This window comes from Chiloscyllium punctatum, chromosome 19, assembly GCF_047496795.1.
Source record: "Chiloscyllium punctatum isolate Juve2018m chromosome 19, sChiPun1.3, whole genome shotgun sequence".
Classification (NCBI taxonomy): Eukaryota; Metazoa; Chordata; class Chondrichthyes; order Orectolobiformes; family Hemiscylliidae; genus Chiloscyllium; species Chiloscyllium punctatum.
The window spans coordinates 87070000-87214178 of NC_092757.1; the positions used below are offsets into that span (position 1 = coordinate 87070000).

General features: G+C 41.2%; 1 protein-coding gene across 1 annotated transcript; it reads left to right on the forward strand.

Annotated features, from left to right (window-relative positions):
* The first annotated feature begins 23911 nt into the window (after window positions 1–23911).
* Window positions 23912–114037, forward strand: rpa1 (replication protein A1). Its single transcript, XM_072589983.1, has 17 exons — window positions 23912–24075; window positions 30293–30340; window positions 31356–31428; window positions 37163–37271; window positions 49904–49992; window positions 51211–51294; window positions 51901–52033; window positions 59096–59198; window positions 66358–66426; window positions 73278–73470; window positions 74026–74165; window positions 83762–83910; window positions 90146–90278; window positions 93211–93387; window positions 104907–105014; window positions 108176–108262; window positions 113438–114037. Exons 1-17 carry the CDS (start codon window positions 24043–24045, stop codon window positions 113549–113551), a joined length of 1842 nt encoding a protein of 613 aa, XP_072446084.1. The 5' UTR covers window positions 23912–24042; the 3' UTR covers window positions 113552–114037.
* The last annotated feature ends 30142 nt before the right edge of the window (window positions 114038–144179 follow it).

Sequence of the window (144179 nt, forward strand, 5' to 3'; positions counted from 1 at the left end):
CATGTTGGATGCATGGTTCGTGAAATTGTTCTGTCTCTGGCTGGCTTTCGAGATGATGAGCAGGACATAGAAAGTGAGAGCTACTGAAATATGCTTCATTTGTGTATTCCTGAATCTCTCCAAGCTGAATAGATGCAACCTTTTCATGCTCAGTATGTGCAGCTTCTCATACACGTGTAAATTAAAACAGGGAGATGTGAGTTTTTTGACACCAGACTTGATTGACTGGTTTCTAGGTCTTCAGATAAAACGGTAATCTAAGTTCAAATCATTTTGTTCATTTCCCATTGGCTCCCCAAACCTGACTCTATCCGTGACCAGATGTTCAACCATTTTAGGCTTTTCCTCGTTAGGAAACATTTTATTCCATGAAGGTTTTAGGTATTAAAGAACGATGATAGAAGTTGAAAATTGATGGCCCATATTTTACCATTACGTGACAAGCCACGAAGAAACACAAAATAATGGGGCATAGGGTGAGGGCGCCAGATTAGCATGGGCATAGAATTAATTAAAGATCCAAAGAGAGAGAGAAAGATGGTTCATAATTAGATTGGCAGACTCTTATTAGATTGGCAGACTCTTATTAGCAGAATACATGGCCTAGTGATATTGTTGCAGCACTGTGGTCCACAGACTGGGGACCTGAATTTGAATCCTACCAAGGCAGCTGGTGAAATTTGAATTCAATTAAAGAAAACTGGAATTAAGGCTCTAATGATGACCATGAATCCATTGTCGATTGTTGGGGAAAAAACCCATCTGGTTCATTAATGTCCTTTTGGGGAGGAAACTGCCATCCTAACCTGGTCTGGACTACATGTGACTCCAGACTCACAGCAATGTGGTTGACTCTTAACTGCCCTCCCAATAATGCTGGCCAGTGCTGCCCTTATCCCATGAACAAATAAATAAAAAATATTTAAAGCTGCAATCGATTGACATTTGGATTCCAGGGAGCGTTGGTCAGGATCAGCTATAATTTTATTAATGGAAGATAAAGCTCAATGGCTCAGTGACCCTACTCTTGCTTCTATTTCTTAGGAATTTCAACTAGCAACAAGTGATTCAATGCCTAGTTGCTTTTCTATACAGGAAATTTGATGGTTATTGTATGTGAACACAAAGAAATTTATAAAATCTATGAAACATCTGGTTCGGATAAAAGCTACATCTGCTTTCCTTCCTTCATCTTGTCAGATCACTTTCATCAGAAAGTGATTCACTGAAATCCATCCCAGACATATGGCGTCCATTTGGGATCATTTGAAATAATGCTCAAATTAGAAAGAATATTGGCAAAAATTCAACCTACACAAAATAAGGTGCCATGGATATCCCTCCTCTTGTGCATAGAATACCAACAAAAATGTCTAATTTTAAGGGTTCTTTGCTGTGCTTTGTGAAGAAAGGCCAAGATAACTTAAATAAAAAGCTGCAGATACTGAACAGGTCCAGTAGCATCTATGGAGAGAGAGATACTTAAAACTTTAATTCTGTGTCCTATCATCAGAACTGGGAAGAGTTAGACATGCTAGCAAATTTTAAGAGATATTTGAGCAAACACAAGAGGGGAACAGAAAACAACAACGGTGAGCAGGTTAAAAAAGATGAGCTGAAATTCTGTCAGAGAGAACAGCGAATTTAATTCTAGGAGACCACTTCTGAAAGAGAACTGGCAGTTTCAGAATTAACATTTCAACCAGTGACTTTTCATCTGAACTGGAATATGTTGAAATTGCAAGCAAGCTTTACGCATGGCAATCAATTCTGCTTGCTATTTGTAGTCTCCTCCTGGCACTATTTTCTATTGTCAGTCTTCTGTTAAATGTTGGGTCACTGGTTTAATTCTTGGTTCATGCTGAGCTAGCTAATCTCAGTTGGCCTCAGCATTCTTTGACTAAGGAACAAGGAGAGAAAATCTGCCGGATTTTCAGATGTAGCCTGATCCTTCATGGAACAGAATGAGCGATTGCAAGTGCAGTCATGACTCATTTGGATAGCACGTGCTAGAAATCAAGCCACTATTACCAAAGTCATCACAAAAGTTAAGGTTTTTAAAAGAACTATGTAAAATGACCAAACTATCTGATTTTCAGGTATCCAGGTGGATAGAAAGTATAGATTAGGTTTCTGTGCTTAACAAGAAATATCAATTTATGGCAGGTTAATAGATTCGAGCTGCATAATTTAATTAAGTAAATTCCACAAATTATAACTCTAAACACTTTTAAATTCCCTTTACATATTCATACATAGACAAACAAAATAGGGAGAAAAAAAAAACATAGGGCAGAAAGAAAACAGTTTTGTAACTTTTATTCACAAAATCTGTTGGGTTGGTTCCTGCTGGTCTGAAGGTTTATCTTTAACTTACCTCTTTCTGGATGCTTTCACTGGTTGTAAGAGGCACAAGGTGTCCATTTCACTTATGAAAGGCTTCTGACTTATTTGAATTCAAAGTCACAAATTGCAGCAACTGCTGAAGGAAAGAGAAGATTTTATTTCAGGTTAAAGTGGCTTACTGCAGAGAAGTGACTTTTTGACAGCTGCAAATCTGCTGGCTTTTTTTCTGGTCTGATGATGTTCTCACTATCTTGCCCACAGCCCAAGCTGTTCAGCTACCCAAAAACAAATCACATAGCTGTTGGCAGGCAGAGGATCTTTCCCATTGATAATTAGTCCCTTGTCCATGAACCAATCTGCTTCACTTGCAAACAATCCTTTGGTTCTAGTTCATCTACCCACAACTACAGTGTGCTCAGAAAAGGTGTCAAAATCCTGGCTTTCAAAACATGCAGCCTTCCGTGCAAATTCCTGGGTTTCAAAATTTTTTTTCTTGTTTCAGTCCACCATGGGTGGCACGGTGGCTCAGTGGTTAGCACTGCTGCCTCACAGCGCCAAGAACCTGGATTCGATTCCTGCCTCAGGCAACTGTCTATGTGGAGTTTGCACATACTCCCCATATCTGTGTGGGTTTCCTCCGGGTGCTCCGGTTTCCTCCCACAGTCCAAAGATGTGTATGTTAGGTGAATTGACCATGCTAAATTGCCCGTAATGTTAGGTGCATTAGTCAGGAGTAAATGTAGGGGAATGAGTTTGGGTGGGTTACTCTTCCGAGGGTCAGTGTGGACTTGTTGGGCCGAAGGGCCTGTTTCTACACTTAGGGAATCTAATCTAATCTAATTCCAAAAATCATTAAAATACACAACCTTTCCAGAGTACGCATCCCAACTTCACATGAGGACATATCTAGGCTTACACATTAGTAATGATCCTTTGGGTACGATACTGGAAGGTGTCTCAGCTGGAGTAATATGTCCCAGCGAAGAGTTAATATATTCAAGAGAAAGGGGAAGAAATTTAATGAGAGATGTAGAGAGACAATAAAAAAGTAATTTCAACCTCCTGCCACTCTTTTGAAAATTTGGTGAAGTTTATTTATTTTTGAAAGACATTAAATATTTTTTCACTTCCCCTTTTATTGAGATCCCTGATGCCATCCAAGCTGAGTGAACAGAGAGGCAATCAGGCAGCAAATAAAGATTATTTGTCTTTTCAACATGTACATTTGTCATCTGAGTAAATATTGCAGTGTCTCTGTAAATTTGTACAGTGGCTTGTAAGGCTCGAAGCCAGCATTAATTATACAAGGAGGTAACTTCTTTTGTACATTTTCTTTCCTCCTGAAAGCTCTGTGGTATATGTTTCCATGGAAGCTTGTAGCCCTCACTTACTTGAGTTCAAGTGACCAATTTTGCAAGTGTAAGCCTCAGCAGCAATTCATGCAGTGTATTTGGCAACTTTAGGTTTTGCAAGTTACACGAAAGCTATTTCTTCTTTTTCTCAAATTAACCATAATTTCAAATAATGTCATCTTTAGACTTGGAAATTGGTTCAAAGTGTATGGAAGCACCATTTGCTAACTATTAAACAATGCTGTTAATCTGCTAGTTAGCTTCCAAACCCATCATCATTACCATCTAGAAGGACAAGGGAAGCAGATACATGGGAACACCACCACTTGCTAGTTCCCTCCAAGTCATTCACCATCCTGACTTGGAAGTATATCACTGTTCCTTCAGTGTAGCTGGGTCAAAATCCTGAAATTCCATCCACAACAACATTGTGGGTCTACCTATGGCACATGGACTTCAGTGTTTCAAGAAGGCAGCTCTCCACCAGCTTCTTAAGAGCAACTAGGGATGGGCAACAAATGCTGAGCCCAGCCAGCAGCCTCCAAATCTCATGAATGAACAAAAAATTTCCAAATTGTGGAGGAGGAGAAGTAGGGAAGGCATGGCAAGCAAGTGGAAAATAACACGACTGCAGAAACAAAAGGAGTTGAAGCACACGATTATCAGGGTATCAAACATTTTAGCAGGCTAAACCTTTAGGCTGGTGTGGAACTACCCACAGTTTACAAAGGCTAACAAGAAGAAGAGGGAAAACACTCAGGACAAAAGCATAATTAGAGAGAGAATAGGGCCCCTTAAAGGTCATCAAGGCTGCCTATGTGTGGAACCACAGGAGATGGGGGAAATACTAAATGAGTAGTTTGTATAATTGTTTACAGTGGAAAAGGATATGGAAGATAGAGAACATTGCAACCTCCCGAAAAATGTCCATATTACAGAGAAGGAGGTGCTGGACATCTTAAATGCATTAAGGTGGATAAATCCTTGGGACCTGATCAGGTGAACCCTCAATCTCTACAGGAATCTACAGAATGATTGCTGGGCCCCTTGCTGAGATATTTGTATCATTGATAGCCACAGGTGAGATGCCGGATGACTGGAGGTTGGTTAATGTGGTGCCATTATTTAAGAAAGGTGGTAAGGAAAAGCCAGCGAACTATAGACCAGTAAGCCTGATATCGGAGGTGGGCAAGTTGTTGGAAAGAATCCCAAGGGACAGGATTTACACATATTTGGAAAGGCAAGGACGATTAGGGATGGTCAACATGGTTTTGTGTCTCACGAACTTGACTGAGTTTCTAAAAGAAACAATAAAGAGGATTGATGAGCAGTGGACATGATCCATATGGACTTCAGTAAAGCATTCGACAAGGTTCTGCATGGTAGACTGGTTAGCAAAGTTAGATCATATGGAATAGAGTGAGAACGAGCTTTTTGGGTAGAGAACTGGCTCGAAAGTAGAAGACAGAGTGGTGGTGGAGAGTTACTTTTCAGACTGGAGGCCTGTGACCAGTGGAGTGCCACAAGGATTGGTGCTGGGTCCACTGCTTTTCGTCATTTATATAAATGATTTGGATGTGAACATAGGAGGTATAGTTAACAGATAACACCAAAATTGGAGGTGTAGTGGACAGTGAAGAACATTAACTCAGAGTACAACAGAATCTTCACCAGGTGGGCCAATGGGCCAAGAACTGGCAGATGGAGTTTAATTTAGATAAATATGAGATGCTGCATTTTGGAAAGGCAAATCAGGGCAGGACTTATACACTTAAAGGTAAGGTCCTGGGGAGTGGTGCCGATTAAAGAGACCTTAGAGTGCAGGTTCATAGTTCCTTGAAAGTGGAGTCGTAAGCAAACAGGATAGTGAAGAAGGCATTTGGTATGCTTGCAAAACTAGAAGGTGTGAGGGGAAAGATGTAAAAGGGACTGAAGGGGTAATGCAGAGGTGGTGTGAATATGGAACAAGCTGCCAGAGGAAGTGGTGAAGGCTGGTACGATTGCAACATTTATTAGGCATCTGGATGAGTATATGAATAGAAAGGGTTTAGAGGAAGATGAGCCAAATGCTGGCTGATGGGGCTAGATTCATTTAGGATATCTGGTGGGCATGGACAAGTGGACTGAAGGGTCTGTTTCTGTGCTGTATATCCCTATGAATCTATGACTCGACAACTCTATTGCAATAAAGTCTTGCAATATATTCAGTGTTTCAAGATGGCCCCAGAGCATGGCAACACTTTGTGTTTTGCATACAACAAAGCACTATTCACTGTATTTTTATATCCATCTGACAATAAATCTAAATCTAAAACCTAATCTAAATCTACTTGTGACTAATTTTCTTTTCCAGTGTTTATCTACACTGCCGCACCCCCACCGCTTAACTGTCGCGATTGATTCAGCAGTAATCGCAACTTTTGATAACACGTCCAATACTTGGAAAAGGATATGCATCAACCTTGCTTTTATATTTTCCTAGTACTAATGCTGACTTTATATATACCACCTTATTATTGAATCACCATTCAGCAAAATTAATCTTATACAACTTCTAAAAATAATTTTTTTGCAACCTGTTGTAGACATGTTCTAATGCACCTTTAAGGCAAAAAGCAGTTAAACTCTGACCTTCTGGTCGGGACACTTGTAGCACAAAACCTTCTGTTCCAAATTCTGAACATGCTAAACAGTTTAATCACATCACCCTTCTCCTCTTCTACATGCTGAGCAATTTTAGTACTATCAGTTGAATATCTTACTTCCGACAACCAAAAATCTTGTCAAAGGATTTTTTTTTAAAGAAAGTGAACACTTGGAGTTTCAAATTGGTTTCATCATAAAACTAATGCTAATCCATTGATGCAAAATAAATCAACACATTAATACCAGGTCGATTGAGAAACCCAGACTGAAAGGAAAGGAATTTGAAAGGAATTCTCTTCAAATTAAACAGCAAAATTACTACAAGAAAAAGTATGTTTATTAATGCCATCCTGAATTGAAAGGTATTAGCTGGCCACAATATGTAAAAAGATACATTCCCCTCCCCACCCCTATCTGCATTCTGTAGAGATCATTTCCTCCACAACTTCCTTGTAAGGTCCATGCCCCCACCAACCCACCCTCCACTCCCAAACCTTCCCTTGCCATGCAAGAGGTTTAAAACTTGTGCCCACACTTTCCCTCTCACCTCCATCCAAGGCCCCAGAGGATTCTTCCACAACCGGCAGAGATTTTCCTGCACATCCATACATGTCATCTGTTGTGTCCGTTGGGAGACAGGATGCCAACTCGTGGAACGTTTCAGGGAACATCTCTGGGACACATGCACCAAATAACCCCACCGCTCTGTAGCGCACCACTACAACTCATCCTCCCATTCTGCCAAGGACATGCAAGTTCTGGGCCTCCTCCTCTGACAAATCCAAGCCACCCGACGGCTTGAGGAAGAACACCTCATCTTCTGACTTGACACACTCCAACCACACAGCATCAACATCGACTTCACCAATTTCCTCATCACCCCTCCCCACACTTGGTCCCAGATCCAACCCTCCAACTCAGCATCACCTTCTTGAAGTGTCCTACCTGTCCACCTTCCATCCCACCTATCCGCTCCTCCGACCTTTCACCATCAAACCCCACCTGCATTTACCTATTGCCTTCCCAACTACCTTCATCCCAACTCCACCCTCCTATTTATCTCTCAGCCCCCTTACCCCTCCTCACCACATTCCTGATGAAGGGCTTACGCCTGAAACATCAACTCTCCTGGTCCTCGGAAGTTGCCTGACCTGTTGTGCTTTTCCAGCGCCACATTTTTTGACAATATGTGAAGGTTGCAATCTCTGAATGTAGCTCGTTTGGAACAAATAAATAAAGCATACTGTAGTGATTGGAATGAGGCTGATCAGGTGGATCTCATTGAGTAGGAGGTTCTTGATTGGAGCTGTTAACCTCACTAATTTGGTTCCTACTTACACTGACAGATAGGAAAGCATTTCTTCGCCGCGCAGGTTCTGAGTCTCCCTATTGAGGAGGGCGGTCAGTCGCTGGTGTGCGTCCGCACCCAGGTCGCGATGTTCTGCCTTCAGACCTTGCGGCGATACCTTTATGTCGAGCCTCCTCCTAGGTGGTGCGCCCTGGCGACGTATTTTTTCCGCCAGGTGCGTAACCTCAACTACGACACGCAGCTCTTGTTCGTCGACCGTGACGGTTTGGAGGTCGCCCTCAAGATGCTGCCTGTCTTTTACCAGGACCTGATCACTGTCTGGAACATGGTCGAATCGCGTCGCGCCTACCCTCCGGCTGGAGTAGCGGCTGTCGTCAGGGAGCCGTTGCTCAGGAATCCGCACCTCCGTACTCGCGGGTTCGAGTGGCTGTCGGAGGGGCGGGCCGTGGCAGCGAGGGTGACCAGGGTCGGGGATGTGCTGGGTGCCGGGGGCCTGGGCTGAACGCTGCCGCAGGACATAGCTAGCAGGGCAGCGGTAGACGTCCGGTACGTGGCCACTGCCATCCGACGCCTTAAAACGGCGGTGCTCGGACCCGACGTAGTGCACCAGTTGGAGGACGCTCAGGTGTGTGGTGGGATCCCGTCCGCGCTCACCCCAGCCCGGACGGAATTTCACATTGGCCCCAAGGTCCCGTACTTCCCGCGGGAGCCTGTGCCCCACAACCTGAGCCGCCTCCAGAATTTTAGTTTTGTCCCCTTAAAGGATATTAAAAGGAAGGCCCTGTATCGACTGCTGCTGCACACCATCCACCTCTTCTCCCTCATCCACCGTCCGGACACGCCTTGGCGTGCCCATTTGCCACTGGGCGGTGTGGATCCCCAGTGGAGGGCTCTCTATGCGGGAGTCCTCCCCCTTTCTTGCGGGGATCTGGGGTGGAGGGTGCTGCACGCAGCAGTCCCCTGCAACCACAGATTGCGGTGGTTCACGGACTCCCAGCCCAACTGCTTGTTCTGTGGCGCTGTGCAGTCCATGGACCATGTATATATTGGATGTGGGCGTTTGCACTCCCTTTTTGATTTTCTCAGAAACCTTCTCCTCTGCTTTTGGCTGCACTTCAGTCCAACGCTCCTGATCTTCGGGCACCCGGTACGGAGGAGGGAGGGCAGGTCCGAGGACCTCCTCGTGGGTCTGCTCCTGGGCCTGGCCAAACTGGCCATCAACAGGTCCAGGCAGCGGGCCGTGGAGGGGGTCGTTAGGGCCGACTGCCTGCCCCTCTTCCGGGGTTACGTTAGAGCCCGGGTGTCCTTGGAGAAGGAGCACGCGGTGTCCACCAACACCCTGGAGTTGTTCAGGGAGAGGTGGGCGCCGCAGGGAGTGGAGTGCATCATTTCTCCCTCCAACTCTATTTTGATTTAGTCCCTACCCTCCCCTTCACTGTTTTGATCGCACACCATTGCCCTTTGATGTGAAGGGCAGTACTTGTCACTGGCCACTCGGGTGTTTTTCCTATCTTCCTGGTGGTGGCAATTGAATAAAGATTCGTGCACTTTGTGTCTTTCACTGTGTCTCACACCTGCACACACACACACCATGGGTGCTGGGGAAAAATAAGCACTACCGCAGTTAGGGGTAGTGTGGGGGTTAAAAAAAAAGAAAAAAAGGGGAGTGTTTTGATCACAAAAAAGAAAAAAAAATAAACAGGAGAGGAGGTGACGAAGGAGGTAGATGAGGGGAAAGCGGTAGATGTGGTATATATGGATTTTAGTAAGGCGTTTGATAAGGTCCCCCATGGTAGGCTACTGCAGAAAATACAGAGATATGGCATTGAGGGTGAGTTGGAGGTTTGGATTAGGAATTGGCTCTCTGGAAGAAGACAGAGGGTAGTAGTTGATGGCAAAGGTTCATCTTGGAGTGCCGTCACTAGCGGTGTTCCGCAAGGATCTGTTTTGGGACCATTGCTGTTTGTCATTTTTATAAATGACCTGGAGGAAGGGTTATAAGGTTGGGTGAGCAAGTTTGCGGATGATACGAAAGTCGGAGGAGTTGTAGACAGTGAGGAAGGATATGGCAGGTTACAGCGGGATATAGAGAAGCTGCAGAGCTGGGCAGAAAGGTGGCAAATGGAGTTCAATGTAGCTAAGTGTGAAGTGATTCACTTTGGTAAGAGTAATAAAAAGATGGATTACTGGGCTAATGGTAGACTACTTGGTAGTGTGGAAGAGCAGAGGGATCTTGGTGTCCATGTACACAGATCTCTGAAAGTTGCCACCCAGGTAAATAGTGCAGTGAAGAAGGCATATGGCGTACTGGCTTTTATTGGTAGAGGAATTGAGTTCCGGAGTCCTGAGGTTATGCTGCAGTTGTATAAGACTCTGGTGCGGCCGCATCTGGAATATTGTGTGCAGTTTTGGTCGCCATACTATAGGAAGGATGTGGAGGCACTGGAACGGGTGCAGAGGAAGTTTACCAGGATGTTGCCTGGTATGGTAGGAAAATCCTATGAGGAAAGGCTGAGGCACTTGGGGTTGTTTTCATTGGAGAAAAGAAGGTTTAGGGGTGATTTGATAGAGGTGTACAAGATGATTAGGGGGTTAGATCGGGTTGACAGTGAGAACCTTTTTCCACGTATGGAGTCAGCTATTACAAGGGGGCATAGCTTTAAATTAAGGGGGGGTAGATATAGGACTGATGTTAGGGGTAGGTTCTTCACTCAGCGAGTCGTAAGTTCATGGAATGCCCTGCCAGTAGCAGTAGTGGACTCTCCCTCTTTATGGGTATTTAAGCAGGCATTGAATAGGTATATGGAGGATAGTGGGTTAGTGTAGGTTAGGTGGGCTTTGATCGGCGCAACATCGAGGGCTGAAGGGCCTGTACTGCGCTGTATTCTTCTATGTTCTATGTTCTATGTTCTATGAAAGCATTTCTTCTGCACTGCACCAAAACCATGAATCAAAACAGCTTTAAAGAATGCCCACACTTCACCATCATTATATTTCCATTTCCACCCTTAGCAACTTGGTGTTATTTTAAAGTTTACAGCAAAGTTATTGCTAGATTTGTACCATGACCAGATTCTTTCAGAAATTGGATGAGATAAACCAAAACTCATATCACACAGCAAAGATGTTTGCAGCCAATTTAAAGACATGACTTTTTGAACATCCCTGTCCTGGATGTGAAAAGGTAGCTCTCCAACTTATTAACTCAGCCAGCTCATTTCCTTCAAGCAATAATTTAAAAGAAGGGTTATTAAAACATTAATGTGTAATATTCACAGGAGGTAGGTTCAAGAGTGAAACAGAGAAAATAGGCTTTGCAAAATGTTGTTTGTGTTAATGCAACAACACAAAAAAAGAGCATTGCCAATCATTTGAAACACATCTGTTCATTGATTGCTGGTTGCTCACATTGACAAGAGGTCAATGAGCTTATTTTGGTAATTAAGCATCCATTACTGAAAGCTGTAATTTTCCAAAACTGCGAACATCAAAAATCATTTTGTGTTTCCTCATTGGTCTGGAAAATAAAGTTGCATTTTAAGTTTCTAAAAACACTTCCCCAAAAATGATGTATAAATGTTAATTTATTTTTCTTATGCTTCACCAGCATGCTGTATAGCAACAGCTCTCTGTAATTAGAAGACTTTGTGAATTTTAACATGAATACAGTTGTTTAATGATGATTGAAGTTTTAATTGATTTCATTAGTATCAGCATTGATTTCCTGTGGTGTTACTAAGGGAAGTGGGAAAAATGTGTTTTTTAGTGTTTGTCTCCTACTTGTTCATTCTGTCTCCTATTCTCTCCATGTCATCCAACTTTTTATTCTGTCTCAAGATATAAATCTGATGCTCTTTTTCATTGTCATATGTTTCTATACGATTTACACAGTCTTCCTTTAAAAGAAACTATCTTCAATGCATTATTTATGGAAACTAATTACTGTCACTTACTTGATGTTTAAAATGCATCATAACAGTTTTACGAATTAAACGAACATCTTTAAATATCATCAGAGTGGCAGTCAAAGCTAAATTCTTACACTGAATTGAGCATAACATTGAATTTTTTAGGATAGCTTTCAATCCTTTTCAAATTATCACACAGGATAAAATAAAGGGAAAGTAGTTATAATCAACAGTTCAATCTGACATGGAGACGATTTGGATGTTATTCCAAAGACTTTGCAGCTGTGTCAGAGCAGCCTATAAGCTTCCAGAAGCTTTTCTTTTTTCTTTCCCTCAACTACATCTTAGTGCAGCCACAGGGTCTGGTACTGGGATGGAGCCTGCTCTGCAGTGGATCCCATTGGCCTTGGAAGTTTGGTCAGGCATCCCTGGATGTGCTTGTATCTAGAGGGCCAAGGTGTACTGCACCTATGCTCCTAGAGGCAAATTCACCCTCCTCAGCTTGAACTCCCATAAGGTTGAGGGTGGAGTTGGAAGCCTGGACACCTCTCAAGTCTTGAGAATAGACTCCTGGATAGGGAGACTTTGGAGGGGGTGGGAACAAGGGTTGCATTCTGTCTGTGGCTCCTCCTCCAACTATGTGCCTACTGACTTTGCATTGTCTCCTTGGGAGGCAGGTGTGCCTTTAGAGAGGGTCAAAGCCCCACATTTCCCCCCTCCAGCCCTGTCTCCATGCAGTTGATGCTGATCACCATTGGCTCGAGAAATAGAGTTCAGATCTGTGCATATATCCAGCTGATTCTGAGAGTGCTGGACCTGGGTCTCCATGGCAGCCACCAACCTGTTCATGGAAGAAGCCAGATGCTTGCAAGCCTGAGGCAGCAAGGTCACAACCACGGTTCTTTGTATCAGGATGCCCAGTGTCCCCAATAAACCTGCATGCTGCTCCTATGTCCATTTGTGCATTTGGATGACGTCTCCTACTGGTAACACTGTGGGGTCCTCTCTCTAGGGCGGAGTGATGCCAAGACTCTGGAAGTCCTAAGAGTGCCAGTGGCTGGGGCTACTTCTTTCTCAACCAGCTGTGGAGATGTGGTGCTGAACTGTTCACCAGCAGGTGCTCCAATACCTAAAATACCCAACAAGGTGCCAATTTCAGACTGGGTAGTGGGTGCAGGGGATAGCATTGCTGGTGCTTCCTCTGAGCTTTTATCCTTCGAGGTGGAGGAGGGGATGTTTGTGAGGCCACCCTCTTGACTGCAGAGACTATGGACATGCCAGTCATACCTGCGATAGACAAAAAAAAGGATATTATTAAATTGGAAAAGGTGCAGAAAAGGTTTATCAGGATGTAGCTGGGATCGGAGGGTTTGAGGTATAAAAAGAGGCTGTATAGGCTGGGACTTTTTTCCCTGGAGGGTAGGAGGATGAAGGGTGCCCTTACAGAGGTTTATAGCATCATGAGAGGCATAGATAACGTAAATAGCCAAGGTCATTTCCCGAGGGTAGGGTAGGTTCAAAACTAGAGGGCATAGGATTAAGGTGAGAGTGGAAAGATTTAAAAAGGACCTGAGGGGCAACTTTTCCACACAGAGGATAGTGAGTATATGGAATGAATTGCCAGAGGAAGTGATAGCTGCAGGTACAGTTACAAAGTTTAAAAGACAATTGGACAGGTACATGAATAGGAAAGATTTAAACAGATATGGGCCAAACACAGGCAAATGAGACTAGTTTAGTTCAGGAAACATGGTCAGCATGGACAAGTTGGACTGAAGGTTCTGTTTCTGTGCTATATGATTCTATGACTCTACGACTTCATCTACAATTTGTCATACAGAAATCAGTTTTTTTCTTGAAACCAAAATCAAGAATACTTGCCACCTAGTGGAAGAAGTAAGTCAAGCATCTCTAGCTAATGGGATTTTGTTTTAATCAATCCAATTAGTGATATTACTACATACCTCTGGAGCAGGTGCGAATTGAACGTAGACCGCTTAGCTCAAAAGCTAGGGGACACTACCATTGTGTACAAGAGCCCTCGGGCTGATGGGAAGGTTGGGTTTGATGTCACTCACAGATATGTTAATTGTTTTAACCCTTGTGCTTTTTAATTAAGTTGTTTATATTCAATTTAGACTACACATAGTTCTTCTATAACGCAATGGTTGCATTCTTGTACAACCCTGCATTACAGAAAAATCAAGCTTTAGAAACAGCACTTAAAATGTTGCTGATGTAATCACATTACAGTTAGCACACGTTTTAAGCGTTTGCACTTTAGAAACAGTATCCCCAATTCATCAATCGTGATAATGTGTGTTATAGCAGAACGACCTGTATTTTCTAATCAATGTCATTATGTATCTGAAATAGCTACACAGAGGCCAGTTACCATCACCAAGTCACTGTTTATTTACTAGTGCTCAGTACACTGGCAGTGGCCAGCCAGCCCAGAGTCTGTCCCACACTAAGGAAATTCTAATCTCCTGGTTATGCTGGCCAGCCAAGGATTTCCTGATTGGCCCAGGTTAACGACCACAATCAAGATCCCCGTAGTCAATGAGGGCCACCAGGTTCCAATCACTGCAGTATGAAAATAGAAATTCCTGAATTGAATAAAGATTCGTGCACTTTGTGTCTTTTCACTGTGTCTCACACCTGCACACACACACCATGGGTGCAGGGGAAAAAATAAGCACTACCGCACTTAGGCGGTAGTGTGGGGGTTAAAAAAAAAGAAAAAGAAAGAAAAAAAAAGAAAAAAGGAAAAAAAATAACCAAAAGTTCGGGTGTCTCTGGAAAAGGAGCACACGGTGTCCACCAACAAAAAAATGAAAAAAAAATAGAAATTCCTGGAAAAACTCAGCTGATCTGGCAACATCCATGGAGAAAGATCAGAGTTAATGATTTAGGTCCAGTGACTCTTCTGAAGAAGGATCACTGGATTTGAAACATTAACTCTGATTTCTACAGATGCTGCCAAACCCATTGAGTTTTTCCACAACTTCTGTTTTTGTTTCTGATTTCCTGCATCGAAAGTTATTTTGGTTCACGATTATTATACATGCTGCTAAAAATATATAATAAACTAAACATAGGAGTTGAAGGGACTTCCTGAAAGCATTTTTTTTCTTAAATTGCTATAATTTTCACCTTTGACAGAGGTTTGTTAAGTATACTGTAGATAAAACAGCTTTTGAAATAAAAAAGACTTTTCTACTGGACAAAATCTCTTCCTTTCGATCCTGGATTAGGCAGTTTGATTCACAAAATCATTCCTGTACTTGTAAATTGTCCACTTTTAACGGTTGCACTTTTTCTCTTAATTATGGTATTCCTTTGAGACATATTTCCTGGAGAGTGAAATTATGCAATTAATTTCCATTGCAATTGATCTGCAACAATTATTTTTCTAATTTGCATATCACAGCAGATTGATCAAACAATGTCTTGCAATAGATGTCTTAGAATGACATCTGTTGTGGGATACGCATATTCAAGGTATGAGATACCTATCTACAAAGTAGGGTAAATAAAATTAATTAATGCTCTGAATTATTTATACCCTTGTTCCCAAATCTGCTCAAACCTACAGCTGCATCACTTTGCTACTTACTCCTGAAGCCCAAGTTTGATTTCCGCTGTTGAACCAGCAGGAGAATAGTTTTTTTTTCATTATTAAGTTTAAAGCCGTGGTTTTTACATAAGAGCATACAATAAGTACTGCCATACATTTTTCAGAGACAGCACACAGTCCCTTAGGTTCCAGGAGACTCAATGCTGGAATGTTTGCTAATTCTTTGTGAAATCACTGTAAGACATTTATCAAATTTAATGCTAAATTTCATGCAATTGCTCCTGGCCTCTCCACTTGTTCGGACTTTATTGGGGGACAGTGCACAGGTAATCAAGCCCCATTATTCCGAGAGCCATTATAAAAGTGTAAATGTTATCCAAATTCACCGAAATGGTCCATTTGTTTCTCTTTTGTACCACTATCCAGAATAAAAGCCCGTCCAGCAGGCTTCTATAATTAATTCAAAATAATCCGTTTGCTATGAGAAAACCCATTCTTACAATAGCTGGCAAAACTGTTAACAACTCAGCTATTTTGCAGAATTAAACTATGCTCGCTTAATCCCAAACATACACATTCACACAACAGATAAGACAGCACAACTCTGCAGAGTTGAAAACACAAAATGCTGGAAATCACGAGTGAGGCAGTATCCGTGGAGCGAGAGCAAACTAACGTTTTGAGTCTAAATGACTCCACCAAAGCTGATGTAAAATGTGGAGGGGGCAGCATTTATGCAATAGTGTGGGGATGAGGTGCTGGGAGAGGAAGGGTGCTGATAGTGCAGATTAGGTGATTGAAATGTGAAAATAGCAGAGCAATGATGTGTCGAACTGCCAGACTGGAAAGGACAGACAGTCCCACTAGGATGGGTGAGGGGAGAGAGAACATGGTGACAGAGAATGCAAAAGTAAAGCTGAAAGGGAAGAAATGGGAGTGAGTTTACAATCTGAAGATGTTGAACTCAATATTAAGTCCAGAAGGTTGCAAAGTGCCTAGTCTGAAGATGAGGTCTTGTTCCTCCAGTTTGTGCTGATTCACTGGAGCACTGCTGCATTCCAAGGACAGGCAAGTGGACATGTGAATAGGACGCTGTGTTAAAATGACCAACTACAGGAGGATGGGGTCATGCTTGCACACAGATCAGAGGTGTTCTGCAAAGTGGTCACCCAGTCTGCATTTTGTTTCTCCAATGTAGAGTAGGCCACATTGGGCGTTGTGAATGCAATAGACCAGATTGGAGGAGGTCCAGGTGAAAAGCTACTTCACCTGGAAAGACTGTTTAGGCCCTTGGATGGTGAGCAGGGAGGAGATGAAGGGCCAGATGTTGCACCTTCCGCGGCTACATGGGAAAATGCTGAAGGAAGGGGGTGGTGGTGTTGGCAGTCATCAAGGAATGGACTATGATGTCCTGGAAGGAACGGTCCCAATCAGATGCAGACAATAGAGTGAGGAGAAGATGTGTATGGTGGTAGAATCCTGCTGGAGCTGTCTGAAATGGTGGAGGACGATCCTTTGAATGTGAAGGCTGGTGGGATGAAACGTGAGAGTGTTGCGAATGATTGGAAGGGGCAAGGGTGGAAACATGGGTGATAGATTGGATCGGTTGCAGCCCTATGAACTACGGTGGATGGGATAATGCGGTTATGGAAGTAGGAAGCCACCTCAGCAGTGCTGTTTTGGAGGGTGGCAACATCTGAACAGATGCGACATTGGCAAAGGAACTGGGAGAATGGGATGGAATCCTTAGATGACATGGCTTTTAAAAATAATTAGAAGGGGAATGACATCACTGGAGGCCAAGAGTCTTCTCACAGTCCAATTGATTGGACTGTCAATGTGGTTGAGATCCTGACATGCTTGAAATGAAAGTGATTTTCAAATCAGGCTTGAGATGAGATGAGCCAGTTAGAAATCCTGATGTTTGACTTTAACATGTTTCTACAGTATTTTTAGCTAAGAGAGAGATCTTTGCAGCTTATTCTGCTTCATGGATTTTTGCTACTTTTCAGGACAGTCAGAGTCTGGCTGGAGATCTTCCCTCAATTGGCACCCCACAAGTGCAGTGGAACACACAGTAACTGCAGTTCAGAGGCTGTTGGTAGGAAACCTTCAGCACCGTGAATCTTCCAAACCACTTGGCTAGTAATAAAGCAATAAAACTCATCTCTTAGCACTCTCAAAGATTTGGTTCACCTATTTTCTAGTCATTTGACCTTTTAGAAACAGTAGGTGATTCACAACATGTGAACATTTTGATTTTTCAGTCCCAAGAACACTCTTTAAACTAGAAGTTGTCCAAATTATTCTACTTCTTCGACATTTCTTCCTTTGTAGTGATTTTTTAAAGGGCTGTGATTCCCCCAACACACAATCTGTGACATACACTGTCTCAAATCTGGCAATAACTGCTCTTGTATGAAAATTGAACACTTTTTATTGATATTTCCTCATTTTAAACAGGTTATGCTGATGTAGAGATCGAGGTGAAGTGTGAAAGAGTGATATAATCCAATGTGTGAGTAGTGAATTAATCCTAACAGCGACACAGCAATTCACCTAACGTGCTTTGCAATAACATCAATTGGTTTTCCTACTTACTAGATTAAGACATTCCAATTTGAATTAACATGTTCATTTTTTTTCGCTAAAAACTGACAAGTTCCCAATACTGGTACAGCCTTGGCTTTGAATTTGCTGAATTTGAGAAAGTGTACCTGCTCCCAATCTCCTAATAATAGGTGAACGCACGCCAACTCTGGCCAGTATAGAAAAGTATAAGTGGCATTTAAAAATTTGAAAGAGCAATTGGGAGGCAAGAAATACAAAAGGTGAGACCTGATGTTAAAATGAGAATGTACAAAGTAAGTGCATCAAGCAGTGTGCTTGAATTGCGAGATAGATTCTTGGCTGAATGTGCACCAATTAACTTTAAAAAGATCAACGACAGGTTTGAGGGTAATGAGGACCCCACTGATGTGGGGCTGTTGAGTTTATAAGACTTAACGTAAATGTCATGCCAAGAAAGGCACCCTGTCACGGATAAATAATGTAGCTGGAAAGGTTAAATGGCAGTGACAGAGTTTTGCAGCAGGAGAAAGGTTTGGAGAGTTTACTCTCAGATTAAATGGGCTTGGTTAATGATAAATCAGATTATTCACGGTCTTCATGAGTGAGATAATAGAATCCAATCAGTTTTTTAATATACTTTACAAGGAAGACATAGCATACCATGCAGCACTATAATGCATGAAGACCAGTCCAAGGCCTCCCACATTACCACACTGAGAGGGTGGAACTTGCGTAAAACCCATTTGCAAGTGTGGCAAAGTGAGAGAAAGGGACCTTCATTTCACTTTACGTAAATCAAACTTGGAACTGTTATATACAGTAATTTAACAAATGCTATTAACAAAAAAAGATTTAAAAAATAAAAAGCTGTTGTTGAGTGACTATCATCACAGTCTGAAGAATTCCTCAGGATCGTGTGCTCAGGCTAACCATTTTCAGCTGCCTCACCAATGATCCTTCATCCATCACGAAGTGGAGATGTGCTATGATTGTTCCATTCTGTTTATTTGCCATTTCTCAGGTACATGCTTGTAAATTGGTGTGATAATGGGAATTTTTTTGAATTATGGCTATCTTATGACCTGATGAAGTAAACATTGAAAGTAATTAATTTTCTTTCAGGGTAGAAGAAACTGATTTTTTCTTTGTTTATTAGAAAAGTCTATTGCATGGAAAGCTTTTGGTTACAGTTCACAGAAGTGCTGCTTAAAGTTAGATATTAGAAATAGTTTCTTCCAAACCAAGGAATTAATTCAGAACAGTTAAAGAGTAAGCTACCTCAGTGTAAGGATTGTGGTTTGAAAGTTCCATATCAGAAATGTTTGGTTTGAACCCAGAAAGGATTATTTGAAGCTGAGAAATTCTAAACTCAGTTGTGTGAAAAATCAAGGAATAGGCCATCAAATTCTCAAGACTGAGAATGGAGAAAAACAGTTAAGACAAACATACAGATATGATATGAAACTCTCTCTTGTATTTTTGTATTTTAAGGTGATGGCTTTGACAATAGATGAGCTTGTATTTTCGCCAAGTGCTTTAACATCATTCAAATTGTGTTTTATTAAATAGTTTAGTTAATTTTTGCATGCTTTTATTTTAGTGAAAGAGTCTATTGTTATAACAAAAATAAAGCAAGCCAAATTTCAGTCTGGATCTGATTTGTCAAATAATAACATCAGTTGGGATCAGAGAAATTGTTTAAAAAAAACTTACTGACAAGTGAAGTTGTTTTGACCAGTCAGCTCAGGGTGGTCATGCATTTAAACCTCCAGATATACATTCAAAAACATTAATACCCCTAGTGAGTTTTGAGAAGATTTGTAGCTCAGGTTGAGGTTCTGAATGTAGGCTTGCTTGCTGAGCTGTGAAGTTCATTTCTAGACGTTTCGTCACCCTACTAGGTAACATCTTCAGTGGGCCTCAGGCAAAGCAGTGTACATGATTCCTGCTTTCTATTTCTATGTTTGGGTTTCTTTGGGTTGGTGATGTCATTTCCTGTGGTGATGTCATTTCCTGTTCTTTTTCCTGAGAAGGGTGTAGTCGGGTAGGGTCTAGTAGGGTGACAAAATATCTGGAAATGAACCTCCCAGCTCAGTGAGCAAACCTACATCCATTAACAACCATAATCAGGGAGGACATAGGTGAAAGATGAGGTGAAAATGGTGATGTAGTCATAATGTCACTGGACCAGAAATTGAGGTTTACATTCTGGGCACATGTTTAGAAATCCAACCATAGCAGTGAGTAAACTTTAAATACAATTCGTTAAATTTGAAATTGAAAGCAAATCTCTGTATTGGCAACCATGAAACTATCACTATTGTTGAAAATCCATCTGGTCCATGAAGGCCCTCAAGACAAGTAAATCTGCTGTTTATTGAAAAGTGTGGTGCTGGAAAAGCATAGCAGGTCAGGCAGCATTCGCGGAGCAAGAGAATCGACGTATCGAGCATAAGCTCTTCATCAGGAATGTGGATGCTGACTGATCTGCTGTACTTGTCCAGTACCACACTTTTCAACTCTGATCTCCAGCATCTGCAGTCCTCACTTTCTCCCAATCTGCTGTTTGTACTATGCAGTACGGAAGGAGAGCTGCACTGTCAGAGGCATCGTTTATCTGTATAAAATGTTAATCTAATAATCTCTCCACACACTTACATCAATGTGAGAAAATTCCTTGATGTTATGTTTATCTTCTCCCGCCTAGCATTTAGCTCTCTACCTACATCACCTGATCATTACAAGTACCTATCTGACATCTTACTTTGTTACCATTCTTAATAAAATACTGTCAATATATTTGTTTATCTTTCCAATTTCACTTGAGGCTTGTTACAAACTTCCTATTATAGACAGCCTGCAAACGGAGCCCGCTACCCAGTGCTTCCACTCTAACCCACAATCCTGCTTCCTCTGCTACTGTCCTTCACATATATATTGCATGTCACCCTTAATCTTTGGCCATGACCCCTCCAGCCATTGCTCCTCAGCATTATTCCCCTCTGGCCTCACTTCCTGGCGTCCAATCTTATCTTTGACCTTTTTTTTGGCTTTAGTCCTTTCTCTCATTCTGAACTACACTCTTGACCTTCATCTTGTAGCAGTAGATTAAAACAAAAACACTATGTTTGTGGAAATCTGAAACAAACATGGAGAATGCTGGAGAAACTCAGTAGGCAGCATCTGTAGAGAGGGACAAATAGAAAATTAGTATTCTGAAGTAGTCATACTGGAATCAAAACATTAACTATTGTTCCTCTGCAAGTGTAGAGTTTATCCATCATTCTCCTGTATTTGTATTTGGTAGCAGTAGTTGGTTAGTGGAGATAATCTTGGGACTTGGGCTGAATACTGCACCAAACACCTTCTGCTACCTGATTGAGGTCAATAAATATATATACAATGCATTATTTACATAAAGGCAAGTTGTTTTAATTAGGAAAGCACAGATCCATTCTATAGGATGTTGTTAAACTTGAGACAATGCAGAAACGATTTACAAGGATTTGCAAAGACTTGGGATATAGCGATAGGCTGAATATATTGAGGCTTTCAGAAGATTTGTAGCTCAGGTTGACGTTCTGGATGTAGGTTTGCTCACTGAGCTGGAAGGTTCGTTTTCAGATGTTTCTGAAAAATAACATATATATACTAAATACTGAACTACAGAAGCAATCATCTCAACATTAAAAAAAGTAGATGCATGAGAACATTATTTCAATGAGCCACCAGACACTGCAGCACAGAGAAGAGGAAAATCACCTATACAATGTTTTCAAAATGAATGGGTACTCAATGAACACAGTCTGCTGATTTCTCCGCAACAAACCCAAACAAGCAGACAAAACACATCCAGAAATCCGAGCCACTCGCCCCGACATCAAAGACATCTTGGAATTGACTGCCAGACTACTTAGACCTTTTGGCATCATAGTAGCCCAACAACCCACCAACACTGTAAAACAACAGATAATGAACATGAAAGACCCTATACAGACAACAAGCAAAACTAATGTAATTTCCAAAACATGTATTTGGAAAGGCAAGGACTGATTAGGGATAGCTTTGTGCATGGGAAATCAAGTCTTACAAACTTGATTGAGTTTTTTTGAAGAAGTAACAAAGAGGATTAATGAGGGCAGAGCAGTAGATATGATCTATATGGACTTCAGTAAGGCGCTTAACAAGCTTCCTGAGCAGACTAGGGCTGTTTTCCCTGGAGCGTCGGAGGTTTTGTAAACCTTATAGAGGTTTACAAAATTATGAGGGGCATGGATAGGATAAATAGACAAAGTATTTTCCCTGGGGTGGGGGAATCCTGAACTAGAGAGCATAAGTTTAGGGTGAGAGGGGAAAGATATAAAAGCGACCTAAGGGGCAACTTTTTCACGCAGAGGGTGGTACGTGTATGGAATGAACTGCCAGAGGAAGTGGCAGAGGCTGGTACAATTGCAACATTTAAAAGTCATCTGGATGGGTATATGAATAGGAAGGGTTTGGAGGGTTATGGGCAGGGTGCTGGTAGGTGGGACTAGATTGGGTTGGGATATCTGGTCGGCACGGACGGGTTGGACCGAAGGGTCTGTTTCCATGCTGTACATCTCTATGACTCTATAACTGTAACAAACATTACATTGGACAAACAGGCAGAAAACTAGCCACCAGGATACGTGAACATCAACTAGCCACAAAAAGACATGACCCACTCTCACTAGTAGCCTTACATATAGATGGGGATGGACACCACTTGGAGGGGACAACACATCCATCCTAGGACATGCCAAACAGAGACAAACATGAGAATTCCTAGAAGCATGGCATTCCAACCAGAACTCTATCAACAAACACATTGACTTGGATCCTATTTACCACACACTGAGAAAAAGAACAGGAAATAATGTCACCACAGGAAGTGGCATCACCAACCCAAGGAAACCTAAACACATAAATAGAAAGCAGGTCATACCACTAGTGCTTCATCTGGAGGCTCACTAATGATGTTACCTGGTATGGTGACAAAACTCTGAAAACGAACTTTCCAGCTCAGTGAGCAAACCTACATCCACAATCTGGGGCTTTTTCCCTGAAATGTCACAGGCTGAGAGATCATGGAATTTAGCCCAACAAGTCCACACCTACCTTCTGAAGAGTATCCCACCCAGACCCATTCCCCTAATGAGATCACCTTATAGAAGCTGATAAAATCATGAGGGGCATGGATAAGGTGAATAGTCAAAGTCTTTTTTTAGACTGGGAGAGTCTAAAACTAGAGAGCATAGGTTTAAGGTGAGAGGGGAAAGATTTAAAAGGACCTGAGGGGTAACTTTTTCATTCAGAGGGTATTGTGTGTGTGGAACGAGCTGCCAAAGGAAGTCTTGGAGGCATATCCAATTGCAACGGTTTAATGGCATCTAGGTGGGTATATAAATAGGATGGGTTTAGAGGGATATGGGCCAAATACTGGCAAATGGGACTGAGTCAGACTGCAATGTCTGGTCAGCACAAGCGAGTTGAACCAAAGGGTTTATTACTGTGCCATTTGACTCCATGCACTATATTTTTCCATTTGTACATTGGTTGCCAGGGAAAACAATGCTTGAAGGAACATAACTCAGGTTTTAATATCGATCCTCATGGGAATCTATGACTCACTTGAATCGCCACACATTGTTGAGAAGGAACCAGAACGTTAAGCGAGGACTTGGCGTGTTCCATTATAATTTATGTAGACACCTTGTGCCCAAATTGAATGCTACATTTGTTACACCAGTGACAAAGCTTCAAACGTACTTCATTGGATCTAAAACATGTTGGACAGCCCCTCTTTTGTTTTGCTGTGTATTCAAACATAACTACCTGAAGAAGGAACAGCGCTCCAAAAGCTATTACTTCCAAATAAACCTGTTGGACTATAATCTGTGGTTTTTAACTTCAAACCTAGTGTCAACCCAACACCTGGCCATATCTTCTCCCACTCCAGCAGCAAACAAGTATAGGCATTGCACACGCGCAGTGGCGGACTTGAAGGCGAACCACGCGGTGAAGCACTGCACATGCGCAATCACAGCCGAGCCGCGCTGCAACGAAGCTGAGGAGGGAAATCTCGTCGAAAGGGGGTGTCCATCGCGCAAATAGCCTTCCGCAGGCATTGCACATGCGTGGTAGAGAATTGAAGCTGAACGTCGGCTGGAGGGGCCCGACTGCGCTTGCGTTTTGCCAGCACTGGGGTCACATAGGAGCGCGCGCTTGAGTTGTTTTGGCGCCAGGTGAAAAGCGGGAGCGGTTGGCGGAAAATTTTAAAGTCGTTCAGAACCGAAGCCGGATCAAAGGATGGCGATTCGACTGTCGGAGGGGGCAATTTCGGTGCGTATGGGGCAATGTTTACCTCATAAAAATCCGTTTAATCTTTTGGTTCTTGTGTAACGTACCCGTTTTTGGCTTTATTCTTTACTATTAAATTAGTTGGAATATGGAGGCGCAGGTTGAGGCGAGTTGTGGTGTGAGCAATGAAATAACATTGGGTCACAATGACATATATAATGTTTCTTATCTTTGTCAAAATTGCTGCTGCAAATGGGTTTTTTTTTTGCGGATGTAACGTGAAGCCTGTGCGCCGGGCCTTGAATGCGCAGTTAACAGGAGTGAGTCAAATTTAAAACAAAACATCTAAAAATTAACCTGCGGGTGCTGGACATCCGAAACAAAAAAAGGAAAGCGTCGGAGAAGCTCAGCAGGTCCGGAACACAATGCTGAAGAAACTCAGCAAGTATCTGTGAAGAGAGAAAACGCAGTTAACATCTCCAACCTAGCGGCCCTTCAGAACTTACTACTATACCTATCTAATGCTGTAATCTTTAAACCTACACAACCTTTCCTCTTGGAAGTCAAGCACAGTTGGAGCTAGACGGGGTTAATCCTTTCACTGAAAGTCCCTAGAATTCCTGTTTCTTTTGAAGGTGTTGCAAGTTTCCAGTATTTCATGCTGTTTAAAATAGCACTCAGCTTGTGTTTTTATGCTGGTTTTTAAAATGTAGTTGAAGTGCCCCCCCCCCCCCCCCCAAAATGTCAGTGTGTCACTAGAGAGATATCTATAGATGTTGAGCCATAGAGTCATAGAGATGTATACCATGGAAACAGACCCTTTGGTCCAACCCTTCCATGCCGACCAGACATCCCAACCCAATCTAGTCCCACCTGCCAGCATCTGGCCCATATCCCTCCAAATCCTTCCTATTCCTATATCCATCCAGATGCCTCTTAAATGTTGCAATTGTACCAGGCTCCACCACATCCTCTCGTAGCTCATTCTATACATGTACCATTCTGCATGAAAAAGTTTCCCCTTGGGTCTCTTTTATATCTTTCCCCTCTCACCCTAAACCTATGCCCTCTAGTTCTGGATTCCCTGACCCCAGGGAAAAGACTTTGCCTATTTACCCTATCCATGCCCCTCATAATTTTGTAAACCTCTATAAAGTCACCCCTCAGCCTCTGACACTCCAGGGAAAACAGCCCCCAGTCTGTTCAGCCTCTCCCTATAGCTCAAATCCTCCAACCCTGGCAACATCCTTGTAAGTCTTTTCTGAACCCTTTCAAGTTTCACAATATCTTTCCGTTAGGAAGGAGACCAGAATTGTATGCAATATTCCAACAGCTGCAACACAACCTCCCAACTCCTGTACTCAATACTCTGACCAATAAAGGAAAGCATACCACCTTCACTATCCTATCTACCTGTGACTTCTTCGCTGTCCATTACTCCAATTTTGGTGTCATCTGCAAACTTACTAACTGTGCCTCATATGCTCGCATCCAAATCATTTATGTAAATGACAAAAAGTAGACGGCCTAGCACCGATCCTTGTGGCACTCCACTAGTCACAGGCCTCCAGTCTGAAAAACAACCCTCCACCGCTACCCTCTGTCTTCTACCTTTGAGCCAGTTCTGTATCCGAATGACTAGTTCTCCCTGTATCCAATGAGATCTAACCTTGCTAATCAGTCTCCCATGGGGAACCTTGTTGAACGCCTTACTGAAGTCCATGTAGATCACATCGACTGCTCTGCCCTCATCAATTCTCTTTGTTACTACTTCAAAAATCTCAATCAAGTGTGTGAGACATGATTTCCCACGTACAAAGCCATGTTGACTATCCCTGATCAGTCCTTGCCTTTCCAAATACATGTACATCCTGTCCCTCAGGATTCCCTCCAACAACTTGCCCACCACCAAGGTCAGGCTCGCCGGTTTATAGTTCCCTGGCTTGTCTTTGCCACTCTTCTTAAACAGTGGCACTACGTTAGTCAACCTCCTGTCTTCCGGCACCTCACCTGTGACTGTTGATGATACAAATATCTCAGCAAGAGGCCCAGCAATCACTTCTCTAGCTTCCCACAGAGTTCTCGGGTGCACCTGATCAGGTCCTGGGGATTTATCCACCTTTGTGTTTCAAGACATCCAGCACTTCCTCCTCTGTAATATGGACATTTTGCAAGGTGTCACCATCTATTTTGCTACTTTCTCTATCTTCCATATCCTTTTCCACTGCAAATACTGATACAAAATACTCGTTTAGTATTTCTCCCATTTTCAGCAGCTCCACACAAAGGCCACATTTCTGATCTTTGAGGGGGCCCTATTCTCTCTCTAGTTATCCTTTTGGTCCTTAATGTATTTATAAAAACCCATAGAAAGTGGTGTGAGGACAGATGACCTATAGCTTGACCAAATACCCAGGCACCTGAAAGCATCACTAAGCAGTGAAACCATCCTATAAGTAAAGCCAGTAATATTATTGATGGCTAAATATTATGCAATGGCAGGGAGAGGCCTATACTTGAGATAAAATGGGTTATTGAAAGGTTTAAAAAAAATGTGGTTATCAAATAGAAGTTGGAGATTTTGTTTATGAATGGCCTTTCATGCCCCCAGTGTTTCCAAAATATTTGAGTGAACTTTTTCCATGTATGTACACCACTTTCTATGGTTCAGCATTAATATCATTTGATAACTCTCCTGTGATACACACATTTTGGGGGCACTTCAACTACATTTTTCAAAAATCAGCACAAAAACACAAGCTGAGTGCAATTTTAAATAGTATGAAGAAGTACCAGAAATTTACAACACCTTCAATTTTGAATTAGTCTAGCAAAGATTGCTTGCAGATACACTGGGCAGCGAATGCTCACTGTTGTGATGTCAGCTCCACAGGTTAGTCAGTTTCTGAAGGAGAAAGATAAATTTTATTTTAATTAGAATAAAGGTTATAGGACACAAAATAGAACCTGGTGACATAGGCAGATGATATTTGACATGCTTATGCTGTCTGCTTGAAAAGCCTGTTAAATTTAGTCCCACATGCATCCTTACCCTCGTTCCCCCTGCTGCCTGCAATCCTGCACCTTACTGCCCTATAAGTACATTGTTACTCAGTCTCTATTTGTAGATAAAGAGAATTATGTTCTAGCCTAAAGATGTCCAAGTTGCTCTGTGCTGAAATATTGAATTAGCCCTCTATCTTTCCCAATCATAAGCTTTTCCCTCAGTTCTTTGAAGGATTTGGCATTTAAAAGGTAAGCTTTGTCAGTAGTTCAGATTTTGATATGTTAAATAGGATTATTCTCTGATTGCTGACCCCCTTAAGATTTCCAGGGCTTTATTCCCTGTGTACAACTTGTCACTTATTACCAATTCACAAAAACATCAAAATGGTGCAGCTGCTTTATGCAGTAGCTATGCATTGTGTATACCAACTTCAGCAAGCTGTTTTGGCATTTGCAGTTTAAATTTAAAGTGACGCTTTTAAAACCTTCATAGTTTTTAACATGCATTGTGAAAGACATAAAGCGGTTAGACTACTTCTCTTCCTGGTGTTTTATAATTTCCCCTTTTGTTAACTTTTGTCACGTGCATTTTTAAAGATGTCTAAGCAAAGTAGGTAATCGTGTATCTTTGTAGTCTTTCACATGTGCCAAAAGCATGTGATTCTACTAACTGGAAGTGAGAGACACAGTCGCTTGTAAAAGACAATTCAAGACCAGATAAAAATAGTAGTTACCTGAAAGCCCAAACCAGGTAGAATTTTGGCATAAAGCACTTAATATTCCTACAGCATTTGGTATATTTTTCAGAACCTTGCAATTTTGAAATTCTGATTTAGGCAATTGAGGCACAATACATAATATAGAACTTTTCACAACTTGCTTGATTTGCCACTGACCAGGAAGTTAATTTAACAAGTATGGTGCGGCGTCCTCTGTGGTGACATTGGTTGAGGTTCAAGATCTGGCGTCAAAATGGGTTGAGGTGTCATTTTGTCCTACGTTGTGCTGAACGTAAGTATATTGTTGAGTTTGAAAATCCACATACTTGTGAAAATGATACAGGCATTGACTTTCAATGTATGCTCACTCCTGAGATGTGGTTGTCGCTGGCAAGACCAGCATTTATTGCCATTCCTTAGTTGGCCTTGAAGGTGTTGGTGAGCCGCCTAATATTCATAGAATCTTTACAGTGTGGCAACAGGCCATTTGGCCCAACCAGTCCACACCGAGTATCTGAAGAGTAACTGACCCAGACACATTTCACTATATGATTACTCTACATTTATCCCTGACTAATGCACCTAACCTGCACTTCCCTGAACGCTGGCCAAATTAGCATGGTCAATTCACCTAACTTGCACATCTTTGGATTGTGGGAGGAAACTGGAGCACCCAGAGGAAACCCACATAGACACTGGGCGAATGTGCAAACATCGCACAGGAAATCGTTCGAGGCTGGAATTGAACCCGGATCTCTGGCGCTGTGAGGCAGCAATGCTAATCACTGAGCCGCTGTGCTGCCGCCTTGAACCTCTGTAGTTCATCTGCTGGAGGTACGCCCATAATGCTGTTTGCAAGGGAGTTCCAGGATTTTAACCCAGTAACATTGAAGGGATAGCAATATATTTCCAAGTCAGGATGAGTGGCTTAGAAAGGAAGCTGCAGTTATTTGAGTTCTGTGGGCTGCTTTGACCTGGATGGTGATGAGGTCCTTAAGTGTTGTTGGAGCTGCACTTGTCCAGGCAACTGGGGTGTCTGCCATCAACACTTGAATTGTACCTTGGGTATGGTGTACGGCTTTGGGGAATCAACAGATGAAGTGAATGCTGCAGGAGTACCAGTCTCTGACCTGCTCTTGTAGTCACAGTATTTGTATGAGTAGTCCAGTTCAATTTCTAATTACTGGTAACTATGTGGATGGTGATGGTGAAGTTTTCAGTGCTGGTCATGTGATTGTCAAGGGACTATGATTAGATTCTCTCATGGAAAATAGTTACTGTCTGGCACTTGTAGGGCACACATGGCACTTGACATGTCAGTCCAAATCCCTCTTTATACAGTTTTTACTGCATGTGGACATGAACTACTTCAGCATCTCAGGAATTGTGAATGGTAGTGAACATGCACACTTCCAACTTTTATGATGGATGGAATATCTTTGCTGAAGCAGCTGAAGGTGGTTGGGCTGAAGATGCTTCCCTAAGTTAACATGTAGAGATGAGACTTAATTCATACCTATAGCATTGATTGTTTCATTTTTCCGAGGCATGTGTTGGAAGTCCAGCCCTGCTATTCCTAGAATTATTACAAAAGTTAATTTTGTATATTTTCATAAAATCTTTCCAATTTATCTAGACCCAAACTGATAGAAAGTACGGTTGGTTTCTGAACTTGACAGTGATTGCAATTTACTACAAATAAATACAGCTGCAAGTAAACAATGATAAACCTTCTTCAAAGGACTACTTAAACACTAATCCCCTTTTAAAACTTCTGTCCACGCACATTCAAACAAACATAAACAGTGGGCATCATGGGTAGAGAGAAAACAGAAAGGCAACTTTAATGGTCTCAATAAACTGGGTCTGCTGAGATGGTTCTTCTGGCATGCTAGGATTTGTTGCTTCTTGACCTTCTCCATGTACTTTGATTGGCTTGCAGGACGCACCTTACCACATTTATGTCTGATGTATTGGTTAAAAGCTACATTTAATAGTAACTGATGAGGGAAACATTTTTCCAATTCTAGATTAGACTAATTGGCTACCTGGAAGCTAAGCAAGTAGTTATTGACAGCAAAAGGCCTTTGTCATAGATGACGGATCAAATTCTCTAAGCAAATCAGCTACTGTGGTGTTCAAATCTTCATTCATACACACTCCATGACTCCCAACTTATCTGTAGCTTGGCTTGCCTGACAGCTTGAACTGAAGGCATGTAGACACCACTTAAATGAGTAGCAGTCCTTTTCAAGGTAAGACAGTTATCTTCCCATTTCAGTCCAGAATCATAACAGAAAAATAAAAAAAAAATTTAAAATTCTGATAACATAGGTTTGTGAGAAATGCTAATGGGTGGATAGGATGTTCCTAACTGGAAGTTAAATATTTCTGGATGTGAATAATCTTGTATTCTAGACTCACTTCTCAACATGGGTTGAAAGTACTTCGATGTAATAGCCCATCCCAATTGTGATTCAAGTAACAGTTTGCAATTCCAGTGTAAAGAATAACTCTTCAATTTTGTTTTTCAGTCGATAGTTCAAGGAGGAACGCCTTCACAGCCACTTTTACAAGTTATTGTAAGTGTCTTATTTTAAATTCTAGGTTACAGCCTTTTAATTAGGTTAACTGATTTGGCAAGACATAACATGTAAATGTCTAATATAATTGTGTGCTAAATGTGATTTGCAGTCTGAGTATGGCTAGCTGTGCACAAAAACAGATCCAAATGCAATTAAAATATTGTTTTGAATGTATGATTTTACATATTTTAAGTTATCGTTCTTTGTGGGAATTAATTTTATAAAATACTAAGCAGTCAGGTTTATTTATTAATGTGACAGTATTCATAATGGCAAGGTAAACCCCTCAAAAGTATTTGCAATACCAAATTTGCCATGAACTAGCTCAACTATATCTTTCGTAAAATTCTGTTTTAAACAAAATTCTGATGTATTTAAGAGTGGTAACTTGATGCAGTTTGATTAATGTTGCAAATGAGTTTGTCGCAAATCAATACAGCACCTCTGCATAACCTGATTTTGATTACTGAAAATGACTGCAAACAATGTAGAAGTTTTTGCTAATAAAAATGAGCTATGGTAGTCAGTTGGCTACAATCTGTTTTATAAAATACATTCACAAGCTATTATAACAAATCCTGAGAGTAATCAAATGGACCCGCTGAATTTGAAGAGCTACCTTAAAGGCCTGCGAAGGAGAGCACTTGACAGAAACGTAGTTAGTACATTCTGGGAGTGGAGTCACTTCTGTCTAGCATGGTGGTTATTAAACAATTATTAAAGCTACCCAGTTTTTGACCACCTTGTATCAGTTTTGTATAAGTTATACCCTGGAAGCCAACAAAGTGTAGCAATGCCACTCTTGTGATTCAATCTTGCGTGTTCCAAGTTGGGGTCTAACATACCTGTTTTGACTGCAACATTAATTTAAGGTAATAAGTATTTTGGATTAATATGCAAAGTGGAAAGGGCCCCTTCTGCTTACTGTCATGCAAATCAATTGTAACATATAATTGTTGTTTACAGCCAATATTGTTTCTGCCATAAAAGCAATTTATCTTGATTTATATAGAGTATCCGACGCATTACAAATGGCCCCCCAAGGTATCGCGTGCTGATGAGTGATGGAATCCATACACTGTCCTGTAAGTATTGCAGATCAGAATTTCTTTGCACCAACTAGCAAAGTGATTTAATTGTTCAACCAATTCATTGAATTTTATACAACATATTAGCATGCTAATAAAGAATCATAGTTCCAGTCTAATTGCAGAAGCAGTTCCATGACCACTTTTGTATGTTGCTTTTTATGTGAAGAGAGGGTGCTTCATAAATATAAGCCAGTAATTGAGCCATGACTGAAAGACTGATTGATTGGCAGATTTGCAGTGGAACAGTAAATAAAAACCAAAAGAATTCCAGATGCTGGAAATCAGAAACAAAAACAGAAATTGCTGAAAAAGCTCAGCAGGTCTGTCCGCATCTGTGACAAGAAATGACGAGTGACCCTTTCCCAGAACTATACTTCATTAACTGAAATTTTCATTGCAGTGGAACAGGGTGGGTGAGAAGAAGCACACACTGTTGACCAAAACTTAAAAAAAATGTTTAGCTTGTCACCATCAGGCAGGAACAGATTGAGAGTAGAACATAAGAGAATATGTAAGTGGCAATTTTAACTTTTTATTGTTTGAACTAAGTAGCTTTGACTTGACGATTGCTTAGCAGGAGAAAAGTCTTTGGTTATCAATAGCTTTGATATAACAGTTCTAATTCAATAACCCATTTCAATTCTTTCAATTCCCCTTCTGACTCCCTCTCTGACATGTCCATCCTGGGTCTCCTCTATTGCCACAGCAAATCACACTGCAAGTTGGGGGAACAGCACCTCATCTTTTGCCTGGGCAGCTGACAGCCCGGAGGACTCAATACTGATTTCTCCAATTTCAAATAATCTTCCCACCCATCTCAAGTCAGGCAGGATCCGAGGAGCAGGAAAATCATTTTGGGCAAATGATTTTTCTGTTCCTCCGATGCTGGCTGACCTGCTGTGCTTTTCCAGTGCCATGCCCTTGACTAAAATAAAAACTTGCCTGGCTGTCTTCAGAGAATCAAGCATTTGAACCCCAAGGTTCGTCTCTGCTCAAGTTGTTCCATTGAGACTGTAGTGTCTCTGATTTATTCTGCCAAAATGCATTCCCTCACTTCTCACTGCACTGAAATTCATCTGTCAACTGTCTGCCTATTTGGCCAACTTGCCAACATCCCTCTGAAATTGCTCAGCATCTTCCTCACAAATCACTGTTCTCACTAGATTCAGAGATTTTGCCTTCAATCTCCATCTCCAAAACGTAATATAAATCAGCAAGAGCAAGGGTCCCAACGCCGTTCTCTGTAGAGCACCAGTTTCAATTTGTCTCCAATGTGAGAAATGCTCATGTATTATCTACCCTCTGTTTACTATCTTTTAGCCAATTTCTAATCTGTACTGTCAAGGGCCCAAACATTTGATTTGCGAACCAACTAGACATGTGGCACTGCTTTCTGAAGGTTCAAATTTCCAACATCTACACTACTAGCACTATCCTGTTCCACTGCCTGTCACCTCTCCAAAGAACTCAACTAAATACGTCAGACATGTCCCGTCCTTAACAAAGCCATGTTGACTGTCTAATATTAACACATTTTTCTTAGAATTAGGTAACTATACTCATTTATGTTATGGCCTCCATCAGTTTTCCTGCTATTGTCATCAAATTAACAGGTTTTTAGTTTCCTGGGTTATCCATTTCTCCATTCTTAAACAATGGTGTCAGAGTTGCAATCTTCCAGTCCCCCAGGACTAATCCTGTGTTCAGAGATGCCTGGAAAATTTCTGGAAAAGATAAAGAAGGGGCCTAAGGGGCCACTTTTTCACATCGCTGTGGTGCATGTATGGAATGGGCTGTCAGAGGAAGTTGTGGAGGCTGCTACAATTGCAGCATTTTAAAGGCGTCTGAATGGGTATATGAATAGGCAGGGTTTGGAGGGATATGGGCTAGGTGCTGGCAAATGCGACTAGATTAGTTTAGGATATCTGATTGGTATGGATGAGTTGGACTGAAGGGTCTGTTTTCATGCTGTATTTCTCTATGACCTCCACTATTTGCTCCCTTCCCTCAAATCTAGGATTTATCCCAACTGGGCCTGGCACCCTCTCTATCTGGAGTGCTGCTAAATGCAAGAAATCTGAAATAAAAAGAAAATGCTTTGGAGGGTTGGGACACTCCAGTTAAGCAGCATCTGTGGCAGGAGGGAAATAAATATTTTGTCTGTGCCCTTTCATCAAAACTGGGAATATTTGGGATGAAATAGGTTTTGAGAAAGGGTTGGATGGGATAAGGACCAAGTAAGGTCTATCACATAGCTTGGGCAGGTGTAATTGACAGATGTTACTCTACAGGGTGAAATGGAACGGAAATGTGAGGGTGTGGTGATGACAAAGAAACATGTTTTGAACAGACTTCTAAAATCATAGTCATACAGCGCCTCCAATCCAACTTGTCCATGCCGACCAGATATCCCAACCCAATCTAGTCCCACTGGCCAGCACTCGGTCCCTATCCCTCCAAACCCTTCCTATTCATAAACCCATCCAGTTGCCTTTTAATTGTTGCAATTGTACTAGCCTCTACCACTTTCTCTGGCAGCCCATTCCACACAAGCACCACCCTCTGTGTGACAAAGTGCTCCTTTTAAGTCTCTTTTATATCTTTTTCCCCCTCTCACCCTAAACCTATGCCCTCTAGTTCTGGACTCCCCCACCCCAGAGAAAAGACCTTGTCTATTTACCCTATCCAGGCCCCTCATGATTTTATAAACCCCTAAGGTCACCCCTCAGCCTCTGATACTATAGGGAAAACAGCCCTAGTCTATTCAACCTCTCCCTGTAGCTCAAATCCTCCAACCCTGGCAACACCCTTGTAAATCTTTTCTGAACCCTTTCAAGTTTCACAACATCCTTCCGACAGGAAGGAGACCAGGATTTCATGCAATATTCCAACAGTGGCCTAACCAATGGCCTGTACAACCGCAACGTGACCTCCCAACTCCTGTACTCAACACTGTCCAATAAAGGAAAGCATACCAAATGCCGCCTTACTATCCTATCTACCTGTGACTCCACTTTCAAGGTGCTATGAACCTGCACTCCAAGGTCTCTTTGTTCAGCAACACTCCCTCAGACCTTACTATTAGGTGTATAAGTCCTGCTAAGATTTGCTCTTCCAAAATGCAGCACCTCTCATTTATCTAAATTAAATTCCATCTGCCATTCATCAGCCCATTGACTCATCTTGTCAACATCCCATTGTAATCTGAGGTAACCTTCTCTGTCCACTACTTCTCCAATTTTGGTGTCATCTGCAAACTTGCTAACTAGACCTGTTATGCTCACATCTGCTTGCTGAAAGGAAAAAAAAGCTTAAGACGATAGAAATAGGCCATTTGGCCCATAAAGTCTGCTCCACCATTCACTGAGATGGAGGCAGATCTGTCCCTCCAATCTGCTTTTCTGTCTTATTCCCATAACCTTCATGATTAAAAATCTCAATCTTGAATATGCTTCCAACACAGCACAAGCAGTATAAAAGGAAACCAAATGGGGAATAAATTTTGATCCGAGCACATTGAACTCTGTTGAATTCATAAGGCTGTCAAATACCTAATTGAGTGATAAGATACTATTCCTGAAGCTTACCTGGAGCCTCACTGGAAAGTGCAATAGACAGAGGGTAGAAATCTCAATGTGAGAGCAATGTGGAGCCCCTGAAACACTTCTGTTTCTCTCTCCTGGTGCCTAAACTGAGATTTTTTTTTAAACCAATTCCGTGTCTGATGCTCCAGGGAAAACAGCCCCAGCCTGTTCAGCCTCTCCCTGTAGCTCAGATCCTCCAACTCTGGCAACATCCTTGTAAACCTTTTTCTGAGCCCTTTCAAGTTTCATCACATCTTTCCGACAGGAAGGAGACTAGAACTGCATGCAATATTTCTGTTTTTAATGCAAACTGTTGCTATTGCAAGCCTTTTTAGTTGGCAAACAGTGGCTCTGCAGGACTCTAAAGAAATATTTGAAGGTGATCACTCCAGTGTATGAGTGAAACCAACTTCACAATTGAAATGCTCCATGATACTGGATTTCTTTGACTTTTATCAGCGAAAACAAGAATGCATTATGGGAAACTTGTCAAACTGAAGACTTGTGATTGCAATTAGAAAATTGGATAACAATACAATATTGCTTAGAATGTTAATTAGCAGTTGATGAATTGGTTAAGAGTTCAGAAGTAGCCCTGAACTGTAACCCTTGCTGAGGTGTCAACTTTTGCATGATATTCTCCTCCTTGTTTTCCAAAACCTCCCTGTCTTTGCATCTCTCCATCTTTAATCTCCTCTTGTCCCACACCCTCCAAGAGCGGAATGTAAGTTCAATTATAGAGTCCGATGTACAGCATGGAAACAGACTCTTCAGTCTAACCCATCCACGCCGACCAGATATCCAATCCAATCTAGTCCCACCTGCTAGCACCCGGCCCGTATCCCTCCAAACCCTTCCTATTCCTATATCCATCCAAATGCCTCTTGAATGTTGCAATTGTACCAGCCTCCTCCACATCCTCTGGCAGCTCATTCCATACACGTGTCACCCTCTATGTGAAAAAGGTGCCCCTTAGGTCTCTTGTATATCTTTCCCCTCTCACCCTAAACCTATGCCCTCTAGTTCTGGACTCCCTGACCCCAGGGAAAATACTTTGTCTATTTATCCTATCCATGCCTCTCATAATTTTGTAAACCTCTATAAAGTCACCCCTCCGTGTCCGATGCTCCAGGGAAAACAGCCCCAGCCTGTTCAGCCTCTCCCTGTAGCTCAGATCCTCCAACTCTGGCAACATCCTTGTAAGCCTTTTTCTGAGCCCTTTCAAGTTTCATCACATCTTTCCGACAGGAAGGAGACTAGAACTGCATGCAATATTCCAACAGTGGCCTAACCAGTGTCCTGTACAGCCGCAACATGACCTCCTAATTCCTGTACTCAATACTCTGACCAATAAAGGAAAGCATACCAAACACCTTCACGATCCTATCTACCTGCGACTCCACTTTCAAGGAGCTATGAACCTGCACTTTGGGCATTTTCTATTCATAATTGTTCCATGACTGGTGACTGTGCCTTCAATTACTGGAGCCTGAGCTCTAGAATTTCCTCTCTATACCTCTTTTTTGCTCCCCACCTTTTTAAGACACTTCTTGAAACCTACATTTTTGACAAAGCATTCAGTCATTTGACCTAATATCTCATTATGGGCTTAGTTTTACTTAATGTTCCAATGGAGTGTTCTAGAATATTCCATGACTCTTAAAAAGTGCTATATAAAATATAAGACTGTAAGACATAAGTGCAGAAGCAGGCCTTTCAGACCATCAAATTTGCTCTGCCACTCAGTAAGACAGTGGCTTTGATAACTCTCAATTTGATTTTTTTCCTGCCTTTTCCGAATGAACCTTGATTCCCTTACTGTTTTTTTTAAAAGTGCCTGTCCTAGCCTTGAATGTACTTATGACCCAGCCTCTACAGTCCTCTGCTATATGGACTTTCGTAGGTTCAGTATCCTCTAAGTGAAGAAATTTCTCTGACTTGCATTGTCACCCCTTTATAATGAAAATATGCCCTCTGCTCCAAGACTTTTCCAAAAAGAGGAAACTGCTTTTTTGCACATAACCAGTCAGGATCCTGAAGAATCTTGTATGTTTCAATGAGGTCACTTCTTATTCTTTGTGTTAAGACATTAAGATACAAATAGGTGGCAAACTGGATTTAACCTAAACTACTACTTATTTTAGCTTTCCTGCTTGCAACTCAGCTGAATTACATGGGAGATGAGGGTCTTATTGCAGTAAACTGTGTCTGCCAGATCAACCGGTTCATCTGTAATACAATGAAGGATGGAAGGTATGAAAATTACTTTGTTGCTTAAATGATAAAATAATTCCCTGTATAGTAAGGGCATCTTGCTTTGGCTGGAGGAGAAAATTGGAGCATGAGTGGCAAATATGCTTAATGTCACGTTCACGTGCAGTAACAAGGAAAAGAATGGCAAGGACAATGCATATGGATCGAGAATCCATGATTAGGATTGATAGAACTTGCAAGTATGTACCATCTTATTCTCTAAGTCCCAAAGCAAGCACGGTGGTAAGATACTCACCATCAAATTGGTTATTAGTTGTGACTTTAAGTCTAAATTCAGAGACTTGAAGGCAAACTAGGCTGACAGTCCTGTGTAGACTGATGGAATTACATGCTTATTGGAGGCACCATCTGTTGGCCAAAACAATAAACTTGAGCTGGATCTGGTCCCTCAGGTAGATCTGAAAGATTGGAAGAATTCAGAGAAGAGGGCAGAAGTACTCCCCAGTGCCCTCCCAGTCTTAATCTGTGCACCAAAAATGAACTTTAGCTCAGAATCCAGAAGGAAGTCGTTTATCTCATTGAGTCTGCACCATCTCTGCAGATGCGCAATTCACCTTGTGCCATTCCCCTGTCCTCCGCACAATTTTGTACATTCCTTTTTGGATAACAGTTTAGTTCCCGATTGAATAGATTAGATTTAGATTAGATTAGATTACTTACAGTGTGGAAACAGGCCCTTCGGCCCAACAAGTCCACACCGCCCCGCCGAAGCGCAACCCACCCATACCCCTACATCTACCCCTTACCTAACACTATGGGCAATTTAACATGGCCAATTCACCTGACCTGCACATCTTTGGACTGTGGGAGGAAACCGGAGCACCCGGAGGAAACCCACGCAGACACAGGGAGAACGTACAAACTCCACACAGTCAGTCGCCTGAGGTAGGAATTGAACCCAGGTCTCTGGCGCTGTGAGGCAGCAGTGCTAACCACTGTGCCACCGTGCCGCCCTTGAGCAATATGTGGCAGAACTTAACCTTCCCACACATTGAGTGAGTAGGTTTTTTTGTGTCACTTTTTTTGCTTCTTTTGCCAATTAATTTAAATCAGTTTGTAAGTTTGCTGGTAAATTAGTTCTCTGACGTTTCATCACCATGCTAGGTAACATCAGTGAGCCTCTGAAGCGCTGGTGTTTTGTCCTGCTTGCTATTTATCTGTCTTGGTCTGTGGTGGGTGATGTCACTTCTGGTTCTTTGTCTGAGAGGTTAGTAAATGGGGTCCAAATCGATATATTTGTTGGTGGAGTTCTGGTTTTGGGGCACACTGAAGATGCTCTTTTTTTAAAATTCGCCTAACAGACTGGTGCCAGATGAGTCCTGTGCAGCACTCTTAACTGCGTAGCATGTCCTATTACAGATTGAGATCTTTCGAGTATTCTCCCATGTTTAGGAAGAGATCTCTGCTCCCAGACCCCTCATAACCGGTTAATATCCTGCCAGGCCCTGCCACCCAGCAGGCAATAGAGGGCACTAACTGAAAGGGTGCATGTGCAACGTAGCAACAACTTTCTGTATCAGGCTTATAGGGCTTAGTGAGAAGTGTAGTCGTCTTCTGGATGAAATCCCTAACCTGTCTTACAAAAGCAAGTTCGTTTTTTTTGTGTCAGTATTGAATTCAAGGCAGGTGGAAGGCCATGATCCATTGTAGCTTAGTCACCGAAGGCAGCGCAAAATTTGCTGCTTCTGCGGCTCTCAACTGTGTCTCAAGTAGATGCTGCTGTTCCTCCTTCGGTCGTTTTCGGCAAACCGAATAGGAAATAGCTAATCCCCTAGCAAAGCCCTTAGTCTGCCCATGCAATGGGAGACTGCTACTAGCCGTGCCTGAGTTGATAGTCAAGAATTCTTTCAAAAACTCCTTCAAAAAGTATTCCACAAATTTGGAATCCTTAAGGAGAAAAGGGTCTAACAGCCAGTGCCGCAAACCTAGCCCTTCACGCTTGGCCTTAACCTCCAGATATACTGCCGCTGATCAGAGATAGCTATATTCCCAACTTTACAACCCATAATCGAATCCAGAAGGGTCAAGGGAGCCGGAAAGAGGTCAATCCTTGTGTGACATCTCCAAATATCCACCAGCCCCAACTCCTTGCATAAGTCTACCACCTGCTTGGCCTGCAAAGAAATAGTTGGGGGCCCACCAGGCATCCTGTCCACTGTCGGATCCAAAAGACAATTAAAATCCCCCCCCCCCCCCCCCCGCCATGATGTGCCATGTTCCAAAAGCGCTCAACTTAGAGAATGCACTAATCAAAGATTTGAGGGGATGCACTGAAGGACAGTAGATGTTTAAAATGCCATATTCCTCCCCATGTATCAGGGCTTTAAGTATCACAAACCATCCCTGCTCATCTTTCACCTGCTCTAATAATGTGAATGGAAGATTTTTCTGGATAAGCACCGCCACTCCTTGCTTTTAGTAGTAAAGGATGACAAGAATACCTGGTCATAACCCCTGCCATTGTAACTTCAGGTGATCCCCCATCATCAAGATGGGTTTCCTGCAACAAAGCGATGACAACCTTTTCCCTCTTAAGGCTAGAAAACACTTTTTTTTTCCCCTTTCAACAGGCAAATGACTTCCCTTAATGTTCCAGGTGCACCATTTAATAAGACAATTAGCCGTATCACCTTTCAGACACCCTTGAACCCCTCTGAGGGAGAACCCTACTTACAAAGTGCCGAGCATAAGTAAATAAAGACTCATCGAATCATAGAGTAGTTTTTGTATATATAGTTCTATCATAACTATAAACAACTATTACTACCAAAGAAGCTACAAAGAAAACCAACTATAAAACTTTGAATGGAAGACTCTTCCCCCTGTCCATTGGGGGCACTCACCCTATCCATCCCCTCCTTCACAGCTCCAACCTTAGGCCAGAAAAACAAACAAGGAGATGATCCTTAAATCAACAGAAAAAAGACCAAGTCAGGATAAGCACTCCACCCATCCTTGGCCTCATATCACCCTTACTTGTGACTAAAAGAGAAGCAGAACAAACCAAAAAAAGGGAGACACCCCAAAGGACATCCACAAAATTTCACATCAGAAAATCCAGTTATTTAAAACAAAAGGAACAACTTATTCCAACGTCTCTTTCCCCCCTTTCCAAAAAGGAAATTATTAGGGAGAAAGAAAGGAATTTTAAAAAAAGGAAGGGAAAACATGGGGAAAGATAGAAAAGAGAACAAACATTAACCGTATTCTTCAGGCCAATCTGTCTATTTTAAAGTGTCTACAAAGTTTTTAGCCTTATCCGCCGAGTCAAATGTGTAAACTGAGTCCTCGTGGCTGAAACTAAGTACTGCAGGTTATCTCATGGAGTACTGGATGCCCAGGTTTCTCAGCCTCTTTTTAATTTCATTGAAGGACTTCCTCTTTCGAATTACAGCTGCTGAACAATCCTGGAAAAACATGATTTTTGACCCCTTGTACAGCAGTGCCTGCAGATCTTTTCCCAGAGATCTGGAAGCTTCTATGACTTTTTGCTTGTCCTTCTATGAATGGAAGTGCACTCGGACCAAGCGGGGGCGCTGCACTGGGCCTGACCTGTGCACTGTAACCTGATAAGCCCTTTCAATCTGAAGCCTGCTGGACTTGACGTAAAGGTCCAAAAACTTTTGGCAGCCAGCTTTCAAAGAAGCTGACTGGCTGCTCACCTTCAGAAAGCCCGCCAATTCGGAGATTTATCCTCCAACTTCGATTTTCAAGATTGTCGATATGGTCTTGCAAGGCCCACGCCCCTCGCTCCAGCACCTGGATCCGACTGGATGAGGGCTCCATTGTAGCTTCCGAGGCCTTAGTTCGACCCTCCACCACCTCCATCATCTCCCCGAGGCCCTGGATCTCCTGCTCATGCTTCTGCAGTATGATTTCCTCAATCGCAACCCCATCTTTCAAGGTAAGTCTCTCCATCACCGCAACCAATTCCTGAGAGTCTGTCAGATCCCCAGGGGGTTCAGGAGAGGATGCTGCAGCCTCTGGTGTTGTAAGTGCTTCAGGGGAGTGTCCTCCTGCTGCTATTTGCTTGCTCCTTTTCCCTTTGGCATCCTTCCCACTCCCAAATATTAACACATATGTATTCTGTAAGGTTTTAAACTAATAATTCCACCACAAGTTCGCTAGGGGTGGCAAAAAAGCGCTGGTATGCCTTGGCTGTTGGGCACAGCTGTCCACAGCAGTTCTACAGAATCGCCGCCATCTTGCCGAGTCTTCAAATAGATACTTTAACAGCTACTTACTGGAGTGCATCTTGTAGGTGGTGTATACTGCTGCGATTGTACATCCATATTGAAGGAAGTGAATATTGAAGATGGAGTGACAATCAAGTGGAGTGCTTTGTCATAGCTGATATTAAGCTTCTTGCGTGGTAGTAGTGCTGCCAACAAGATAAATCCAGGTTTTGCTAGCTGAGTCACTGTTTACTTCCCTTGAGAATATGGTGGTGAGCAACTTTCTTGAACTGCTACCATCCATTTCATTTAGGAAATCCCACAGTGCTGTTCCAGATGGAATTGTAAAATGGTGCATGCCATAGAGAGAAACTTGCATGGGTGGTGTTCTCTGCTGTCACTGCCTTTGTCCTTACTGTTGGTGGTGGATGTGGGTTTGGAAGATGCTGTCTCTGGGGCTTGGTGAATTTCTGCAGTGCATCTTTGTAGATGGCAACATTCTACTACTACTGACCAATCAGTGCTGGAGAAAATGAATGTTTGCGGGTGCCGGCTTTGTCCTGGGTGGTGTCAAACTTGTGTTGTTGAAGCTTCATTCATCCCGGCAAGTAGGGAGTATTCAATCACATTGGTTGTGTGTTGTAGATGTAGTCTTTGCTTGCCCTGACCTGCTTTTACGCCCATAGTATTGATATAGTTAGTCCAATTCTGTTTATGGTCAATGGTAACCACCAGGATGGTAATAGTGGAGGATTCAGCAGTGATAAAATCATTGAATTTAAAGAGGAGGGTGTGATTCGATTCTCTTTTGGAGATGATCATTGCCTGGCACTTGCATGATGTGAATGTTATTTGCCATTTGTCAGCTGAAACCTGGAGATTGTTCAGGTCTTGCTGCACTGTAAACTTTGCTTTGTTGACAGTGAATGGGGCTGAACATTCTGCAGTCATCGGCGAACATTCCAGCTTCTGATGAAGGAATGGTGTGATCTTGTAATGGAGAATTATAACTTTAGATTGAAGGAACCATTATTATGCAGACAGATGCTATTTTTTTCCTTGGAAATTGATTACACGTATAGCAAGTTTTTTTTGCTGAAGTTGGCAATGTTGCTTGTTCTCACATACGCTGCAATTTTTCCTGGATCTGAGGTCAGTTTGAAACATGAGAAAATTATAGTGTCCTTTCTTTTTTTGGCGGTCACAACCCATTTCATAAACGGTACTTGACCCAGTGTGCTCTGTAAAGATTAGCTCTACATTGTTTATTTGATACTGCAAGCTTCTATTATTTACTGATTCGACTGTCTGTTAGGTGATTTAAATTGAACACACATCTATCTTCCTAGCATATATCATGTTACAATATTATGCAAAATGTAGTGTTTTTTGGTTCTTTTTCATTGTTTCTCATTGCATGTTTACAGGAAAAGAAGTGATGGGTACTGAAAAGTCCAAAGATAATTCCATGTGCTGAAAACAAACCCTAGCCTGATTTTAAATCTGCATTTTTAAACTAATAGTTGATGAGAAAGATAGAGGATAGTGAGTCATGACTCACTATCAGTGAAAAGCAAAGATCCTAAATGTAAGCTCAGTCTGCATATCCTATGAATCTATTCTTATTGTTTTAATATGTACATCAAGAACTGAAGTTCCTTACTAGCCTTGATGCAGAATGATGCTGAAAAACACTGGTGCCTGCAACTCGCTGCATGATCCTAAACAGCATTTACTAAGTGGCTTTATGAAATCTTTCCCTGTCGGGAAGCTAACCCAAAAGACGAATGAACCCATCAAGGATGAATGTAGTCAAATTCTCACTTTTTGTTTGGCTTTGATTTTTACATAATCAACAATTCTGAGATGCTATAAGAGGCAATGCTTCTGCTCCAATTACCAGCAGTCCGGTCTGGATCCATGATAATACTTGTCACTTTGTCTGAAGTGTATGGGTTGAAGTCCAACTTGGAAACCTGAATAACTGTTTTGGCCAATACCCCAGTGCAATATTGAGGAGTGCTGTGTGTCAGGTACACAGTCTTTCCAATGAGACATGAGAGTAAGAGTATATGTGTCCCCTCCTGTCCTTATGTCACACTACTTGAAGATGAACAATGTCCTGAAATCAGATTAGCTGGTATGTATTTAGTTGCCAATTAAGATCTAGCTGTAAGCTAATTGGCTGTGAAATCCTTTCTGAATTCTAGTTTGTTCACAATCCATCTCAGTTTTGTTTCCTTTTTTTTTCTGAATTTAAAAAAGAATCTTCCAACCTGTCAATCTTTTAGCATTTTGCGTTCCTATGCTTTTATTTATAATGGAAAGCTTACTGCATTTCAGTTGCATCATTATTTGGATTAAGTCATGTGTTGAAGATTGGACTGAACTTGGATGGTTGACCCACGAAGCATTGTTTGTGGGAGTGTTGGAATGTTGTAGGGGCAAAAATGCATGGATGATATAGAATAAAAGATAGTTGACAACTATCAGGTCAGTGAACATTTTTATAGAAAGAACACAAGTGTTTATTATTTAGGACCCCTGAGGCTCAGTAAGTTTTTATTCAACCTGTTGTCACACACCTCTGGGGCAGGATGGGCTTGAACTCTGACTCAGAGGTATGGGCACTACCACTGAGGAGCAGTAAATCTCTGAGCAGGATGTAATTTCAACATTCCGCCTTCTGATCTGGAGTCAGGTGCACTACTTCTGTATCACAAGCCCAAGCCCAATCCCAATCCCAAAATCAGTTGATAACCTTGACAATAGTTGGGACTGTCCTCCTCAGATGTTCCCTGGTCTTTTGTGCTTTTCCAATGCCACACTTTTTGACTCATAGTTGGGTAGTGCACAAGAACAATAATGGTGAGGTTATCTGTTGCAGTAGCTGAGAATGGTAACGGCCTGTACGAGGAACCTTTTGACGGGGAAGCAATTTTAGGTCGTGTAGAGGTTGTTTCAGTCTGGTCTTATCAGTGGTTTTACCATCAATTTTATCTTTGGTTTTACCTTGGTTTTACTGGTGCTATACGCCACTGGCAATTTTATTGTTTTTCTCTGTTGTTTGAGCATTACTTAGACCAGGTTGGCAAATACGACATCAGAAGAGATACGAGACAGCTGGTGACCTTTCGGTCTGATTTTAAACCAAATTTGGCAGCGGCGATTATGGCCAATTCCAAAATTTCCGTTTGGGTGGGAGACCTGGGAAATAACTGCCCCGCACGGTTGCTGTTGGCGGCACCGTGCACTAAATGTATCAGTCAAAAATGGATTGGACAATCCATCTCTACTCAGACGGATGAGACTATAAGGATTATTCCGGCAAGGCTGTCCTCTGGCAGGCACGAGGAAGTCGTTAATATCGTCCAGAATGATCAGGACATAATTCAAAGAGAAAGACTAGTAGAGAAAGCCCCTCTACGGTTGGGTTCATTTAACAGCCGGACGACTTTTAATTCTAACTTTAATGGGCCATTTGTTTTTAGTCGATATGGAGAATCAGAGCAATGAGGAGAGGTATGAAGGTAGGATTATTCACCCGGTAATTGGGGAAACAGATAAATTTGAGTTAATAATTAAGTACCCGATAGAAGATTTTAAATGTAATTATTGTAATAATATCTGTAACACCACGGGGATGTTTAGGAAACAGTTAGATATGTAAAGGAATTAAATCAGTGAGAATTAGGTGTAGTAAATGTGAGTAGGAAGGGAATTATCAAACAGTAGCATGCCACTATCCAAAGTGTACTAAAAATGATGATAATAGTAGTAATAGTAATGAAGAAGGTAAGATAGAAAAATTATATCAGTGTGAAATATGCCCGTTAAAATTTAAGACCGCTCGAGGATTGGGGTAACGTGAAAGGCATGTACATCCCATCTTGAGAAATGAGAAGAGAGAAAAAGGAAAGCCAGACTAAGGATAAGTTGGAAAATAGAGAGGGAAATAAGAGGGGAATATGGTCTAAGGGAGAGGTGGAAAAGTTGCAACAATTAGAAGTAGAGTTTAGTGGCTGTAAAAATATTAATAAAGTTATTGCGGAGAAAATAGGTTCTAAAACTGCAGAACAAATTTCTGATAAAAGGAGGTTATTAAATAAGAGTAAAAATCGCGATAATGATAAGAGTATAGATCAAGAAGTGGTCCTTTAATATTAGTGACAATAATGAAATGGAGAATAGTGACCTGGTGATAGATAAGGTAATGGAGGAAGAAAGATTGAATGAACAGAGTGGGCAGGAGAATAATAATACTATGAAGAATCTAGGTTATAGTGGTAGGTCACTAACAGAATTAATTAAAATAATTGAGGATGTTATGGGTAGGAATAAAGGTATTAGTAAGGAACATGATAACATTATGGGTATGATAATGGACAAATTAGGAAGGAATAAGGAAGATGGTACATGTAAGAAGATAACTCATGCTAAACGAGTAGGGATAGTGGACAAAGAAGGAATAGGAAGGAAAATAAAGCTAAAAGAAGGGTAAATTTAAAGAAATGCAGTTTTTATATAAAACTAAGACAGTACCTGGCAAGAACCCTAATGGGGGCCCCAGTTAGGTGTGAATATCCCCTTAGTAAGGAAGACGTAGAAGATTATTATAAAGGGAGATTAACTAATCCTAATGATAAGAATAACTTAAGAGGTTTTGCAAAATATAAAAGTCAAGGGGAGGGATCGGTAGGTGGGATTCTGACTGGTCCTGTGACGGTGGAGGACGTGAATCTAGCCGTAAAGGCGATGACGTAAAAATCTCTGCAGGGCCGGATAGGGTAATGCTGAGGGAGATAGTTAAGATATTTAATAAACATAATACATTACTTCCTAGATTATATACTATTTGGATAAAAACCAGTAAAATACCAGATCAAATGAAAATAAGTAGAATGGTATTGATTCCCAAAGTGAGTGAAGAAGGGTTAAAGGGTATTAATAATTGGAGGCCAATAACTATAGGGCCGATTATGTTCAGAATATTTACAAAAATTGTAGCCAGTAGATTAAGTAAAGTGATAAATCTAAATAAAAGACAGGTTTTATGGCTGGTGTAGCAGGATGCAAGGAAAACATTAAAATCCTAGAAAATATTCTTAATGGGGTTAAAAAGAACAAGAGAGATTTAGCGGTAGGTTTTGTGGATCTCGCAAAAGCTTTTGATACAGTAGGCCATAAACTAATTATAACAGCTCTGAAAAGACTCCAGCTCCCTTTAATGTTTATTAAATTGATTACAAATTTATATGAGAATAATTGTACTCAAGTGGAAGGTTTTAAGTGTAAAACTGGAAAAATTGAAATTTTAAGAGGAGTCAAGCAAGGTGATGCATTGTCACCGATTCTTTTTAATATTGTAATGGACCCTTTAAGTACCATCGAAGAGAAGCAGAAAGGAATTTTTTAGGGTTAGATGGGAATGGTTTCATTGCGTGACATTAGCGTTCGCGGATGATATAGCATTAATTAGTCAATCGTACGAGGTCTACAATCTAAAATTGGTGGAAAAATTTTGTAATATGGGAATGGAGGTCAATATAAAGAAAATGAAAGGATTTTACTTTACTTGTAGAAATAAGACAGTTATATATAATGATAGAACTAATTGGAAGTTAAATGATGGGATCATACAATTTATAGAACCAGGAAACACTAAATATTTAGGTGCCAAGATAGATCTGTGGATTGGAGTAAGTAAATCTGACTGGGAAAGCCAACTAGATATATGGATAGGAAATTTTAAAAGATCCCCCTTAAAACCAGTACAGAAAATAGAACTTTTAAAAACATTTTATTCCTAAGCTGTGTTGTTATCTAACTTTATCAGAAGTTTCTATTAATTATCTTAATAAACTAGACAATATTATCAAAAGTGCAGTTAAAGAAATTTTACACCTCCCGCAATCCATCACAGATGGAGTGTTATATGCCAAATCCCATGATGGTGGCCTTGCTTTAAACAGACTGTCAACCTTTATTCCAATTTTGATTGAGGAAGTATGGGACACTACATAAATCCGAGGACGAAATTTTGCATGCATTGTTTCGGTTAGAGGGTGATAGTGTGGTTGTGAAAATGCACAAATTGAGTAAATTAAAAGTATTGGAAAAGATCTGGAACCCGAATATTAATCGGCAATTGGATGAAGAGGATACTATCATGGAAGATAGTGAAGACGAGATGGATGAGTTTGAGTACCAACTATGCTAATTGGCAATCTATAGAAGTACAGAGGTGGATGGCCCTCCCCTGTCAAGGGGCAGGTGTTCATTACTATAAGAATGCTAATGTATCCAACAACTGGTTGACAAAACTACAATTTATGAAGACATCCAAAGTTGTTAATTCGATCTTGCTAAGAACAAATTTATTTCCAACACGGGCATCATTGTCATATGGAAGGCCGTTTAATATCAAGAATTGCAGAAGATGTAATGATATTTCGGAAATGTTTGCGCATTTGGGTGGTGCCCTTATGTCAAAAACGTGAGAATTAAAAGGCATAATAGGATAGCAGAAGAGTTAGTCAAGTCCGTTAGGAAGAACGGGTGGACTATATATAGAGTCGCAAATTAAAGATGATGCCGGAAAACTTTGGATACCGCATTTAATCTTTAACAAAGAACATCAGATTGTTGTGGTGGACGTGACTCAGAACGGACCTTCAGATCAACTCTCTTGAATTGGCTTGAAGAAAAGATAAATATAAACATCTAGGAAAAGAGATAATGGACCTCATTGATGGAGGAAAGATATCTTTTTATGGGTTTGTGATTGGAGCTCGAGGGAAGTGGTTCGAAAAGAACAGTTAATGAAAGACCTCGGGATTTTGGAATTTAAACCTTTTGCACAGAATATCACAACCCTAACTTTATCTTTGACCCTTAACTTCTACGGATCTTTATGGACTCTTAATATCTCCTATCGATGCATTTTAATAAGGTTTTTAGGTATTTTGATAATTTTAAATGTTTTAAATTTTGATTTTAATTAGTTTTAAAATTTAAGATTTTATTAATAAAATTGTATTGTTTTAGATCACTTAGTTAATTGGTCGTGGGTAATTCGAGGTGGTAAATAAAGTGCACACTACACACAACAAATGAGTGGTAATTTAGTCTAACGGTTGATGACCTCCGCTCATCCCTTGCCTCGCTGAAATTCTGATTCACAATGTTTTATACCATCCCCTTAAGATCATCTGGCTGTGGTTTTGCTAGATAGGGGTATTCATTCGTCGACGAGCGACGTTAAAATCTCAAAGGGCACGATTCATTGCGTACGGTAAGTGCATAAAACTAGCCATGATGCGGAGTTGCCGGTGTTGGACTGGCATGGACAAAGTTTTAAAAATTACACAACACCAGGTTATAGTCCCAAAAGGTTTATTTGGAAGCACTAGCTTTTGGAATGCTGCTCCATCAGGTACCTGTGGAAAAGGATCATAAGATGCAGAATTTATAGCAAAAGATTAATGTCACAGCTGAAATGATACATTGAACAAACCTAGATTGCTGTTAAATCTTTAATCTTTTTAGAATGGGTTGTAGGTTTCAGTTCATTAATATTAAATCCCACAACTTCTTTTAAGTCACATTGTGTGTTTTGTTTTCAGAATATGCAGGCAGTCAATCCATGTAATATTTTATAAATTCCTACTTTGGAAATAGAACCAGTCTGACTCAAGATTGGGATGCAGACAAACTAACCGCGCACCATTAATACATTGAGCTAAGATGCCACTTTTTTTTTATAAAACTTTATCGAGAGAATGTGCCTTAAAAGAAGTTCTAGGATTTACATATTCATGAATCAAAACCATTCTAAAACATGAAAGACTTAACAGCAATGCAGGTTTGTTCAATATATCATTTCAGCTATGACCGTAATCTTTTGCTATAAATTGTCTTACAATTCTGCTCCACAGCTACCTGATGAAGGAGCAGCGCTCTGAAAGCTAATGCTTCCAAATAAACCTGTTGGATTATAACCTGGTGTTGTGATTTTTAACTGTATTTAAGTAGAGCATTGAAGTACCATTGGGGCATTTTTCTTTAAGACTCGATATTGTTGAGCTTAACGTCAGTGTTGAATGAAAGAGGCTTAACTAGCACATTAATATTGCTGATAATGTGAGGTTCGGTTCAGTTCAGACATTACATGTTTCCAATACAGCAAACCCATTCCATTAGATTGCTATTTATTATTTTCTGTAGAAAAAAATCTATAATTTCACTGTCAATTTTTGTTTTAAAAATTCATGATCCTCCAGTTCTAATTTGATAAGAGACTTGATCTGATCAAATATTTCGGTCTTTCTGCAGATTGGAATATCTTTCCTCTTGCTGGGGTGTGATTAAAATTTACAGTTAAAATATTAGTAAATTAGGAGGTTAAATGATCTGTCCCATTTGTTCTTTTTCCAGGCGTGCTGTTGTGATTGTTGACTTAAAGGTTGTCAAACCAGCTGATCAGGTGAATGGGAGAATTGGTAATCCAGTGCCAATCAATGAAGGCAAGTGTCATGTTTTCTCACATTTATATTAGAGGTGAGCATGTATTTTTAAAAAAAAATCTTTAGAGTTCAGTTTTAATTCTTGTTATATCTGCCATTATATATAATCCCCCTGACTCCGGCTGGGAATGGTTCTGTGGATATGTTCTGATATTTCATCCAACTGGCTAGCCCAGATAGTTATGTATCAGAAAGCTATTTATGCAATAATCCCATTCTTGCCCTAATTACACGCATGTAGTTTATGCGGCATTTGCAGGACAAAGATCAGAAGTTAAACTTCAACTCATCTATACTTCCAAGAATCTTTCCATTCTCCCAGTACTGTGTTCCTGTTACTCGTTCCAAAGTGAATCAACTCTTTTTTTTTTCTGCATGAAACTCCATTTGCAAACTCTCAGTTCAGCTCTGCAGCTTATCTATGCCCCTCTGTAACCTACAACATCCTTTGTCACTATCCACAACTCTACCGACCTTAGTGTCATCTGCAAATTTACTGACCCATCCTTTAAATTACCTCACCCAGGGCATTTATATAAAGGACAAGCAATGGTGGGTGGCACGGTGGCCCAGTGATTAGCACTGCTGCCTCTCGGCGCCAGAGACCCAGGTTCAATTCCCGTCTCAGGCAACCGTCTGCATGGTGTTTGCACATTCTCCCAGTGTCTGTTGGTTTCCTTTGGGTGCTCTGGTTTCCTCCCACAGTCCAAAAATATGCAGGTGAGGTGAATTGGCCATGTTAAATTGCCCGTAGTGTTGGGTGAAGGGGTAAAGGTAGGGGAATGGATCAGGGTGAGTTGCTCTTCGGAGGGTCGGTGTGGACTTGTTGGGCCGAAGGGCCTGTTTCCACAATGTAAGTAATCTAATCAACTCGAGGGATACTATTGCTAATTATAGCTTTCCTGCACCTGCTTCCCTGGAGTGACCGAACTTTATGCAGAATTGAGATCGAACTTGAAATCTCCTTTTTATCTGTAAGGTACGACTGTGCACTTAAGCAGCTCAGCATTTCAAGGAACATATCTGATTGAATGATGTTATGGTTAGACTTGTGTATTCTTTCTGTCTCTCATAAATTTCAGTTAACATAAAGTAAGTCAATATTGGTAATGCAGTATATGTTAGATCAAAAATGATTAGTCTTTGCAGGCTATGAGAATGTTGTGTTTTTGACTTAAATTGAAGATTATCAGAATTTTTTATATTTTTGTTGTGCAGGTCAGGCACAGCAATCAGCTGCTCTTGCCAATCAGTCAGCAGCCAAACCAATGCAAAATGGCTATGCACCTGATACTGCTTCAGGTAAGAATGGTGTAAAGACAGTTGTACATAATATTAAATCAAGCACTACATCCAATGCTGAATGAAGGTTGCAATATAATGAAGGTGTAAATGTTGGAGTTTCTTTCTAAACACTTGTAAGCCAAATGGTCTATAGCATTGAGAGTACAATTTCTTTCCTTTAAAGCACTTTGAATTTTATCTTCAAGTTTTTAAAAAGGCCAAGATTGAGAGTGACCAGAGTGCTGTCAAAGACTGTCAGCATGACGGGCTGAAACGTCGATTCTCCTGCTCCTCGGATGCTGCCTGACCTGCTGTGTTTTTCCAGCACCACATTTTTCAACTCTGGTCTCTAGCATCTGCGGTCCTCACTTTCTCCTCATGACTGGTTGAATGGCCACTTCCTATGCTGTAAAGCTCTCTATTTATTCTAATTAATAAATAATAATGAAGAAAAAATCTCAAAAGAGAAGACTTAATTTGCTAAAAGTCTTTCAGTTATTTACTGCACTTTAATTTTGTTGAATGTAAGTTTGTAAATTCGACCACGAGCATAGCCCAGAGCCTTGTATAAAAGTATCAAGTCTTTTTTTCAAAAAGTATTAATATGCAAAATATGTCTTGTAGTACACAGTACCCTAGCAAAATCTGAAAGCAGGATATCAAGCAAGCCTAGTGGTATCAGGGGACCACCCAGCAGCTCTGCAGGATCACAGACCAAAGTGGTGCCCATTGCTTGCCTTAACCCCTACCAGTCAAAGTAAGTGAGCTCAATCTGTTTTAATTGTGTCTTTAATTTATTTCCTCAAAAACTGAATAATTAGTAATAGCCTTCTGCAAACACAAACTAGTGAATAACAATTAGTTATTATTTTGCAGGGAATTCCACAAAAGAACTTTTATTTTTACATTCAAACAGCAACTTGTTTTGAAGTCATTCTCTGCACCTTTTCTGCTTTGAAACATCAACAGCTTTAATGAACAGTTTTTACAAATTATGTAAATACAAAATTGTGCATACATCGTGAAGGTTGTGCCAGTAAAAGCATAGGACTCTCGGAGGCTGTTTGTCTCATCAAGCCCCATCTTTCAATAGACCTGATGTATTTTGCTCTTTCATGGATTTTGCGCTCCTGAATAAATCTGAAGGATGTGAATAACAGGTAAAAAGAAAGTAGAGATCAATACCTTTGGCTAATCCCTGTCTCCCAAGGGTAATCTTGCAGAATTATAGGATATTACTATAACACTACATTAATTCTAATTGACAAACTGTGTTTTTCATATGACATTTCCATTGCCCCCAGCAGTACAAAAATACATAGAGAATTTGATCACTGATCTGTTCTTGGACGTTTAGCCTTCAGGATATCTTAACCAAATATTTAACAAAAAAAACCAAAGACATGCAAATGCTGGAAATCAGAAACAACATCAGAAATTGCAGTAAAAACTCATCAGATCTGGAACTATCTGTAGACAGAATGCAGAGTTAACGTTTCTGGTCCAGTGACCCTCCTTCAAAGCTGATTAGCTAGGTAAATATATCCACTTGTGGTGGAAGGAGGTGATGGTAAAGGTCATCCTGGGAGAGTGAATAGCTGCAAGCGGGTCCCTCTTGTTCTCACCTTTCACCCCACCAACCTTCACATGCAAAGAATAATCCTCTGCCATTTTCGCCAACTCCAACACGACGCCACCATTAAACACACCTTCCCTTCCGTCCCACTGCCTGCATTCTGCAGAGATCGTTCCCTCCGGGACAACCTAGTCCACTCCTCCATCACACCTGTCCCTTTAACTCTTCCATGCTGACCATCCAAGGCCCCCAAACACACATTTCAGGTTAAGCAGAGTTTCACTTGTACCTCTTTCAATTTGGTCTATTGCATTCGTTGCTCCCAATGTCGTCTCCCTCTATGTTGGAGAGACAAAATATCGACTGGGTGATCGCTTTGCTGAGCACCTTCGATCTGTACGCAATCAGGTCCCAGACCTTCCTGTGGCTTGCCACTTCAACACACAATCCTGCTCCCATGCCCACATGTCTGTCCTTGGCCTGCTGCAATGTTCCAGTGAAGCCCAATGCAAACTGCAGGAACGGCATCTCTTCTTCCGACTAGGCAAGTTACAGCCTGCCGATCTCAACATTGAATTTAACAACTTCAGATGATTATCCCATCTCGAGCCCTCTGTTTTCATTCTGCTCTGTAATTTTATTTCATTTATTTTACTTATCTTTTTAAATTTTTTTTTCACTTCTGTCTCTCTTATTTCATGTCTCTTGTCTCTCGCGCTCTCTCTCTCTCTTGCTTCCCACTCTCATCACCTTTTTCTTCTCCTCTTCCCCATTTGCTACCCTTCTCCCCGTTTTCCTTTTTGCCTCTGTTTCACCCATCCCCCACATAATTTGTCACATAGCACTGGCTTCAGATTTGGTCATTCACAGCTCCTAATCTCCCTATAATCTCTCTTTGCACTGTTATTATCACCTCTTTATTGCTGCCTTTGCTTCTGGAACCATGACTCACCTTCTCTCAGACCAGTATAAATACCTCCCTATTTCTCCCTTTTTTAAGCTTTGACAAAGGGTCAGTTTAGACTCGAAACGTCAGCTCTTTTCACTCCTTACAGATGCTGCCAGACCTGAGATTTTCCAGCATTTTCTGTTTTGGTTTCAGATTCCAGCATCCGCAGTAATTTGCTTTTATCCAGCTGCTAATGGGGACAGTTAGTGGCTGTTTATGGTAGCAGTGCCTTGTGTGGGATTTGGGGATAAGGAGATGGGAGAAGGTGCATAGGCACTAAAATTATTGAACTCTGTGGCTAGTCCAGAAGGTTGCGGACTTTCCAGGTGGAAAATGAGGTGCTGTTCTTAAGCTTGCATTGATCTTCACTGGAGCACTGTGACAAACTCAAGACATAGATGTTGACCAGGGAATACTTTGTTGCATTGAAATAGCTGGCAATCAAACTCATGGTACCAATGTCAAGCAGCTATTCATTCTGCCAGGCAGAGCTGTACTAATTCCTTTTGTCTACTCGATTGTTTATCTCTCTACCTGGGCTCCATCTTCACCTATTGTTTACTCTTTTCTTTTCCCCCTACCCCATCTCTAGCACATATTTTCCTTTCTATAATCCGTTTTGAAGAAGGGCCACTGAATCTGATGAAATGTTAACTTTGCTTTCTGTCCAAAGTGAGTTGGGTTTATACTACTGAGTTTTTACAGCAATTTGATGTTTCCAACATCCGCAGGCCTTTGGTTTTTTGTTAAATATTTGGTTTAGATCGCTTGAAGGCTATCTGACCCAGATGCTGCCAGACCTGAGTTTTTCCAGCCATTTCTGATTTCGGCAACCAAATATTTAATCACTTCAGAATCAAATTAGCATTTGCTGTATTGTCTTTTCTCTATTCTCTAGAATATAGAAATTTTCTGCAGTTTCTTGAGTCTTATGCCAACTAGTTTTTTTGTGTCTTACCATATGTGTCAAAGAAAAGGGCTTCACGTTAGCAGATGGTACAAGGATTAGGGCATACAGATTTAAATTTTTAAGCAGAAGATATGGAAGAATGTGAGGAAGGACTTTTTACACAGTTAGTGGTAATGGCCTGGAACTCATCGCTGGAAGTGAGACAATTGATGATTTCAGAAGGGAATTGGGTGGGCATTTGGAAGAAATAAACTTGCTGGATTACAGGGATAGTGTGCTTAAATGCAACTATCTGAATTGACCTCTAAAAGAGCCAAATGGTTGCCTTCTGAGTCATTATAACTCTATGGAGATGATCTGACACTAATGAAACTGTCATTTGAAATTTGGGCAAAATCAGGTGTGAATGAAGTCTAGTTCTAAGTCACAATTTACTTTATTTTTAGGAAATGGAAGAAACGCCCGTTACTTTGTGCTTATCTGTAAAGCTGGTCTCTTCTCAAGCAGGGGTGCACAGTATTTATAAGCAGCTGCTGATTTTAAACATCAAGATCCAGTAAATGTACTCCCTGAGTTGGGAGAAAACAGGAACTGCAGTTGACTTCTGCTTTACCTCTCTTGAAAACATTCAACTATCCCTCTGCCTTGAACGTCTAACTAGAACATAGAATGTTACAGCGCAGTACAGGCCCTTTGGCCGTCTGTTGCACCAACCTTTGAAATTACTCTAATACCCATCTAACCTACACCGTTCCATTATTATCCATATGTATGTCCAATACCCATTTAAATGTCCTTAACGTTGGCGAGTCTATTACTGTTGGAGGCAGGCTGTTCCACACCCCTACTACTCTAAGAAACTACACCTGATCTCTGTCCTAAATCTATCATCATCTCTCAATTTAAAATTATGTCCTGTAGTGTTAGCCTTGACCATCTGAGGAAAAAGGCTGTTGCTGTCCACCCTATCCAACCCTTTCTGATTATCTTATATGTCTCAATTTAGTCACCTGTCCACCTTCTCTACAACAAAAACAGCCTCAATTCCTTCAGCCTTTCCTTGTAAGACCTTCCTTCCATACCAGGCAACATCCTAGTAAATCAATGAACCCTTTCCAAAGCTTCCACATCCTTCCTGTAATGCAGTGACCAGAACTGCACGCAGTACTCCAGGTGCGGCCTTTCCAGTGTCTTGTACACCTGAAGTATCACCTTGTGGCTCTCCCTACCAATAAACGCCAACACACCATATGTCTTCTGAGCAACCCTATCAACCTGGATAAAGAGATCTCTATTTATCTACACTGCCAAGAATTTTGCCATTAGTCCAGTACTCTGCATTCCGGTTACTACTTCTGCAGTGAACTACCTCACGCTTTTCTGCATTAAGCTCCATTTGCAACTTCTCAGCCCAGCTCTGCAGCTTGTCGATGTCCCTCTGTAACCCACAACATCCTTCAACACTGTCCACAACTCTGCCTACCTTCGTAACATCTGCAAATTTACTAACCTATCCTTCTATGCCCATCTCCAGATCATTTATAAAAATGACAAACAGCACTGGCTCCAAAACATCCTTGTGACACACCACTGGTAACTGCTCCAGGATAAACATTTCCCATCAACCATCACCGTCTGTCTTCTTTTAGCTAGCCATTTTCTGATCCAAAATGCTAAATCACCTTCAGTCCTGAAACTCCGTATTTTGTGCAATAGCCTACCGTGTGGAACCCTTATCAAACGCCTTACTGAAGTCCATATACACTATATCAACCACCTTAGCTTCATCCATCTGTTTTGTCACCTTCTCAAAGAACTCCGTAAGATTTACTAAGACATGACCTAATTTCACAAAATCGTGTTGACTATCCCTAATCAAATTATCTTGGAAAGTTCCTAATTTGGTGCATTTCTATATATTTGGTAATCAAGCAGTTAAAAGAACATTTATCTGGTCTGATGTGCTTCAGTGGCCCTGTGTAGCCTTAAGTGAACAAACCAGGTTAAACGTTTTGGCAGCAGTTATCCTCAAAGCAGTCACTCTTTATGCCTGTCGGAAGAAGGTTGTCAAGCATGTAGTCATTGTTATATAGTGCTTTGTGTGGAGCATGACACCAAGCTATTGTCACTTTTAGTGCAAGCAGCAGCTCGGGAGATCTGTTTAAATAAATTAACAGCTGTATCACCAGATAATGAAATTGCAACTACACCTTTTTTACCTGTTATTTTGTGGTTCTAAGTAATGTCCCCTACCAACAGTATTCAGTGCTGATTAAATATATTTGTCATTCTCATTTTGCCCTGATTTATAAGTTTTTTTTTTTTGGCCATCTTTTTATGAAACTCTTCCAATATATTTGTTAATTTTAAGTCTAAAACACTATACTTTGGAAATGGCCAAACTTCAAGTATATTTTTAATCACCTGTCTTGATGGGTTCCAGGTTCCACTAAATATTTCATGATTTCATTTATAAATGACCAAACTCAATCTTTAGTTTACACCTCTTTGCTCTGGCTTTCTGAACAGAGGTAAAGAAGTTGACACACAAATATCTGTTAATCTTTCTAACCCTTTTCAGACCTCTATTTGATCAGCACCTCAAATGGAAAACAATATAGACCAGTTTCTGCAACTAGTCCTTTTAAGTTTGAGCCTGATCACACAACAATCTGGTGAATCTGAAATATGACCTCTGTAAGGTCCTTTATTAAAATTCTTTGTTCAAAACCGATGTAATTTTACAAAGGCTGTGCACAACTGAAGCAAAATGTTGACTTTAGTACTCCACTCCCCATAGAAGGTATTTGTTTGTTTAAAAACCGTAAGTTATGAGAACCTATGAAGATCAGTATTTCTTGCTATAGAATCCCTCTGAACCCCTTATTAAGCTAGTCATTGTTTCAACTCTATCATTGTTGTTAATTCAGTGAGCCTTAATATGAATTTTTTTTTCAAAAGCTATATGCCCTCAATAGTATTCTGAAAGGACTTAAGGCATGATTTAATTTTCAAGCCAATTGTTACTCCCATTTTGGATATGTATCAGGAGCATCTCTCAGTACTTTTGAGAAGTTATTTACTTTGTTATTCTAGTTGTTTAATCTGCCTATTTTGCTTCTTGGAATCTTTTTCCTTTGTGAAAGATGCACTGTTGCATTTAATACCGGTCGTCTTTGTGTCAGTTTGCACATTGTATGCCATGGCTGTTTTCATCATTTTTGTGTTCAAAATGGTACCATAGTGTCATTTAGGCCTCATAAGGATAAATGGAGCATTAGATTAATATTTTCCAAAAACAGGTGCAACTATGTCATTGCATCATTTTGTTAGAATACTGAAATTTCAACCTGAATTTCTTGTGCACATCTCTGGAATGAACCTGCAACCTCCAGACACTGATGCAATTGTGCATCTCCTGAGCCGCAGCTGGCAATGTATACAGTTTTAACTTCACTATTCAAATATTGATTTTTAAATTGTGATTCATGAATTTGTTTTTCATATTAATATCTTAGGTCGTCATACTGTCTGTATAGTTTCTTCAGTTTAAACGTTGCATTTATCCAAAAGATGCATTAGCAACATGACATTATGTTTATATAATAGTATTGCAAATGTTTCCTAAAAAGAGACTGAGCTACAGAAGGTAAACTCAGGGCAGGTAACCAAACACTTAGTCAGAGGTAAGTTTTAGCTGTTTTTTTTTGAGGTTTTCTTTTGAGAATTTCTAGAGTTTATTATCTAGATTTCAGAAACCATGACTGCCAGTGGTTAGCCAAACTCAGTGAGTATTGCAAGGTTCCAGAGATGTATGAAACTCCCAAAAAAGTTGGTTGTCACTTCATTAAAATTTGTATGACAGAGCAGGCATTTGATTTTGTCAGTAGATGTGATTCTTTGGGTTAGACTTGGGTTTGGCAGGTAATGTCAGTGTTATATTTGCTTTTTGTTAAATCAGATATGCTAAAAAATATGCAGCAGTTGCAGTATTCCACATTGGATGAGTAAAACAGTTTCTGCTGCTTCCTTTTTCTTTCCCCCTCTAATTTGTAAGTGTAATGCTTTCAGCTCCGGGTACATTATGGACATAAATATATTACAAAAGTGCTTGGATATGAGTAACTTTGAAGGAAGTTTCTAAGATGTACAGAGCACATCTTAGAAAAAAAGAAGTCCTGCTTTTCTTTTGCTGATCACATTAATCCATTGCATTGTTTAGCAAGTAACAAACCATTTCAGATTATTCTCAAAATTGATTTTTGTGGTTGTGCTAGAGTATTAACAAAGTTGTTAGGTATAGTCTCTACACAGTCTATTCTTTTGAGTTGTTGGCTTAAGTTGTGACATAAAAAGGTTGTATTAAATCTTGCCTTTTCCCTAGGTGGACAATTCGGGCTCGTGTTACCAATAAGAGTCAAATTAGAACGTGGAGCAACTCCCGTGGAGAGGGAAAGCTATTTTCCATTGAGCTGCTGGATGAAAGTGTAAGAATCCTCCTGTGAATGTTGGTGTTGTTTTGTTTATTGACCACTAGGACAGAGTCCCAGTAAACTGCTTCATAATCAGCAGGGGGCAGACTTTCTGTTATTGTTGCTTCATGAGCCTTTGAGGGAGATCTTTGTACATGATGGCCAAATCAATCCATCTCTGTTTGGACTGTTTATACTTAGAGCATTTTTTAAAGTCAACTTATTGATCGACCTGATGGACTTAGTTTTTAAACCTTTTTTAAAATTGTGTATTGATTTATTTTAATTTTTTTTTATTAGCCATGTTGGGTTTATTATTAAGGCTTTTTGGGGGGAAAAAAATCCAATATACTATTTAAAATGATTTGCTAATTTTTAAATACTTGTTTGTATGTTAGAACACTGTACAGGCCAAAGATTTCACAGCGTGGCACCAGACTGTCCAATGGTTTCTGAAGACCTGACATAATTTGATTTTTCTATGGTTGGCACAGCCTGAACTGATCCAACATTAGATTTCAGGCCATCCTGATTATTGCACTTAACAGAGAAGTTTAGAGATGCATTCTAATTGATTTGACAAACCACCTTTCAGATATCATTTTCATACTGCCTAGCCAAAAATATCTGCAAAAAAAAACAGTCGAAGTCTCTTGTTAGTTGATCTAGTGCAGTTGTCTCTGTCAACATTTTTATGGAGACTTTATTGGGCCTGCAGAATTTATTTTTCTCTGCTAATAGTATAATTTTAGCAGCTGTACCATTTGTCACGATGCATAGAATCATATGGTACAGAACAAGGATGTTCGGCCCATCATATCCATGCTGGTCAACAAAAATCTGATTGCACGAGTCGCACTTTCCTCTGAGAGGCTACAGTGACAAAATTGAATATCAAAATTCTGCTTTAATGTCTCGATGGTTTCTAACTCGACTATCCCTTGTGGCAGAGAGTTCCAGTCTCCCATCACCCTTTGAGCGAAAAACATTCTTGTCTCCCCCACTTTCTTAGCCATCTACTTCTTACCTTAACTCTGCCCCTAGATATTGACCCCTCTCTCAATGGGGTGGAAAAAGTGCCTTCATAGCTACCCTATCTACCTATCTCCATTATAATCGTATACAGGTCCCCTGTCAACTTTCACTGCTCCAAGGAAAACAGTACAGCCTAACCAACCTTTCCTCATGGCTCAAGACACCTCAGCAAAGGCAACATCCTGGTAAATCTCACTTGCATCTTCTCTAGAGCAATCGCATCCTATAATGTGGTGAACAGAACTGCATGTGATATTCCGATTGTGGTCTAACTACCATTTTTTTGCAGTTCCTTGTTTGTTCTAAATGTAGTGTCAGAACAGTGAGAAGCAGTTTTATCGGCATATAGCTACTCTCCCAGTTCACTTGGATCAAATTGTACAGTATCTTCACTAAAATTAGTCCCCCTGCCCACTGTAGAAATTACTTTCCTGATCTGTCTTTATCATGTTCTATAACTATCCAAAATCTAACTGAGTTGTACTCATTGTATTCAAAATGCTCCCCTACTGAAAGGCTGTCCACCTGCCAGCTCAAACTTGTGAACATATGGTCCAGCACTGCCACTTCCCTATTCTACATACTGGCTTAAAAAAAAAGTTTTGCATGAAATTTTGGAATTTTCTCCCTCCTACCTTGCACATTTAAAATAATCCCGCTTAAAATTTGGATAGTCAAAATTATTTTTCACTAGCTTATTCTTAAATGTTTCTGAAATTTGATTACTCATTTGCTCCAGTGTCTCCCTGACTATTGGGGTCATATGATACACACCCAATGAAATGTTTATTTTTATTTTTGAGAACTTCTACCCATATGGCTAGCCTTGATAGTCCTTCCAGGATACCATCTCTCTGTATTCCTTAATCAATATTGCAAACTCTGCTTCTCTCTGGACAAATCTGATTTGTCTGTACGCTCTGTAACCAGGAATGTTGAACTGCCAATCCTGCCCATCTTTAAGCAAGTTCTCAGTTAAGTGCTCCCACGTGCCTACCTGCCCTTTATTCATCTGTTTTATTCCTCAGGCTCCTTTTACTTCTGAATATATTCTATTGTGTATTGCTAAAAATCACTTCTTTCTTATGTAGCTCATGTTTTTTTTCTGCCTTCAGGCTCGCTCACTTGCAATTTAGCTTATGATTCCATCCCAGCTTATCTTCCCTCTAAACTACCTGTCAGGGTCCTAACCCTCTGCCAATCTAGTTTAAATTCACCCAAACTGCATTCGCAAAGCCTTCGTTTGAGGATGGTCCCACTCCTGTTCAGTTGTCATCTGACCAACTTCTAGAGGTCCTGCTTCTCTCAGAAATGGTTCCATATCCTCAGGAATCTAGAACATAGAACATACAGCACAGAACAGGCCCTTCGGCCCACGATGTTGTGCCGAACTTCTATCCTAGATTAAGCACTCATCCATGTACCTATCCAAATGCCGCTTAAAGATCACCAATGATTCTGACTCTACCACTCCCACAGGCAGCGCATTCCATGCCCCCACCACACTCTGGGTAAAGAACCCACCCCTGACATCTCCCCTATACCTTCCACCCTTCACCTTAAATTTATGTCCCCTTGTAACACTCTGTTGTACCCGGGGAAAAAGTTTCTGACTGTCTACTCTATCTATTCCCCTGATCATCTTATAAACCTCTATCAAGTCACCCCTCATCCTTCGCCGTTCCAATGAGAAAAGGCCTAGAACTCTCAACCTATCCTCGTACGACCTATTCTCCATTCCAGGCAACATCCTGGTAAATCTTCTCTGCACCCTCTCCAAAGCTTCCACATCTTTCCTAAAGTGAGGCGACCAGAACTGCACACAGTACTCCAACTGTGGCCTAAGCAAAGTCCTGTACAGCTGCAACATCACTTCACGACTCTTGAATTCAATCCCTCTGCTAATGAACGATAATACACCATAGGCCTTCTTACAAACTCTATCCACCTGAGTGGCAACTTTCAAAGATCTATGTACATAGACCCCAAGATCCCTCTGTTCCTCCACCTGACTAAGAACCCTACCATTAACCCTGTATTCCGCATTCTTATTTGTTCTTCCAAAATGGACAACCTCACGCTTGGCAGGGTTGAACTCCATCTGCCACTCCTCAGCCCAGCTCTGCATCATATCTAAGTCCCTTTGCAAACGACAAATGCCCTCCTCACTGTCCACAACTCCACCTATCTTCGTATCATCTGCAAATTTACTGACCCACCCTTCGACTCCCTCATCCAAGTCATTAATAAAAATTACAAACAGCAGAGGACCTAGAACTGATCCCTGCGGAGCTCCACTTGTAACTGGGCTCCAGGCTGAATATTTACCATCTACCACCACTCTCTAATTTCGACCGGTTAGCCAGTTTTCTATCCAATTGGCCAAATTTCCCTGTATCCCATGCCTCCTGACTTTCCGCATAAGCCTACTATGGGGAACCTTATCAAATGCCTTACTAAAATCCATGTACACTACATCCACTGCTCTACCCTCAACCACATGCTTGGTCACCTCCTCGAAGAATTCAATAAGACTTGTAAGGCAAGACCTACCCTTCACAAATCCGTGCTGGCTGTCCCTAAATCTACATCCATACATCCTGCACCGTGTCTCCAGCCTGCATTCATCTGCTGTATTCATCTACGCATTTGTGCATGGCACCTAGTGCAATTTGGAAGTTAATGCCTTTTGAAATCTTGCATTCAGTTTCCTACCTAATTCCCTGAAGTATGCTTGAAAGACCCAGTCTATCTTTCTTCCTATGTCATTGGACTCAAAATGAACCACAAATCTAGCTATTTACATTCTCTGCAGCACTTCTGTGCAATCCTTGACTTGGGAGGGTGGGGGTGATACATCAATGATTTTAAAAATGTTTGAAGTTTAATATTTTGTGGTGTTCGGTTTTTTTTTGGTAATGGTAACTCATTGAATAAGTATTATGTGAATAGCTTTGCCCTTTGATACTTTGCCCAGTTAGTCATGTTGGACAAAGCAAAGCAAATTGGCTAGATACTGAGGGGAAACAAAAGCACAGCTCCAGGGCTAGAGTGGGGAAATGAGATGCACTTGATTTCTGTATCAGTAGGTGGCATGGTCAATGTGGTAAAACAACCTCCCTCTATCCCTTAATCACGGATCCAAGAAATGACTGTAAACTGGCTTATTTGATTGAGGCAGTGTCACGGTTGTACTCATTCAGACCTTGTTGTCAAAACAGTTGAGTGTGGAAAGACCTGTCTTTTTCATGCTATAGCAGTTAACCTCAGTTTTGTGGATGCTTTCACATACTACAGAAAAACCAGGGATTAACTAACTCTCCACTGACTGATTACAGAACCTGTCATCCTTTGCTCGCAAGCAGTTAATCATTACTAGCGTTAGTTATAAAATAGAAACATTAGAGTAGTTACCCAGCAAGTGACCATTTGGCCTGTCATGTCTCTGCAAAAACAACTCATTTTGTTCTTCTTACCTGCCTTTTTCCTACAACCCTGAATTCAAGAGAAGAAATTTAAGACAGTTGCAGCTATATCTGAGAATTCAGTCAAAACCTTTAAATCCAGAGAATGATGAGAATATGTTGACCTTACTACCAGTGGAAATCCTGCAAATACTTGAGATTCATTGAAAAAGAATCTGCAGAAGTAAATACTGACATAGATCAGTGGTGCTGAATGGCTGTACTCTCCGCACTGCCTAAGGATCAGTTAATTCCGTATTATTTGCTGCACGTTCTTAACAGTGATCCATCCTCTTGTCAGTGCATTTGGGTCCAAGAATCTCAAAAAAAAATTCTCCTTATCTGTAAAATCCCAACTAGGAATGTTTGTAACTTTTGAGTCTCAGTTCTGCAATATTTAAGCTGTTAGGCTGCTTTGAGTGCATTTGCAACGTATTTTGACAGCAAAAATTTTAATGACCAAAATTGAGCAGAAACTACATATCCGTTAGGGAAGGCACTTAGTTAACACTGCAGATCACAATTTCCATTAAGCACTTGACCTTAGAACTTCAGAGAATTGTATGGAATGCAATTTGTACCCGACTATTCGGAATTCCTATAATTTTGTCTTTAGTATAGTAAAGGGTTTAAATAAATGTATGGTCTGGCTGGGTCATCAATCATAAAACATAAGACTGCAATGAATTATACAACAAAATCTGACGTTTCCTGGGGTAATTTGAACGTTTACACATACAGGGCAGCCGTTGTATTTCTATTCAGAAGATAATTGAGTGGGATAATCCTTCTAAGTTAAGATTCTGGAATTTAGTTTGCATTTTTTTGAATTAATACAAGATAGAGTTTGGCATGACTACTACTACTTCATGTCTACAGCGCACGAGCCAGTCATTTGGTATATGCCGCAGTATACTCTGAATCTTTTTTTTATCATCCCGCATATCCTTCTCTTCCATTCTTCAATTTGTTTATCCAGACTTCCTTGAAAGGCCCACATTTCTGTTCTGTCCACTCCATGTGGCAATAAAATCTACATTTCCTTCACTGGTGAAGCAATTCTTCCAAACTACTGCTACTTCTGTTTTTGGCTGCACAGTGTTCAACCCTGCCATCTTATTCTAGAATATCTGCTTGTTTCAAGCCATAGGATTTTGTTTCTTCCTTCATCAGCTGATCTAACACAAGTTACAGATTATGCAGAAACTGGATAATGGAATATACTTATGAAGTGCAATTTCCAGTATCGAATAGACTTGAAGCTATTCCCCCTGTTTAAACTTCAAATATGATCAGTGATGTTGAATAATTTTCCCTGTGAAGGAACTCTGAATTGTGTTGCATCTCATCTGTATTTGTGTGTCGCTTCAGCATTTAAACATCAGGTTGGTTTTCATCGTTATCTCTCTGGCTATAATCTTGAAGAATGGATTTAACACCATTTATTTTTCAGAACTTTGTTTTACTATGTAATGCAATTTGTTTTAATCTGCTATTTTGGTTATTATTGCTTTTTTAAACTATGATTGTAATATTTCTGGATATCTGTTTGCTCGCTGAGCTGAAAGGTTCATTTCTAGACGTTTTGTTACTCGATAACATCTTCAGTGGACCTCATGCAAAGCAATGCTTAACATTTCTACGGAGTGGTCTTTGGTTTGAACCATCTATAATTATGGTACTTTAACTCTACACTCCATTTGTTCATCAATTTATGATGGCAGACTGATTTTTTTTTGTTGCATCTGCAAATTTGTTTGTTCATTCTCCTCTGATTGCAGCAATGATTGCCTCCCACTTGGCAGCATCATATTTGATTCTTGGCTGCTTAAGCATAATATTCTTACCATAACATGATGCTGTTTTGGGATCATTTTCCAGTCCCACATATTAGTGGATCTATGCACAAAGAAATATTGATTTGGGTCTGTGTAATCCAATGATTTTTAAAAATTATAAATAGCATTTTTCCATCGTTAAATAAAAATGTCCACTTTTGAAAGGTCCTAGTACTTGTACATAGCCACGTGGGTGACCTATACATTAAAGCTTTTTTTGGTTTAAAAGTCACTGCACTTGTTTTCCATTGCTAATTATTCACAACTTTTGACATGTAGTATTTATTACTAAATCTTATTCACCAAACACTCTATAAATGAGTATTTTTCTGGTCTCTTGTTAATTTCTTCCACCAAAACATCGAGATGTGTGGTTGAAAGAACAGTAATATCTAAAATAGATTCCACTGTACCACTTGTTAAAATACAATAAACTTTAATTTAAAAAGTAAATGGAAGCAATTTGTCTCAAAGCTGACTGTTTAATGGAATAGTTTGGCAGCATTGATTTTTTTTAATGAATTACGTTAAGCACAAAATCACATAAGCTAGGCTGTCCTACTGACACACAATTGAGCATGGTTTTTCACCTGTAGCTTTCCTGCATAGTAATTTCTTGATCGCAGCTGAGACCTCTGAGGCAGTTCCTGATAGAGAAATTGTGTCCTTCACACCTGTTGGAAGGATCATGAGTAAGATATAATGGACTGCCACAGAACCTGCTGGAGCTTATTGATGTTTGCAGTTAACAAATCATATATAGTTTTGATGTTGATGCAGGAATCATCCTTCACTAGGTGCAGAATTCCTATTTATTTGAATTGTTTTGTTTTGCAGGGTGAAATTAGAGCCACAGCTTTCACTGAGCAAGTGGATAAGTACTTCCCACTTATTGAAGTGAATAAGGTAAAGAGCCCTGTGTCCTCAGAAACACATGACAGCACTTAGTACATTGTGTTTATACTCCCAAGATGTTTTCTGGCAAATACTCAGATTTGTACACAAGCAATTTGCTTCCAAAGTGAAGGCAACTGTAGCAGGCGGATGCTTGTACATTCAATAATCTTGTTATATTACATGTGATCGCGAGCTTTACTTCAGATTGAGCTTGAAATGTATCTCTAACAGTCATTTATGTAAAGGAAAATAGCTTTGTTATGGGAATTGATTTAAACTTGCAACTATAAAATCTGCATCCACGCTAAGATGCATTGTAAATCTACAGCTTGGTGTTCCTAATTTTCAAAGTGTAACATAACATATGTGATTGCAAACAGATCCGATTCTATCAGAATGAGGGTCTACCCCTCCCCCACTTTAATTTTGAATCCAACAGTACAAATTAATTAATTGACTTTCTTGGGAGAGGTTAAAGATTTCTTTGTTGAGATAAGATATTGTGTGCCCTCCCTGTGGGCATTTCTTTGCCAAAATGTCTAAATGTGATACAAGTATGAAAGCCAGGGGAATGATATGTCATGAGTTTAACAGAGGGGGTGAACTCTCAGTTTACAGCAGTCCTTTCCTACTGTTACATGGGGCAGGGCATGTTTTGCTCCCACACTGTTTGCAAATTCGTGGCTTTCATGTGTTCAGGACCTACGCGAACTTTAGATGACACTGGACCTGACCTCGTGTTGACTTTGCCTCTTACCTCTGCAGAGCCATTACGGTGATTCTTGCACCAAACGTTATCCCCTTTTGTTATCCCCTTTCTTTACCCCCCCCCCCCCAGGCGTAAATCACTGGGTGACTTTCACTAATGTAACAGGCTCTCTAAACCACTGCTGTTTCCCTGTGTATTTTGAAAGCTAAAAGTGGTGAGCTTTTCATCCAATTCAAGTCAAAAGGCAGTTTAACTTCATATGAAACTTGTAGACTACCGAAGTGTGTACCAGCTCAACCTGTTACACACTACGATATGAAGTGACTGACAACAAAAACATCTGCAACTCAAAAAAAGTTCAATACAACAGTTGTCCCCGCTACACTCCTGTTCTTCAGTGAGACCTGGAATGAAGTATTGGAGAAATTCTACTTGCAAACATATAACAAAATAATAAGGACAAAACTAAACTATTCAGCCCATTGCGTCTGCTCTGCCATTCAGTGAGAGAATGGATGAGCTGATAATCCTCAACTCCATTTTCCTACCTTTTTCCCCATAAAACCTGATTCCCTAAGTAATTAAAAATCTGTCCATTCCAACCTTGAATATGCTTAAAGGATAAATTCCTCCTAATATCTATTTTAAATGGATGATCCCTTAGACTGAGATTAAACCCTCTGGTCTACGCTTCCCCATAGGGGAAACAACCTTTCCACATCTACTCTGTCAAGCCCTTTTACAGACTTTGTTCGAATACCTGCAAGCGTTGCAGGTAGAATTTCTCTTGCACTTGGCCAAGTCGCATTCAAGAATAGGAGTGTGGTGACTAAAACTGTTCAATTGAACTTTTGTTGAGTTCAAACCTTAACTGAAGTCAAATGAGTACCAATTTGGAGGCAACAGTGCATTCCCCTCGCTATCAACTGCTGAATTGAAATACTCACTTTTTTTGTGCTTCACTCCTTATGGTGGCCCATTCCCAGACTTTGGAGGACAGCTGCAAATGAATCCAGTTCATCCCTCAGATGGACTAGCAGTGACTAGACTGATTTTCCTTAACTTTCAAGACTGACGGTGGCTCAATCTCCTGATTCAAATGGCAATGATCTCTTAACTTACATCTGATCAACGGTGTCTCTGACTGGGGCCAACTATCCTGGAGTGGTATGGCATTCAGCCTGACTTTGGAAAACAACCCTGCCCCATTTAAGCATGCCTGAACTCTCCTTTCCATTTATTGCCATATTCATTCTCACATGTACAGTTGGTTTGCTGTGTAAGCTGCAGACTCTTTGTGCCACAAGCTGCCTTGCTTGCCTTTTGCATTCAAGTATGATTATAAGTCTAAAACCACTGCTTGACCCTGTCTGCTAAAATGCCACCTATAAAGCTGAAGCTTTGCCATTTTGCAGTGGGTGAAGTGATGGGCCAGTGACTATTCCTAACAGGTAGATGCTAATTCTGCTGAGTTGTGTAATGAAAGAGATGCAAAATTTGTCATTAGGCTTCTCCCCACATAATGACCTGGGTTGAATAATTATAAGAGGTGATCACAATTATCTGATTTTTGGACTTTGCATAAATAACTTTTAACCTCCATTTATTGTCACCTAAAGGAAATGAAACATTTGGCCCATGATTGTTGTACTGGGTGAATCCAACAAAAATGATTAGAGCATAGAACAATACAGTGCGGAACAGGCCCTTGTGAATTAATCTAAGCCCATCCCCCTATACTATCCTATCATCATCCATATGCTTATCCAAGGACTGTTTAAATGCCCCAAATGTGGCTGAGTTAAGTACATGGGCAAGCAGGGCATTCCATGCCCTTCCACACGACGTAAAGAACCTGCCTCTGACATCTATCTGAAGTCTATCACCCCTCAGTTTGCAGCTGTGCCCCCTCGTACAAGCTGATGTCATCATCCTAGGAAAAAGACTCTCATTGTCTACCCTATCTAATCCTCTGATCATCTTGTATGTCTCTCTTAAATCCCCTCCTAGCCGTCTTCTCTCCAATGAGAACTGACCCAAGTCCCCTCAGTCTTTCCTCATAAGAGCTTCCCTCCAGACCAGGCAACATCCTGGTAAATCTCCTCAGCACCTTTTCCAACGCTTCCACATCCTTCCTGTGATGGGGCGGCCAGAACTGTACACAATATTCCAATTGAGGCTGCACTAGCGTTTTGTACATTTGCAGCATGACATCACTGCTCCAGAACTCTCTCCCTCTACTAATAAGGTGGTACACGATGTGTTAGGTTTTAACAGCACTATCAACCTGGGTGGCAACGTTCAGAGATCTACGTACATGGGCACCAAGATCCCTCTGTACATCCACACTACCAAGAATTTTTCCACTGACCCAGTATTCTGCTTTCCTGTTATTCTTCCCAAAGTGAATCATTTCACATTTAGCTGCATTGAACTCCATTTGCCGCCTCTCAACCCAATTCTGCAGTTTATCCAAGTCCCCTGCAACATTCTTCCACTCTGTCGACTTTAGTGTCATCTGCAAACTTATTAACCGATCCACCTTTGCCTGTGTCCAAGTCATTTACAAAAATGACAAACAGATCTTTGTGGCACACTAGCCAGACTCCAGGCTGAATATTTTCCATCAACCACCACTTGTTGCCTTCTTACAGCAAGCCAGTTTCTAATCCAAATCCCTCTCCATCCTGTGCCTCCACATTTCCTCCAAAAGTCTACCAAGTGGAACCTTATCAAAGGCTTTACTGAAGTCCAGTTACACCATGTCAATTGCCCTACCCTCGTCCACGTGATCGGTTACCTTCTCAAAAACCTCAATGAGACATGACCTGCCCTTGACGCAAAACCATGTTGACTATTTGAAATCAAATTGTTGCTTGCTAGATGATCATAAATCCTATCTGTTGTAATCCTATCCAAAAGTCTTCCTACAACAGACTTAAGGCTCACTGGTCAATAATTACCTGGGTCATCTCTACAGCCCTTGAACAAGGGCACAACATTTACAATCCTCTGGTACTAAACCTGTAGACAATAATGGGTCAAAGGCTCCACTATCTTCTCCCTAGCTTCCCAGCGAATCCTCTGATAAATCCCATCCGGCCCAGTGGACTTGTCCACTTTCACTCCTCCTCCTAGAATTGATAACACCTCCTCCTTACTTACCTCAATCCTTTCTAGTCTAATAGCATGTATCTCCGTCTTCTGTACAATATTCTCCTTTTCCTGAGTGAAAACAGTTGAGAAATATTCATTTAGCACCTCTCCGATCTCCACAGGGTCCACGCACAACTTCCTACTTCTGTCCATGACTGGCCCTATTCCTACCCTAGTCATCCTTTTATCCCTTCTTCACCTCATCTGAACCATCTTGTCTCCCTCTTTCATTAACCAGAGATAAAATTTCTTCAGTAAATCATGGTTCCCTTACCTTATCACTTCCTCCCTGCCTGACAGCGACATATGTATCAAGGGCACGCAATATCTGTACCTTAAACCAGCTCCACATTTCAATTGTCCCCCTCCCCTGCATTTAGCTACCCCATTCTATGCCTCCTAAGTCTTGCCTAATTGCATTATAATTGCTCTTCCCCCATCGGTAACTCTTGCCCTGTGGCATGTACCTATCCCTTTCCATCACTAAACTAAACTAAACCTAACCGAATTATGGTCACTCTCCAAAATGCTCACCTACCATTAAATCAAACACCTGGCCTGGTTCATTACCAAGTACCAGATCCAGTGTGGCCTACCCGCATTTCCCCCTTGTCAACCTTTTGATATACTATGTCAGGAAACCCTCTTGCACACATTGGACAAAAACTGATCCATCTGACGTACTAGAGTTACAGCATTTCCAGTCAATGTTGGGGAAGTTAAAGTACCCCACAATGACCACCCTGTTCCTTTCACTTCTACCCAGAATTATTTTGCCAATCCTCTCCTCCACATCCCTGGAACTGTGTGGAGGCCTCTTTTTTTTTTTAAAACAACTCGCAGTAGTGTGACTTCTCCTCTCCTGTTTCTAACCTCAGTTCATACCACCTCAGTAGACGAGCTCTCATCAAAAGTTCTTTCAGCCGCTGTTATATTGTCCTTGACTAACAAAGCCACACATTTTCCCCTTCTTTTACTACCTTCCCTGATCTTAATGAAAGATCTAAACCTGGAACCTGCAACATCCATTCCTCACCCTGCTCTATTTATATCTCTGAAATGGCCACAACATCAAAGTCCCAGGTACCTATCCATGCTGCAAGCTTATTCTGGATACTCCTGAACCAGCTTGCTGTCTGCCAGCATACTCCTGTGAAATCCTGTCCATGTCCTCCCTACTCAATGCTGTGTACTGGAGCTACACAACTGGTTTCCATCCCTCTGCTGAGCTAGTTTAAACCCACCAGAAAAACAGTAGCAAATTTCCCATCCAGGATATTAGTACCCTCTGGTTCAAGTGAAGAACATCGTTTGTAGAGGTCCCATCTTCCCCAGAATGAGCCTCAATAATCCATTTACCTGAATCCCTCCCTCCTGCACCATCCCTGCAGCCACATGTTCAGCTGATGTCTCGCCCTGTTGCTCACCTTGTTATGTGGCACAGGTAACAAACTTTGTTCTAGCTCTCAGCTCTATTCCTCTTTCTACCTATGTGGACCATGACTTGGGGCTGGTCACCCTATCCCTACATTGCCTTGGTGAGACTACAAAAGTATTTGATACAGTCTGCTGGAAAGTGCTTTGGGACACCATATCCAGATTGGGTATCTTCCAAGTGTTCTTGCTGGTTTGTCAACTGCCTGAAGAGCAGAAAGGTCTCATGCTGCTGAGCACATTCTAAGTTCAGGAATTGACCCTTTTCTCCACTTTGCCTCTTCAACCATTATTTTGAGTTAAGGAATGGCTCGATAGTGGGGATAAACATCTTCCAAATACACAGCAATGTCTTCAATCTGTGATAACCACTCTTTTACCAAAACTGCAGCAAAGCTAATCATGCAACGATTCAGAGCATGAACACTGCCCTCCAATTTGATTTTCTTCAGTGAGTGAACTCAAATTGAATTTTCTTGTGGGTGATTCTTCTGTGTATAGAACCCTTCAAATGATCGGTCAGTATTCTGAAGGAAAGACTTTCACTGAAGAAGTGAAATTTATACTGATCTAAGTTTTCAAAAGTATGAAGATTTTGTGAGGAGCCAAACAGAAAATGTGTTCCATTAGTATTTATTACAAGAAGCACGAAGGAGGTAGTTGCTATTTAGTCAGGGGCAATCGTTTAAAAGGAAACTCGTGTTAAAATGAAGATATTCATGCTGTTGCTGAGATAGTGAGATTTGAACTTGTGCTTCTCAATCATCTGAGTGGGTTCCTGGATTATGAGCCAAGTAACATAACAAGACAGAAGCATAGTATCTATTAGAATATTTATCTCTATTTGAGATTAAGGCATCAGTACAGGCACATGGATCAAATGACATCAGACAGGTAATTTTGATTGATCTCCGTCTTGAGTATCCGTTTTAAAATTTATTGCCATTTCTATTGTAAATCAGAGTATAAAATTGAGACACATCATCTAATAACATATATATATAAACTGCATTTGTTGGAAGCCATAGATTTGCTAAGAAAATGCCTCAGAATTTAATATCCAGAATCCATTTATTTTCTACTTTAGTCTAATCTGATGAAAAATACTGACTGGACATGTTGCATCACACTATTTGGGTCACCTTTTATTTGTTTCTTTTGCTTCCTTAATTACGCAGTTTTGGTTGAGGGTCAGGCATCTGCCAATTAGATGAGGTTTGTCATACAGTAAAGAATGACCAACTCAACACCTCCAGCCTGTTATGTAGAACAGGCAGGATGTCTTAATTGAGCTGTGGTGCTTCCTTTTTGGCCAGAGGCATGTGGAGATTGGGAGGAAATGCAAAAGTTCTCCCAAAAAAGACACTAGCAAGAAATTACACTTTAAACAAGTCATAAGAATAGTTGTGGTAAACTTGTGCATTTAACTGTTGAGTTGCTTTATCTCTGATTATAATTTTGTCATTAAATTTGAGGTTTGATATGGGGAGAGAGAGAAGCTGTGAATTATTGTTAGTGGTTTAAAACAGTTGGATTAAATGCTTCTGCTTTGTAATTCCAGGTGTATTACGTGTCAAAAGGAACATTGAAGACAGCCAATAAACAGTATACATCTGTGAAGAATGATTATGAAATGACTTTTACTAATGAGACCACTGTGATCCCTTGTGATGACTCAGATGATTTGCCAACAGTCCAATTTGAGTTTGTACCAATAGATCAGCTGGAAAATAAAAACAAGGATACAATGCTTGGTGAGAGACTTTTAAAGGGGAGGTTCTATATAGTTCTAACATTTGTAATATATGGTTTAGCTCATGGTACTTTTTGGATGCCTCATCCTGCTCTTTGCAAGCACAACTTAGTGTTGAAGTGGTACATAGTAATGTTTCTACATATCAAAATTCATTAAATCCTATTCAATCCCCCTGCCCATTTTTTTCAAAATTAAGAGCAAAGAATTAACTGTGGCCCCTCAGACTTGTTCTGCTGTTTAATGCACTGATCCTCAACTTGAGCTTCACTTTCACCTTGGACTCCTGATTCCCTGAGTAGCCTAAAAATGTATCAACCTTTGCCTTGGTTGTATTCAACAGCTAAGCAGTTATTTCAGAAAAGGTCTCTGCTTCAATTTTGACTTGAAGTTGGAACAAGCAGCTTTCAGCCCACATCAATTGTTGGCCACTAAGTACTCTGTATTTCACCCATTGTACTAAATTTTCCAGTGTCTCGTGGGAATTGGTTGCTGTATTCTAATAGTATATTGTTGTAGAATTTCTCATGGTCACTTTTTAAATGGCTCTTTCCAGATGTAATTGGAGTCTGCAAGTCATTTGAAGATGTCACTAAGATAACAGTGAAGTCAAGCAATCGAGAAGTCTCCAAGAGGAATGTTTATTTGTTGGATATGAGTGGAAAAATTGTCTCTACTACGCTGTGGGGTGAGGATGTAAGCATCTTTCTTTTCAAAATTTGCTTTTACATAATTGATTAATTTATTTGCAATACTTGAAGTTGACATTGTTCTTGTAGTAGTGTTTATATTGGTTATTATCTGAATTCTGGTCACAATGGATAGGCCTGTGTAGCACCTTTTGGTAGGGAGGCAGTCAGCACCAGTCATCTGACCTACACTGATGTGGCATGTTATTTCAAGATACAGTTGTATCTGTGTAGCTAGAACGAACAGGTTTGTATTCTTAATCTTTCTCTTCCTTGGGTCTTTGTCACATTTCAGTGAAATTCATCATTTTATGCTAATTAACAGTGTCTTCCAGCTTGTACTTAGAAAAGTTGAATTTCTAAGACTCAGTTTCTAGCTAAGAAATAGGGGTTGGTTTCTACATGTGTAACACTTCTGGAGAGTATGGAATCTGCATTCTCATTGCCCTGCTATAGCAATAGCTATATTGGATACTGTTCTGTCACCCCACCTCATGAAAAAGTGCGAACTGAGTGGAAAGTATTTAAATTGTTTTTAATCTTTAGAAGTTGGTATCTTGTAAGCTAAATTCATTTAACTCATCAAAAATACAAAAAAAAACACTTTATGCAATTTCACTCACTCCCTTTATTCAGGACAAAAGAATCTCTCAAACTTTCTTCATCTTGTTGTGAAGTGCATTAGATATCCCATGAATGCCATCTCCATTTTAATTTTGTAATAGAAAGCTACAATGAATTGCCACACAATTGTTAACCTTGAGGTCCCAATCCTGTTCCCTTGGTGAACATCTCTGATCATCCAGTCGTGCTACTTTTTTTTTAAATGCCATTTTTGAAGTACTTGTTCAGAGAGACAGGATTGGTCACACCATGAATCACTGCTGCAAACTTCAACAAAATCAAGGTGTGATCCAAACCTGTATCCAAATGAGAAGGCTTTTGATTTCTCTCTGACCAGGTCAGACGCATCAGACTTTATTAACCACGTTTGCCAAGCTACCTTCATCCATACAGCCATCCTTTATCATGGTTGTAATTGACTTCCCTATTTGGAGGTTTTTTTCCTTTTGTCTAACACTATTGGCTTGGGTTTTGTCATATTAAACATACGTGACAGTGCTTCTGTGAACCTACTATTGTGATCCGTTGTCTTCATTAATACTTCTTTCACTTTAATTATGCAATGAATGTCTAGCAACATTCATGGGAGTTTCATTCATGTTTGCAGTACAGGCTAGTCTGTCCATTCTTTTGTCCATATTTGATGACACAGTTTGTGCCAGGTTTATTGTATTTCAAGTTCTGATGGGAGATGTTTTGTGGTGCAGTACAAAATTGTTTCTATTCAGAAACCTGGTACACCATCTAGGGTTGGTGTTGAAATCTACAGTTCTTGCATTTGTTTGTTTTGAGACAAATATTCAGATCCTCAGAAACTGATTTTTTTTTGCATTTTGCAACTTTGTCTTTCTCCTGGTGCCACACGCTAGACTTTCTTCTGTTTATTTAGTTTAAGCAGATGTTAAAAATATGTAGCTACAGAAGAACATCAGATTAGAAGGAGTATAAAATTATTTGTCTGGTCTGTAATCTCACCGCTCATCCTGAATATAATGTTGCCATATTAGTGAGGTTTGCAGCACCGCCACACAGACTATTATGGTAGTAACCTTGATATCACGTTGTCTTGTGGAGCAGAGCAGCTATCATTCAGTTAGGTAGGTTTGCATGAGGGCACTTTTGACTTCAGCAACAAGTGGTATTAAGTATCATGAGTTTGGATGTTTTGGCCAAACATCTGAGTCAACTTTGGGAGAAACTGACCACTGCTTAATTATTTACTGTATATAACTCGGGCGCTAATAAAAGGAACAGAGACTGGCATTCTGTGTAGTGTATCTCATCTTTCATGTTTTATCAGGCAGAATTTTATGTAATTTTGAAAAAGCTATTTTGAAAAGATGAATGCAAAACCAATTTACAGTTACTCCACCAACATGAAGACAACTTCACTCATTATTTAATACTGCACACTATTCATGTTGTAGTAAGCTGGGCTTTAGGACAAATAATGGAAAATTAAAAATTTTGATATTAATTTGAGATATCACAGATTTGTTAAAGACTGCAGGAGTGCATGGAAACATAAGCTAATTGAGCAGATAAATGGCGCCTGCGATTCAGTGTAGGAAAAGATAAAATTTTGAGTAAGAACAGGGAAAGGCAGTTCTTAGTGAGCAGAGGTGCTTTTTTTTATTTATTCGTGTGATATAGATATCACAAGCAATGCCCTGCCTGACTTGCCCATTGAGACACAACCATATTGCTGTGGGTCTAGTCATTTGGTAAGGTGAGCAGATGTCTTTCTCTAAAGTACATTTGTAAATCACATGGGCTTTTACCATATTCTGTCGTTTCATGGCACCATTACTGATGCTTGGTTTTTTTTTAAATATTGGGGTAAATTTAGATTAAATTTAAATTCCCAGTCTGAGGAACTAGGCCACTGATGTTGCCACTATGCCATGGTCTCCTGATTTTGTTTCTGGAGTCACAGAAACGATGTAACAACACAAGACAACAAAGTAATTTTGTTTGTTACTTAGTAATACATAGTTTACAACATCTTGTAAAACATAAAACATACAGCATCCAAAGAAGCTTGAGATAGATGTTACCATAATGTAGAATTACAGTTGTGAAAAATGTGAACGTCTTGGAGTGACTTAATGGAGACCGTTAAGGTTATTTTAGTTTGTGCAGTGATGAATTATTTATGCTGATCAGTGAGGTTATAACAATGGCGCTAATTTAAACATATGCTGAAATTAATGTTAGGAAATAAGTTGAGTAGTTTGGATGTGAAACTTTCTTCCACAAACTGATGAAACATTGCCCAGCATTTAGTTTCAAGAGAATAATTAATTGCATAGAAATGGGAATAACAGTGACAAGTTGTTATGTGAAGAGATGTTAGAAGTCTGTTTTTGTGTTGTATTGATTCTGATTTTTGGGTGGAATGACAGTTAATTCCTTACATAAATAGTTAGTGGTTTCTGGCTTGTACTTTTATAAAGAGGCATAGAATAGAACATTTGGAAAATGATATTCTCATGTAGCAAAGTCAGCATGGCCTCATGGAAGGGAAATCATGTCTGACTAATATATTAAGGATTTTTGAGGAAGTCTTAACAAAGTTGGTATAGGGAAACCAGATGTCATTTGACAAGGTACCTCTCAAGACATTAAGTCATAAGATAAGAGCCCCTGGGTTAGAGGTAGTGCATTGGCATGGTGGAGAATTGGCTCATGGGCCGGAGACAGCGAGTGGGGATAAGGGGTTCTTTTTTCAGGTTGGCGACTTGTAACCAATGGGGTTCCACAGAGATCAGCGCTGGGGCTGCAACTGTTTACAATGTATATTAATGACTTGGAGGGAGGAAGTGAATGTACTGTAGCCAAATTTGCAGATAACAAAAGAAAGGTATGTTGTAAGAGGGAAACAAGCTTTACTGAGAGATATTGATAGGTTAAGCAAGCAAATATTTTGCAAATAGAGTATAATGGGGGGAAAATGTGAAGTTTCTTTTGGAAGAAAAGTATATTAAAATGGGGATAAACTGCAGAAAGCTGCAACGCAAGGACTTGGGGTTACTTGTGCACAAAACATGCCAAAGCTCGCACACATGTGCAGCGGGTAATCCGGAAGGCTAATGGAATGTTGGCCCTTGTTTCAAGGGAGTTAGAGTAGAAGAGTAGGGAAGTCTTACTGCAACTGTACAAGGAGCATGTGAGATCACATTTGAAGTACTGTGAGCAGTTTTTGTCTCCTTATTTAAGTAATGATATTGTTTCATTTGGACGTAGTTCAGAGAAATTCCATTAGGATAACACCTGGTATGGAGGGATTGTCTTATGAGCAAAAGTGGAACTCTACTGCTGTGAGTATGGAAGAAAGAGGTGATCTTATTGAAATATATAGGATTCTTAAGAGGCTTGGCAGGGTAATTGCCGAGAGGATATTTCCAGTCATGGCACAGTCTCGGTACAGACTGTATAGTCTCAGAATAAAGGGGTGCTGGTTTAAGACTAAGATGAGGAATTTCTTCTGAGAGTTGAGAGTCTATGTATTTTGAAAGCGGAGATTCTTGATCAGTAGGGGAAGCAAGCGTTACAGGGAAAGGGCAGGAAAGTAAGCATAAGGAATGTCTGATCAGCGGAGATTCAATTGGCAGATCACGCTCGAAGGGCTGAACAGCCAACTCCTATTGCTATTTCTTATAATCTTGTGGACAGTTGCAAGGTGGTGGCCTTGAGTGAGGGGGCAGTGACTGCTTGCAGGTGAGTGAGTTACTGTTTCTGAATCTTTATAAAATTAACTTAACATTTAACTGAAAGTTACTGTTTAATTTCTCAATATCCCAACCTAGAGCCAGGATGTACAAGGCCTCCACTAGAAAAGCGATTGTCATCTAATATTAGTTTTAGAAGCATATGAATACAGGCATCTCAGTGTGGGTTTGCATTGTGTATTAGCATTTGGATGAGTAAGGGAATTAGGGGAAGGAGGTGCTCCTTTTGCTCTTTCTCACTTTTCATTCTTAAGTGTTTGCTTCTTCATTATTGAAGAAGGAAGCTAGCTGTTTGATCATCATCTGCTAAGTGAGAAGGTCTGCTGTATTTCTGAAAATCAAAACACAGACAGCTCCCTGGTTGCAAGCTGATTCCATTCTGGAGTCTGTTCTCTCGTCAATTTTTGTGGACAAGTCGAAACACAATGCAAGACAACATGAAGTAGCCATTTATATTTTTTAAAATGTTTGTATGTAAGATCTTGAAAATTGCACCCTTGTATAGGATCTCATTCATAAGTACAAGTGTTCAAAATTCAAACATTTGTAAATTGGGGCCACCCTGTTGTATAGAAATTTGGTTAATAAAACATGAAATAAAATTGAGTAAAATAAAGAAGTTAATTAAAAGACATCAAAGATGGCGCACTGGTGATATCTCATAGTTGAACATGGGAGCTTCTGAATGCCTGTGTGATCTAGGATAAGCATGCCTGCAGGAGGCGTTTGTAGCTGAGGTTGTGTTTGAGCTGATGCTAAACTTCAAACACTGCAACATGTCAGGGTGGGGGAATGTTGATGGAACATTTTGTGTGAGAATCGGTCAGACCCCTTTTAGGTTAGGGTCTTTTGATTAGAGTAGATGACAAGAACAAAGTTCCTCTGTCAGTAAGGCTGGTAATGAGAGCAAGAAGGCAGGAGTCTCTGCCATCATGATTGTCCAGCAGGTCTGGGATTCTTTGAGCTTGTTTGAATAAGAATGAGGGTTGTAAGGTAGGTGAACTAACTGACCTTGCCACTTTGTTGTGGAAATCCATTCCAGTCAAGGAAATCAAAATGGAATGTCATGAAGGTAGAGGGCTGGGCACTGCACTACTCACAAAACAGTGAGGGTCTTGACTTTGTATTATCTGTCTGGTGGATGTAGGGTTGCTCGCTGAGCTGGAAGGTTCATTTTCAGACATTTCATCACCCGACTAGGTAACATATTCAGTGAGTATCAGGCAAAGCACTGCTGCTAAGTCCTGCTTTCTATATATATGTTTGAGTTTCTTTGGATTGGTGATGTCATTTTCTGTTCTTTTTCTCAGGGGGTGGTAGATGGGGTCTAACTTGATATGTTTGTTGATAGAGTTCCGGTTGGAATGCCATGCTTCTAGGAATTCTCATGCATGTCTTTGTTTGGCTTGTCCCCATTGAAACCTTCGCCTGAGGCCCACTAAAGATGTTACCTAGTAGGGTGACAAATAGTCTGGAAATTAACCTACCAGCTCCGCGAGCAAACCTGCGTCCAGAACCTCAACCTGAGCTACAAATCTTCTCAAAACTTGCTTTCTGTCTGGTGCCAGGTTTGGGGCACCTGCTCAGGGGTGAGACCTTAGAGTGGGAGGCAGAGGATCTAATCATTGTGGTCTGCATTCGTACCAGCAACACAGACCAAGAATGAGCTTTTTTATATTCAGTATGAGATGCTGGACACCAAATTAAGAAGCAGAACCTCCAGTGTAATCTCTGCATTATTAACTGCCTGTTGTGAAAATCAGAGGGCAAATAAGATTAGTGAACTGAACTTGTAGCTCAGACTGGATTGGGAGAAGTGGGTCCTGGATCGTGGGACACTAATATCAGTACTGGGACAAATGTGATCTGTAACTTTTGGATGGTGTGCATCTGAACAGGGTGAGGCTGATCTGGCAAGCTGAATAACAAGCTGAGATAGAATTTTCAATCTAAATAATGGAGGCAAGGGATCAAATTCAGGAAGATTTGGTAAATCAAGCAGTTGATACTGAGTGAAGTAAAGTCACGAATATGGGAAACAGTAAAGTAATTGTGTAAAAACCTAAAAAAAGATAAGGCTAGAGGTTGCAAAATTAAACCAGTCTAAATTTTTTATATCTGAATGTTTGTCATTTGAAACAAAGGGGATAAAAGAGTACAAATAGAAATAAGCAAGTACGACCTGATAGCCAATACAGTGATATAGTTATAAGTTGACCTATCTTAGGACTTTGAATATTTAAAGTTCACAGTATTTCAGAAGTACAAGAAGCTATGAAAAGGTGGAAAGATGACTCTGGCAAAACGAGTATTAGTTGAATAGAAAGGGATGATCTAAGTTCAGGAAATCGGGTGTTGAAAATGTTAGATAAGAAATGAAGGCAAGAAATCACATGTGGGAAAAGTCCACAATTGGTGTATACAGGTCCATTAATAGGAATCACAATGTAAATGGAGGGGGGAGAAAATGGAGTTTCAGAAATGTACAGTGATAATTATGGTGTACATTAACATAAACTCAGACTAAAAAAAAGTCAAATGGGCAAGTTTATGATATGTTAATAGAAACTATTCTGAAAACAACATTTTCGGAATAGAGCATTTTGGAACCAGCCAGAGGAGGCTGCACTGGTTTTGTGGAATAAGAGAGAATTACTTAATGCTGTCATAGTGAAGGTGCCATTATTGGTGGCAGTCGTAATATAATTGAATTTTACATTCAGTTTGAGGGAGAGAAGAGGTGGGTCTGTCTGGTTAATGGATAGACCAATAGATGCAGCGGCAGACTTTGATTGGTGATGTTTCAGAATACACAGGATATATCCTAAGAAGAAAGAATTCCAAGTGGAGTATCCAAGATCTTTTAAAGGTTGTCAGACTTAAATAGAAAGCATAACGATGCATGACAGGTTAGAATGGACAGAATATAAACCACAGCAAAGAATGACTAAAATATTATTAATAAGGAATGAAAATTATCACTGAGTTGGCTTCTAATTTCTAGCTAGTAATTAGTTAGCTGGTAATATGAAAATAGTTGAGGTTTCTATGGATATTTTGAAAGAAAAGTTAGTGAGCTTTAGTTCTATAAAATGTGAGTATGGGGAATTAAGGAAAATAAGGACATAGCTTACTGAAAGGTATTGAAAAGGCATTATTCTTCATTGTAGGTGATGCAAGTGGCATTCCAGAAATAGCTGCAAATCAGGAAATGAAAGGCAGGGAGGATCTCTCTAGGCAACTGGGTAGAGGCAACATGGATTTTGAGAAATGGAAATCATACTTAATTTATTGAAGTCCTTTTGAGCAGGTTCATAGCTCCTTGAATGTGAAATCACTGGTAGATAGGATAGTGAAGGCAGCGTTTCGTATGCTTTCATTTATTGGTCAGAGTATTGAGTTCAGGAGTTGGGAGGTTGTGTTGCGGCTGTACAGAACATTGGTTAGGCTGCTTTTGGAACATTGCATGCAGTTCTGGTCTCCTTCCTATTGGAAAGATGTTGTGAAACTTGAAAGGGTTCAGAAAAGATTTACAAGGATGTTGTCAGGGTTGGAGGAGTTGAGCTATCGGGAGAGGCTTAATAGGCTGGAGTTTTTTTTCTCGAGTGGTCGGAGACTGAGGGGTGATCTTAGAGGTTTATAAAATCGTGAGAGGCATGTTGCAACACTTTAAAAGGCATTTGGATGGGTATATGAATAGGAAGGATTTGGAGGGATATGGGCTAGGTGTTGGCAGGTGGAACTAAATTGGGTTGGGATATCCGGTTGGCATGGAACAGTTGGACTGGAGGGTCTGTTTCTGTGCTGTATGTCTCTGACTCTAAATAACGTGCTATGGTATGCAGGTACTTGGATTTCTAGAAGACATTTGATAGTCCACATTAAAGGTTAGTATGGAAAGTAAAAATTCACCTTGTCGACAGTAGCATTGGCATAGTTATAAAATTGTCTAGCTAACAAAAATGCTAGGCATATTTGTTATTTTCTAGATGAAAAGTACTAATTGGTCTGGCACAGGGATCAGCCCTGAGGCCTCAATGTTTTAAATTTATGTAAATTACTTTGAAGTAGGGACTAAAGGTATGGTTGCTAAATTTGCTCCGGGCACGCAGATGGTAGGAAAGTAAGTTGTGAAGCGTACGTGGAACATGACAAAGGTGCTATAATTTGCAAATAGACAAAGACTTGGCAAATGTAGTATAATATGGGGAAATATAACATTCCCTGTTTTGGCAGGAAGAAATAAAGCATGTTTTCTAAATGGTGAGAAATTGCAGAACTGAAAGACTTTTTTTCCGTTCTTGAATTGCAGAAAGGGTGGGTTTTTTTGTTCATGGGATATAGGCATCGCTGGCAGCACCAGCATTTATTGCCCATCCCTAGTTTATGGTGAAGATAGTGGTGAGCTGATGTTTTGAACTGCTGCAATCTATTTGGAGAAGGTATACCCACAATGCTTTTAAGGAGAGGGATTCAGGGTTCACAATATCCGGATACAGCAAGTAAAGAGGAACTTGTATAATATTACCTTTACTACTTTTATTGTTTCAGCTCTGGTGAGACAACATCTGGAGTGTGTGTGTAGTGTTGGTCCTCTGATTTTAAGCAAGGATGTAAATGCATTGGAGACAGTTCATAGGAGGATTGACATGAATGGGCTGTCTTTTGAGGACAGGTCTAACAGGCTATCTGCTGAAATTTAGAAGAGTAAGAGGCAATTTAATTTTAACATGAAAAATTCTGAAGGGTTTTAGCAGGGTGAATATGGAAATGTCCCCTCTTGTCGGTGGATCTCAAACTGGATATTGGTGTTTAAAAAGAAGGGGCTGCCCACTTAATACAGTGTTTTTCTGTGGATCATAAGGATTTGGAATGCTTGTCTGCAAAAGGTGGTGGAAATAATCTTTTGATAATCTTAACACTGGTAGATTGATGCTTGATGAGCAAAGGGATGAAATGTTAGCGAGTAGATGAGAATGTGGAGCTGTCACATCATCAGTTGTGATCTTATTGAGCAGGCTCAAGTGGCCTACTCCTGCTCTTACTCGGCGTGTTAATATGCAAATTCTCATCAAAGCTTTCTTCAGCCTTGTCATCACTGGTGCCTGTGTTTAGGCCACCAGTGGTAGAAGTCTTGGAAGAGGCGACTGCCTGTCTGTTTTCTGTGCCAGAGAATACTGAAACTATTACTTCAGATGATCTTCAGTTAAAATTTGGTTCCAATGTTTTTCTTCTTTTCTGTTTCCAGGCTGAGAAGTTTGATGGATCACAGCAGCCGGTGGTGGCTATTAAAGGAGCCCGACTTTCAGATTTTGGTGGCCGATCCCTATCTGTTTTGTCATCCAGCATGATCTTGATTAACCCTGATATTCCAGAGGCTTTTAAGCTGAGAGCATGGTGTGTTATAATTTTGTTTTTGTCCTCTCCTCCTCCAGAAACTGCACGTTTACTATTTGAATTTTAAATGTGCTGAATGTGGCCATTCACCTTTTGCATGTAACAGTTTCTGTGCAGAGCAATGCTGTCTGCACCAATGCTGTAGTTGTAATATAAATGAAACCTAAATCTGGACTCTCCGTTTAAATCACCAGCACCTTTTTGCATAAGTTTACTACTAATGCACTGTTGAAGCTGTCTCTCAATAGAGATGTAATGAATGTGGCTGTCAGTGCTCTAATGAGGCAGTGGATGTACATAACTCACTTAACCATAGGGAAATGCAAAATTAATTTGTAACCCCAAACTTGTTGATGAAGGATGATAATGATATAAGCCAATCATGTGTTTATTTTTCTGCACTATGTATAAACTTAAACTACTTTGATAATGCTGGTAAGCCAGTTTGTTTGACTGAACGCATCAGTTGTTATATTGATTTTAATGACTTCAGTGTTTGACGTTAAAGCAGCACTTGCAGTGTCATGTTGACGACATTAGTTTTTTTGCAGTACAGGGTCAGTTGTTAAGGTGTGAGGTTTGTTTTGTTGGCCTCCACCTTCATCCTTGGGGCTTCATCAGTTAAACAGTGTGTTTCCCCACCTGAGGAATTCAGAACTTCTAGATCATAGTCCTAGGATTAAGGTCAAATATTTAGGATTGCAATGGAGAAATTTCTTGACGCACAAGGTTGAGTGTCTTTTGAATTCCCTGCACCAGCGAGCTGTGGATGGTCAGTCATTAAATGTGCTTAAGGCTAGATTTTTTTTCCTCCCAGAGAATCAAGGCATAAAGCAGAGGAAAATGATGGAGTCTGGCAATCAACCATGATTGTATTAATAACAGAATGGATTTAATGCATCATGTGGTCTACTTGGATTTATGTTTTTATTTTGAGAGGGCAGAGAATCTAGGTTAGACATGTACATAAGGCATATTTCTGAAATTGATCTCTTCCTTTTACAGACCGAATGGTGCAGAGAAGAATTTGCAAATAAATCATGGATTATACACAAATCTATTCTGTGGCTTTAAGCAATGAGTGAGGAGAAATTGATTTGGATCCTCTGAAATTCTGTTTTAGATTAGATGCATGTTAATTCACAGCAGAGCCATTTGTCTTGCCAGTAAGTCTAAGGAAATGCTTCCAGTTGACAGTTTGTGTCAACAGTGAAGATCTTCCTTGTCGTTTATAGGATTCCTATCAATAATTCAACTTGCAGATATATAGTGCTAGCCAGTTTTTTTCCATCGCTTGTATGCGATGGTAAAGTAGGAAAACAGTTTTGCAGTTGGTAAAATGGAATTTTTCAATAGATGTAGATATGGAAACCAAATAAGGTGTACACAGGAGCTTTAGTAAAATTGTTCCTATATTTGGGAAATTCTACTTTAGCAGAACATTAGAGCCAGAAAATTCAACATCTGGTTGACTCTAATTTAAATCTTTTTGTGTTCTTGTCAAAATGCATTTTTGATGGTGGTTTGAAGCATTTCTATCAACAATTAGTACCAAGCTATTCCCTTTTTATATGTAAGTTTATTTTTATTATACAGTTAAGTAAACTGTAGAATGAAGTTACTTCAGAGATGTATCAAACATTGATGAAATTCAGAATTTTCAGCTGAATCTCATTTCATATGCCTTGTTCTTATTTGTATACTAATAAAGGGGTGGGTATAGGCTTTTGTTTTCCTGAGACAGGCTCTTGATTAAGTTTAAAATATAAGCCGTAACTATTAATCTAACTTGGGGCAGTGTTTTGTTGCCAGGGTTGGAGGACTTGAGCTATAGGGAGAGGCTGAATAGGCTGCGGCTGTTTTCCCTGGAGCATTTGGAGGCTGAGGGGTGACCTTCTAGAGGTTTACAAAATTTGAGGGGCATGGATAGGGTAAATAGGCAAAGTCTTTTCCCTGGGGTCGGGGAGTCCAGAACCAGAGGGCATAGGTTTAGGCTGAGAGGGGAGAGATATAAAAGGGACCTACGGGGCAACTTTTTCACGCAGAGCGTGGTATGTGTATGGAATGAGTTGCCAGAGGAAGTGGTGGAGGCTGGTATAATTGCAACATTTAAGAGGCATTTGGATGGATATATGGATAGGAAGGGTTTGGAGGAATATGGGCTGGGTGCTGGCAGGTGGGATGAGATTGGGTTGGGATATCTGGTCGGCATGGACAGGTTGGACCAAAGGGTCTTTCCATGCTATACATCTCTGACTTGTTGCTTAGTGCCCTCAGAACAGGAACAACACAGCACAATCTAGGGCAAAATATCAATGCTGTGATCCAGAAAAGCATGAGACATTGTCCTCAATAAGCACTGCTAGCTCATCCTTTTGTTTCTCACATCAACCAGCTTTTCTGCCCTGTATGAAGATTGGTGAGATTGGACAGTTTGTTACGGACTATCAGGAATGAAGCTAAGCTGACTGGACTCCTTTTGCTCCATCTGGCTTGACTTTGCACTTACTTCCCCAGAAGCACTTTTAGCAGGTCTAATATGTTGAATTAAAACATTTCTCTGAGGGCTTGTGTAATTTGCTTGACAATGTATTCAATTGAAATGTGCAAAATCATTTTTGTTGTGGTGTACAGCGAGTATTTGCTTTTGGTTTGTTTCAAGTTATCTTCACCCTCAGCAAATCCCTTCCCCAAATCCACACTTTCTTTGGATCAGAGCTCCAATGAATTCATTTTTTTGGGTGCTACTGCAGGGGTTTTGCTTTTCATTTTAAATTTTTCTTGCCTCCTCCATAGGACATTCTTGCCTTCCTTAGTCTGTGCTGATAGTGACCAGTGATACAGCACAATGTGTTTGGTTTGAATCTAACTGGCTTTGGGAAGTGTAAATGCTTAGGATTGATGTTATGATTGCTGTTTCACGCACCTTTTGAAGATATGGAGACTGAATTAGGTACCATTATGAAACTACCAAAGTTCAGTGGGTAGTGTACACTAGTTTCAGTAAGTAGATCTGGTCAGACCAGGTACAAACACAAGTGCCTGTGGAACCATGCTCTCGCAAAATAACCATACATTCAGATGAAAATGGATAAAATTGGGGGAGGGGAGGAATAAAGTTTGTTTCCACTCATGTATGCCGTTAGTCCTCTCAGAATCCGGTATTCTAATTCAAAATATTGGGTGCTTGGTCTTCAGGTCTGAAAAGAAAAATGAGAAGTTGGCTGAATTGAAATGACTCTTGGGAGATTGAGTCATGGAGTCAGATTTAGAGCAAGCAAAAGAGGTCTTTTTGGTTAATCATATCTATGCTTACCATTAAGAACCTATCTACTTTAGTCCTGTTTTACAGTGTTTGGCCTATAGCCTTATGCTATGGTATTTTGAAGTATTCATCCTAATACTACTATAATGCTGTGATGGTATCTGCCTCTACCACCTTTCAGGCAGTGAGTTCCAGCAAATAACCACCCTCTGGGTCAATAAAATCTCTGCTCCCTCTAATTGACGATTCTAATAAGAGGAAATGTTTCTTCCTATTTTTGCCTCCCCACACATAATTCACCACCAAACTCTCAAACGAGGGACAGGCAATAAAAACTGGCCAGCCAGCGACACCAATATCCCATGAAGAGAAAAAAAAATTCCGCCATACCTTCCCACCCCCTCTCTCATATTCCCTCTCTCTCTCTCTTCCCCCCCCCCCCCTCCCTTTTGCTCCCTCAACCGTTCTTCATCGGACATGCCCTCCAGTCCAAGCAGCATCCTATGCACCCTCTGTAAAGCTTCCACATCTTTCCTGTAATGAGCTGAACACAATATTGCAAGTGTGGCCCAACCAGGAATCAATAGAGCTGCAGCATAACCTCACTGCTCTTAAACTCAATCCCCCTGCTAATGAAAGCCTACACACAATATGCCTTCCTCACAACCCTATGAACTTGGGTAGCAACTTTGAGGGATCTATGGACATGGACCCCACCAACCCTCTGTTTCCCCTACAGTGCCAAGAATCCTGCCTTTCACCCTGTATTCTGCATTCATATTCAGCCTTCCAAAGTGAATGACTTCACACTTTTCAAGGTGGAACTCCATCTGCCATTTCTCAATCCAATTCTGCATCATATCAATGTCTGGTTGCAAATGACAGCAGCTCTCCAAACTATCCACAGTTCCACCAACCTTTGTGTCATCGGCAAACTTACTATCCCACCCTTCCACTTCCTCATCTAAGACATTTATAAAAATCGCAAAGATCAGAGGTCCAGAACCAATCCCTGCAGAACACCACTGGTCACCTAGCTGAATACTTTCCATCTACCACCACCCTCTGTCTTTCTGTGGGCCAGCCAATTCTGTATCCAGCCAGGTTTCCCTGTATCCCATGCTTCCTTTCTGAATAAGTCTACCATGAGGAACCTTATCAAACACCTTGCTAAAATCCATGTACACCACATCCACTGCTCTATCTCCATCAACATGTTTTGCCACATCGTCTTGACTATCTCTAATTAAATTATGGTTTTCCAAATAATCATAAAGACTGTCTCTCAGAATCCTCCCTAATACTTTGCCCACCACTGATGTAAGACTGACTGGTGTGTAATTCCCAGAGTTATCCCTGTTCCCTTTCTTGAACAAGGGAATAACATTTGCCATCCTCCAATCCATTGGACAGTGAGGATGCAAAGATCATCGCCAAAGGTGCAGCAATCTCTTCCTTTGCTTCCTGTAGTAACCTAGGGTATATCCTGTCTGGACCAGGGGATTTATCTACTCTTACATTTTTCAAACTCTTCAGCGCATCCTCCTCCTAACATCACTCTGTTTAAACATATTAGTCTTTTTCAAGCTGTCCTCAGGAATGTCACTGTTCCTCTCACTAGTGAATACTGAAGCAAAGTATTCATTCAGGACTTTCCCCTACTTCCTCCGGCTCCAGGCGTAAGTTCCCTCCACTATCCCTGATTCAGCCCTACTCTTGCTCTGGCCATCCTCTTGTTCCTCGCCTTGCGTTTGTCTTAATCCTACCCACGAAAGCTTTTTCATGCCCCCTCCGAGCTCTCCTAAATCCATTCTTCAGTTCCTTCCTGGCTACCTTTTGTAACCTTCTAAAACCTTGTCTGATCCTTTCCTCCTCAACCTTAAGTGAGCTTCCTTCTTCCTCTTGACTTAGACCTTCCACATCTCTTGTCACCCAAGATTCTTTCAATCTACCATCCCCTCCTTGCCTCAGTGGGACAAACCTGTCCAGCGCTGTCAGCAGGTGCTTCATAAACAAGCACCACATTTCTGTCGTGCATTTCCCTGAGAGTATCTGTTCCCAGTTTAGGTGTCCCAATTCAAGCATAATAGCATTGTGATTTCCCCCTACCCCAATTAAATACTTTCACATACTGTTTGCTCCTATCCCTCTCCATGAGTATAGTAAAGGTCAGGGAGTTGTGAAATGCTCTCCCACCGAGAGATCTGACATCTGGCATGGTTCATTGCCAAGCACCAAATCCAATGTGGCCTTCCCTCTAGTTGGCCTATCTACATATCGCATCAGGAATTCTTCCTGGACACACCTGACAAAAACTGGTCCATCCAAACTATTTGAACTAAGGAGGTTCCAATCAATAATAAGGGACTTCAAGTCACCCATGACGACAACTCTGTTACTTCTGCACCTTTCCAAAATCTGCCTCCCAATCTGTTCCTCCGTGACTCTGTTGCTAATTGGGGGCCTATAGAAAACTTCGAATGAAGTGACTGCTCCTTTTGTTTCTGACTTCCACCCATACTGTAGACAAACCCTCCTCAACAATCTCCCTTTCTGCAGCTGTGATAGTATCCCTGATTAGCAATGCCACTCCTGCACCTCCTTTTACCTCACCCCTGTTCCTTTTGAAACATCTAAACATTGGAACCTCCAACAATCATTCCTGTCCCTTCTTGTTTCTCATTTTCTTACATTTAACATTATTTAACTTTATTTCTAGTGTTTCCAGGCATTTGTCTTGTTCTTCATGTCTTCAGTTCGACTAACTGCTGGAATTCATTGCGGAAATTTCTCTTTTTCATCCTCATTCTCTCATTGCTCATTCTTGATCATCAGATGTATCTTGTCCTTTTCCATGGCCCTCTGTCTGCTTTGTCATCAATGTGTCATGTCCAACATTTGAATGTTATAGGATTGGGAAATTTTTGGCTGTGAAAGTTTGTGTATAATACTATGTTGCTTACCCCACAGGTTTGATACAGATGGCCAAATAGTGGAAGGAACATCCATTTCAGATGTAAAGGGTAGTTCGTTTGGTGGAGGCAATACCAACTGGAAGATGTTGCTTGAAGTAAAAAATGAGAACTTGGGTCATGGAGATAAGGTGAGTTTAAATTATAATCTGATTCTTGACATGTGACTCTGCTGGTCACAATGGCTATACAAGCTTTATATTAGCAATGTTATAGTGTGGTACTATGTTTGGTCCACTTAATGATTTTGTACTCCGAATTTGTCCTTAGGATTTCAGGTGAATTATATATGCATTCCCACAAACCTATTCCTCTTTTCCTATTGTTTCACCTTTTTTTTAAATGTCTCTTTTCTCCTCCCAGATGTTTGCCTTGCTTGTGGCATTTAGTTTCGCAGTCACATTTATGCCTTGCCCAAATTGTCAATGTGAGAGTCACAACTGAGTGTTGCAAGCTATTTGATTCAAGTTTTGATGTTGTTTTGAATACTTTTAATCTGAAATTTGCTTCTAGTAAGAGTTTGGGAATAAAAAACATTTCACAATCTACCACAGCTACAGACATTCTGTCTTGGTGAGCTAGTTGCAGTGTGGGGAACAAAACTATCCGCCCTTGTCAGCATGTGTCAACTGCAAACTAAATAAATTGCTGGAATGAAATGCCAAAAGAAGTTGAAATTCTCAAGGACGTGGAAGACCTACCCTTTGTCATGCTTTGACAAAATGTAGTACTGAATCACTCAATGGGGACATAATTTCTCGAAGGAGATCTGGTAATAAAAAAATAGAGTATTCATATTCATTTAGGGCGGCATGGTGACTCAGTGGTTAGCACTGCTGCCTCACAGCACCCGGGTCCCAGGTTCGATTCCAGCCTTGGGAGACTGTCTGTCTGTGTGGACTTTGCACATTCTTCCCCTGTCTGCGTGGGTTTCCTCCGGGTGTTCCGGTTTCTTCCCACAAGTCCAAAGGTGTGCAGGTCAGGTGAATTGGCCACGCTAAATTGCCCGTAGTGTTAGGTGCATTAGCCAGAGGGAAATGGGACTGAGTGGTTTACTCTTCAGAGGGTCAGTGTGGACTTGTTGGGCTGAAGGACCTGTTTCCATACTGTAGGGAATCTAATCTAATTTAATTCATATACATACCATAGTAAACTGAATGTGTCCATTAATAAGTTTATTTTTGCCCAATTATTTCATTTAAGGGTTTTCTGGCTGAAAACTTGTGAAATGTTAGATATTTTGGGAATCAGAAGTGTTGGGGAAGGAACATAGGGTTTGGTGGTCTTGTGCTTTGGTATCAATGCGAATGATCATGAAGTTTCCCAGTACCTGCTGGAATTGGGCAATATGAGGCGATATTTGACCATACATCGCTGGGATTAGGTGTTTGGTTGCAGATGGTAGATTTGAGACCTTGTACAGTTGAGACTGGGTAGAATAAGGTTTTACTGTAGTAATTTCCAGGTAAATTCTAATGATAACAGTGCAGACAGTAGTGGATCATGATGTAATGGCATTGGATAGAGTGGGCTCCACCTCTGGCAGGACTTGTTTGTTAAAATTCATTTTGGTTTGTTTTGACTGACTTTCATTTGTGTCGCTGTCTCTTGCTTTCTGACAATTGTCAAAAAATACATTTTCAAAATTAGCTTCACAAAATGCTAATTAAAACATTCAAAGTTCAACTCCTTTTTAACATGGGGAAAATGAACTTACAAGAGGCGAGTCTGTCTTAATGTTGGACAGTTTGTGGTGATTACATTGTTTACCTTTTATTCCTTTTCAGTTGCTATCTAAACGGATACTCCAAAATCCAACCAATTCATGATCTTAATAAAAGCCATTATTTTGCAATTCTTAAGTTGATCTTATGTTTTTGCCGTTTTAGACCTTGCATGAATATTTTTTGTTTTTAAGATTTCTGAGATATACAGAATACACAGCAGCAGTAAGCATATAGTCAGTTTCTTTTCTTACTCTTGGTTGCGCTATGAATGGTAACATTCTCAGATTGCATTTTTTAATACAGGTGTCCCTCGTAACCACAGGTGATACATTCCAAGGCCTACCTGGGATGCCTGAAACTGTGGATAGTAGTGAACCCTCCCATTTAAATGGGGAACTTACCTCCCCGGCAGCCTCCTGGATTTATTTCTGGAATGTTCCATGTAATATTTCTGCACCGTGGTAAACTGCGGAAACCAAATCTACAGAAATGGGGTTTCTACTATAGTCACCAGTGGCCTGGTTAATGAAAAAAATAGAAAAATAATATTTTAGATGTTTGGAAGAGAGGCTGCTCTGTCACAAAAATAGTGAATGAAAAGTATTAAGCTTCCATTTTCAGCAAATTTTGGAAAAGATGGTCAAACATCTTAGGTAAATGTAGGGGAACGGGTGGGTTACGTTTCGGCGGGTCGGTGTGGACTTGTTGGGCCGAAGGGCTTGTTTCCACACTGTAATTAATGTAATCTAATCTGTAAGTAATCTAATTGGCTGGGTTGACCATTTTACATTTCAAATTTGAATAGAATACACATGTAATGGATATGTCAAATGCAAGATATATAGTGGGAAGTGTGGTTCTGTAGATAGGAAATGCATGCTAGTGAAATCTTTTTGTTTTTCCTTATCCCCTGATAGTACTCTCCATATTAATGGCCTTTTGAAAAGAGGGTAGTGGTTGTAGTTGTTCTTGCTGAATTAAATTTCAGATTTATCCTCTCTTCGAGGCGTAACTGTAGCTGAACACATTCTTCAGGAACAGAAGAGAAAGTTTTGGCAATTCATCTGTAAGGAAGTGGACTATGAAAAGATTTAGGGTAATTAAAATTCTACTCAAAGGTCAGAGTTAGAATTCAACATTACGGATCCAAGCTTAGAGATTTCTGATGACTTTGAGCTCTTACAACTTGGTGGTTAAACCTTAATTGTGAATTTTTCTATAGTGGTGTAAGATCTTAAACTTGTCAACTATGCATTCTTTTACTGTCCAATGACTTTAACAGCTAGTTATTTCTATTTTGTGTTATTCTTTACCTGAATAATCTCTTTCCTTGCAGGCTGATTATTATACCACTGTAGGTACAATTGTGTATTTGAAGAAGGAAAACTGTATGTACCAGGCATGTCCCACTCCAGAGTGCAACAAGAAGGTTGTGGATCAGCAGAATGGTCTTTATAGGTGTGAGAAATGTGATCGTGAATTTCCCAACTTCAAATATCGTATGATTTTGTCAGTAAGTACAGTTTGAGAGCATTGCAGTAGACTTAGCTTTTGTTGTTTTACAAAGTATCTGATTTCTGTGATGCATAGCACCAGAAGATTTTGAACTTTCCACTCTGTTGCATCTGATGGATGTACAAAACTGAGAGATGCCTGTCATTAGTAGTGTGTGTGGAGCAGCTCAGTGATTTTGCAAATGATCGCTGTTTTGAGACTCTATTTGTTGTGTTCAAAGGAAAAGGTTTTTTAGGTTCTTTTTTAAAACAAAAGCACACATTGTTTTTCACCCACAGCTTCTGAGTACTTTTTTAATAGCTAATTTTCTAATCCAATCAGACTAATGCTATAAGTTTATATGATTAGAAAACGAGGCTAAAATAACTTGAACCAACAAACGAGGGATCTTTATGCTGTAATTGCATTTTGGCATTTCATTTGATTGGGTTTGTGACTTGATTAAAAGGTTTATTCTGGACTCAGCAAGATGGTGGCGATTCTGTTAAACTGCTGTGGACAGCTCTGCCCAACAGCCAAGGCATACCAGTGCTTTTTTGCCACCCCTAGCGAACTTGTGGTGGAATTATTAGTTTAAAACCTTACAGAATACATATTTGTTAATATTTGGGAGTGGGAAGGATGCCAAAGGGAAAAAGAACAAGCAAACAGCAGCAGGAGAACCCACTCCCCTGCAGCAACAACAATACCAGAGACAGCAGCAGCAGCCTCCTGAACCCCCCGGGGACCTGACAGACTCTTAGGAATTGGCTGCGGTGATGGAGAGACTTACCTTGAAAGTTGGGGCTGCAATTGAGAAGATCCGTGGGGAGGTTCATGCCCAGATCCAACCTAACGCATCTATACTGCAGAAGCATGAGCAGGAGAGGCTGGAGGAGGCCGAGGGTTGAACTAAGGCCGCAGAAGCTGCAATGGAGTCCTCATCCAGTCTGATCCAGGTGCTGGAGCAAGAGGCGCGGGCCTTGCGAGACCATATCGACAATCTCGAAAATTGAGGTCGGAAGATAAATCTCTGAATTGTCGGGCTCCCTGAAGGTGAGCAACTAGTCAGCTTCTTTGAAAACTGGCTGCCGAAGTTTTTGGGCCTTCACATTAAGTCCAGCAGACTACAGATTGAAAGGGTGTATCGGGTTACAGTGCATAGGTCGGGGCTGGTGCAGTCCCCCCGCTTGGTCCGAGTGCACTTCCATTCATATAAGGACAAGCAAAAAGTCATAGAAGCTTCCAGATCTCTTGGAAAAGATCTGCGGGCACTGCTGTACAAAGGGTCAAAAATCATGTTTTTCCAGGATTTCTCTGTAGCTGTAATTCAAAAGAGGAAGTCCTTCAATGAAATTAAAAAGAGGCTGAGAAACCTGGGCATCCAGTACTCCATGAGATAACCGACAGTACTTAGTTTCAGCCACGAGGACTCAGTTTACACATTTGACTCGGCAGATAAGGCTAAAAACTTTGTAGACACTTTAAAATAGACGGATTGGCCTGAAGAATACGGTTAATGTTTGTTCTCTTTTCGATCTTTCCCCATGTTTTCCCTTCCTTTTTTTAAATTCCTTTCTTTCTCCATAATACTTTCCTATTTGGAAAGGGGGAAAGACTTTGGAATAAGTTGTTCCTTTTTTTAATAACTGGATTTTGATGGGAAATTTTGTGGATGTTTTTTGTTGTCTCTCCCCTTTTGTTTGTTCTGCTTCTCTTAGTCGCAAGTAGGGGTAATATGAAACCAAGGATGGGTGGAGTGCTTATCCTGACTTGGTCTTTTTTCTGTTGATTTAAGGATCATCTCCTTGTTTGTTTTTCTGGCCTAAGGCTGGAGCTGTGAAGGAGGGGATGGATAGGGTGAGTGCCCCCAATGGGCAGGGGGAAGAGTCTTCCATTCAAAGTTTTATAGTTGGTTGTTTTTGTTTTTTTGGTAGTACTAGTTGTTTATAGTTATGATAAAGTACTTTTTGTACGTATAGTTCTTCAATTCTATGAGTACTTATTTACTTTTATGTTCGGCACTTTGTAAGCAGGATTCTCCCTCCAAGGGGTTCAAGGGTCTCTGAAAGGGGATATGGATAAGTGCCTTATTAAATGGTGCCCCAGGAACATTAAGGGAAGTCATTCGCCTGTTAAAAGGAAAGAAAAGTGCTTTCTAGCCTTAAGAGGGAAAGGGTTGATATTGCTTTGTTGCAGGAAACCATCTTGATGATGGGGAACACCTGAAATTACAATAGGGGGTTATGACCGGGTATTATTTTCATCCTTTACTACTAAAAGTAGGGGAGTGGCGGTGCTTATCCAGAAAAATCTTCTGTTCACATTATTAGAGCAGGTGAAAGATGAGCAGGGACGGTTTGTGATACTTAAAGCCCTGATAGATGGGGAGGAATATGGCATTTTAAATGTCTACTGTCCTCTAGCGCATCCTCAAATTTTTGATTAATGCTTTCTCTAAGTTGAGTGCTTTTAGAACATGGCGCATTATTATATGGGGGGATTTTGATTGTCGTTTTGGATCAGACAGTGGGCCCCCAACTATTTCTTCGCAGGCCAAGCAGGTGGTTGACTTTATGCGAGGAGTTGGGGCTGGTGGACATTTGTAGATGTCTTCACCCTTCCAACAGGGACTTCACCTTTTTTTTTTCAAACCCACATAAATGTCACACGAGGATTGATCTCTTTCTGGCTCCCTCGGCCCTTCTGGATTCGATTATGGGTTGTAAAATTGGGAATATAGCTATCTCTGATCAACGGCAGTATATTTGGAAGTTAAGGCCAAGCGTGAAGGGCTAGGTTTGCGGCACTGGCTTTTAGACCCTTTTCTCCTTAAGGATTCCAAATTTGTAGAATATTTTTTGAAGGAGTTTCAGGAATTCTTGACTATCAACGCAGGCACGGCTAGTAGTCCATCCATGCTATGGGAGACTGCTAATCCCTTTGCTAGGGGATTAGCTATTTCCTATTCGGTTTGCCGGAAATGACCGAAGGAGGAACAGCAGCATCTACTTGAGACGCAGTTGAGAGCCGAGGAAGCAGCAAATTTTGCGCTGCCTTCGGTGACTAAGCTACAGCGGATCACGGCACTTCAGGCTGCCTTGAATTCAATACTGACACAAAAGGCAAAGAAAGAACTTGCTTTTGCAAGCCAGGTTAAGGATTTCATCCAGAAGATGACTATGCTTCTCACTAAGCCCGATACAGAGCGGTTGTTGCTACGTTGCACAAGCACCCTTTCGGTTAGTGCCCTCTATTGCCTGCTGGGTGGCAGGGCCTGGCAGGATATTAACCAGTTATGTGAGGTCTGGGAGCAAGAGCTGGGAGTGCAGATCTCTTCTGAAACATGGGAGAACATATGGGAGAATACTCGAAAGATCTCAATCTGTAATAGGACGTGCGCTACGCAGTTAAGTTCTGCACAGGGCTCATCTGGCACCAGACTGTCGGGCGAGTTTTAAAAAAGGAGCATCTTCAGTGTGACCCAGATGTAAAATAAGTGTAGGTGAAACTATTTTAATATTCTTGCATACTGTGCACGGAAGAATATTCTGATGAACTGGGTGTCTGAGAACCCACCGGGCTTGCTAGGAAGGCGCAAATTAATTATGGAGCACATTCCCTTGGACTTTTTTCACAAACATGGTGCACCACACAACAGACCATATTTATAAGACATGGCAGCCCTACTTGAGTTATTTGGATGTAGATTTGTCAGTTATCTTAACTAGGGCATTTGTTTAACCAGGATGATTAGATTTGTCAAGCTCTGGGCCCTGGAGCGGGTCTCCCGAGTTAATATGGGTATATATACAATGCTCCCGTCCTTTGCTTGGGAGCTTTGCGCTGAGTATAGGGTTCTGTATTTTTTTTTGCTTTGGTGTTGCTTTGCACGGTGTTAGGGTTTGATTTGTATTATAGGGTAGTTAGTAGATAGTAGTTGTATTGTCATTTGTGTTTTTTTTTCTTGTACTGATTTTTTCCAATAATTTTATGTTTGTAATGTTAAAAAAATTTGCAAATACATATATATGCAAAAAAAAAGTTTATTCTACCATTTTCTTCACAATTTTGGTACACAATTTAATTATTTACATTTGTATGTGGATAATGGATATTGACTAATTATACACAAATTGGGGATCCAAAGAGGATCGCGTTGCAGAGCTCTGCACCTCAACTGAAGCGGGATGAACGTTTAACCCACCCAACCCGGACCATTGCAATATCTTGGGACTCTGGAAAGGTCATGGAGTCCCAAGAAACTGTGAACAATCAAATTACCTGTGTTGTTGCCGTTCAGCGATACTGAAGAAGGGCAGAGGAGTGTCTGAGACCGGGCCTGTTGCCCAGCCTGCAGGATTCTTGGACTCAATTACCTACCCAGGCCCTGATGAAGGAACTTGTGAAATTTCATGAGATGTTGGGTAACAAATAGTGGAGAAGCTGGCACTGACCTCTATCAGGCTGCACAAGCATGAACAGCAGCTGGGAGGCCTGGAAAAGAGGACTGATGAAGTTGAACAGTCATAGTGGTGGAAGCTGATATCAGTTCCTCCAAGGATAGGATCCAAGTCCTGGAGGCACAGGTCTGTAATTTGCATGACCAAGTGGATGATCTTGAGAACAGGGGCAGGAGAAAAATATTTGGGTTGTCAGTCTGCCGGAGGCTAAGGAATGTGAGCGGCCCGCTAAATTTATTGAGGGCTGAGCCGAAATTCCTTAACTTGGAGGCTGGAATGAGAGGCATGAAGATCAAGAGAGCTCACTGGGTCACTGCGTGGAGATCAGGTCTGAGTCAACGTCCTCATCCTACCTTGGTGCGGTTTCGTCATTATACCGATGAGAGAATCGCGGAAGCTTCTAGAATCTAGGGGAAGGATCCGAAGGCCCTGATTTACGAAAGCTCTAAGTTTGTGTTCTTCCAGGACTTCTCAATGGCGGTCATCCAGAAAAGAAAATCCTATGACAGTGTCAAGAGAAGACTGAAGGAGCTTGGGATTCAGTACTCTTGACGTATCCAGCGGTACTTCAGATCACCTTAGATGGACCTGTACATCTCTTTGAGACATCGGAGAAGGCAAGAAACTTTGTGGACAAATTAACCTAATCTGAACAATTTAATATGTACAAATAGTAGTGTTATTGGAGTATATCTTTGGGTTTTTTTTTCTATCAAAAGAGGAAGTCTAGTTTGGGCTTTCTTTTCCTTTTTAATTGGTAATAATTTGGTATAAACTATGTTTGGCGGTTGAGATGTGTACTTTCAATTTCTAAGTTATTTCAAAGGATGGGTGGGGTATTTACCCTTTTTTTTCTCTTTTAAAAAAAATTGTTCCTTCATATTGTTCCATGGTGTATTTTCTTTTCTGCTTGTGTCTGCACTGTGACTCTAGCTAGGAGGAGGGAAATTGGTGGGGATGGCTAGGTGTCTGCTTGCGGGCAGCTTATACCTGGTTCAGGTGTTTAAACGCCTGGGCTGCAGTCTTGGCAGCGAGATGGGAAATTGGGTTCTGGGATGGGTAGTTGACCCCTTTTGGGAAGGGAATGATTTCCCCTATTCAATGCGGTTGGTGCATTATAGGTTGGGTTTTTTGGTTTTTGTTGTATATAATCTTTGATAGCTTTGTAAGTTTGTTAAATGTAGTAGTTTTAGTTTATGTAGTTTTTTACATTCAATGGCTCATGTGACACTAAGGCTCCGCAATTTGTGGTTTGAGTTCCTCTTCTCTGGAATTTAAATATTACTGCAGAATGTTGTGGCTAATGATTTGATTAAATGGTGTACTTGGAATATCAAGAGAAGTCACTCACCAATTAAAAGGAAGGAGGGTGGCACGGTGGCACAGTGGTTAGCACTGCTGCCTCACAGCGCCAGAGATCCGGTTCAATTCCCGCCTCAGGCGACTGACTGTGTGGAGTTTGCACGTTCTCTCCGTGTCTGCGTGGGTTTCCTCCGGGTGCTCCGGTTTCCTCCCACAGTCCAAAGATGTGCAGGTCAGGTGAATTGACCATCCTAAATTGCCCATAGTGTAGGTAAGGGGTAGATGTAGGGGTATGGGTGTGGGTTGCACTTTGGCGGGGCGGTGTGGACTTGTTGGGCTGAAGGGCCTGTTTCCACACAGTAAGTAATCTAATCTAATCTAAGGTTCTTTTGAGTCTTAGAAAGGAGAAGGTGGATATTGCTTTGTTACAGGAGACACACTTGGATGATAGGGAGCATTTGAAACTGCAGCAGAATGGCTTTGATCGGGTTTACTTTTCATCTTTTAATATCAGAAGTAGGGGATTGGCTATATTGATTAGGAGGAATCTCCCATTTAAGTTATTAGAGCGTGTTAAAGACTCATGAGATTTTTGTAATTCTCAAAGCCCTGATAAACGGGGAAGAATATGGTGTTTGAAATGTTTATTGCCCTCTGGCCCGTACCCTCAAATTTTTGGTAAGTGTATTCTCTAAACTGATCAGTCTCAAATCCCAGCATATCATTATAGAGGGAGATCTTACCTGTCTCATGGATCCCACAGTAGACAGGTTGCCCGAAGGACCCCGATACCCTCTGCACAAACTAAATAATTAGTGGATCTGTGTGTTCAACTTAGGGTTGGTGCATGTCTGGAGCGTCTCCACCCTCCAGGTAGGGATTTTGTTTTTTTTCCAATCCACACAGATGTCACACCAGGATTTTTTTTTTGTCTGACCCCTTGGTAACCCTGGACTTGGTGGCATCTTGTACAGTTGGTAATATTACCATCTCCAATCACATTCCAGTGTATATGTTCATTAAGATTAAGGACCTTTTACAGGGGGTTTGAGGCATTGGCAAATAGATCCTTTTATCCTCAATTAATTTGTGGGGTACTTGTCTAGGAACGCCCGAAATTCCATAGATATTAACTCAGGCTTGAGTAGTAGCCCATCTGCCCTTTGGGAAACTGCCAAAGCCTATGCCAGGGGATTAGTTAGACAATAGGTGCAGGAGTAGGCCATTTTGCCCTTCGAGCCTGCACCACCATTCAATGTGATCATGGCTGATCATCCTTAATCTGTATCCTGTTCCTGCCTTATCTCCATAACCCTCGATTCCACTATCCTTGAGAGCTCTATCCAACTCTTAAATGAATCCAGAGACTGGGCCTCCACTGCCCTCCAGGGCAGAGCATTCCACACAGCCACCACTCTCTGGGTGAAGACGTTTCTCCTCATCTCTGTCCTAAATGGTCTACCCCGTATTTTTAAGCTGTGTCCTCTGGTTTGGCACTCACCCATCAGCGGAAACATGTTTCCTGCCTCCAGAGTGTCCAATCCTTTAATAATCTTATGCGTCTCAATCAGATCCCCTCTGTCTTCTAAACTCTAGGGTAAACAAGCCCAGTCGCTTCAGTCTTTCAGTGTAAGGTAATCCCGCCATTCCAGGAATTGACCTCGTGAACCTACGCTGCACTCCTTCAATAGCCAGAATGTCTTTCCTCAAATTTGGAGACCAGAACTGCACACAGTACTCCAGGTGTGGTCTCACCAGGGCCCTGTACAGCTGCAGAAGCACCTCTTTGCTTCTATACTCAATCCCTCCTTGTTATGAAGACCTGCATGCTATTAGCCGCCTTCACTACCTGCTGTACCTGCATGCTTACCTTCATTGACTGGTGTACAAGAACACCCAGATCTCTCTGTACTGCCCCTTTACCTAAATTGATTCCATTTAGGTAGTAATCTGCTTTCTTGTTCTTGCCACCAAAGTGGATAACCATACACTTATCCACATTAAACTGCATCTGCCATGCATCTGACCACTCACCTAACTTGTCCAGGTCATCCTGTAATCTCCTAACATCCTCATCACCCTGCCACCCAGCTTAGTATCATCAGCAAGTTTGCTCGTGTTATTACTAATACCATCTTCTATATCATTAACATATATTGTAAAGAGCTGCGGTCCCAGTACTGCTCCCAGTTATTCCCTACTCTGTCAGTAGGAAACGGCATAAAGGTGAGCAGCAACGTCTCCTTGAAGCACGGTTGAAAGCAACCGAGAAGGCTTACTTTGACATGCCTTCATTGGTCAAGCTACAGAGGATTACGGCACTGCAGTTTGCATTGAATTCCATGCTCTCTCAGACAGCAAAGAAGGAGCTTACTTTGCAAAGCAGAAGTTATACGAGCATGGTGACAGGCCAGGCAAAACTTGGCATATCGTGCCAGGAAAAGGAGTGCCCCTCAAGCCATTATGGCAGGATCTGGGAACCTAACATGTGATTCTAAAAAGATTAAAGTGGCATTCCAGAGATTGTTCTCTAAGTTACATCAGTCTGAGGGTGTGAGGAGGGTTAGGCCAAAATAGATTTTTTTTTAAGGATCTGGAACTTCCAGGCCTGACCCCTGAACGAGAGTCTTTTCTCATTACCCCCTTATCAGTGCAGGAGGCTGTGAAGCAGCTTCAGAGTGGAAAGGCACCCAGTCCTGATGGATTTCCCAGCAAATTCGATAAGGAATTTATAAATATATTGTCAGGCCCAATGCTCAATATGTTTAATGACTCAGACAGCCATGACTGTCTCCCGCCATCTCTGTGAGAGGCCAATATTTCGCTTATCCTTAAAGGGAAGGTCTTGGAGGACTGCTTTGTACAGGCCCATTTCACTCTTAAATGTGGACTTTAAAATCCTCTCTAACTCTCTCACATTAAGGCTGGAGACTGTGTTATCTTTTATTGTTAAAGAGGACAAGACGGGCTTCATAAAGGGCCGATCTTCCAATAATGTTAGGAGGCTGCTTAATGTAATTCAAGCATGCCAACAGCAGTCAATACAAAGATTGGTGATTTCTCTCTCGATGCAGAGAAGGCATTTGACAGAGTTGAATGGCCGTACCTTTTCTACACTCTGGAAAGGTTTGGTTTGGACAAAGTCTTTATAAGATGGGTAAAAGTTCTCTATAGTGACCCTCTTGCTGCGGTCATCACCAATGGGGTGCGCTCCAGCAATTTTAACATTTTTAGGGGCTGCTGACAGGACTGTCCCTTTTGCCACTGCTTTTTACATTAGTGATTGATCGTTGGTAGAGGCCATTCGTAGGGACACCAATATATCAGCTGCAGAAGTGGGGTCAAAATTACATAGGGTTTTGTTGTAGGTGGACAATATCCTAATTTTTTGTCTTAATCCAGCAGTTTTGGTACCTCGCCTGATACAAGGCTTCAGTGCAGTTGGCGCCTTTTCTGCAGTACAAGATTAATCTTGCAAAGTCAGAGCCTATGCCTATGGGTGGTCATACGAAGATGCTAGGTCTTGAGGGCAAATATCAATTCCCATACAAGTAGTCACAGGGGGCATACTCATTACTCCAGTTCTGGATCGGCTGTTCAAAGACAATTTTGTTCAATTATTTGACAAAGTCAAACAAGACCTTCAAAGATGGGAGCCGCTTCCGGTCTCGTAGTTGGGTTAGATAGCACTTATTAAGATGAATATTCTCCCTCCCCGTTTGTTATACCCTTTCGAATGCTCCCCCTGATTTTCCGTAAACGTTCAGTAGACTGAACGGCGGGTTCACCTCTTTTATTTGGCATCGTAAGTGGCCTCTCATTAAATTATCTAAACTACAGTTGCCTCACAGATTGGGGGAGAGTGGATCCCCCAAACCTTGAAAGCTACCACCTAAGCTCGCTTTTATCCTATGAGTAATTGGGCCTATGGGGACTCTTTCAATATGGCTAAATATTGAAACCTCCCAGGCAAGGTGCCCCCTTACCAGCTTGCTGTTTTTGGACAAACTGAGGAAAATTAGGGAATATTGCCATAACCCGTTAATTTTAAACACTGTTAAAGCATGGAAGGCAATTCGGCAGAGGAAAGGCAATATTGGCAAAATATCTTCTCTTGCATAATGGGTATGCCAGGTTTTCAACTGGGGATGATAGATTCAGGAATTAAACATTGGGCAGCTAGGGGTGTGTCTTGCATGGGCGATTTATTTGACGGAGATACAATGATGTCCTTTGGTCAGTTAGCACGGAAATATGAGCTATATAACAGGGGCGACTTTCATTTTTTTTCAAATTTAGTCTTTTGAATAAAATCCCTACACTTTTGACTGATCCCTATAAAATCAGACTTTGAGAGGAGGGTGTTCAGCATACACATTGTCAGTACTTTTATATCATGAATTGGAGGGGGGTGCCCCCTCATCTGAGTTCAATCAACTCTGCAGGGTGTGGGAGACCAAGCCAGATGTTGAAGTCTCCTTAGAGGCATGGGAAGATATTTGAGAAAACGCAAGAAAGATATCTATTTGCAATAGGACAATGCTTTACAGTGGAAGATTCTCCACAGGGTCCACTTGGCTCTGGGCAGTTTGTCAAAATGTAAACCAGGGGTATCTTCAACACGTCCCAAGTGCAAGGTTTGTGCGGGCACTCTTACCCATAGTCTCTGCTCCTGTGGTAGGCTTCAAACATACTGGAGTGCTGTGGCAGGTGCAATGGAGAGGATTTTGGGTGTAAGGGTAGAGAAGGACCTGATCTCTCCTCCTCTTGGCCTGCCCAGTGCGTTCCCTGTACGTGCGCCTGAGAAAAATACTTTTCAATATCTTCACTTTCCGTGCAGGAAAGAATATCTTGCTAGGTTGTGTATCCGAAAAACCACCGGGCCTGTTGGGTTGGCGGAAGATTGTTATGGAGTATATCCCTTTGGATTTTCTCACAAGTATGGTACACCACAAAACTGAGAATTTCTGTAAGGCATGGCAGCCCTTTTTGAATACCTGGACACAGATTTATGTGTCACACTAATAAAAGCTTTTATATAGCCGTAATAATTGTGTTTTAAGAGTCCAGTATTCATGGAGGAGGAACTGTGAACATGTGAGTGTCTTGTTTGGCTGGGTTGAGTTATTACTATCTATTAATTTGGTGTTGGTTATTATTTAGTTAAATAGTTTAGGTTTTTTGATTATATATTTTCCTATATACATTTGTACGAGGGCAGGTTGGGTTTTTACTCGTGTTCTCTCTCTTTGTATTGTTTGTACTTGTAATATTAAAATCTTTTTTCAATAAAAACAATTTTTAAAAATTATTTCCGGTTGAGACTGGTTTTTGAGTTGGTGCATACGTGCTTATATTGTGGGTGGCACAGTGGCGAAGTGGTTAGCATTGCTGCCTCACAGCGCTAGAGACTTTGGTTCGATTCCTGCCTCTGGCAACTGTGTGGAGTTTGCACATTCTCCCTCTTGTTTGTGTGGGTTTCCTCCGGATGCTCCAGTGTCCTCCCACAAATCAAAGATGTGCAGGCTAGGTGAATTGGCCATGCTAAATTATCCATAGTGATAGGTGCATTAATCAGGGTAAATTTAGGCTTTGGTTACTCTTCAGAGGGTCAGTGTGGACTTGTTGGGCCGAATGGCCTGTTTCCATACTGTAGCTAATTTAATCTAATTGTCATTTAAAGTAAATATTTTCTAGACTTATGTAAAGATTGGCTCCAGTTCTATCCTTCACCAGGCTTACTGTGTAACCAGTGTTCAATATTGTCCTTTAGATAAATCTAGCAGATTTTGGAGAAAACCAATGGGTCACATGTTTCCAGGAGACAGCAGAGGCAATTCTTGGTCAGAATGCTACTTATCTTGGAGAACTAAAGGAATCAGTAAGTGTTTTTCATTTAGTTCAAATAAACATGTTATAGATTTAGACAGTTCAACTTTCTACTATTTTTGGCTTTTTCTTTTACTTCTGCTACTTCTGAAAGTTATTGCAGATTTTTTGCTGTCACTATCAGTGATCCCAGAGCTCTAAGTACTAAATTTTAAACTTATTTTTCCTTAACAATTGCTGTTCAGTCCTGACAGTAGTTAGTTTTGCTTTTGGAAAAGAAATGTTTGCTTTTAAAAGTTACAATCATTACAGTAGTAATAATTTGGTTTGAGGTTTCTAATTGTGGTCCAAATTTATCTATTCAATCTTTCAGTAATTTAAAAGATGAGTTTTGCAACAGTCAAGTGCTGTGGGAGAAGATGCATATGTTTGTGAAGAACACCACAGATGCAGATTCTCTCAATTTACTTTTTAACAATTCATTTAATTTTGGCTTGTGCGCCACACTGTGGCTCGCTAAATGGGATCCAAACGCAGGTAACTTAAGTGGTGGAGCGAGCTTCCTAAGTCTGTGGAGCATGGGAGGAAAGGTGTGTATGTGTCTCAGACAATATCCACACTCCTTTTCTCACCCACCAAAGATCTAGCCAAAATGCAGGCTGGGAAAGGTGAACACCAATGCTGAAAGGCAACCGGTCTGTTATCCCATATCCATGTGAATTTAATCAAGGCTAATTCGGAGTGTGCACCATCAGAGTTGAGCGTAAGATCAGAGTTAGTTAAATCTAAGATCTTAACTTGAGGCCTAATCTTTGTCTCTGTACATATGCAATTTAACAGAGGTAGCAGAAAAGGGGTTTTATTAGTTAGTTGGTGTTTGGCATTTTGATGCCCATTTTTGTTAATGACTCATTACTAAATTATCCATTTATTGCTTTCAAATCATTGTTAAATTATTATTTATTATAGTGTCACACCTTAAAAGTTGCTCCCCCTGTCACATTCCCAACATAAAATATAGAACTATTTGGTTGTGTTCAAATAAATCATGGCATAACCGCATAATACTCAAACTTCAGAAGGGGGTTCATCAATATATGGAATTCATGTGGATAGTAATGACCTGGACTGTCACAACAGGGAGAGAAAAGCACATTGGACAAGCCTGATTTAAGTATATGTTTGAAATGCTGTGTACTTGATGTATCTGAACCAGTAATTAGTGTACCGATTAAAGCTTGAACCTTTCTCAGTTGAGTATTACGTGGATGTTTTAATTTCCCATTCACTGAATTGAATCCATTATTCATGGCTGCTTGTCCAAACCTTTGTCTTTCTGGACTGTTTGGGCAAATTCCATGAAGCAACCGATGCCATATATAAAGTTTGTTTTCATATTCTCATTAACCTGCATATAATTCAAAATGCTGATACTTGTGGATAATTGAGAATTTATCTCCCAAGTGAGGCATCTACCCTTTCCAATCCTCCATGCCAATAAAATTCAAAGCAAACCGTGTAAGTGAGTCTGAATTGGTTAGACATTATGCCGTCCACCATCTCAACTCTGGTACGTGGGCCACTCATGCTGCAATCCCATTGCCTGTAGGAGTGTATTTGAAAAATGATTGTTCTTGGTGACCCATTTTTTTTCCTGCCAACAAACCACATTATATTATAGCCAATCTGGTTCTCTTTAACTTCAAAGGATCTCTCTGGTCAATGGCTAAGTAGAAAAAAGTACAATAATATTAGAATGCTTAAGCAAGAGTGTTTGAATTCAAAAACACATTAAATATATAATAAAAATGTAATATAAATATGATGCAACATTATAAAGCAATTAGAAAAACTTTTATTTACCCAAGTGGTGTGACTTCCATATTTCCACTTCCAAAATACTGAACTAAAATTGTCTGTTAATTTGTTGGGCGTATTTAGCCATTTCCTGGACAAGTTGTACTTCCATAATCGAGTGGTGACAGCATGGTAATGAAAATGTTGTAAGTTTTTTCCAAAAAAAAAAAATGTTTTTAATTAAGTATATTTAAGGCAATATCAGTGAAAGGTTTCATGTTGACCTGCCTTTCTCTTTTACTTCTGTGTTGTATATCGGGCTCTTAACTTTAATATTTCCAAAATCAGGGATTTTTTAAAAAACCAACCAGGCTTTTGTTTTGGAAAAGTATTGTTGAACAACTTCCAAATTCATATTCCCATACATGTAGACCAACTTTATCAGTATGTTTGTAGAAACTTGTATGTTTTGCATTTTGGGTTTTCCTGTCTCCCAAGATCTGTCCACAGTATTATCCTGTATTTTTTTGTCTTGCAAGTGTGTGTTTGAATTCTGGCAGTAGGCCTGTAGAAAAGGGTAAGAGATGTGATGGATCAGGATCATGATGAAGAAATAGCTACAGAACTTAGATGGAGAGAGACATCCACATTGTTGTTTAGATATTGAGTTTGCTAGACTTAATAGCTGAGCAAAGCTAGAACAAAGTTGTGCAAGTGAAACCTTCTAGCCCAAATTGCATGTTGCGTTTCTTTTACCTACTTGATCAGGAAAAGATGTTCAGTAGAATTTGCTAATCTCCAGGTGAATGTTTGTTTAACTTTTGAGCTCCATTGCGATACTATATGGAATAAAAGATGTCAGTATGATCTTGAATTATAGTTTCTGCACTCTGCAAGAGTGCCGATATAAACACAACCAATGAGGTAAAATGACAGATGGCAATAAATAAAAAGCAATTAAAGTGAAGTATGATTGTGTTGGAGAAACATGCAGCTGTTTGGTGATAGTTCTCTAGTTTTGGGCTGAGGTGAGTCTTTTTAACAGTACATCAAAACATTGTTGACATATGCCATTACTTGTCCTGAGAGGATGGGTAGGTGATCCTGAAACAACCCTGTGCTTTTTGAGCAGGTTCCTAGAGAATTTGCCAGGTGCTTCTGGTTTCCTCCCCACCTCCTTTCCTTCCCCTTTTCTTTGGATAGATTTGGGGTTGGGGGATACATGAAGAGCTGCCATGACCGTGAGAAAGTTAAGCTGAAACTTGCTGCTATATGTGAAGCTTTTGAAGACAGTTAAATGAAGTAGATTTCCTTGAATTTCCTAGGGGTTACTTGCAACCTGAATTCCATGCCTTAGTCAGCAAAACGTTGTCTTTTTTATATTGATATTTAACATTATATTTGCTTTTTTCATAGAATGAACAAGCCTTTGAAGAAATATTCCAGAATGCAAATTTTCGGTCATACACCTGCAGGATCCGTGTCAAACTTGAAACTTACAATGTAAGTAAGGAGTAGCTTTATATAGTATGACCAAGTTCCAGGGCCATACCACTCACCTACATTTCAATAGTCCTGCAGCAAAATAAAACACCAAAATGTTTAACTCATGTATTTAATGTTTACCTTTCCAATTGAGGTTGCAACCTGGCAGTTTGAGAGGATGAAGCATCTGTACCATTTCATGAATCTGCATCAGTTCCAGGTCTCTCTGCTGTTAAATGTCCAATGGTGCAGATGATGTAATGAGGGCTGAAATTGGCTTTGATTTTTCAATTTTACTCCTGCTTGGCTCTGTCTCAACTCTTCCAACTGTTCTGTGCCAGATTCTTCTAAAAATGCCTTGGAGCATATTTTGCACTAAAGGCAGTATATAAATGCAAGCTGTTGAAATTGGTATTTTAATGGGGTTTGGATTTGTTGAAATTGTATTCCTCTGTCTACAATCACTGTAGGCACAGGGAATTTGTAGCCAGCCAAGTTGCACGCAGTAACTTCCCTTAACAATGAAATGTTACTGTGTTTGCCCTGATAATTTTAAACCCTACAATTCCTTTTAAGTATTTATCCTTCTTGAAAAGGAGCATCTGTGATAGGGAATTATGTGCAGTGTAAGAACAGAACACAATTCTGACATAAAATATTATGTGTACCTTCTAAAAGAAATTCAAAAGACTACACACTAGAAATATAGAAACTGTGGGTTGACCAACTATTTGAAAATTGCTTCTCTTCTATTGGACTGTATTAACTTCACGGGAGTGACCTGCTGACTGATTCATATCTGTGACTGTTCTTGGAATTAGTCTTGAACAGAATTTTAACCAAACAAAATGCAAGAAGTAGATTCAAGAATACATTTTTCCAAAGAAGTTATTCATTCGGAGTAAGCAGTTGTTTTAAGTTATGGCTCAAGACTTGCAATATGTTTTCTACACTACCGCCTGTAGCAGGCACTGATCAGGCTCAAATTATAAATAAGACTCTTGACTTAAATTCTGGCTGTCCTCCTTTTATCCATCATCTCTTTACTATGTTTCATACCATTGATCTTTATATCTTCTTTCAATGTCTCTTCTCAGCAAACCACCTATATATCATTATGCTCTTTTCATTCTTCTGTTCCTGTTGTCTCAAAAGTGATTTGCATATTTATCATTGTGCAGGCAGAACAATGGAAATCAGTCACCATACTTGCATTTTGAATTTCCATCTTTAGTGTCTCGTTTCTTTCTTAGGCTTTTACTCTCAAGTTATTCTTTTATTGAATCCTATTTTAAACTTACTGTCGTAACCTTTAATTTCAGTGTGTCAAAGTACATTTAGTTTCCCAGCTAACTCGGTAAATTATAAAACCTAAAGAACTGCGAATGCTGTAAATCTGAAACAAAAATAGAAATTGCTGGAAAAGCTCAGCAGGTCTGGTAGCAACTGTGGAGTGAACTGAAAGGGTTAACTCTGATTCTTTCCACAGATGCTGCCAGACCTGTTGACCTTTTCCAGCAATTTCTACTTTTATACGTAATTTGTAAGATGCTGAGTGATGAAGAAACAACAACTTCCATTTTTAAAGTGTCTTTAAATTAGTTTAATTGAAAAAGTTATCAAACAAAATTAGTTCCAAGTTGCAAGATATGACTTGGTTAAACTTCGGACAGTTTTTAATGATTACCTTAAAGGAAGAGCATTCAAAAACCTTAGTGACTGAAAGCTTTGTTGCCAGCTATAGGGAAGTTAAAATGGAGGTGCTGAAAGTATCCAGAATTGAAGGAGCATGTATAACTTGGGTTCGGAGGAGATTAGAGAGGTGAGAAGTGAGCCGTTGCCATGAAAGAATTTGGAAGCAAGGGTGAGACTCTTTTTCTGAAACTCTGTTGCTCATTTAGAATTCAGTATAGTCCAGTGAGCATCAGAGTGATGGTGAATGAATTTAAGGCAGAGAACCCTCTTCATTATAATTTTCCCTTTCTAGCTTTATCATGTCAATGAGTGAACTTCCTTGACATTAGTGTTGTATTGTTGACTTCTAATGTCCTACAGTACCATGACCTCAGGTTTAACTGCCAAACATTTATTGAATAGTAAAAATCATATGACATAGAATTTTACAGTAGTTATTAAACATAACTGTCTCCTTGAGCAAGTGGAAAGTAATTTGTAACTGCTGCATCAAAATGTGTGTTAAATAGCAGTTCATTTTTGCTTTCCTGTGCCCACGAAGCTATTTGACTGGATTATCACCCTCTCATTTGAACCAGCAAGGCTGAGAATTTTCAGCAAATCCCTAGGATCGTGCAAATTTAAATAATTGTCATCAAATACCCATTTGAAGAAATTCCACATGTTTATATTTGAATTGGCCCTTTCTTCAAATGCTGAGTTCAAACAAAATAACTAAAATCAGGGTAACTAAGAATTTGTGATTAATATTTTTTAATCCTTTTTGTATTTGAAAGATGGAGACCAGGGGTACGAGGTGTACAATTTTTTGCCACTAGTCCCCCTCCCATATATGATTATACCCTCTTAGTGAGTTCTGGAAACGTGAGATTGGGTTCCACCTTTCTGCTGGCGGAGCACCTTAATGACTATTTGTGGCATTTTGTTGTTTAATCTGGAATTTTGCTTCCTTCTCCACATTTGTTTAATCCTTTTTGAACCTTTGAAATAGCACCTTCCTCTGCTTCTGTCTCCTCTTTTCCTCCCTATCTCCCTCCACCCTAAAGCCACCAAACATTAATCAATGCCTTTTAATGTTTGTCGTCTTGCTTCCTGTACAAGTTAAACTTGTTCCTAATTCAGCCATGGCTGCACTATTATGCTTGGTTAGCCCTATTCCATTTCCTCTATTCATATTAGTTTCAATTTCCCCTCTCACTGTCAAACCCTCTGAAGGCATCAACCTAACCTATCTCTTGCGTAACTGGGCTCTGCGCCTTCTTGCTTTTCTGACACTGACCTTCTATGATCCCTATCCTATTTTGATCAGAATTCCATCACTGTGGCTGTCCCATTTGAAACTCCCTAAGATCCTGTGCTTTACTACCTCCTACCTGTTTTCAAAAGTTTAATTTTTTTTTTGCATGTCTGATTCCACATTCTTTTTCTTCCTTCGTATCTTTCATATAATTCTTGGCTCTTGAACCTTTTCAAGATGTTGTTCCAACATATGGTAGTGTTATATAAATAATATATTTAATGTGTTTCTTTCTATTTCAACAGCTTGCTGATGCTTTTTGACGCACCATGCATGTATAATTCTTTCTAGGGCATTGAAAAGATTGAAGTATTCAATATTTAACAGTGAAGTAACTGTTGAAAAATGTTGTTTAAATATTTCCAGATATTACTGTAGATGAGATGTTTCATATCTTCCATAACACACACACTGAAGATTTATGTGGCAGTAACCAGTTCTGAATTAGCTTAAATAAGAAAATATGTCAGTAATTATGTTTGCAACCACTTTGTGGAATATGTTCCCAAATGAGGAGCCCAGGGTTTAAATTTCCATTCTGCCCATTTATTTTGTAATGGAGTCCAATTGTACTGAAGTGGAGAAAGGATTAATTTAGCTTTTATAGGTTATATTGAGTTATACAGCCATTTGGGGCAATATGTAGAAGTATATATTTATCTTGTACAGTAGGATGGCATTGCATAATAAGGCTATGGAATTGCCATTAGTTCCAAAAACTAATTTCTGCAGACCAACCAAGGAGAGGAGTCATAATATTTACTGAGAGGGTGTCATATTGGTTTCTTTTGCTGTTCCTCCAAAGCATAAGCACTCAGCCTGGTTGGTCAGTAGCATCAGGTGAAATTCAGGTATCGTGACTATTTTGATTTCTTTGTGTTAAATGTATAATTTTCGAGTTTATTCCCTCACACCCAACATATTTAAACGTGCTTGCGCATTTCTAGAGCTTGGGAATGTGGTGCCAAGAAGTCTGGGAAGTTTGACCTGTATTTTAGTGAGGTTTTACAACCTTTACTTTAAGAGCTTTTCTTTGTTTTGGAGATTAACAAACCAGTTATTAAAAAAGGGAGAAAAACCAATGTTGTGTTGTCAGTGACTGTCCACAAGTGCAGGGAAACAGTAACCCAGAAAGATATTCAAGTCTGTGGCATATACCAGAGAGTGATAGACTATTGGATGCTGAATTTGGGAAGCTCGTGTATTTGGTGTTAAGTAAAATATAGTAAATCCGGTTTGATAGCTTCAGTTGTCTTGGTGAGAGACACCAACTGAAGAAAATAAAATCTGATGACTGCGCAGAAATTTGCCGAAAGGAAATGAAATGAGTTGCAGTTGTCCCAGCCTCTCTTTGAGGTTTTGGATATTTAATGATCATACTGGGCTTATTGAGTTTGAATTATTTGTGGATTTCTGTAATGAAATTTTCCCAACCATTCTTTTGCTTGATATGATATAGTTTGTTTTTCCTTATTTAATGAATGTTTTATTCCTTCTGTTAAATGTACACTAGCAGCCTCCGTAACTGGACTGTATAATTTGAAGGTGGTGGGGATGTTCAGGTCTATTAGCCAAGTTTCACTCTAAAATCTGACTTATCCAGTATTAGCATCAGCTGGAATCATAGTATTTGCAACATGAACTCTGCTTCATACTGCATCTTTTAATAACTCACTGAACTTGGTTTTTAGCAGTGTATACAGTGTGGTGAAGATGGTAGGATTGTGCCACAGTTTAGGTATCTGGCCCACAGGAGAGTTTAGTGAGCCAGCATGTTAATTATGTTACATCAGAGTTTAAGTCAAATAGAAGTGTGTCCAGAAGGCTGATTGACGGCGTTATCAGCATCTATATGGAATTTTGAATAAGCTGCATCATTCTCACTAGTGAGTAGATAATAAGTACAGCAACTTAACCTTGAGTGCAATAAGTCAAAGTGCAGGAATTACGGAAGTATAAGATTAGTGGTGATTCAGGTCATTCTCATTAGGTTGTTGCAGCTTGTCTGTATGTTTTGTACCAGCAGCCATTCTTTAGAAATAGATTGAATAGCGCAAAAAAAATCTACCACTTGTTATCTTTCAAATGTGTTAAAAAGATTTGAATGCAATTTGAACAACTGGAGGTGATCTATGATAACAAGGTAATGAGTGAGCAAGTCTGTGATATAGATTTTAATTGTTTCTGGTTCATATTTGCAGGATGAATCTCGCATCAAAGCGACAATGATGGATGTGAAACCAGTGGACCATAAGGAGTACAGCAAGAGACTGATAATGAATATTAGGAAACATGCAGCTACACAAGCTTACTGAATACTGAGTAGAGGGAAGAATGAGTACAACACAATTGGAAGAAGCTGGATGGTCGGGATCCTCAATTAAAAACACTTGTACTTTGAAAACATAAGGCTTTTTAAATGTTGAATTCTGATCAACATGGATAGTGAGATTGAGAATATATCTGTAAATAGGCTTTCTTGCCAAGGTATGGGTTTACTTGTGTGAAGTAACATTGTAAATCATTGGGTGGACTGCAAAACCAGTTTTTTTTTCTTTATTTCTGCCCCCCCCCCCCCCCCCCCCCCTTCATATTTACATAACTTACTTCAGTGCTTCATTCTAATAAACACTGACAAAAAGCTTATGAGACTTTAGTGTATCTGTTGGAATGATTCTGTATCAAAATGACAATGTAGTGATGAAAACTCTCTGTTCAATCTAACAGCCTATTTTTAATACTTGCAGTTGATTTCCTCTGGCATTGCTTATAGAGCGAAATAAATTATGTTCTGTCTTTTGTTTTTTGTTGTCTTTTTGTATCACTGTCCTATCCTGTTTGTACTCAACTTGATCCTCTTGGGTGTCAGCCATCGTTCAGTTGGTAGCTTTTTTGCCTCCAAGTCATAAGTTCAAACTCACTCCAGAGATACTAGCATATAATCAGTCTGACACTCCAGTGCAGAATGGACTGTTGTGCTTCTGGTGTTTGTTCGTACATAGTAGTGTTTCCTACAGTTGAAGAATGAAACAGTGAAAGATTCTTTTTTCACCCATGAGCCAGAATAATCCACTTAATAGTTGGTTCTGAGAATGTGCTTCAGTTTCAGCTGGTGCATTGTTGGACAACAAAATACAAATTTGTCTTTTGAGCCAGTCAAACCAGGGTTATAATTGAGACAAAAGCATGAGCTGGCCTTGTATCTTGTTAACTTAAACCATTAAATTGTTTTTGTCTCATGGTTAAAGAGTAGCACTTGAATTTCTTCAAGACCTTTGAAATCCAAGCAATGCTAATGGGTTACATAGCACAGAAACTGGCCATTTGTCTCAACTAGTACATGCTGGTTTTCATACTCTGTCTGAGCCGTCTCCATCTTTTATATAAATCTACTATCCTAAGCATCTGTCTCTTACGATTTTCTACTTACTATCCTTAAATGCATCTGTACTGGTTGCTTCTATCATCCTCTAACGTGGTGAGTTTCACTTTTTTACTGCTCTCGACAAGTTTATTCTGAACTGTTTGTTGGAATTCTTGGTGGCTGTCTTTATGTTGATGGCTCTTCCCAAAGAGGAAATATTCTCTCTATTAAAACTTGCATAATTTTAAAAACCTCTTGGTCCTCTTGCATTATTTTCAACATGCAAGAGTTTAAAATACCTTTCCTGATGTATATACCCTCAGGATCCTATCTGATATTTTACTAGATCTTTGTGTTTCTTCAGTGTCAGTATATCATTTTGTATTGCACACATTTTTAATTGGCCTGTTCAGACAATGATATGCAGAACCAGTAACTAAATGGAATATTCAGAATAACTATCCAGACTCCAGGAACTGAATAGCACATTTCTGTACACTTTCAAGTGTAAACCTTTTCAGGTTTGCTTTTATAAAACTAGAGGTGATTATTTTAAAATGAGGTGTTGCCCATTTTTGAGACATATATTCTTCTCAGAATATTATGAATCTTTGGAACTCTTTTTCTCAAAAGAGAAAGCTGAGTCTTTGAATATTTTTTAACATTGGTGGAGAGATTCTTGACATGATGATGTTAGGTTCTTATGGATAAGTGGGAATGTGGAGTAATTAGATCTGGTATGATCTTATTGAATGGTGAAATAGGCTCAAGAGACAGTGACCTATGTTTTGCAAACATATGTCTATGTATAAATTGTGCATTAATAAAACCATAGAGACTGATGCCAAAATTAAACAATCTTTTTGGCTGAGTCAGATATAAACTAATTACATTGATATTATACTGCTTTTTAGAGACATTTAAAATTGAGTGTTCACATACCTTTTGAAGTTTGGAAGTTGAGTTCCACATTTGTTTTTGGAAGGGAGTATAAGCTGCTAATCAGTGAGTATGTTCTCTCAGTTAAATTATTCTTCAGGCAACACTTGCGTATCCTGTGGAAAAATTCATAATAGATGTTCATTAAACAAGAATATTAAAGTACATAGAACTGATGTTATTAAATGGAATGTACTAAATGACTCCAGACTTGAGGGGCTGAATGGCTTATTTTGTTCACTAGCCTTTTGCTTTCCTATTATAATTACCTGTTGTTATTATTGAAGAATCTTAATGAAGCAAGCAAGCTAAAACATCTAGTTAATACCAGCTTGATTTCTAGCTGCAGGGGGTGAGAGTATTAATCCTATCCTTGAAATAACATCCAAACCTGTCTGGATTTGAGCCACAATATTGATGCGCTGACTTAGTGGGAACAAACAACAATTTACTTTGTCTAATTGAATTTGTGGGTATAATTAAATATTTGACTGCATTAAATTTGGTTTTATCAGCAAGAATCAGTTGTTTTTGTCCAATGCATTCTTCCCCAAAAGCAAGAGTTATCTAGTTCTTTTGTTCTAATGGAGTAAGTTGTCTGTCTACCCTTCAGGTAAAAATATTAAAAGAACCAGTTGAAGTTACTTTGTGCCACGGAAGGTGGTCAGAGCTAAGAAGTGGAACTTTGTTGATGGACTGGCAATGTGGGTAATACAGCAAGAATGGATGAACAAGATCCTCAGCGTTTTTAAATAAAGTTTGATTTTTGGCTTAAAGTTTCAATAGCTAGGTGTGAATCTTGTGACTGGTGAAAAGCCTTTTTGTGTTAGCATCCCATTGCTCCTTAATCATACATCATTTTTATGACAGTTGCTATTTTTCCAGGTGGTAAATACAGACTAAATGGTGCCAGTGCAAGAAAGCAAGTGGTAACCTGGTGACCGTAGCTCATTAGTATTTTCTCTGGGCCTCCATCTCCGATAACATTCTCCAACATCTCTCTCTCTCTCCATGGGCAGTGACCATCTGCACCCTCCATTCAGAGACTGGTACCAGCAAAGCACCAGCCTCTCCACATCAACATATATTACCTCAATAGCTGGGAAGTGTAGATGTACAAAGGGATCTGGGTATCTTTGTTGATCATACAAGGCTAGCACACAGTTACAGAAGCAATTAGGAAGGTTAAAGAATGTTGTGGTTCTGTTAGCCAAGCTGGGAATTTGTGAACAGCCAGGGAATTCCTAGAGGCATGGCACTCATCTACCGATTCTGTCAACAAACACGTCGACCTGGATCCAATATACCGGCCACTGCAGCGGACAGCTGGAACTGACCATCTGAAGCGGCAGAGACCAGCCACTATAAATGCCGGAGGAAACAACACAGAAGCGCTTCACAGGAGGCTCCCAAGCACTGAGGATGTTACCTAGACAGGGGACGAAACGTTTGTGAGACAAATTCCCAGCTCGGCGAACACAACCACAACAACAAGCACCCGAGCTACAAATCTTCTCACAAACCTTGAAGGTTAAAGAATGTTAGCTTTCCAATGTAGGGAAAATTCAGTGGGTCATATTGCCTTTGGAATGTTTATTTTCTCAAGGAAGTCTGAATAGCTTGATTTGAGTCCCTTTTAAGGTAGAGATTGATTGATTTCTGATTACCAATGGTATATGAGGTTGGGGTGAATAAAAGGTTTTGAAGTGTTCAATCAGCCATGATCAATATTGATGTGCTGAATGGCCTACTGTTCCTATCATGGCATATCTCGGACCCACTTATAGTACAGTTCAGTCATTCACTTTGGAGCTCACTGACACCTTATATTGCTATGATGCTGCTAGACCATTTAGTATTTCCCCTTATTCAGAAATTGTGCTCCTTCTTTCTAGACTCCCCAAGCAGGAGAAATATCTTACCAGCATCTACCCTGTAGCTTCCTTCAAGTATTTTGTAAGTTTTGATGAGATAGCCTAGCATTCTTTGAAATTCTAAAGAATATGGGTCCAGTTTACTCCAATAGGATAGTTCTGCCATCCCAGAAACAAGTCTGGTAAATCTTCATTGCACTCGATGGCAATAAGGCACCTTTCAGAGATAAGGAGACCATGGTTGCACACAGTATTCTAGGTGCAGTCTATCCAAACTCTTGTATGACTGATGTAAAACTCCACTAGGCCTGTACTCAATTTTTCTTTGCAAGGAGAGACATATATTTGAATAGAGTGCATCGCTGGAGTTTGTTTTCTTAGTGCTCACTAACATTGCGCCTAATTGGATAACTGCAGTATCTCTGCTCTACCTTGCTGCTTCATCCAGAATTTCGAAGTTCACCATATTTATCTTGCCTTTTCCTGTTGGTGGACTTATGCCCGAAACATTGCCTCTCCTGTTCCTTGGATGCTGCCTGACCTGCTGTGCTATTCCAGCAACACCTTTTGTTGACTGACTCTTCAGCATTTGCAGTCCTCATTTTCTCCTAGTGGAAAGCCACGCAACATGTCATGTTTGTATGTGTTGAATAGCTAAAGGGGTGGAAATGTTACTGTAGAGTACCATGCTACACCAGTTCAGACCTATACAGCATGCTAGCAACTTGCACAGCAAACAAACTGTATTGACCAAATAACCATGTCTCAAATTCTAAGAGTCATCCTTAATCCAGTTGAGGGGCCTATGGTCAGTTAAGGGTGTCGTCAGCTTCTTGGGGTGATCAGGATCCAGGGATCTGTCTTGTTACAGTGTGGGGAGTGGTCCTTCAGGTACACCGGTCCAGGAATTTGCACTAAATCTGTTGGGAAACTGCATAGAGATTAGTCAGGTGTCTCTTTTTGATTTGATTTGGTTTATTATTGTCAATACAACTAGGTATGGTGAAACGTTTTGTTTTGCATGCAGTACAGACGTCACACCATATAAAGTTCATAGGGTGATAGAATAGTGAGGAATACAAAGCTATAGCTGCAAAGAAGGTGCACAAAAAGATCAATGTTAGATTTGAAATTTCAGGAGTCCATTAAGAAGTCTATTAATATCAGGAAAGCTATTGAACCTGCTGGTGTGTGTGTTTAAGGTTTTGTCATCAGTCAGGGCTGTCATTTGAAGCTGATTGATGTGTGGAGGAAATTTTTCAGCCAGTGGGTGGTGTGTCTGTGGAACTCATTGACATGGTCTCCATATACCTCTATAGCAATGAATGTATTTATGGCATAATTGATAGGTTTTTGATTGGTATGGGGATCAGGGAAAGGCAGGTGAATGGGGTTGAGAAATATGTCAGCCATGATTGAATGGTGGAACAGTTCCATTGGGCTGAAAGGCCTAATTCTGCTCCTATATCTTATGGTCTTATCAGGGTGAGCGACAGTCAGTCCTGGGACTCTATACTGAAAGCCAAGGTGTTCGATTTTGCAAGTTCATGACTATAGTTATCTAATTTATTAAGTTTGTACCTAAAACAGCTGTATTTGTACAATGCAGTATTTAATTAGACAAAGGAAATATACGACCTGTGACTGATGAGAAGGTTTCATTGATCCTGGACCATTTCATAGAATGGTGATGTAGAGGCATCAAAATAATCGTTTGAAATGGTGAATGTTAAAGTCTGTCTTTGATGGCAACATTCTTTGTTTCTTCCTCAGGCTGATGTAGGGGAACTTGTGATCTTCTTCCAAGAAGGAGATGTCTTGTACCCTCAGACATCTCTAGCTTACTTCCAATCTACCTTTGTAAACAGACCTTTTTTAAAGGGCTGGCAATCTGCTTTGTCAATCACTTGTCTGAATCTTTTCAGCTGTTGCCCACAGGACCGCTTCCAATGCCAATAGGATTACCGTTGTCTCCTTAACTACCCTCATCTGAAGGTTAGTTGTTATTCTTCCAAAAACTTCTTAATTGTCAAACGCTGCATTGGCAAGGGAACATTGGCACCCGAAAAGTATTTGATGTCAATTCAATGGAGCAACATGAACTGGGTGAACTTTCTTGAACATTCCTTTGATCTTTGTTTACTAGAAATGTGTCTGTGTTTGGGGCGGGATAGCTATTGCTGTAGCAACACAAGTGAAATTTCATGTGACCAATATTAGTAAAATTCCAATTTCCAACAAAGTTGGGGATATCGGGGAAATTTGGAGAAGTCAATGTGGGGATTGGAGGCAACATGCTGGGATGCAGAAGTGACAATGTGAGGAAGGGCATATAAGGATAGAGCATGGAAGGGCACAGTGATTCACCTCCTGACACCCTGAAGCCTGTCCATCATCCAAAGGGCACAAGTCTGGACTGTGATGGAATACTTCCCATTTGCCTGGGCAGGTGTAGCTGCAGTAAAATGCAAGAAGCTTGACACTATCCAGTACAAAGCAGACCACTTGACTGGCACAACAACCACAGGGATCCACTCCCTCCACCACTGACACTCAGAAGCAGCAGTGTGTACAGTCTACAAGATGCATTGCAGAAATTTACCAGAGATCCTCAGATAGCATCTTCCAAACCATCAAGCACTTTCATTTAGAAGGACAAGGGCAGTAGATACATGGCAACACCATCTCCTACAAGTTACCCTTCAAGTCCCTCACTGTCCTGACTTAGAAATATAACGCTGTTCCTTCGGTGTCGCTAGGTCAAAATCCTGGAATTTTTTTCCCTAATGGCATTGTGGGTCAACTTACAGCATGTGGACTGCAGCAGTTCAAGAAGGCAGCTCACCACCACTTTCTGGGGACAGGAAATAAGAACTGCTGGTCAGCCAGCTCCACCCACACCCCGCAAGTGAATTTTTTAAAAAATGAAAAAGGTTAGTAGTACAGGAGGGGATTTTATCTGTGATCACCACCTCCCTGGTTTTGATCAGGGAGGGGAGCAACATCTCACAACATTTGACAAAAGTATGCTCTCTTGGCCCGGAGCATAGGGCTAAAGAGAGGAGATGAAGAGTTAGATAAAGGGTTGGGTGGGAATGTGGGGAGACTTAAACCTGATGGGATTGATAAGGGGGGGACAAGGCAGAAAGGAACATTTGAATATTTTGGGGGAGGGGTGATGAGGTCACCTAGATTGGAAGGCTGAGCCTGCTATTTACTCTCTAAAGCTCTTGCTGCATTGCCCTCCATCCTCATCTGAATTGCAAATGTGCAATGAAACTAAAACATGGCTGTTGATATCCCTACAGTGAAAGGAATGTGTTTATGGGGCTGTTTGGAGAGATTGCACTATAGGGCAAAGGCATTTAGGGATGGGTAATAAATGCTGGTTGGCCAGTGATACCCACATAGTATCCCTACAATGTGGAGCAGGCTATTCAGCCCATCAAACCACACTGCTCCTCCCAAGAACATCCCACCCCATTCCTGTAACCCTGCATTTCCCAGGCTAATCCACCAAGCCTGCACATCCCTGGACTAGAGGAGGAAACCCAGGCAGACACGAGGAAAATGCGCAAAGTTGCCCAAGGCTAGAATTGAACGTGGGTCCCTCATACTGTGAGGCAGCAGTGCTAACCACTGTGAGCCATATCCCACAAATGAATTAAAAAACTATGGTGTTTGGCATTTTAGGCTCATCTGATGAGCCTGACTGTGATGTTTATAGGAAGCAGCCCCAGACATCCTGAAAATGTCCTGATCAGACTCACCCTGAAATTCCACTGACTTGGGGGAGAGGTCACAAGCCAGTGGAAGTGGACGGGTCAGGAACCTCTGGAATTTCCTAAGAGGAGACATCTAGGGTCCTTTAGATGGTTCCTCCTTGAGTTGTTACCTACTAGCACCAACCTATCTACCTGGGAGGAAGGGGCACCCAGAGGGAGCTCAAGCTGACCTCCTGTGGCTGAAGTAATAGAGTGCAATCTGCATTCATTTGGCCAGCAGACCATGAGTGTTGGACCTGGCTTGAAGCACACTGGGCAGAGCGAGCATGGTACAGATGGCATTAGCAGGCTCCTCCAAACTACAGTCATTTCCCAAGTATCTCCAAAAAACCTGCCAGCTGCTTTTGTGTCAGTTGTGCAATGTTCTGAAATTATTAATGGCTGACATGACAGGGGGGGGGGCCCTCTCCAACCTGGGAATGAGCAGGGGTCTAGTCAGGCACTGAGAAGCTGTAACTGCCCAGCTGGGGGCTTTTGTTTGAAGAGTGGAGACATTTTTCCAACTTGGGCATCTCCACATCTTTGCATTTGTCAATTCAAAGACCTTTACCATTATCACAAAAGGTTCGCTTTTGCTGTAGCTCTTTTGAGGGCATTTGAGTTTCCATCTTTTGAAAAGTTACAGCTGCAGAATGAGATTTCTTTTGATATAACAGTAATTTCTGGAGCAGTGGCACCAGGTAAAATGAGGTAAGAGTGATGAATAAACATTGCCTGTAACGATTTGTCAGGACTCCTTAATAGGTTCGAAAGCTGGCAGTGTTTTGAATGTTTTCCCTGAATTCAATGACAATTTCACTTGTTCAAGTAGTCTACTTCTGCAACTTGGCATGTTTAATGAATGTCGGTTTGAATAAATTACTCTCTCTTTCAACTGAGTCCAGAGATCTAAATCCCAAGATACTGAAGGAAACCCTCAGCCAAACATGGTGTTGAAGAATATATTTTCTTTTGCATTATCTGGTTCCTGCAGGCTACATGCCTAGGAATACTGACACTGCTTTGAACTGGTCACCAGGATATGCACATGGATTCAATTCCCTTTCTTACCACTACATTTCCTGATTAACCTGAGATTAGTCTTGCAGTGATGTGGTTGATTGTTGGTAATAATTACCTGCAGCATAGCCTGTTGTTGTTCCAGCTTTCAATGTCACTGTGTCACTCGTAGATTAATTGAACACATAACCTTATATATTGTGCCTTTCTGTAAGTCATAGATACATTCAATGGCTGGGGGCCCAATCGTAATGTTGAATCCCTGTGAGGAACTAACAACACAGCATTTTTGCTGTACAAGTTTGTGACTGCGTATCCATTACAAATTCATTGTTTCTGTGTGTGCGTGTCACATTCTTTCTTTCTCTGCACTGTAGAATATGAAAAGAGTTGAAAAAAATCCATTTTGAAAGTTTAAATAGTCCCCTGAGGAAGCCTTATCAAGAACGTGGGCTTCACTGACTGACCATTGGAAGACTTCTTTATTGTTAATACTGACTTTTGAGGCATTCCCTGGACAAGGTTAAAAAAAAAATTCCTTGACTCCCTCTCTCGGGTATGAGCCAATCCTGAGAGAAATTGAGGACTGCAGGTGCTGGAGATCAGGGATGAGAATGTGGCGCTGGAAAAGCATAACCGGTCAGGCAGCATCCGAGGAGCAGGAGAATCACGTCGAGCAAAAGCCCTTCATCAGGGATGGTAGCCAATCCTTGCAGGCTTTGAAACTAAATTCAAAAGGTAAAAGTTCAAAGAAATACCCAAGTCTCCTTTCTTAAAAAAAGTTTCTTTTAAACAGATTTGGCATGTATGTGTTAATAGAACAAAGTCTGTGTAGTTTGTAAATTGATAATTGCTGCTGAAATATTTATATTTTGCTTCATTTTCAGTCTTGTTGATGCACATTGTATGCCTGTGATCTTTTGATTAAATAGTGACTGTGAATCAATGGTGTGGTTTGGGTCTAGACTGGAGCCCCCGCTGTGGCCTGACTAGTCACTATTCACAGCTCAGCAGGAGATGCCCATTTGCTATCCCTGGCAATCTGCTTTAGGGTGACACCACTAGAAGGCTGTATCATCAAACAGCAGAAACTTAGTCCATGGTGTGAAGAGACCTGAAATAGATGGGGGAAAAATCTTGCCCCAAGAAATAAATAATCCTGCCTTCAAACAACTAGTAATATTGCCTCTATTCAGGAGGCAGAAGTTCCAATATAGGAAAAAGTGAGGACTGCAGATGCTGGAAACCAGAGTTTAGATCAGAGTGGGGCTGGAAAAGCACAGCAGGTCAGGCAGCATCCAAGGAGGGAAAATCGATGTTTCAAGCAAAAGCCCTTCATCAGGAATGAAGGCAGGGAGCCTCCAGGGTGGAGAGATAAATGGTGCCCCCCCCAACAAACCACCCTCCTGTCCTGGCACCCTCCCCTGCCACTGCAGGAATTGCAAAACCTGTGCCCACACCTCCTCCCTCACCTCTATCCAAGGCCCTAAAAGAGCCTTCCACATCCATCAAGGTTTCACCTGCACATTCACCAATGTCATTCATTGTATCCGTTTCTCCCGATGCGGTCTCCTCTACATTGGGGAGACTGGATGCCTCCTCGCAGAGCGCCTTAGGGACCATCTCCGGGACACCTGCACCAATCAACCCCACCTCCCTGTGACCCAACATTTCAACTCCCCCTCCCACTCTGCCGAGGATATGCAGGTCCTGGGCGTCCTCTGCCGCACCCTCACCACCTGACACCTGGAGGAAGAACGCCTCATCTTCCACCTCGGAACACTTCAACCCCAGGGCATCAATGTGGACTTCACCAGTTTCCTCATTTCCCCTCCCCCCACCTTACCTCAGTTCCAACCTTCCAGCTCTGCACCATCCTCATGACCTGTCCTACCTGCCAATCTCCCTTCCCACCTATCCACTCCACCCTCCCCTCTGACCTATCACCTCCATCCCCACCCCCATTCACCTATTGCACTCTTTGCTACCTTCTCCCCAGCCCCACCCTACCCCTATTTATCTCTCCACCCTGGAGGCTTCCTGCCTCTATTCCTGATGAAGGGCTTTTGCCCGAAACGTCGATTTTCCTGCTCCTCGGATGCTGCCTGACCTGCTGTGCTTTTCCAGCACCACTCTGATCTAAGCAGAAGTTCCAATATGTTCTAAAAGGTCACCTTGATTTTTCTGTCACTAACTCTACACTGAGGCACAAAACCAGGACCTACAAGCATATTAATTAGGATTCTGGGTAACCCAACATGGAGGATGAGAAAATATTGTGGCTGTATAAGCTGCTCCTTTTTAGAGATATTTTAGGGGAAAGAGGTGATTTCCTTGAATTCCAGGAGCAATTGTTACTGTTTTATAAGCTGTTGCATTGTTTTGGAACTTTGGGGGGAAAATGCTCAAAACAATGACACTTTAAGAAAGAGGAAGAGAGTGCATAGGGTAAATAGCCAAGGTCTTTCCCTGGGGTGGGGACGTCCAAAACGAGAGGTATAGATTTAAGGTGAGAGGGGAAAAATTTAAAAGGGACCTGAGGGCGACGTTTTCACAGATAGTGTTGTGTGTATGGAACAAGCTGCCAGAGGACATGGTGGATGCTGGTACAACATTTAAAATGCATCTGAATGGGTGTATGAATAGGAAGAGTTTAGAGGGATATGGGCCAAGTGCTGGCAGGTGGCACTTGATTAGTTTGGGATATCTGGTCAGCATGGACGGGTTGGACCGAAGAGACTGTTTTCCTGCAATATATCTCTATGAATAGGCCATTCAGCCCCTCAAGCATGATCCACCAATGAATAAGCTGTCGGCTGACCTTACAGTCACCTCAACTTGATCTTCCTGAGTATCCCCTAAACATTTTGACCCCTTTATGTAGTGCTCTCCAGCTGCACCTGCCTTAAAACATATTCATTGACCCTGATTATTTTTCCAGAGGTTGAGGGGAGGTATTACGAAGATTGATGATCAAGAGAAAAAAATCTCCTCAGCTCAGTCTTAAAAGGTTAACCCCTCATGTTAAAAATGCATCCCCTGCGTTCTTGCATCCTCCCATGAGAGGAATCATCCTTTCAGCATCCACCCTGTCAAATTCACCCAAGGACCTTTTGTCTGTTCCTGAGTCTTGTGATTTGGACTTGCCGGTGTTGGACTGGGGGGTACAAAGTTAAAAATCACACAACACCAGGTTATAGTCCAACAGATTTAATTGGAAGCACACTAGCTTTCAGAGCGACACTCCTTCATCAGGTGATAGTCAACCTGACTGTCACCTGATGAAGGAGCGTCACTCCGAAAGCTACTGTGCTTCGAATTAAACCTGTTGGACTATAACCTGGTGTTGTGTGATTTTTACCCGAGTCTGTGAGTAGTTAAAATTACTCCACACCCTCTGGTGGAGAGGAGGAGAAACAGCAGCAATGTTCTCTTGTCTAATGGGAACCGCTGGATAGTACATGTACGAATGTTGTAGAGGGTCAGGAGCTGGGGGTTTACTGGTGGAACAGTAGCAAAAACCAGATGTGAGGAAACTGAAATAAAATGCTGACCTGTATGTGACAGAGCTCCCCTATAACAGAAGATGTTTGCCGCCAATTTGATGAGGCTCTAGGTTTTTCTTAATTCATTCACGGGATGAGGGCATTACTGGCTGGGCCGGCACTTATTGCCCATCCCTGATTGCCCAGAGGGTAGTTAAGACTCAACCATACTGCTGTGGACCTGGAGCCACGTGTAGGCCAGACCAGGTAAGGATGGCAGTTTCCTCCTTACATTAGTGTCATTGAGATGTACAGCATGGAAGCAGACCCTATGGCCCAACTTGCCCACGCCGACCAGTAAACCAGATGGGTTACCCCCAACAATTGACAATGGTTTCATGATTATTCCAGATAGTTATTGAATTCATATTCCACCACCGACCATTGGCAGGATTCAAACCCAGTTCCCTAGGATGTGACATGGATCTCTGGATTAGTAGTCGAACAAGAATCCCACTAGGCCACACTGTCTGCTGCCAGTTCTGATGATTCTACAATACAAACTGGGAGCAGAATGGTGGAATGAATTGCCTGCCAGGCAGTAGATTTGTCCTGGAGTTACCACACTTCCCAGTGATTACTTGTGGTGGTTGATTTCATTACCAGCAGCTATTGCTACATCTAGTTAGTACACAGAAGGTTACATGAAGTTGCCAGTACCACTGAGGATCATATTATTCCAATGGACTGTGTCAGCTTTATCTCCTACCCATCAGCAGTGTCCTCTAACACTGTCCCTATGGACACCGTTTAAAACAAAATAACGCATATACAATATGAGCTAAACTAAAGTGCAATCCATAACAATGACAGAAATTAGCAGTTAAAACTGAATGATTGACTGAAGTTATGAGAAACCTTTTAAAAGCCCTTTCAGCTTCTTATTGTTATCAGCCGATTCGTCACAGTTAATAGGATGCAATCAAATTATTTCAAATCACGAGTCAGCGTTTAGCCTTCAAATGTTTTGATGTATGATAAAAAAATTATCTCATTTACTTGGTATTTTTAGGACCCAACAAACTATAAAATGATGCAACTCAACAAAGACAAAAGAGAATAATTGAAAAGAAAAATCAATCATGGGCCAAACAACAGTAAATTCACAGTAGCTTGGAGACTAGTGTCAGAGTAACAGATGTCCATGAAAGCCAAGGGTCGATAAAGGGATTAAGTCTGCACAATACTGGACTGGAGGCAGAGACTGCAGATGGTGTTGTTTAAGTGAAATAAAAATCCACTCTGAAGATCAACAAGTGAATTCTTGTTTGCTGCAGGGCTCCCAGCCTCTTTAGGTCATGCCATGACACATGACCCTGTCAGAAGGTAGTAACAGGATTTAATTGGATGCTGCACTCTCAACCTCTGATTGGAAAACACTCTTGAGGAATCTCTCTACCCTCCTTCTCCACTGGTTAAATGCATTGCTCAGTGTGGACCTGAGCCAGCTCAGAAGACATCGGGAACAAACAAAAACAGTAATTGCTGGAGAAACCCACCAGGTCTGGCAGCATCTGTGGAGAAAGCGAAGGCAGAGCTAACGTTTCAAGTCCAAAGGCCCTTTTTCAGAATGGTTCAATTCAGGCTCTGCTGTTGCTAATATTGCTGATGTCAGTATTCCTGAGTGCTATCAAATTACAATCATACAACTACTTGGGGAGAAGATCAGAGCAGGGTTGGCTGTTGCTGGCCCCAGTCCTAATAGACCTTATCCTGTCCTTCCTGGGTACAAGAACAACTGATGCCAGGTGAGTGGAAGGACGAAGGACCCTGTTCCACATTCACCATTCCCTTGCTACACTCCCTCCATCTAACGTTTCCAGTCTTAAGACTCGTTTCTCTTTATTACCTTTTTTTTAGATATTTTTATTGAAAATTTAACATTTTTACAAGTTTACAAAAATAAAAAAATCCCAAGTATTAATATTGATATACAATTAAATCTTAAATAAATTGTAACCAAAATTTAACAAAAGAAAAATACCGAGAAAAAAAAACTCAACTAACTGCTAATCTAACCTACAACTAACCAGAGTGTATAATTAAGTCTCTTACATTATTCAAGAGAAAAAAAAAACAACGGATAACGCAGAAATTGGGTAGTGAGATACATGCTCGGAATGTATTAACATCAAATGTAACAAAACCCGTATTCGTGCGGGATTCCTCTCTCAAGAGGCCCCGGATCAGCCAGGTTCGCCATCTCGGTTAAATAAAAGTCCTTGTTAGGATAGCCGAAATATCTGTATTTATATAATACAAGAAGGGCTGCCATATTTTATGGAATAATTCAGGCTTTTGGTGCACCATATTTGTAAGGAAGTCAAGGGGAATACATTCCATAATTAATCTGTGCCAATTTGAAAGTCCAGGGGGCCCCTCAGCCACCCAGTTCACCAAAATAATTTTCCTTGCACAGAAAGAGAGAATAGAAAATAATCTCTTCCCGTGCAAATCCAGGGAGGGTAAGTTCGAAAAGCCCAAAAGGAGAGATACAGGGTCCACTCTAATTTCCGTTCCTAAGATTTCTGTCAGAGCACTTGCTACTTTAGTCCAATATCTACGGATCTTATGACAGGTCCATAGGCAATGTACAAGAGTGCCCACCTCTATTTTACATTTGGGACACATTGGAGATGCTCCTGCCTTAAGTTTTGCCAATCAGTCCGGTGCTATATGGGCCCAATGAAGTATCTTCAACTGAATGGCCTGAGTTCTGTTGCAGGTGGTGATTCTTCTGGCGTTTTCCCAAATGTCATTCCATGTTTCTATAGAGATTTCTAGTCCTGAATCCTGATCCCATGTTTTCAGCAGATTATCCATATCTCCCGATACTTCACCATGTAGTAAATGATAAATAGTACTGACGGAAGATACCCCCATTGGCCGTAGCACTCTACATTCTCTACCTGATTTATAAAGACTATCTAATAACGTAGTCTTCTTCTGTATATAGTCTCGAATTTGGAAGTATCGAAAGAGATCTCCATTAGGTAATCCGAATTTCTGACGCAGCTGTTCAAAAGACATCAGGACCCCTTCTTTAAATAGATCCCCTAGACATGAGATACCCCTGGATCTCCAGAGTTTAAAAGTGGCATCTGTAAACCCCGGTTGAAATCCCCATGCTCCCACTATCGGAGCATAGGGGGATGTTTTGTGTGAGTTGCCCTCATTTTGCCGCATTATATCCCAAGCTTTAATTGGGTTTAGTATTATAGGGTTTTTACAGTGATCCGTAATGATTTTCCTCTTGTCTGAAAATAAAAGGTTAATAAGTGGGTATTTACTTGAGAAGCCTCGATATCCAGCCAGATTGATTGCGGGTCAGACAAGACCCAATCAGCTATGTAACTTAATAGGGAACTTAACTGATATTTCCTAAAATCTGGGAAGTCCAATCCTCCCCTTGCCTGTAGAAGCTGTAGCTTCTTCAGCTTAATGAGGGGCAGTCTATGATTCCAGATACAGGAACCCAGCCAGCCATATAATTTACGTAGTGCCAGCCTCGGCAGCATCACCGGAAGCATCCTCATAGGGTATAGGAGACGGGGCAGGACATTCATTTTAATTAGTGCTATTCTACCCAGCCAGGAAATTGGAAGGTCTCCCCATCACTGGAGGTCCTGCCTTATCCTTTCCAGTAAATGCACAAAGTTAGCCTTGTATAACTGACCAAATACTGGGGTAATAAAAATGCCTAAATATAAGAAACCCTCCAGGGACCACCGAAAGGGAAAGTGGGATCCGTCCAATAAGTGGGGTATCCTAGCAAGGCCACCCATTGGCATAGCCTCCGATTTTGAGAAATTAATTTTATAGCCTGAGAATGCACTAAGTGTATTAATAACTTGGATTAAGCAAGACACAGACATCAGAGGATTACTGAGGAATAGGAGAACATCATCTGCATAAAGAGTAATTTTATATTTACCTGTACCAATCCTCGGGGCCGTTATATTAGGATCAGCCCGTATAGCTTCTGCTAGTGGTTCAATTATTAGCGTAAATAACAATGGCGAGAGAGGACATCCCTGATGGCAGCCCCTACCCACACTGAAGCTATCCGAACCTAATCCATTGGTAACCACAACTGCTCTGGGATCACTATACAATGTTGAGACCCATTTGGTAAACACCTGTCCAATGCCAAACCTTTCCAATGTGTAAAACAAATATGACCATTCAACCCTGTCGAATGCCTTTTCTGCATCTAATTAGACTACTACTCCTGGTATCTTTTCCTGATGGCAGGCTTGAATCATTATTTGATGATCTACGGCCATTAATAAACCCCGTCTGATCCTCCTTTATGATATGTGGCAATACCCTTTCTAGCCTCAATGCTAATATTTTAGAGAGGATTTTAAAATCTACATTTAGCAAGGATATTGGTGTGTATGACGCACAATCTTCTGGATCCTTTCCTTTTTTAAGGATAAGAGAGATATTTGCCTCTTTCAGCAAAGGCGGGAGACAGCCCTGACTATATGCATAGTTATACATGTCCATAAGTGGACCAGCCAATATTTCTGTAAATTCTTTATAGAATTCAGCTTGAAAACCATCTGGGCCAGGTGCCTTACCACTCTGAAGTTGCCTGATTGCGTCAAGTATTTCTTGGATTGTTAGAGGTGTATTTAGGACTGATACCTGTTCCGGAGTTAGGCCCGGAAAGGTCAAATTTTTTAAAAATGATTGCATCCTCCTAGTCCTGTCTTCACAATCCTGCGATTTATATAAATCAGAATAAAATTTTCTAAAGATTGCGTTAATCCTTTAATGATCATGAGTCAAAATACCCGTACTTTCCTTGAGAGACATGATAGTTCGAGGGGCCTTCTTTTTCTTTGCAAGAAATGCTAAATATCTACCTGGTTTATCGCCAAATTCATATAACCTTTGTTTTGCAAATAATATTTCCCTCTTTGGGTAAGCGTGTTGTTTAGAGCTGTCCTAAAGGCCGTAATCCTTTGCAATTTAATAATAGAAGGTCTATCAGCGTATGCTGTTTCAGCCGCTTTTAAGCGAGCTTCGAGCAGACGCTGTTGTTCTCCCTTTAATTTTTTCTGGGTTGCTGAGTATGAGATGATCAAACCTCGCGTGTAAGCTTTGATGGTCTCCCACATCATTGATGGGTTGCTAGCCATACCTGAATTAATTTCTAAAAAAGTTTTAAATTCTTGAGAGAAGTACCTTACAAATTTACTATCTTTCATCAAGAAGGGGTCCATAAGCAAATGCCAGGGGGATGTCTCATTGTTCCTTGCCTTGATTTACATATATACAACAGCATGATCAAAAATTGCAATACTGCCTATTTTACAGGATGATATGGAATTTAAAAAAATCGAGGGGGCAAAAAACATATCGATTCTGGTATGACATTTATGTGGATTGGAGTGAAAAGAAACATCTCTGCCCTGTGATTAGATTAGATTAGATTACATTACAGTGTGGAAACAGGCCCTTCGGCCCAACAAGTCCACACCGACCCGCCGAAGCACAACCCACCCATACCCCTACATTTACCCCTTACCTAACACTACAGACAATTTAGCATGGCCCATTCACCTGAGCTGCACATCTTTGGACTGTGGGAGGAAACTGGAGCACCCGGAGGAAACCCATACAGATACGGGGAGAATGTGCAAACTCCACACAGTCAGTCGCTTAAGGCGGGAATTGAACCCGGGTCTCTGGTGCTGTGAGGCAGCAGTGCTAATAACTGTGCCACCGTGCCGCCCACTTAACAGGCCCTTCAGCCCAACAAGTCCACACTGACCCGCCGAAGCGCAACCCACCCATACCCCTACATTTACCCCTTACCTAACACTATGGGCAATTTAGCATGGCCAATTCACCTGACCTGCATATCTTTGGACTGTGGGAGGAAACCGGAGCACCCGGAGGAAACCCACGCAGACACGGGGAGAATGTGCAAACTCTACTGTGGATGAAGACATCTCCATACATCTACTAATTCTAATTCTTTGTTCAGATCCATCAATTGTCTAGATCTGGAGATACTCCTGCAGTGCTCTTGGGAATCCTATCTATTTCCGGATCCATAATACAATTAAAGTCTCCCCCTATAATTGTATGACGAGCACCGAGAGCCATCAATTTTGAGAAGGCTTCCATTATAAATTTAAAAGGATGTGCCGGGGGGTAATACAAATTTAAAATCCTATATTCCTCTCCATTTATAAGGGCTTTAATCGGAATATATCATCCAGATTCATCTTTTATCTGATTTAGGATTTTGAGAGGGAAATTCTTCCGAATAAGAATAACAACTCCCCTGCTTTTTGAGCTAAAAGAAAAAAAAAAGGCCTGATCAAATCCACCCTGTTGAAATTTCAAGTGTTCTTTATCCAATAAATGTGTGTCCTGTAGGAGAGCTATATTAACCCTTTCTTTCTTGAGGTTTGATAATATTTTCTTCCTTTTGACTGGTGAATTACTCCCCTTGACATTCCAGGTGCACCACTTAACCGACTGATCAACCATAATCATCCGGCAAATCTGAGACCCCTCGGGAGGGGAGACCCTATCCAGAACATCCCAAGCATAGAGCATATAAAATTCACAAAAATAAAGGCTCTCTAATACACTCACAACAGTAAAATAAAAAAACTATTTCTAAATACAAAAAAATAAAATGTATTTAAATGGAGATTTTCTCCCTTGTTCCCAGGGGTATCACTTCCTTTTCAAAGGTCCATCGTATCCTCTCCCAACCAGTGCCCCACCCTTGACCCAGGTTCTCTTCAATAGGATGAGGAAAATTCAAATATACTACAGAGCTAGAGTTAACAGTGAGCACCCTAACCCCACCCCCACACCCACACCAACACCTGGATGTATTTGGTAATTTTAATACCATGTATAAACATATATAACTATAAAATTACAACCTCAACAAGTAATAATTAAATATAACAATACAAAATAACAAGGGAAAACAACCCTGCTCCTAGAGACAGAGGTAAAATAGAATCAGGTAACCACCTCCCCCCACCAACATTAACTAGACCCCCAGGGCTATATATACATATAGAATAATAAAAAAAAAGGACAAGGGGGGAGAGAAAATTGTTAAGTAGAGAACAAATAAATAAATCCCTCTCCCCACCCCCCAAGATAATATTAAACAGTAAGGTAAAAAAAAGGGAATGAATATATTAAAAAAAGGGGGGTGTAAACCGGAGTGGGGGGAAGCAAACCAACATCAATTATCTCTTACAATTTATCTAAGAGAGTCCTAAAATTCCTTGGCTTTTTCCAGTGATCCGAAGTTATACACGGATCTTCATGGTTAAAGCGTAGCGTTGCTGGGTAGTGTAAGGAGTACTGAATATTTAAGTCCCTTAAACATTTCTTTGCCTCATCAAACGCCTTCCTCTTTCGGACCAGAGCTGGGGAAAAGTCCTGGAATAACATGATCTTGGATCCTTTATAGATCATGGTTTGGGGATCTTTTCCAAGACTTCTGGAGGCTTCTAGGAGTATCTGCCTCTCCTTATAGCTCTGCAGCTGGAACAGGACCGGGCGGGGGCGCTGGTTCGAGCCGGGCCCGCGTATTGCAACCTGGTAGGCCCATTCTACCCTTACCTGGCCTGATCCAGCCTCCAAATTTAAAAGCTGTGGAAGCCATTGTTCAAGGAACGCTGTAAGCAGGCCTTCCTCTTCCCGTTCGGGAAGGCCCAGCAAACGAATATTTTTTCGACAACCTCGATTGTCGAGGTTGTCAATGTGGTTCTCTAAGGTCCAGACTCGCTGTTCGAGAGTCCGGACCCGATCCGTGGCCGATTGAGCTGTAGTTTCGAAGGTCGCGGCCTTTAGCTCCATCCCTCCAACTTGGCGCTCGCTTTCCTCGGCACTCGATTTCCTCGACGCTCGATTTCCACTTGCTTTTGCAGCCCGGCTGAGAGTGAGTCCCATCGGCTTCGGGACTCTTCAATAAAAGCGTCAATCTTCGCATCCAGTTTGGAGATGATTTCCGCGAGGCTCCCACAGTAGGTAATCCCCTGGGGCAGCTGCGGACGCCTCTGCTTTAGCTGGAGAGGGTGGGGGAGGGGTTCCTGCTTGCTGAGAGCTGCGGGCTCCCTTCCCTTTAGTCATTTTTACTGGAGATTAAATTGTTTAAATTCAATACTAAACAACTAATTACATTAAGTAAAAGCTATTTTAAATGATTTGGTGAGTGTGGGGTGGGTGGGGGGGTGGGTGACCCACTTTGCCTAAGTCTTAGGAGGAGCACTGTAGACTCAGACTTGCTGGGTCGCCGCCATCTTGGATCCCCCCTCTTTATTACCTTTTAAGGAATTCCAAGAAAGGATATATTGACATTCGATTCAGTTCAAACAAGATTCACAAAGCTGATTCCCGCGATGAATTGGTTGACTTATCATGAATGGTATAAACAGGTTCATTTGAGTTTCGAAGAATGCGAGGTGATCATATTGGAACACACTAGATTCTGAGGGAAGTAGGGGCTTGACAGGGTAAGTGTTGAGAAGGTGAGCCACTGGAAGCTGGACTCGAAACGTTGTTTTCTCTGCACAGAAGTGGCCAGAACTGGTGGGTTTCTCCATCAACTTTTGTTTTAGCTTGTTGTTTTCCAACCTACCCTTGCATCTCCAAGCAAACATATCCATAAGTCATTTATACAGACAGTGAATTCTGTGGCAAATCACTCATTGCTCTTTGCCAACCAGAAAATGACCCATTTATACCAACTCTACTTCCTGTTAGCCAGCCAGTCTTCTAGCAATGTTAATTTGTGATCCTTTTCAACATGAGATGTTACTTTCCACAATAAACTTTGACGTGGCATGTTATTAACTGTCTCTGGAAGTCTAAGTACAGTGTAGCCATTAGTTCTCCTTTATTTACAGAACATTACTTCCTCAAAGAAATCCAATTAATTGGTTAAACATTCTCCCTTTCACAAAACCATGTTGACTCTGCCTGATTGCCTTCAGTGTTTTTTAAGTGAGTGCGTTGCCATTATTTATTAAACGATAACTTCTAACCTTTCCCGAGGGGAGACTCAGGAGGGACAGGAAGACATTGAGCACATTATTTGGGCCAAGACGTGAATCAGAGTAAGATTATTATGGAATATGGCACAGTTGTACCTACCCTACAATCAGACAGTCAGGCAGTTTGAGACATTGATGAGGCAGTTTGAGACATGGAACTGCACCTCCACCCTTGTGTTGAACTCAAGTGAATCAGTTTGGGATGTTCAGCCAGAATTTCAACTCAGCACAACTTGTGAGATTCGAACTTTAAGGAGGAGGTCAGTGTGGGGGACCAGGTGGATGTTTCAGGGGGCTGGTGATGATAGTTATAGTAGTGTTATTGGTAATTATTATGTTAGTAATGATATCAATGATTACAACAACTATATAAGTAGTAAAAGTAAGCTACTGGGATAAAGTCGATCAAGTAAAAAGGAACATGGGTGGAGTTGTGGTACAATGGGATTCATGTAAATGATGATGCAAAGATGAAAGGGTTCTTGTGGTCCCAAAAGTAGTGTCAAGTGCCACCTGCCCCAGGGTAGTTTAATAGTATCTCTGAACAGGCTGACAAGAAAATCTCTGAAACTGATGAAAATGGGACATGAGGAAGTCATTCTGCTCTGCCATGCCATCATGGGAGATTAATTAATTCCCACTCAGCTAGTGATCAGGCAGCGTCGAAGTAAAAGAGAACCCGGGAGACAACAGCAAAGGTAATACAGTTTGTTTTAAAATTGCTTACCTGTAGCGGGAAGCGGTGTTTTTTTTTCCCTCTCTCTCTCTCCACAGAAAGAGCGGGAGCTGCAGAGGAAGTGATGGCGAGCAGAGGGGCAGCCGGGAAGGAAAAGTGAGTATATAAGTCCGAAAATTTTTATTTCTTTACTGGGGACTAGTTAAAAAATTACTTCGTGTTTTTTTTTGTGTGTATACATCAAGTCCTTACTTGGGGTAAAAAAAACTATAGCAGAGAGGTATCAGAAGGTATTCTAACTCATACTTGTACAAAGTAAGTAATTAACTAACTAAGCAGAGATGGCTGGGCAGGTGATGTGCTGTTGCTGTATGATGTGGGAGCTGGCTGATCCCATTGTGAAAGGCAGTGACCACATCTGCAGCAAGTGTTGGTTGCTGGAAGAACTCCGGATCAGAGTTGATGATCTGGAATCTGAGCTTCAAACACTGCGGCATATCCGGGAGGGGGAGAGTTACCTGGACGCTTTGTTTCAGGAGGCAGTCACACCTGGGAGATTAATTAATTCCCACTCAGCTAGTGATCAGGCACAAAAGAGTGTGACTGTAAGTGAGGCAGGTAGGGGGAACCAGAGTTCAGGAGTGGAGGAGCCTCAGCCCTTGACCTTGTCCAACAGGTACGAGATTCTTGCTCCCTGTTCGGATGAGGAAAAGGGCTCTGGACAGGATGAGCCAACTGACCAAGGCACCATGGTGCAGAAGGCCATTCAAGAGGGGGGGGGCTAATAGACAAGTAGTGGTTATAGGGGATTCTATAATTAGGGGGACAGATAGTATCCTTTGCAAGCCGGATCGGGAGTCTCGCATGGTGTGTTGCCTGCCCGGTGCCAGGGTGCGAGACATCTCTGACCGGCTTGAAAGGATATTGGAGCGGGAGGGGGAGGATCCAGTTGTTGTGGTCCATGTTGGTACCAACAACATAGGCAAGACTAGGGTGGAGGACCTGTTTGGGCATTACGAAGCACTAGGCAGGAAATTGAAGCACAGGTCCTCAAGGGTCATAATCTCCGGATTACTGCCCGAGCCACGTGCCAATTGGCATAGGGACAAGAAAATTAGGCAAGTAAACGCGTGGCTAAGGGATTGGTGTGGGAAAGAGGGATTCCACTTCATGGGGCATTGGCATCAGTTTTGGAACAGGGGGGATCTGTACCGTTGGGACGGTCTCCACCGAACCGATCAGGTACCAATGTTCTAGCGAAGAGGATAAATAGGGTGGTCAGTAGGACTTTAAACTTCTGAGTTGGGGGGAAGGGAAAGTGAAAGCAACAGGGAGTATGGAGGTAAATGGAAAGATAAGCAGCAGGATAGCATGTTTCCAGGCGGATTTAAAATTGAGGCATACTGAGAATACAGAAAAAAGCAAGGATAACTTAGGACATATGACTTACAACATCTCTAATAAGGAAGTTAGCATTAAGGCACTTTACCTGAATGCTCGTAGCATTCATAACAAAGCCGATGAATTAATGACACAGATAATAGTGAATGATTATGATGTAGTAGGCATCACAGAGACTTGGTTACAGGGGGGTCAGGACTGGCAGTTAAACCTCCATGGTTTTTCAACTTATCGAAAAGACAGAGAGGTGGGCAGAGGGGGTGGGGTTGCCTTGTTAGTTAAGAACAAAATTAAATCTATGGTATTGAATGACATAGCGTCGGATGATGTGGAGTCTGTGTGGGTGGAATTGAGGAACCACAAAGGCAAAAAAACCATAATTGGAGTTGTGTACAGACCTCCTAACAGTGGTCAGAACCAGGGACGCAACATGTACCGGGAAATAGAGAAGGCATGTCAGAAAGGCAAGGTTACATTGATCATGGGTGACTTCAATATGCAGGTGGACTGGGTAAATAATGTTGCTAGTGGATCTAAAGAAAGGGAATTCATGGAATGCTTACAGGATGGCTTTTTGGAACAGCTTGTCATGGAGCCCACAAGAGAGCAGGCTATTCTGGACCTAGTGCTTTGCAATGAACCAGACTCTATAAAAGATCTTAAAGTAAGGGAACCCTTAGGAAGTAGCGACCATAATATGGTAGAGTTCAGTCTGGAGTTTGAAAGGGAGAAGGCAAAATCTGATGTAATGGTGTTACAGTTGAATAAAGGTAATTATGAGGGCATGAGAGAGGAACTGACTAAAATAGACTGGAAGCAGAGGCTAACCGGAAGACACTAGAGCAAAAATGGCAGGAGTTTGTAGGTATAATTGAGGACACTGTACAGAGGTTCATTCCCAAGAAAAGAAAGATTAGCCGGGGAGGGAATAGACAACCTTGGCTGACAAAGGAAGTCAGGAAATGTATTAAAGAAAAAGAGAGATCCAAGAAAGTGGCTAAGAACAGTGGGAAATCAGAAGATTGGGAAGGATACAAAAGCCAACAGAGGATAACAAAGAGTGTAATAAGAAATGAGAGGATCAAATATGAAGGTAGGCTAGCCAGTAATATTAGAAATAATAGTAAAAGTTTCTTTCAGTACATAAGAAACAAACGACAGGCAAAAGTAGACATTGGGCCACTTCAAACTGATGCAGGGAGCCTAGTGATAGGAGATAAGGAAATAGCAGGAGAACTTAACAAGTACTTTGCGTCAGTTTTCACAGTGGAAGACATGAGTAATATCCCAAAAATTAAAGGGTGTCACGGGGCTGAGTTGAGTATGGTTGCCATTATGAAAGAGGTAGTGCTAGAAAAGTTAAAAAGTCTTAAAATTGATAAATCTCCTGGCCCCGATGGGATACACCCTAGAGTTCTGAGAGAGGTTGCTGAGGAAATAGCAGAGGCATTGGTTGAGATCTTTCAAGAGTCACTGGAGTCAGGAAAGGTCCCGGATGATTGGAAGATGGCTGTAGTAACCCCCTTGTTCAAGAAAGGATCAAGGCAAAAGATGGAAAATTATAGGCCAATCAGCTTAACCTCGGTTGTTGGTAAAATTCTAGAATCCATCATTAAGGATGAGGTTTCTAAATTCTTGGAAGAGCAGAGTCTGATTAGAACAAGTCAACATGGATTTAGTAAAGGGAGGTCATGCCTGACAAACCTGTTGGAATTTTTTGAAGAGGTAACAAGTAGGTTAGACCAGGGAAACCCATTGGATGTGGTCTATCTGGACTTTCAAAAGGCCTTTGATAAGGTGCCACACGGGAGGCTGCTGAGCAAGGTGAGGGCCCATGGTGTTCGAGGTGAGCTGCTGGGATGGATTGAGGATTGGCTATCTAACAGAAGGCAGAGAGTTGGGATAAAAGGTTCTTTTTCAGAATGGCAGCCGGTGACGAGCGGTGTCCCGCAGGGTTCGGTGCTGGGGCCACAGCTGTTCGCATTATATATTAATGATTTGGATGAGGGAACCGGGGGCATTCTAGCGAAGTTTGCCGATGATACGAAGTTAGGTGGACAGGCAGGTAGTACTGAGGAAGTGGGGAGGCTACAGAAGGATCTAGACAGGTTGGGAGAGTGGTCCAGGAAATGGCTGATGGAATTTAACGTGAGCAAGTGCGAGGTCTTGCACTTTGGCAAAAAGAATAAAAGCATGGACTACTTTCTAAATGGTGAGAAACTTAATAAAGCCAAAGCACAAAGGGATCTGGGAGTGCTAGTCGAGGATTCTCTAAAGGTAAACATGCAGGTTGAGTCTGTGATTAAGAAAGCGAATGCAATGTTGTCTCTTATCTCAAGAGGGTTGGAATATAAAAGCAGAGATGTACTACTAAGACTTTATAAAGCTCTGGTTAGGCCCCATTTGGAGTACTGTGTCCAGTTTTGGTCCCCACACCTCAGGAAGGACATACTGGCACTGGAACGTGTCCAGCGGAGATTCACACGGATGATCCCTGGAATGACAGATCTAGCATATGAGGAACGGCTGAGGATACTGGGATTGTATTCGTTGGAGTTTAGAAGATTAAGGGGAGATCTAATAGAGACGTACAAAATAATACATGGCTTTGAAAAGGTGGATGCTAGAAAATTGTTTCTGTTAGGCGAGGAGACTAGGACCCGTGGACACAGCCTTAGAATTAGAGGGGGTAAATTCAGAACGGAAATGCGGAGACATTTCTTCAGCCAGAGAGTGGTGGGCCTGTGGAATTCATTGCCACGGAGTGCAGTGGAAGCCGGGACGCTAAATGTCTTCAAGGCCGAGATTGATAGGTTCTTGTTGTCTAGAGGAATTAAGGGCTACGGGGAGAACGCTGGCAAGTGGAGCTGAAATGCGCATCAGCCATGATTGAATGGCGGAGTGGACTCGATGGGCCGAATGGCCTTACTTCCACTCCTATGTCTTATGGACTTATGGTCTTATCAGATCACGATTGACTTGATTGCATTCACCAATCCACATTTCTGCCTATTCCTGCTCACGTCTCTCTTCCGCTTGCTTAACAAGAGTCTACCCACCACTGCCTTCAAACATTCAAGGAGTCTGCTTCCACCACCTGTCCAGGGAGAGAGTCGATGATATCTCAAGCACATTTCACAGCCTCCGTTGCTTTGGAGTCATACCTGGCATATAGGAAGACACCTGTGGTTGTTGGAGGTCACGCGATCTAGCTCCAGGACATCTCTGCAGGAATTCCTCAGGTAGATCCCAACCATTTTCAGCTGCTTCATCAATGACCTTCAGCTCAGAAGTGGGGATGTTCGCTGAGGATTGCACAATGTTGAGTACCATTCACGACTCCTCAGATAATCCTCAGAAGCAGTCCGTGCTCAAATGCAGCAAGATCTGGATAATATCCAGGTTTGGGCTGAAAAGTAACATTGTTGCCACACAAATGTCAGACAACAACCATTGGGTCCAAAATGGCGGTGGAGAAGGTCACCTGAGGCAGAGCTTGTCTGCTACAACTACTTTTCTTTCTTCTTTTCTCATTGTCTATTCTTCCTATTGTTAAAGTTGTTTTTTTCTGTACTTACCTTCAGGACGGAGCTCAGTCTTGGAGGCAGTGATGGTGACGGTAGTAGATGGAGGGCCAGAGGGGACTTTGGCAACAGCCATGAGGTGATTGGTGGAGTCCGGGCAGAACTCTGGCAGTTGGCGGAATCATGAATGCAGCTGGGGGCTTAGAGCAAGACCAGAACAGGCTCTAGTGGCATGTGGAGAGGCGGCTGCTGAGCTGGGATGGCAGTCCACAGAGAGATGGTAATGCAGAGGAGTGGACAGAGAGAGATCGAGCCCAGTGTGGGGAGAGAGATGGAGCCCTGTGCGGGGGGGGGGAGAGAGATTGAGCGCAGCGCGGGGAGAGAGATTGAGCCCAGCGCGGGGAGAGAGATTGAGCCCAGCGCGGGGAGAGAGATTGAGCCCAGCGCGGGGAGAGAGATTGAGCCCAGCACGGGGAGAAAGATTTGAGCACAGCGCGGGGAGAGAGATTGAGCCCAGTGCGGGGAGAAAGATTTGAGCGCAGCGCGGGGAGAGAGATTGAGCATAGTGCAAGGACACAGAGTGAGTGCAGCGCGGGGAGAGAGATTGAGCGCAGCGCGGGGAGAGAGATTGAGCCCAGTGCGGGGAGAGAGATTGATCCCAGTGTGGGTAGAGAGATTGAGCCCAGCGCGGGGAGAGAGATTGAGCCCAGCACGGGGAGAGAGATTGAGCCCAGCACGGGGAGAAAGATTTGAGCGCAGCGCGGGGAGAGAGACTGAGCCCAGTGCGGGGAGAAAGATTTGAGCGCAGCGCGGGGAGAGAGATTGAGCATAGTGCAAGGACACAGAGTGAGTGCAGCGCGGGGAGAGAGATTGAGCGCAGCGCGGGGAGAGAGATTGAGCGCAGTACGGGGAGTGAGATTGAGCGCAGTACGGGGAGTGAGATTGAGCGCAGCGCGGGGAGAGAGATTGAGCCCAGCGTGGGTAGAGAGATTGAGGGCAGCGCGGGGAGAGAGATTGAGGGCAGCGCGGGGAGAGAGATTGAGGGCAGTGCGGGGAGAGAGATTGAGCCCAGTACGGGGAGAGAGATTGAGGGTAGCGCGGGGAGAGAGATTGAGCCCAGTACGGGGAGAGAGATTGAGGGCAGCGTGGGGAGAGAGATTGAGACCAGTGCAGGGAGAGAGATTGAGCCCAGCGCGGGGAGAGAGATTGAGTCCAGTACAGGGAGGGAGATTGAGCTCAGCACGGGGAGAGAGATTGAGCCCAGTGCGGGGAGAGAGATTGAGCTCAGCACGGGGAGAGAGATTGAGCCCAGTACAGGGAGGGAGATTGAGCCCAGCGCGGGGAGAGAGATTTAGCCCAGTACAGGGAGGGAGATTGAGCTCAGCACGGGGAGAGAGATTGAGCCCAGTACAGGGAGGGAGATTGAGCTCAGCACGGGGAGAGAGATTGAGCCCAGTGCGGGGAGGGAGATTGACCCCAATGCGGGGAGAGAGATTGACCCCAGTGCGGGGAGAGAGATTGACCCCACTGCGGGGAGGGAGAGAATAAGCTCTCCTGGGTAAAGCCCAGTGTGCAGCAGTTGCATGCCCATTGCTTAAGGAGGACTGTAACTTGGAACTTTTCACTTTATTTCTTATTTACTACTTTGGACTGAGAGGAACTGTAATGTTGAACTTTTAACTTATTTCTTTATTTTGTCTACTTTTAGCTCAGATTTCATACCTCGGTATTTTGTACCTAAGATGTCGCTGGGAATAGTGAGATTTTACACTTTTCACTGTACTCCTGTCTCCTTGTACAAGTAACAATGAAACCTCATTCCAATTCTAATAGCTTTTAATAAACTCCAACAAAAGACAATCTAACTACTTCCCCTTGACATTCAATGGCATTCCCATCACTGAATCCCCTATCGTCAACGTCCTGAATAGAAATTCAACTGGCCTAGCCATATAAATACAGTGACTGACTACAAGAACAGGTCAGAAGCTAGGAATACTGCAATTTGTAACTCACCTCCTGACTCTGCAAAACCTGTCCACCATCTATAAGGTACATGTCAAGAGTGATATGGAATACTGCCCATTTGCCTGGATGGTACAGCTCCAGCAACACTCATGAAACTTGACACTATCCAGGACAAAGCAGCCCGCTTGATTGGCACCACATTCACAAGCATCCACTCCCTCTACCACCGACACTCACTAGCAGCAGTGTGTACTACCTACAAGATTCACTGCATAAATTCACCAAAGATCCTTGGGCTGCACCTTCCAAACCCTAAACCACTTCCATCTTGAAGGACAAGGGTAGCAGATACATGGGAACACTGCAAGGAAACATGGGAACATTACAAGATGGAAACTTACGAGTTTCCCTTGAAACCACTCACCGTCCTGACTTGGAAATGTACCACCATTCACTGGGTCAAAATACTGGAATTCCCTCCCTAATGGCATTGTGCCTGGAGCACAGGGATCGCAGCAGTTCAGGAAGACAGCTCATCCCCATCTTCTCAAGGATACTGAGCGATGGGTAATAAATGCTGGACCATCCACATCCCGAGAGTGAATACAAAGAAAGAACTTCTGAATTATAATATGGAAAAATGTGGGAAATAATTCATGCACAGCAAGGTTCCTCATGTGACAGGGAGGTGTGACCACATATTCTTCTTTAGTGATGCTGTTAGGGGGATAAATAGTGAACTGTTCTTTGAGGTAGGGCCTTGGGGTAATTTACATCCAGAAAACAGGCGGAATATTGTCTCCTCTGAAAGACAACAAGCAACTCCTGTAATATGGGCTCTTGTGTGTGTGTGTGAGCTGCTGGACAAGGACTTGAATCCTCTCCCCTATGAGTCAGGTGAACGAGTTGCCAAATGAGACACAGCAATGTCAAACAAAAATTAACTTTTGTCTCGGATTTCAGGTTTTGTTTTTTGAAAGCACTGTTTTTAGTTGCTGCTTCCAGTTCAGTAGCTTGTAAACACAATCCTTTATCAACACTTATATTTGATGGGAAACTGTGAGCCTATACTGTGGCTATTAAGGATAGCATTCAGAGTTCTTTCTCTTGCCTGAGTAATTCAGTGGAGCGGAAACTCATGTGAGGTCTTTAACAAACAGCCAGGTTAGTATTGCCAACTTTTCACATCATCGCCCAAAAGAAGAACTGCCACTGAGACCCCCATCCTAACTCTGTAAAGGTTTCAGGTAGCAACCTTTCCAAATGTCTCAAACTCCACCATGCCTCCCCCCCCTCTTTCTCCCTCCCCCAGCTCTGTGACCTGCCTCAAACCACTGGGACCTCTGTACACATTCAATTCTTGCCTCTTATGTATCCTGGAATTCCCTGCATAACTCTTTCCCCATCCCTCTTGCCTCATTTAAGAGTTTCCTTACGCCAGCCTCATAGGCCAAGCTTTTGCGAACGAGCCCAAAACAAGTCCAAAGCTGTGCAGGTTTGGTGAATTGGCCGTGCTTAATTGCCCATAGCGTTAGGTGCATTAGTCAGAGAGAGTCACGGGGCTGAGTGGGTTACTCTTTGGAGAGTCAGTGTGGATTTGTTGGGCTGCAGGGCAGTTTTCACACTGTCGGCAATCTAATCTAATCTGATCTCCTGATGTGTCTCTGTGTCAAACTTTAGTTGACAATACTCTCGTGAAATGACTGTGTTGAAGGTGCTAAATAAATGCAAGTTGCTGTTGGATCAGCAGTGCAAGTTCATAATTAGGTCTTAAATGCTTTGGGACACTTGAAATTCAAATCATCTATAGAACTCTGG

Excerpts from the sequence above, each read along its gene's own strand:
- rpa1 (XM_072589983.1), top strand. The coding sequence starts at position 24,043 with ATGGCGATTCGACTGTCGGAGGGGGCAATTTCG. Across the intron at positions 73,471-74,025 it reads AAACAAGGATACAATGCTTG|ATGTAATTGGAGTCTGCAAG; the intron begins GTGAGAGACTTT and ends GGCTCTTTCCAG. Across the intron at positions 93,388-104,906 it reads AATATCGTATGATTTTGTCA|ATAAATCTAGCAGATTTTGG; the intron begins GTAAGTACAGTT and ends ATTGTCCTTTAG.